This window comes from Ranitomeya imitator, chromosome 9 (assembly GCF_032444005.1).
Source record: "Ranitomeya imitator isolate aRanImi1 chromosome 9, aRanImi1.pri, whole genome shotgun sequence".
Taxonomy (NCBI): Eukaryota; Metazoa; Chordata; class Amphibia; order Anura; family Dendrobatidae; genus Ranitomeya; species Ranitomeya imitator.
The window spans coordinates 13,208,848-13,349,860 of NC_091290.1; the positions used below are offsets into that span (position 1 = coordinate 13,208,848).

Below are 141,013 nucleotides of genomic sequence, written 5' to 3' on the forward strand. Positions count from 1 at the left end.
TGCCGACTGCTGGACGATGGCACAAAAATCACAAACACTGGAAGGTAAAAATGATATAAAATGGATATGTATATGCTGTAACTTGGTAAAAGATTTACATAAAACCTAAAATATAAATCTATAACCGAAGCTCAAGGACCAAAGTCCCAGGTAAGAACCAGGCTAGATACACAAATGATCTGAAAAAGCAGCAAAAGTAAGGTGATAGCCAACTGGGGGTGGTGGCTGCAGTGAAGCGGGGTCCCAGGGTCGCTGCTGGAAGATGAAAGAGTGGAGCGCTGCTGCAGGCTGGGATAAGGGGGTGTTCCAATGTGCGGCGTGCCACTGCGGGTGTCTCTGGTGCTGCGCAGGCTGTGATGACACTTTGTGAAAGGCCAGAGCCCCTGCAGTTCCATGGTTTCCTATGCGGTGGTCTCCTGGAAAATGGCTGCGGGGGGCAGAGCATGCGCAAATGGAGATCTCGGGAGATGAGATCTCAGCACTGAGCAACCTGGGCTTCCATAACCCCTCAGCAGCGCCACAGGCTGATCGCCTCCATGCCACATTGATGCAGTAATTGATGCAAAAGGTGCCCTGACCAAGTATTGACTGCATTTACTGAACATACATTTCAAATTTTAAAATCATTTTTGAAGTTGGCGTTATAAAGTATTCTAATTTATTGAGATAATGAATTTTGGGTTTTCATTGGCTGTAAGCCATAATCATAAACATTAACATAAATAAACACGTGAAATAGATCACTCTGTGTGATGACTCTATATAATATGAGATTCACTTTTTGTATTGAAGAACTGATATAAATTAACTATTTGATGATAATCTAATTTTGTGAAAAGCGCCTGTATATTATCATCACTGTCCCCATTGGGGCTCACAGTCTAAATGTCCTATCACTATGTCTGTGGAGTATGGGAGGAAACCCGCACAAACACAAGGAGAACATGCAAACTTTGCAGGTGTCGTCCTTGGTGGGATTTGTACCCAGGACCCCAGTGCTGCAAAACAACAATGCTAACCACTGAGCCACCATACAATGCTAACCACTGAGCCACCATACAATGCTAACCACTGAGCCACCATACAATGCTAACCCCTGAGCCACCATACAATGCTAACCACTGAGCCACCATACAATGCTAACCACTGAGCCACTGTGCTGCCCCTATGAAGCCTTTAACTTCCCTAGACCACCAGGGAGCCTTACTATGAAACATTTCACTATCCGAGTCCACCAGGGAACTTTATAAACAATGTAGGAATGTACAATAAACTTTTTTCCCCTCCATATTGTCATGTGAGGACTTGTTTTTTGCAGGATCAGTTGTACATTTGAATGACACCATTCACGTTATCGTATATTTGCGGTGTTAGCTGTACGGGGTTAATTCATTTTATATTTTGATAGATCCGACTAATATGGACTTGGCGATAGCAATTATGCTAAATTTTCTTAATTTCCTTTACGAGGGGGAAAAAAAAGGGGGCAATGTATGTGTATATATATATATATATATATACACACACACACACATACATATACATATATATATATATACATATACACACACACACGTTTTTGTTATTTTTTTTTTAGTCTTTATCTTACGTTTTAGTACCTGAACCTTTGATCGCTTCTTCTATATATTGCAATACCATAGCGTATAGCGAAAATGGAGGTTGTCTGAGAAGCCAGGCTGTACCAAGATAGCAGGGTTGGTAGCCCACCCCGGCGACAGCTCCATTTAAAACACCATCATCTAAATGGTTAACAGCAGCGATAGGAGCTCAGCAGATCCTCAGCCCCCTCCACACTAATGGACCCCACTGTGGACGTATATTTACGTCCATTGGCGTGAAATGGGTTAATTTAATCAGTGGTTCGATACCTGAACACTTACACTCCCCGGTGGTTCAGGACGGTCCTGCCCGGCCGTCCACAGATGTCACTTGGACCTTACACCACTACGGACTGTGGAAACATTGGGGGCATTTCCTTTGTGCACAGCCAGCACCACCAGACATAACTTTCTCAAAGTTTATTAAAAATGTCCCCTGCCCGGATCTCCGGACACAATAGGAGGCGAAACGGACGGTTCTTGCTGAGAAATGGATTAAAAGACAAGCAAAAAGGTCAAGTCCTGGACAATAAGGGACTACAAATAAAATCACAGCGGGGAAATCAGCGGTGGACGGGACGTCAGGGGGATGTGGTTGTGAAAAGTTCTCTGGTTTCTTGTGCTGAGACGGAAGCGTCCCTCTTCTTGGAGGGGTTGGAGGTTACACAATCCCATTTTCTTCTGCAGGAAGAGCGGCGGGGTCCAGGCCGAGCTGCTTCATCTGCACCGCAATGTCAAACAGGTAATCGTAGCACTCGCACCTGGGACACAAGACAGAAGGCGAAGGTGAAAGAGTCGCATCGACCACATGGAGAAGCGTTCTGTATGGTGAGCAGAAAGGACAGTTACGTGTCCGTGCAGAGGGGAAGGGGGTGCGCCCTCCGTGCAGAGGGGTAGGGGGAGCGCCCTCCGTGCAGAGGGGTAGGGGGAGCGCCCTCCGTGCAGAGGGGTAGGGGGTGCGCCCTCCGTGCAGAGGGGTAGGGGGTGCGCCCTCCGTGCAGAGGGGTAGGGGGAGCGCCCTCCGTGCAGAGGGGTAGGGGGAGCGCCCTCCGTGCAGAGGGGTAGGGGGTGCGCCCTCCGTGCAGAGGGGTAGGGGGTGCGCCCTCCGTGCAGAGGGGTAGGGGGTGCGCCCTCCGTGCAGAGGGGTAGGGGGTGCGCCCTCCGTGCAGAGGGGTAGGGGGTGCGCCCTCCGTGCAGAGGGGTAGGGGGTGCGCCCTCCGTGCAGAGGGGTAGGGGGAGCGCCCTCCGTGCAGAGGGGTAGGGGGTGCGCCCTCCGTGCAGAGGGGTAGGGGGAGCGCCCTCCGTGCAGAGGGGTAGGGGGTGCGCCCTCCGTGCAGAGGGGTAGGGGGTGCGCCCTCCGTGCAGAGGGGTAGGGGGAGCGCCCTCCGTGCAGAGGGGTAGGGGGTGCGCCCTCCGTGCAGAGGGGTAGGGGGTGCGCCCTCCGTGCAGAGGGGTAGGGGGAGCGCCCTCCGTGCAGAGGGGTAGGGGGTGCGCCCTCCGTGCAGAGGGGTAGGGGGAGCGCCCTCCGTGCAGAGGGGTAGGGGGTGCGCCCTCCGTGCAGAGGGGTAGGGGGAGCGCCCTCCGTGCAGAGGGGTAGGGGGTGCGCCCTCCGTGCAGAGGGGTAGGGGGTGCGCCCTCCGTGCAGAGGGGTAGGGGGAGCGCCCTCCGTGCAGAGGGGTAGGGGGTGCGCCCTCCGTGCAGAGGGGTAGGGGGAGCGCCCTCCGTGCAGAGGGGTAGGGGGTGCGCCCTCCGTGCAGAGGGGTAGGGGGAGCGCCCTCCGTGCAGAGGGGTAGGGGGAGCGCCCTCCGTGCAGAGGGGTAGGGGGAGCACCCTCCGTGCAGAGGGGTAGGGGGAGCACCCTCCGTGCAGAGGGGTAGGGGGAGCACCCTCCGTGCAGAGGGGTAGGGGGAGCGCCCTCCGTGCAGAGGGGTAGGGGGAGCGCCCTCCGTGCAGAGGGGTAGGGGGAGCGCCCTCCGTGCAGAGGGGTAAGGGGAGCGCCCTCCGTGCAGAGGGGTAGGGGGTGCGCCCTCCGTGCAGAGAGGTAGGGGGTGCGCCCTCCGTGCAGAGGGGTAGGGGGAGCACCCTCCGTGCAGAGGGGTAGGGGGAGCGCCCTCCGTGCAGAGGGGTAGGGGGAGCGCCCTCCGTGCAGAGGGGTAGGGGGAGCGCCCTCCGTGCAGAGGGGTAGGGGGAGCGCCCTCCGTGCAGAGGGGTAGGGGGAGCGCCCTCCGTGCAGAGGGGTAGGGGGTGCGCCCTCCGTGCAGAGAGGTAGGGGGTGCGCCCTCCGTGCAGAGGGGTAGGGGGAGCGTGCGGAGCTCATTCTGAGTTTCTGGCACATGTAAACATGCCACCGATGAGCAAAACGCTCATATATTGACTGAATGGATCGTTCGTGTGGATCATTAAATCATCATGATTGGCAGCAGAGTGAACTGTATTAATCATCGCTCTGTCCCCGGATACCTCGTATTTCCAATTTACAGGCCCCATATCTGCCGGATGTTATTTGGGACCATGAGAACACGTAATTCTCCATCTACACAGGACGTGACAACTGCGTCCTAATCTCTGCTGCCATCGCACCCACAGGACATGATGATCATATCTCATCATCGGAAGTTACAGGGCACAATATTTTTATTTCCCCAGGAGCCGATGATAGAGGTGGAATCTGTGCCGGTTGAAAACATATGCACGCTCCTCCGAATGTGCACAATGGGGTCAGTTGAGATCAGACAATCACCAGCTATGGTGTATGGGCACTTAAAAGGGATTTGAGGATTATTTTTTTTTCTTAAAATAAATGCATTTGTGGCTATAAATTATTTTTGCAATTGGGTTTCATTACACATTTTGCGCCGTTTGGATTTTCCAGGCTCTTAAATTTATTGTCTTTGGTCATATATGAGCAAGAGGAGCTCAGAAATAAAAAGACAGATAAAAGAGGTACTCTCTGGGCAGAACGAGCTCACTTAAGGATTCTCAGTTAACTCACTCTGCAGCCAGCAACAGTCTGCGCAACATAAAGGCTACAGAAGGCAAACCGTGCACTTGTAGCCCCCGAATGCAGGCACTGTTGTTTAAAAAGTGTGCCCCCATCAACAGATGGTCATTCTGATAAACGGACATCCTCAAAATGTCCTAATAAAGCTTCTTAGGGACAGTCGTATTATAGACCTACATAGTTTTGGCTTTCTCCCAAGTGTCTCCCCAGACGTAGACCCCGTGACGACGAACCAGCACCGCGCAGGAATCGGGATACTCCTCCATGGCTCTCGCCATTCGATCTTTCAGGTCTCTTTCTTCGGGGGTGTTCTCCACGATGGGGACCACCAGCACGTCATCATATCTGGGAAGTGACATAACGGCTATAAATACAGGGCGTTCCTATGGGCAGCAGGCAGAAGCATCCGCCATTACCGGTAATATTCCCCGCTTCTGCACTTCCTGATTCCTTTAATCATTTCTTGGTGCGTGATCCGAAATTCCTTCCCCGGAAACAGCAGCGTGGAGAGGACGGCGGCTTTAGAGTGAGTGTGGATCACGGCTCCAGCACCTGAAAGGACGAGGGGGTCACAATTATCTGCTGCGGTGCCTGAGAGCATCGGCTCCGATAATGCTCTCTGCACACGCACATTATGTACACGCACATGAAATGCTGTAATAGTCTATAACAGCCAGTAGTCCCCGTTCCCCAAATTAAAGGGGTTACACCAAGACTGGAGGTGATAAGTATCCAATCGCTGGGGGTCCAACTGCTGGGGTCCCGCTCGTTCCTAAGAACGGGGGTCCGAGAAGCCCCATCTGAATGTGTTCCTGGTACATGGCCAGTCTTGTGGGGTGCGGAGGACACATGGCAGCTCTTACTTCACGTAACGAGGCGGTGTGACAATTGGCTGATCAATGCTTCTTACCTCGCATGGTGTAAGCGTTCATAAATAGGGGGGTGCACTGACTTTTCTTCAGATTCTTGTACGGTGGGGGGCAGCTGATGTCTCGCTCATCGATATCGCAGATAAACAGATCATCCGGCTGCGGGAAGGGGAACAGAGCGTTACTACTGGTCACCAGGGGACGGTCCAATGGATTAAAGGGGCACGTTTATCGTAAAGTAAGATATTCCATCACTTTCTATATAGTAGGGGGTGATGACACAACATCCCTTTAAGAGACTGCAAACCATCGCTATTATATATGTGATACTGGACGTCATTAAAATCCGCTTAGGGCCAAACTAAGCTTATGGGGGGACGAGTAATAGTCATCCTACGCCATGGTGGTCGTCTTCTGGGTGAGACCGCACTACAAGTCTCATCATGCCCACCCACAGTGGTAGCGTCGGAGCAGCCAGCATGGCGTTAATTGCTTATTAAATGGAAGAATTAAGTTCTATAGTTTTCTTTTTAGAAATGTGAATTTCCAGACACCGGGTAATAAATGGCGTAAGTGACGTGTGGCGGTGATCGGCCGTCCCCGGCGGCTGCCGTGGAAGCAGAAAACAACAGCTGAAAATGGAAAATACTCAAAAAGCGATTAGGCGGCCGTGTGTTGTTCTGTACGGGAGAAGTACGGCGCCGGGACGTCCCCCGCAGCGAGGGGGTCTCATCATCCGCTCTGCACACACTGAGATGACGCCATTCTGACGCTGATCGCATTAATAAGAGTCTGTGGAAATATCATGGCTGGAGGCCGCGCCGTCGTCCCGGCTGACCCTGTCGCCACGGATTAGCGCCGTCTCCGTCTATAGCTGTCACCGTCCTCGGCTGGATGCGCTGCCGGCATCGTATGCTAATGAGGACAGTCGCAAACAGACACCGATGGAAGGGTTAAAAAGTAAAAAAAAAAACAAAAACAAAAAAAACACAATAATATCACCATAAAGTTAATGTTTTTTGCATTCTCATTTCCTCCTTTTTCCAGGACCAGAATAAAATAGTAAAAATTCCAAGTGGTGTTTAAAAGGTGAAAAACCTGCAACTACGCCATTTTTTTTAAAAAAATTGTTGTTACGGTATTTATTGTGTGCTAGAAATGGCGCTTCATTGCGATACTCCAGCTCAGTGCGATAAGCCCGTATAGTTTTCTTTATTTTATGATTTTTTTTTTCTTCTAGACTTCTCTTTTGTATACTTTATATTTTTCTATGGATGGAGCCATGCGAGGGATTTTTTGTGAACATGCGACGTTTTCCAAGCTTTTTATTGCATTTTTGGGGTGAAGTCCGGTGAATGAAAAACGTCAATTCTGACCTTTGATTTTTTTTTCCCCATTGTGTACCTTATGGGTTAATTCACTTTATATTTTAATAGATTGGACTTTCACGGATTTTTTTTTTTAATTGGTAAAACATTTACGACCATAATATCTCAGTTAGGAATGATCTTTTAGGTTAGTCTTAGCCTTAAAGAATTGCTCCATCTTCATGGAAAATTGTTTGTATAGACAAGCGCTATGCTAAACTACCAATTTATGACCATGGGAATACAAAATGTGACGGCCCGGAGCCGCCACTAGAGGGAGCCTACTGAAGACAGAGTTATTATTGTGTTCAATGGCAGCTGTATAAGTCCGTGTACACACAGCTCCCCCTGGTGGTAGCAGAAAGCAACCGACATGTAATCATTTAAGGTTGCAACGAGACAACCCCATCTCTACAAGCAGTCAGTGGTTTTAACGTTCCCTACAGATTGTGAATGGCAGACCATGTAAGGTGCGGTGGAGTCCGGGGTCCCGATATGACGACCATATGTCTTAGGAGACGGCCCAAGTGGGAAATGTCTTTATGGATGACCTAGAGGACAGCGGCCCTCCTCTGCTAGCCAGGAGACCACTGACTCGCTCTCTGGAGGACTGTGCAGATCCTGTTTTATACCTCCTGGACGGACTGTGGACCGACTTTACTGTGTCCGCAATTATCATACCTGAATTCTTTCTTTTTGGACTCCTGAAGGTGCAATGTATATTTCATCCCTAGTAATAAAAAAAAAAAGAAAAGAAAAAGAAATTAAAACATTAAAAGTTCTGCATAGGAGCTGTGTACACGGAACGGTAAGTCAGTAATGTATGGTCGCGAGTGACTTGCTGGTAATACGGGGAGGAGACGTTCACAACTTACTCGTATTTTATGCTGATGCCGCCGCCGGTTCCGGTCACCCAGCCCAGGTTGTAGAACTGTCTGCACAGCTCCGGGATCAGGTTTCTCGGGTGTCCTTTCTCCTGCAAGAAAACAAAGACATAAAGCTGTAAAATGCAAAGCCTCCTGGGAAAAGTATATGCAAATTAGATTTCCTCCAGCAGGAAGAAAGCAGCTGATCCCCTTGTTCTGTGCACCACACACTGTATATGCTGTACGCACCACACACACTGTATACACACCACACACACACTATATACGCCGTACGCACCACACACACACTGTATATACACACTGTATACACACTGAATACACACCACACACAGTATATGCTGTACGCACCACACACACTGTATACGCACCACACACACTGTATACGCACCACACACACTGTATATGCTGTACGCACCACACACACTGTATACGCACCACACCCACTGTATACGCACCACACACACTGTATACACACCACACACACTGTATATGCTGTACGCACAACACACACACTGTATACACACCCCACACACTGTATATGCTGTACGCACAACACACACTGTATACGCACCACACCCACTGTATACGCACCACACACACTGTATACACACCACACACACTGTATATGCTGTACGCACCACACACACTGTATACGCACCACACCCACTGTATACGCACCACACACACTGTATACACACCACACACACTGTATATGCTGTACGCACAACACACACACTGTATACACACCCCACACACTGTATATGCTGTACGCACAACACACTGTATACACACCACACACTGTATATGCTGTACGCACAACACACACACTGTATACACACCCCACACACTGTATATGCTGTACGCACAACACACTGTATACACACCACACACACTGTATATGCTGTACGCACCACACACACTGTATACACACCCCACACACTGTATATGCTGTACGCACCACACACACTGTATACACACCCCACACACTGTATATGCTGTACGCACAACACACTGTATACACACCCCACACACTGTATATGCTGTACGCACAACACACTGTATACACACCCCACACACTGTATATGCTGTACGCACCACACACACTGTATACACACCCCACACACTGTATATGCTGTACGCACCACACACACTGTATACACACCCCACACACTGTATATGCTGTACGCACAACACACTGTATACACACCCCACACACTGTATATGCTGTACGCACAACACACTGTATACACACCACACACACTGTATATGCTGTACGCACCACACACACTGTATACACACCCCACACACTGTATATGCTGTACGCACAACACACACACTGTATACACACCACACACACTGTATATGCTGTACGCACAACACACACACTGTATACACACCCCACACACTGTATATGCTGTACGCACAACACACACTGTATACACACCACACACACTGTATATGCTGTACGCACAACACACTGTATACACACCCCACACACTGTATATGCTGTACGCACCACACACACACTGTATACACACCCCACACACTGTATACGCTGTACGCACAACACACTGTATACACACCCCACACACTGTATATGCTGTACGCACCACACACTGTATACGCACTACACACACTGTATACGCCATACGCACCCTGTATACTCACCACACACACTGTATACACACCACACACAGTATATGCTGTACGCACCACACACACTGTATACGCACCACACACACACTGTATACACCGTACGCACCACACACTGTATACGCCGTATGCACCACACACACTGTATACACACCACACACAGTATATGCTGTACACACCACACACACTGTATACGCACTACACACACTGTATACGCCATACGCACCCTGTATACTCACCACACACAGTATATGCTGTACGCACCACACACACTGTATACGCACCACACACACTGTATACACACCCCACACACTGTATATGCTGTACGCACAACACACTGTACACACACCACACACACTGTATATGCTGTACGCACCACACACACTGTATACGCACTACACACACTGTATACACCGTACGCACCACACACTGTATACACACCACACACACACTGTATACGCCGTACGCACCACACACACTGTATACACACCACACACACACACACTGTATACACCGTACGCACCACACACTGTATACACACCACACACACACACTGTATACACACCACACACACTGTATACACCGTACGCACCACACACACACTGTATACACACCACACACACACTGTATACACCGTACGCACCACACACACTGTATACACACCACACACACACTGTATACACACCACACACACACTGTATACGCCGTACGCACCACACACACTGTATACACACCACACACACTGTATACACACCACACACTGTATACACCGTACGTACCACACACACTGTATACGCCCCACACTGTATATGCTGTACACACCACACACTGTATACACCACACACACTGTATACGCCCCACACACACTGTATACATACACTGTATATGCTGTACGCACCAGACACTGTATATGCTGTACGCACCACACACACTGTATACGCACCACACACACACTGTATACACCGTACGCACCACACACTGTATACACACCACACACACACTGTATACACCGTACGCACCACACACTGTATACACCGTACGCACCACACACTGTATACACACCACACACACACTGTATACACCGTACGCACCACACACACTGTATACACACCACACACACTGTATACACACCACACACACACTGTATACGCCGTACGCACCACACACACTGTATACACACACCACACACACTGTATACGCCGTACGCACCACACACTGTATACACCGTACGTACCACACACACTGTATACGCCCCACACTGTATATGCTGTACGCACCACACACTGTATACACCACACACACTGTATACGCCCCACACACACTGTATACATACACTGTATATGCTGTACGCACCACACACACACTGTATACGCCGTACGCACCACACATACACACTCTACACGCACCACACACACTCTGTACACGCAGCACTGTATACGCCATACGCAGTGCGCACACACTGTATACGCCGTAAACACCACACACACTGTATACGCCGTACGCACCATGCACACTGTATACGCCATAGGCACCACACACGCACACTGTACACGCAGCACTGTATACGCCATACGCAGCGCACACACACTGTATACGCTGGCCGCAGCCTCTTGTGCGGTACCACCAGTGGATCACCGTCGCGAACATGCCGCCGCCGGGATCAGCCGAATGATTCACTGACTGCTGCCATCTTTGTACAGGAGGAGCGCATGCGCAGTTTTAATGTGACCGCCGCTATCTGCCTGCACAAAGATGGCGGTGGTCAGAATTCCGCGCAGGCGCAGTGAATCATTCGCCTGATCCCGGCGGCAGATGCGCGACCTGTCTACAGGCAGAGGACGCCGGTCACATTAAAGGGGTTTTCCCACGAACGAAAGTTCATTTTAAAAACTGTCTGTGTCTGACCGTGTACGGAGCATAGCACATCTCCTGGGCCGGGGAGGAAGCAAAAGACAATACTGACATTACAGCAGGGGATCGCGGAGGAGACATTTTGTGAGGTAAAATATTTCACTGACTGTTTTTAAACAATATTTTACCTCACAAAATGTGATTAGTTTCTCATGCTGAATCGGCACGCGAAAACAATGGCAGCATGCTGGGATGGCACACACCCATAGACTTATATGTGAAACATCGCACTGCACTCGGATGTCACCAGAGTGCAGTGCGATTCCTACTGACACCAGCAGCAGACGAGATGGAGAAATTAATTTCCCAGTCTCCTCCGCAGCTGTGTTGCGTTCCTCCAAAGTGAGAGGATCGGAGATCAGAGCACTGACCCCCGGCTCCCGCTCGTAGCAGCCGAGTGTGAGGTCTGTCTGAGGCCTGCGATTGGCTTCATGGAGGTCACATACGGATACAAAGAGCCTGAAGATGAGCGAGGCACCCCGAAGGGACCGCAAGACGTCCATCACAGGCCTCAGACAAGAAACGAAGAAGGAAGGGGGCACAAGGCCGGAGGGGGAACAAGGGGAGCGCGAGGCAGTAGGTGTGGGGGTGCCCAAAAGGGAGCGCGAGGCCGTAGGAGGGGGTGCCCAAAAGGGAGCGCGACGCCGGAGGGGGGGGGGGGGGGTGCCCAAAAGGGAGCGCGACGCCAGAGGGGGGGGTGCCCAAAAGGGAGCGTGACGCCAGAGGGGGGGGGGGGGGTGCCCAAAAGGGAGCGTGACGCCGGAGGGGGGGTGCCCAAAAGGGAGCGTGACGCCAGAGGGGGGGTGCCCAAAAGGGAGCGCGACGCCAGAGGGGGGGGGGGGTGCCCAAAAGGGAGCGTGACGCCGGAGGGGGGGGGTGCCCAAAAGGGAGCGCGACGCCAGAGGGGGGGGTGCCCAAAAGGGAGCGTGACGCCAGAGGGGGGGGGGGGGTGCCCAAAAGGGAGCGTGACGCCAGAGGGGGGGTGCCCAAAAGGGAGCGTGACGCCAGAGGGGGGGGTGCCCAAAAGGGAGCGCGACGCCAGAGGGGGGGGGGTGCCCAAAAGGGAGCGTGACGCCGGAGGGGGGGGGTGCCCAAAAGGGAGCGCGACGCCAGAGGGGGGGGGTGCCCAAAAGGGAGCGTGACGCCAGAGGGGGGGGTGCCCAAAAGGGAGCGTGACGCCAGAGGGGGGGTGCCCAAAAGGGAGCGTGACGCCAGAGGGGGGGTGCCCAAAAGGGAGCGCGACGCCAGAGGGGGGGGGGGGTGCCCAAAAGGGAGCGTGACGCCGGAGGGGGGGGTGCCCAAAAGGGAGCGCGATGCCGGAGGGGGGGGGGGGGGTGCCCAAAAGGGAGCGCGACGCCGAAGGGGGGGGGGTGCCCAAAAGGGAGCGCGACGCCAGAGGGGGGGGTGCCCAAAAGGGAGCGTGACGCCGGAGGGGGGGGGGGGTGCCCAAAAGGGAGCGTGACGCCAGAGGGGGGGTGCCCAAAAGGGAGCGTGACGCCGGAGGGGGGGGGGGGGGTGCCCAAAAGGGAGCGTGACGCCAGAGGGGGGGTGCCCAAAAGGGAGCGTGACGCCAGAGGGGGGGTGCCCAAAAGGGAGCGCGACGCCAGAGGGGGGGGGGTGCCCAAAAGGGAGCGCGACGCCGGAGGGGGGGGGGTGCCCAAAAGGGAGCGTGACGCCGGAGGGGGGGGGGGGTGCCCAAAAGGGAGCGCGATGCCGGAGGGGGGGGGGGTGCCCAAAAGGGAGCGCGACGCCGAAGGGGGGGGGGGTGCCCAAAAGGGAGCGCGACGCCAGAGGGGGGGGTGCCCAAAAGGGAGCGTGACGCCGGAGGGGGGGTGCGCAAAAGGGAGCGCGATGCCGGAGGGGGGGGGGGTGCCCAAAAGGGAGCGTGACGCCGGAGGGGGGGTGCCCAAAAGGGAGCGCGATGCCGGAGGGGGGGGGGGGGGTGCCCAAAAGGGAGCGCGACGCCGGAGGGGGGGTGCCCAAAAGGGAGGGCGAGACCGGACCCAAAGGGAGCGCGACGCCAGAGGGGGGAGGGCCAAAGGGAGCGCGACGCCAGAGGGGGGGGGCAAAGGGAGCGCAATGCCGGAGGGGGGCACAAATGGGAGCGCGACGCCGGAGGGGGCACAAAAGAAGAAATATGAAGAAAGGAAGAGAAAATGGGAGAAAGGAAGAGAAAATGGGAGAAAGGAAGAGAAAATGGGAGGAAGGAAAGATCCTCGGCCGCCGCCCGGGAGCTGTGCGGACAGTGGGGCAGACAGAGGCTTCTTCTCCCCTTTCCTGACCGGATACATCGCGGTTTTGCACCATTCATCCGTCACATTTTATTTTCCCAAAAATAGAATTTCAAAAATTTGGGGTGAAATTCGTAGTGAAATGTAAACATTCGCCCGTCACTTCCCAGGACACAACAGGACACACCGGGATTCTCCGAGCCCGGCCCCGTACAGCCTCCCTCCCCGTGTGACAGAGCCGGCCCCGCCATACTGCACCTTGGCGTTGTCGGTCTGGTTGCACACGTCCCCGTTGCAGTAGTACATGGCTCCGGGATTGCGCGGCTCCCGTGCTCGGTGTCACATCCCCGGGGCTGTCTGTGTTGCTGTCACTCGCTGCTGACCGTTGAGGACCTGGCCTCACACTGGAGGCTTCGCTGTCCTCCTAATCATTTGTCTCCGCAGCCTCCGGCGCCGAGTCTATCGTGTACGTATCGTACTTGTTCTACAACAAAATGGCGTCCGGCCGTACACTTCCATTGCGTCATCCGGAGACACATTTTATGCAGAGTTGTGTCTCATTTTCTCCTCTGGTGTTTTATTTTCGGATTTGTGTTTTTAAAACTGTCTCAAATTTTAACTAAACTCTTCTGAGGTTTTTATTCCGGGGAGAAGAGCCGCGGTTTGAGCCGCAGCTGGAGGCGTTTTGTGAACAGCGGCCGCTGGGTGGTCTTCTGTCAGGCGCGCGGCGGGCAGCCCCTTGTCAGGGACCAGCGGAAGATGGCGGCCTCCTTGAGACTCGGCTGCCGAGGAATCGTCAGGTCGTTTGTCGCCGGTCTCCGGAGCGCGGGTCAGGGCGGCGCTGCCGGTGGTTTCAGGCTCCTTCACACGACTGAGAGACAATGGGGTAAGATGGCGCTGTTCATGACCTGTTCTGAGCTGTCAGGGGCGGTGCTGGGACTTCTAGTTCCACAGCTGGAGGAAGGAGCTCATTCCATGTCGTGGCTGCTCGTCTGCACATAATCAGAGCCAATGGCACGAGAGACGCCTTGTCGTGGCTACCAGGTACACATGAAGCGGCCAATTTATGCGCTAAACTTTCTCAATTTTTCATATTTCTAGTGCAGTAATGCAGTTCAGTTTTCATATTTTGTGTTTGTAAGTTTTGTCGCCGCAGAGCGCTGCCTTATTTATATGATTGTGTATGAGTTGGTGACTCTAGGTTACCTCCTGTTCACACCTAGTCTATGTGTGGATGTGTTTTTTTGTTATTTTTTTTCCTCCAGAGCTGAACTCTCCTGTGATGACCGGACATAATCCGAGAGCTGGATAATTCATGGGTCATCTGAGTGGCAGAACGGAACGGCTTCGCTTGTTCTTGCCCCTGTATCGGTCCTAGGAGCGAGAACGGCTTCTGTTTCCGAGAGTTCTCTTGTTTCTTCAATTTGTGGACACTGCGTTTGCGACGCTTTCTTGGTCGCTCATTTCAGTCAATAAAAAAATTTCTAGAGGTGGCTCCCCGTCCTTAGGGTCTTTGAAGGACTTTGTCTTGGGAAGACCTGTCCTCGTACTGCCCGAGTGGCTCCACCGGTCTGCGCTGTGGGATCCTATGCCCCATGTGCGTGCTGGGGGTCTGCGCCCCGTCTGTTCTCTGGGGTCCTGCACCCCACAGGAGGAGGAGGAGGTGAGCTGTGACATCACCTATTGTGAATGGTGGATCCTGTGTTATCTACTGTATATAGAGGTGTTATCAGTCATTGAACAGGAGGAGGAGGTGAGCTGTGACATCACCTATTGTGAATGGTGGATCCTGTGTTATCTACTGTATATAGAGGGGTTATCAGTCATTGTACAGGAGGAGGAGGTGAGCTGTGACATCACCTATTGTGAATGGTGGATCCTGTGTTATCTACTGTATATAGAGGTGTTATCAGTCATTGTACAGGAGGAGGAGGAGGTGAGCTGTGACATCACCTATTGTGAATGGTGGATCCTGTGTTATCTACTGTATATAGAGGTGTTATCAGTCATTGTACAGGAGGAGGAGGTGAGCTGTGACATCACCTATTGTGAACGGTGGATCCTGTGTTATCTACTGTATATAGAGGTGTTATCAGTCATTGTACAGGAGGGGGAGGTGAGCTGTGACACCACCTATTGTGAATGGTGGATCCTGTGTTATCTACTGCATATAGAGGTATTATCAGTCATTGTACAGGAGGTGGAGGTGAGCTGTGACATCACCTATTGTGAATGGTGGATCCTGTGTTATTTACTGTATATAGAGGTGTTATCAGTCATTGTACAGGAGGAGGTGAGCTGTGACATCACCTATAGCTCACCTCTTCCTCCTGAACAATGACTGATAACACCTCTATATACAGTAGATTACACAGGATCCACCATTCACAATTGGAGATATCACAGCTCCCCTCCTCCTCCTGTATTTTTATTTACCCCAAAAAAGTATTTTTTGCAATCCTCTGGTTACTCTAACTGGTAGGTCTCCTTTTTTTTAATGTTTCACCCCCCCTGCTATTGCCAGCAAATTAGTGAGGCGTTGTAGCCCCCCGACCTGTGGATCGCCCAGGATCTGTTTTTGGGAAGGGAGCAGAGATGTTTCCGTAATCCTGGATTAATCTGAATTGCCTGTAATGCCAGTGTCTCCCCACTAGATGGCACAGACTGACCACGTTTTGTCTGTGGGGCTCCTGTGTCGGTTTTCCCTTCTCCCTGTGGAAATGTGATGTAATCAGGTCAGTCCTCGGTGGGTCGCCAGAACAGGGGAGTGTTGTGGGGGGTGAGGTTGGGAAAGAAAAGTGAAGGGATGATAACGGCGCATTGCCGTACAAAGAGGCATGCATTTCCCAGCCTGTGCCAGAATGTCACCGGTACCCTGCAAAAATCAGATTTGTAATTTTTTTTATTTTTATTTTGCAAGTCTGCGCAATGGTCTCGTCATTCATAGACTGTGGAACTTGTAGTGACAGTAACACTGTGAGCGACACCATCACCGGATCCTCCTGCATCCTCCTGACGGGTGCAGCCATTCATTCACCTGCCAGGAGCAAGTGAAACTTTTCCTGCCCATCATTGTCCGCTGCTTCTCGTCTTAAAGGCACGGCACCGGGCGTGATGACTATTCTAAAAAATGTGCTAAAAGGGGATAATGATGAGTACTGGATACCAGACCAAAAGAATTTCGCACCTTTCTCTGAAACTGCATGACGGAATTTTAAAGCCCAGAAATGAGCTAATCAAAGGGGCAGCGGGACCCCTGCCGATCGAGGAGTTGTCACTTGTCTTGAATTCCATAAGACCCCTTTAAGTCAACTATGCTATTACAAGGATAGGCAGGAGTGAGTCCCAGGGGTGAGGCCGGCATCTGTCTGATGATTGCGGCCCCCTCCTTGCAACTTTGGGGCTGACGGGCGTCTGTGGAAAGTTTTGAAACTTCTTTTGTAGTAAACGCCCTGCATCTCCATTCCGGCCGGCTGTGATATCACCTATGGTCAATGGTGGATCCTGTGTAATCTACTGTATATAGAGGTGTTATCAGTCATTGTACAGGAGGAGGAGGAGGTGAGCTGTGACATCACCTATTGTGATTGGTGGATCCTGTGTTATTTACTGTATATAGAGGTGCTATCAGTCATTGAACAGGAGGAGGTGAGCTGTGATATCACCTATTGTGATTGGTGGATCCTGTGTTATTTACTGTATATAGAGGTGTTATCAGTCATTGTACAGGAGGAGGAGGTGAGCTGTGACATCACCTATTGTGAATGGTGGATCCTGTGTTATCTACTGTATATAGAGGTGTTATCAGTCATTGTACAGGAGGAGGAGGAGGTGAGCTGTGACATCACCTATTGTGAATGGTGGATTCTGTGTTATCTACTGTATATAGAGGTGTTATCAGTTATTGTACAGGAGGAGGTGGGCTGTGACATCATCTATTGTGAATGGTGCATCCTGTGTTATCTACTGTATATAGAGGTGTTATCAGTCATTGTGCAGGAGGAGGAGGTGAGCTGTGACATCACCTATTGTGAATGGTGGATTCTGTGTTATCTACTGTATATAGAGGTGTGATCAGTCATTGTACAGGAGGAGGAGGTGAGCTGTGATATCACCTATTGTGAATGGTGGATCCTGTGTTATCTACTGTATATAGAGGTGAAGTAAAACCAAAGGAAAATGGACACAGAGCAAAAATGAATATACAAATGTTACAAATTAATTAACAAATAATTAAAAAATGAATACATTTACATAAAGACATGAATAATTAAAAGTGAGAGACGACATTCAAGTTACATGTCGAAGCAGGAGGTATAAGAAATATTGCACCAGTATATGAGTAAAAACCAATCAATATAGTAGATTTAAATTGATAATAATAAAAAAAGATAATCCAGTGCATACAGTATGGTCCAATAAAATAGATATTTGATTATATAGTTATGAACATGCACATATGTGCAGAAAGTATGGTGTAAACTCAATGCTTATCCATGTTGTAGCAGTATTAGAGATGATGCATAGCGCTTTAGTACAACCTAAGTACAAGCTGCCGTGTGAGATCACAACTGAGTGAAAACGAGACCAAGCAGTAACGTGCGAGATACCAAAACATAATCCACCATAAATCTGGAACATCACATGAACAAGCTGAGTAGGTAGTAAATTATAAGAGGTCTCTAGAACCAACCTGCCGATGTGGGAAGGAAGGGACCCGACCCCTTTCTTAGCTTCTTTCAGCTTGTTCATGTGATGTTCCAGATTTACGGTGGATTATGTTTTGGTATCTTGCACTTTACTGTGCGATTTTTTTTTTTTTTTAATTTTTTTGTTGTTGTTTTTTTATTTTCTTTTTTCTCGCACCCATTGACTTCCATTGTTGGATGCGATCAATTTTCTGATCACTATCGCAGCATGCTGTGATTTTTTTTCTAGCCCAATTGTGATCTGATCCGAGCTGGATAAAAACCGCAGATTAACTTTGGTCTGAATTTAATGTGATTTTTTTTTTTTATCTGATTGAATTCGTCCGATTTCATCGCATTGGGCATGAGCCGTTACTTGCTTACTCACATGATTTACTTCGCATGGATAAACAGATATTAAGACTGTGATCGGCACCAAATCACCAGACAGGTTAATATGCCAGGTGGATGACGTGTGGATAACGCGTCCCTACATCATTCACACAGACGCTAATTGACGTAGCGCACCATCATCTTCTTCTGAACGTGACTGCACAGATATTTGGCCATCGCTACACACGATCTCCTCGTGTCCCTCTTGAAATGTCCAGAGCGATCGGCCAGAATCAATAAATGCAGGAGCACGGGCATATCATTAACTCAAAGCCGAAAATAAAGATTAAACAACAACAACCACAAGACAGATTTCATCACCCAGGTATCATTGTAATCAGTATAACTGCGCCAACCTGACACTGTCTGTAGTTTACTGTGCACAATCCTGCTGACCGGTTCCCTTTAAGACTGCCTGAACATGTCACTAGCCAATGCCTGTATATGTGCGGATATTGAGTGCTACTGAGTGCTGTGGGCAAAACTTAGATTACTGAGAAGACTTAATAGTCCTGCCAAAAATTATCTGTATTTAGTGCACACTTAAATCCATAGACCGTGGAAATGTACCGGATTGTCTGATGTAGAGCCTTCCTGAGAGCTGATGCAGCACAGAAAAAGTCTTGGACGTGGGACTGGGAGAACCTGATTATTGAGTATGCTAGTCTTAACTCATTGGAGTGTAGATATGGTAGTAGAGTGACAAATGGGAGGAGTTGTAGGACAGTGCAGCACTGTGGAGAGCTTTGTGGGAGAGTGCAATGACTGGTACTGGGTGGCGGCATCGGTGTAACTGCTGGACAGAAATATGAGCCTGACTGCTGCATTCAGGATAATGACAAATGCATTTAGTGACAAGAGGAGCAATTAGTGACTTACAATTAGTTGTGAATTCAAGATGAAAAGGAATCAGAACAACAGTAACGGCTTTTAGTTATTTTTTTTTATTAATAATAAGATACAAGGTTAAGGGATTAACAAATCCAGGAACATTATCAATAGATGAAATCCTAATCGGGAACAAAGCCGGGGTCAGGTACCAGGTGATCAGTAAGGCTATGTGCACACATACAGGTTTTTTTTCCGCGTTTTTTCGCACTAAAAACGCTATAAAAACTCATTAAAAACGCATACATTATGCATTCTATCAGTTAGAATGCATTCTGCATGTTTTGTGCACATGGATACGTTTTTTTCCCGCGAAAAAAAACGCATTGCGGTAAAAAAAAATGAGCATGTTCATTATTTTTGCGGATTTTCTGAGTTTTTCCCGCAATTCTATGCATTTGGGAAAAAACGCACCAAAAACGCATCAAAAACGCGTCAAAATCACTGTAAAAACGCATGCGGATTTCTGGCAGAAATGTCCGGTTTTTGTCAGGAAAATTTCTGCAAGAAATCCTGACGTGTGCACATTACCCTTCAGAAATTTCCTGAAGAAAACCGGAAATTTTCGCGTTTTTTTTCGCGTTTTTCTTAGCATTTTGCAAGCGTAATTAGCTTGCAGAATGCTAAAGTTTTCCAAGCGATCTGTAGCATCGCTTGGAAAACTGATTGACAGGTTGGTCACACTTGTCAAATGCCGCCGTCAAGCGCTGACAGCGGCATTTAACTAGCGCTCCCGGCCGCGCGGCCGGAAGTTCTCGCACTGCGGACCCCCGTCACATGATCGGGGGTCAGCAGTGCATCGCCATAACAACCAGAGGTCTCCTTGAGACCTCTATGGTTGTTGATGGCCGATTGCTTTGAGCGCCACCCTGTGGTCGGCGTTCAAAGCAACCCTGCATTTCTGCTACATAGAGGTGATCTGTACTTCACCTCTATGTAGCAGAGCCGATCGAGTTATGCATGCTTCTAGCCTCCCACGGAGGCTATTGAAGCATGCCAAAATTAAAAAAAAAAAAGTGATTAAAAATAAAAAATATCTAAAAGTTCAAATCACCCCCCTTTCGCCCCAATCAAAATAAAACAATTAAAAAAAAAAATCAAACATACACATATTTGGTATCGCCGCGTTCAGAATCGCCCGATCTATCAATAAAACAAAGGATTAACCTGTCTGCTGTTACATGGCATGGTAAAATCAATGGTATCACTCAAAAGTACATCTCGTCCCGCAAAAAATAAGCCCTCACATGGCCATATTGACGGAAAAACAAAAAAGTTATGGCTCTGGGAAGGAGGGGAGCAAAAAACGAAAATGAAAAAGCGGAAAAAGCTCCGGGGGTGAAGGGGTTAAAGGGAACCTGTCACCCCGAAAATCGCGTGTGAGGTAAGCCCACCGGCATCAGGGGCTTATCTGCAGCATTCTGTAATGCTGTAGATAAGCCCCCGATGTTACATGAAAAAGGAGAAAAAGACGTTATATTATACTTACCCAGGGGCGGTCCCACACAGGCGTAGGCGCAGGCGTACTTTGCTCTGCCCTTTGAGGGCAGAGGATAGTACTGCAGTGTGCAGGCGCCGGAAAGGTCAGAGGCCCGTTGCCTGCGCACTGCAGTACTATCCTCTGCCCTCAACAGGGCAGAGCAAAGTACGCCTGCGCCGGAGCCGTGGCTGAAGATCAGAAGAGGACGTCATGGAAAGAAGATGGGAGGCGCCGGAGCGGACCTGAGACGCCCATCCGACCGGACCAGCAGCGGGACCGCCCCTGGGTGAGTATAATAGAACGTCTTTTTCTCCTTTTTCAGGTAACATCGGGGGCTTATCTACAGCATTACAGAATGCTGCAGATAAGCCCCTGATGCCGGTGGGCTTAGCTCACCTTCGATTTTCGGGGTGACAGGTTCCCTTTAATGAACATGTTGCTTTTTTTTTCCCGCAATGCGATTTTTTTCGCGGGAAAAAAAAGCAACATTTGCACTAGAAATGCGGAATACACTGTAATTAATAGGAGGCATATGTAAGCATTTTTTTCATGTTTTTATCACGTTTTTATAGCGAAAAAATGCGAAAAAATCCTGAACATGTGCACATGGCCTAAAAGCCAAGTCTGGCGAGCAGTATGAATACCGCGGTGCCTGGTGACAGAGGCAAAACATGTCCGGGTATCAATAGACGAAATCATAGGAACATTATTAATAATAAGATACAAGGTTAAGGGATTAATAAATCCAGGAACATTATCAATAGACGAAATCATAGTCAGGAACAAAGTCGGGGTCAGGTACCAGGTGATCAGTAAAAGCCAAGTCTGGCGAGCAGTATGAATACCGCGGCGCCTGGTGACAGAGGCAGAACATGTCCGGGTATCAATAGACGAAATCATAGTCAGGAACAAAGCCGGGGTCAGGTACCAGGTGATCAGTAAAAGCCAAGTCTGGTGAGCAGTATGAATACCGCGGCGCCTGGTGACAGGTAAAGATGTAACCTCAGAAGGCCACAGGTAGATGGTGAAGATCCTTCTATACGGGTCCAGCAGTGATGGTGGATCTGCTGGACTTCAGGGCGCTAGATGTGGAGGTTTCCAGTCTTTTAGATGGTGCTGGGGCAACTGCAACAACATGTAAATGCGCGAGCAGCCCTGGATAATCTACGCCGGCAGGATGATAAGAACCGGCGGAGGCGGGAACCTGAGAGAAGAGAAGTAAATATAATGTTAGTGACGGGACTCCATATTACACGATACTACTGTGCGGTCACTGCGGCCGAACGGCAGCGGAATCTTACTATACAGAGGTCAGGGGTCACTGTCAGCCATCATACATATCCCATCACTGACAGATAATATCTTCTACACATGAGTTTTTCTCATTGATTGACATCACACCACATTGAGCCGATTCTCACACTTACGTTGTTTCTTTTCCTTCTTTCCTTCACCTTCTGAGTTTTGTTGTTCTGCACTCAAAGGTATCGAAGATTTTCCGTCCTCATAAACTGGAATATCTGATCAGAATGTAAAAAAAAAAAACCACATCAGTAACAATGTATTCTTATAGTATCTGCTTTGTATCTATAATATAAGTAAAGGGACGACTTATTACACGTCACTATTGTGCAGTCACTGTGGCCGAACGGCAGAGAGATCTTATTCGTAAAGAGATCAGGGATCATTTATGATCGTCTCCCCTCCCCCCCCCCCCCCCCCGACATTTTTTTGAAATGATTTAAATAAATCATATGTTTAAAAAACAGCGTGGGGTCACTCCTAATTTTGATAGCCAGGCAATGTAAAGCAGACAGCGGAGGGCTAGTATTCTCAAGCTGGAAAGTGGATATATGGCCTTCCCCAGCCTAAAAAAAGCATCCCCAAAAAGGTGCATCCATTAGATGAAAAGTCCTTTAATTGTAAAAAGCACTCGCCAACCCTCTTTTACCCATTTTTTACCTTTCAAAAAAAAAATCCAAAGGGATCCACCGTAAATCGATCCCACAATGATCCTGGATAAGGTTACTAATGTCAGCGCTCGTCTGGATTCACACACTACTGTCATTGTGTTCTGGCTGGTACAGGCACCGGCTGGTGAATACTATCAGCAATGCCTGCTACTGCTGCTATCAGCGAGATCAGGCAACGCTGATGACAGTAGTAGTTATCAGCTGACACCTGACTGACGGTAATCTTTTCACCGCCAGTAACAGACGCACACTCGCATGTTGTCCAGTGTGACAGCGTGGGAACCCACGGCGGTCAGCACTGCCCTGGGCTCTGACTGGCGGTGACTTCAGTATGATTGCCGCCAGTCAGAGCCGGTGTTTCCCATACTGTCACACAGAGGACGGCATGGGAACCGCGGGATGTTTGGGCCTCCCATTCACGGGAATAGGTTTCAAACCATCTGGGTTTAGGATCACATTCAGGTACTATTCTGGTACCAAACCAAACATTTTTTTTAATTAGTTTTTCTGGAACCTAGAAACCCGAACATCCACGCGTCCGCCCATCTCTACTAACATCTGCTCCACGTGAATTCTTCTCACTGACATCACACAACATTGAGCTGATTCTCGCACTTACCTTCTCTCGTTTCCTCCTTTTCTTCATTGTCTGAGCTTTGTTGCTCTTCGCTCACATAAATTGAAGATTTCCTTTCCTCAGGAGCTGGAATTTCTGATCAGAAAGTAAAGAAATCTCTTAGTAATAATGTATTCTTATAGAATCTGCTTTGTATCTATAATGTCAGTAAAGCGACGACTTATTACATGATTCTACTGTGCGGTCACTGCGGCCAACGGCAGAGAAATCTTATACAGAGGTCAGGGGTCATTGTCCGCCATCATACATATCCCATCACTGACCGATGTCATCTGCTCCACATGAGTTATTCTCACTGACATCACACAACATTGAGCTGATTCTCGCACTTACCTTGTGTCGTTTCCTCCTTTTCTTCATTGTCTGAGCTTTGTTGCTCTTCGTTCACATAAATTGAAGATTTCCTTTCCTCAGGAGCTGGAATTTCTGATCAGAAAGTAAAGAAATCTCTTAGTAATAATGTATTCTTATAGAATCTGCTTTGTATCTATAATGTCAGTAAAGCGACGACTTATTACATGATTCTACTGTGCGGTCACTGCGGCCAACGGCAGAGAAATCTTATACAGAGGTCAGGGGTCATTGTCCGCCATCATACATATCCCATCACTGACCGATGTCATCTGCTCCACATGAGTTATTCTCACTGACATCACACAACATTGAGCTGATTCTCGCACTTACCTTGTGTCGTTTCCTCCTTTTCTTCATTGTCTGAGCTTTGTTGCTCTTCGTTCACATAAATTGAAGATTTCCTTTCCTCAGGAGCTGGAATTTCTGATCAGAAAGTAAAGAAATCTCTTAGTAATAATGTATTCTTATAGAATCTGCTTTGTATCTATAATGTCAGTAAAGCGACGACTTATTACATGATTCTACTGTGCGGTCACTGCGGCCAACGGCAGAGAAATCTTATACAGAGGTCAGGGGTCATTGTCCGCCATCATACATATCCCATCACTGACCGATGTCATCTGCTCCACATGAATTATTCTCACTGACATCACACAACATTGAGCTGATTCTCGCACTTACCTTGTGTCGTTTCCTCCTTTTCTTCATTGTCTGAGCTTTGTTGCTCTTCACTCAGATAAATGGAAGACTTCGTTTCCTCAGGAGCTGGAATTTCTGATCAGAAAGTAAAGAAATCTCTTAGTAATAATGTATTTTTATAGAATCTGCTTTGTATCAATAATGTCAGTAAAGCGACGACTTATTACATGATTCTACTGTGCGGTCACTGCGGCCAACGGCAGAGAAATCTTATACAGAGGTCAGGGGTCATTGTCCGCCATCATACATATCCCACCACTGACCGATGTCATCTGCTCCACATGAGTTATTCTCACTGACATCACACAACATACAGCTGATTCTCGCACTTACCTTCTCTCCTTTCCCCCATTTCTTCATTGTCAGAGTTTTGTTGCTCTATTTCCTCGTGAGCTTCATTTTCTGATCAGAAAGTAAAAACAAACTCTTAGTAACAGAATACTCTTTTAGGATCTGCTACATAAATACAATTTCAGGTGTCAAGGTTTTTCTTATGGATTTCGGGTTTTAGCTTGGCCAATAGGCTCAATCCCATTAATCCCAACTTTCTGTTCATTCAGATCCCTGAATGACTAACCTAAGGCCGTGACAAAATGAAGGGTGGGGGAGCACTTCTGCTAGGAAAATGCTGAAGGTCGGGCACGGATCTCCGGCGCTCCCCTCTTTTATCCCCCTCTCCCTCTTTATTTACGAATACATACACCGATCACAGACTGTTCACAGGGAAGGAAACCTGTCCGTCCCCTGCTGTGGTCCCCTGACTGGCCAGGTTTGCTAGCCAACTACCTGCAGAGCACTTGTGAGTACGTACAATGGCAAAAACAGAGAAAAAGATATTTTCCCACCATTTAACCCCTTCTGGAGGGGGAAATATAACAAATAGGGTAATGCCATGTGTTTCTTTCTTGAAGGTCCAGGGATCACCATTACTTTTGCTGAATTGGTTCTAGTTTTTGATATAATTGTCATGAGTGTGTCTCGTCCTGGGAGATCTGGGGTTGAAAACCATGATGAAAACGAAATCTCCGAGCAGTCATAAATATTCGGAGGCCACCCGAGCAACGAGTCCACTCGCTAATCACTACTTACAATGCTATAAAAGCAACTTTTTGAGGCCATAATTTTATTTTAATTAACTATTAATTATTTTAAAAAAAAACTAGCGCCAATCTGGCTCAACCAAAGCAATATTTTTAATCAGCACGATAAACTTAATATAAAACCGTAAAGACGTCGTTGGCACCAAACTCTCTGTTTACCAGCGCAATGTAAGTAAAGGGACGCCTTATTACATGATACTATTGTGCACGGACAGCAGAGGAATGTTATCATACACACGTCAGCGATCATTGTCAGCCATCATACATGCGACAATCCCATCACTGACAGATAACATCTGCTCCAGATGAAGGATCTGGTAATCTGGGAAAACTGTACGAAATTAGCGAAATGTATGGGCAACATAATTGGGATCCATGAAACATGGACAGCATAGGAGACCAATTACAGAAAAAATGTGTGGAAATATATGAGATGAAGTCAACATTCTCCTTTGTAGTGCTATAGACATGTACATACCTGACAATGGGGGCGAGCATGGCAAACTGGTAATATCATCATCTCTAATAGATGCAGGAACAGATTCTTTCTGCCTGTTGGGAAGAAGAAAAACGTGTAAATCACAAGTAAATGCAGTATAAAAGGGGTTACCTCAGTAGTTTAACACCAACTATAAGGCCTATTAGGACATATGAGAGTTATAGTGGCGAAGGTTTCCTGCTTAAATCTACCTTTTATAGAGCAGAGCGAAAAACAACTACAAAGAATGGCTGGCATGTATTACTACATCTCCTACAGTGTGGGCAGCACTAAACGTGCATGACTGGCTGCAGTTATAGGATGTTACCTTCAGCAGTTTCTGAAGCCTAATGACTGCTAATCATGGGGCGATGGATGCTGTAATTGATATTATGCTATTTATGTCCTATATTTGGAGTTGTGCACATATATCAGCCTGGAGCTGCAAATAATGACCCTCTAGTCTACTCACATTTCTAAGATGTTTGTGCAGGATGCTTCTGTAAATTCTGCAGGTGACTTAGGATCCTCATTATTGATCCTGGTAGCGGTGATACAGAGCTAAATGTGGACAAGAAGAAGATATGAAATACTTTTTTTTCTTACTTTTAGATGTTTTTTTTTTTTACTATTGTTGTATTTGTTGTTCTCATACTTTAGAAAGCCATTCAGAAGAAGACGTAAAATTTTCGTAGTTAAAGCTCTCATAGTCCTCCTCATCCTCATCATCCTCTGAGACCGGATGTTTGTTTATATCAATATCAGAGTGATCTACAAGACATAGTTAATGAAGTATTATTAGAGGTTGTCAATATAACAGTCACCATTTATCCGTAATATTAATGGAAACCGATTGTCTCAAACTATGGTAGACGAGACAAGCAGCTGCTTAGTCTAGATGACGTCTTCTACTTACTGATAGAGAAGCTTGTGTCCATGTTTGACACAACCTGAGGAACATACTCCGGCTTCTGACTTAGAAGGTTGTCAAAGTCTAAGCCAGTCAGGAATGGATGACTCTTGATCTCAAATGTTCCTGCTGGAAAATACAAAACAAAAGTGTTGCGGATATTGTCAGAGACTGTTCCATATCTGAACTGTTTAACTTAATCTGAACTTATGACGTTTCTGAGCAAACATGAAAGAAATTTACTAAAAGTCATATTATGAAGAATTAGAAATGGATGAGCTGATAGAGAAGTGCTGATTCTCATAGACATGAGCGATATGTCCTATGTGTAATAAGCAGATTGTTACCTGTCCCAAGTCTTTGTTCAGGATTTCTTATCAGCAGGTCAGTGATGAGGCACTGAGCATCAAAGGGAGGAATGGGTTCACAATCCCAATGTAGGTGTCCTGTGATATAGAAAAATACAGAAAATGAAACATCTTTATTCGACTGTAAGATAAAGCTAAAGAAACAGGTGAACAAATGTAACCAACCAAAGCAATGATTGGATTATTCCACTTACCACCGACAATATTTTCTTCAGTCTCAGTTCGGAAGTTCCCAAAAAGTGGTACAGATCCCACCAGGAATTGATGTAGTATGATCCCCATTGACCACCAGTCAACAGGTCTTCCATAGCCTTTCCTGAGGATGACCTCTGGGGCTACATAACGTGGGGTGCCGCAGACCTGGAAACCAACAGAAGAAAGAGATGAGATTTATCATTCCATTATGATGACAAGTTCTCATCATAAAATCACAATGACAGAAGATAAAATATCAGCGGAAAAGATCTCTAGAAAAGAAGAATGCAGAGAAGAAAGAGTGTGATGAGATTAGTAAAGAACAAGCTGCGTTTCTGTAAGTGATGCCGACCTCATCATCCCGGAACTCTCTGCTGATCTCCTCTGCTGATTGATTGTAGATGTTGTTTTTTGGTATCATGACACCAAGTTTTGAAGCACCAAAATCAGTAACTTTAATGTGTCCCGTAGATGTTATCAGGAGGCTGTGGAAGAAAAGATGGTTTTAGCCTTGCAGACTATATGGAAATAAATGATAACTTCCTATATCAAACTAGAGGGGGCACTTACTTCCCTGGCTTCAGGTCTCTGTGGACCACACCATAGCTGTGCAAGTATTCTACAGCCAGAACCGCTTCTGCAAAGTACAAGCGGGCCAAGGGGACAGATAAAGGACCCCGGGTGTCTAATAGGGCCTGACAGTCTCCACCTGTAGAAAAAAAGAAATATGACGGGTGAGGGGTTAATAAAGCAGATCACCATGATGTATAATGGGAAGTGAGCCGAGATATTTGGCAGGAGGGAATATATACAGATATAATTAATAGTGCACATAATATTAGACTAAAGCAGTGGTGAAATGTGGTCCATGTAACTAATAACATAAAGTGATATCACATCTTGTCTACAGCTGAAGATACTAACTATCTATCTATATCTATCTATATCTATCTATATCTATCTATATCTATCTATCTATCTATCTATCTATATCTATCTATGTGTCTGTATCTATCTATGTATCTATCTATCTATCTATATCTATCTATGTGTCTGTATCTATCTATGTATCTATCTATCTATCTATCTATCCATCCATCGAAGCCACTAGTGTTCTCACCAGCAATATACTTTTTATGTCCATTTCAAAGTATGATGCCGTCAAGTGTGCCCCCACCCAAACCCAGTGAGTATGGTTCCCCCAGTGAATCCTCCTCCCTACAGTATCACCCCACATATATGGTGTCAGTATGATGCCCCCACTCAGTATGATGGCGCCCACAGTCCCTATACTCAGTATAATATCCCAGACTCTCACACAATATAATGGCCCCCACATGTCTTCACTTAGTATAAAGGCCCCCACAGCTCCTCACACATAATTTGGACCCTATCACAGAATGATGACCCCCACAGCACAGCACTCAGTATGAAGACCCCACTCTGTACAGGGGCATTCACAGTCGACAAGTCAATCTGGGGGTATTAGCAGTCTCCCATTGCCTCGCACACAGTACTGTGTCCCCCACAGCCACCCAATCAGTATTATGGCCCCTACAGATGCTAACAATAAATAAAGCACTATTCCCATTGCCACGGCGTGCTGCTCTGGTCAGTCCGGTGTGAGTGCTGAGACCCCACACTACGGCCGCGGTGCTCTGACTACTTGGCCCCTGCTGTGTACGGAGTCTCAGACCACAGTCTCACGACCACGGGCTGAATGCTGGACCGGGGGCTTTCGGCCTCCTGATGCCCCATTCTGTTCAGCTGTGTTCACATTCTGAGGATGCGGCCATGCTGAAATTGTGATGACAGGAGGAGTGATGTGGCCCAATGCCAAGTGATGCTGGGCCCCTAGAACTCATGGGCCCCATAGTACCCCCGCTCACAGAACAATTAATTTCCGGGCATGGAGGTCATATATAACCTATAGTAAATGCTCTGTGGTGATGGACCCAAGTCCTAATGATATGATAAGATGTCAGCAGACGTGGACGGACTATAATAGAATACACGTGTCCTACCTTCCGCATACTCCATGACCATACAGAGGTGAGATGTAGATGGAAAGGAGCAGAGCATGGAGGCCACAAAGGGACAATCACAGAATGTTAAGATGTCCCTTTCCAGATAAGCCTCTTCCACCTCTTCTCGAGCAGCCATGATTCGCTTATTCATTTTCTTCATTGCAAAGGTCTGATGTAAGTCTTTATGGCGCACTAAGTAGACGGAGCTGGAGAAAAGCACAATCCATGGTAAATAATCAATCCTTATTAACAGCTCATCTAGAGAAGTCATTATATGATCTTCTGTACTAATTTCTTGGAGTCCGTCCGTCACTGGAGATACAATTCTAGAAATTAATAATATAGCACTGCACTCGCAAGTATGACCCCGGCCTAAGGCATAATAAATGGAGGGGATGGAAGTAGTTAAATAATAATGGAGCCCATTCTACCCACCTGTCCGAGGCTCCCACCTGTCCATCCCTGCAGGCCTCCATCCTCCGGGCCAGGCTTTGGTTGCTCTGGCGCCCCCTTCTGGTGCTGAGGCAGTGATTGGACTCACGGGGTCATGGTGGAGGGTGCAGATGTCATTGACGTTAATATCGTGTCAATCCTCCCGTGACCGTGTGCAGCCGATTACTCTTATCAGCTCCATAATGGACCCAAGAACCAAAGTCTGCTGAGGAGGAAGCTCTGGTGGAGGCGGCAGCATAAGAACCGATGGGGTCTAGGACAAGTGACTGTAATATGTTATATCAATCTCGTTCCTTAAGGGTTTGTGCCCACATTAAGTATTTGCAGCAGAAATGTTTCCACCACATCTGCATTTCTAAGCAGGAAAAACGATGCGTCAAATATTACTGTATGTGTGGAATCTGCAGAAAAAACGCTGAAAGAATTGACCTGCTGCAGAGTTAAATGGAAAGATAATCACCGTGTGCACGAGACTTCAGGGATCTCAGTCACTTTTCTGGCATCATGAGATCTCTCAGGTTTTGTAACAAATCTGAGCAGAAAAAAACACAAAAACTGTGAGAAGTCTGCGATGTGTGCACAGGTCCTTACAGTGCGACCTGTTCTAGGTCCGTACGCTGCACTGTATAGAAATAGTGAGAATTGGATGTGGACGGTGATGTGGACTCCGATCATTTCCCTATGATAACGCTGAGCGGCAGAGCACAGAGCCAGAAGTGTTGTCATAGGGAACCCTGAGCAATGTGGATTACACCAACAGAAATCTCACCCAAAAGTTCCAGCGCCGATCAGTTCAGATGTTTCAAAGTCGCTTATATGCGGCATTCTCGCTGGGATCAACGATTCAATCGCTCCCTATAAAAAATAAGAAATGATATTCAGATAAGAAAACTGCAAGAAAAAAGCTCCAGATACAAAACGTCTTCCTCCAATATTATGTCCCAGCGGATTCACAGTGATTGACTGCACAAGCAGAGCGCTCCGCAGACACCGAGGTCATTTAACCCCTGAAGGAACAGGGGCTATTTCCGTTTTTTCCTCCCCTTCTTCCCAGAGCCATAACTTTAGTTTTCGGTCATTATGGCCTAGTGAGGGCTTGTTTATTTGTGGGACGAGTTTTATGTTGGAATTACACCATTGCTTTTACTATATCCTTCACTGAAAAGCCAGATAAACATTCTAAGTGTGGCGAAATTGCAACAAAGTGCAATTCCTCAATTGTTTTTCTTTTTTTTTTTTTTTTTACCACCTTAACTAAATGCTAAAACTGACCGGCGATGATGATTCTCCAAGTCATTACAAGTTCACAGACACCAAACATGTCTCGGTTCTTATTTATTTAAGTGGTGAAAAAAATCCAAAGCTTGTCAAAATTTTGTACTGTACACAGAAAGCTGCCAGTCAATGGTGTGGGCAGGCTTATACAGGGCTCAGCATTCAGAGCTCTGCTAGATCTGTAGCAGAAAAGTGTGATTTTATCACAACTACTCCACCCATTGCTGGAATCAGGGTCCCTGCCCCTACATCATGCTGCTCTCAGATGGGTTGCAGTAACCTGGTGCCAGATTCCGTGTAGTATAAGTGCTATTATCTAACACGCTGGGATCATCTACATTTAGAATAGAGATGTCCCCTGGTTATATGGGGCTAATACTGGGTGCGTCATTCACACCCCATGATCTGGTGATATACAGACATCCCCTCTAGGATACTCACAGCGGCAGGTTCTTGGATCTCCGGGATCTCATGGATTCCACTGTCAGGAATCTCCAGCACAGTTGGATCTAAAACAGTGATAAAACGATGAAGAAATAAAATGTATTAGATGACATCAATCCTACATACACAATACAGCAATCTACAGGAGAAATAACGGCCGTCTGTAAATGGGGATATCACTAATTATATGGGGGGTGTAAATATGAGGAGCACATCGCCCTCACTGTACATGTGAGTGATGGGAAGAGAGAGCTCAATATGCAGATTAGCCTGGAAGTGCAGGAGGGCGGGGTCACTGCACTCCGACGGCTTCTGCCCCGCCCCCAGTGCACTTCCATCCAGGTTGGTGTTTGGCTTCTACGTTAGATTCTCCTGTCATTAGAGGGTAATGGGCCGTGCAGTCCGAGCAGCACTTCCCATGTACCATGTGCGGGCAGGTCCCTGTAAATCCGCCATTGTCCCCTGTAGAATATCTGGAGATCCCTTCTAGAAGGTCGGGTGATTGGCTTACCTGTGGTCAGATCGCTGCTCAGATCCCGCTGACTCGTATTCGGGTCAGGGATCATTTCCGGGTGTAGGTGTTGCCCATCTTCGGTGTCGCCTTCTGCTGTTTCCTAATAGTTAGAATATATAGATTTAATATGTGGAAGATTTCACTAAATCACCAAATCCATGAATCGGGGAGCACTAACCTGCATTTACAACTATACAGATAATGCGCCATGTTTTCTCTCATTTAGGTGGATTAAGAGAAATTAAGATTGAAAAATCAAATGTTCAGTGTAAACTTCTCTGCACCGAGACCCCAGAGCCGTGTTACCTGCGCTCGTTATATCCTGCAGGGGCGTAACTACCACGGTCGCTGCTGCTACCGGGCCCGGCAGGTCAGGGGCACCCGACTCCCGCCGCCGCATTCAACTATGCCGGCGTCTATGATGCCGATACAGTTCAAAGCAACAGGGTCGGCGTTAGGGGCAGGCAGCTGCCTAGGGTCCCCGCTCCCCCAGGGGCCCCCAGCTAGCGTCACATCACGCACCTGCTATGGGGCCCCTGTGAGGCAGGGGGGCCCGCGTGCACCCAGCGCCGACTCCCCCACATTGACTATACATCATTGCGCACTCACTGTGTGCCAGGCAGTTCAGCCGCTGAGACAGGAGCAGGGAGCAGCGCGGGCACGAGGTGCCCATTCTGAGGGGGATGGGGGAGATGCGGGCTGTGCTATATACTACGCGGGCTGTGCTATATACTACGCGGGCTGTGCTATATACTACGCGGGCTGTGCTATATACTACGCGGGCTGTGCTATATACTACGCGGGCTGTGCTATATACTACGCGGGCTGTGCTATATACTACGCGGGCTGTGCTATATACTACGCGGGCTGTGCTATATACTACGCGGGCTGTGCTATATTCTACGCGGGCTCTGCTATATACTACGCGGGCTGTGCTATATACTACGCGGGCTGTGCTTTATACTACGCGGGCTGTGCTATATTCTACGCGGGCTGTGCTATATACTACGCGGGCTGTGCTATATACTACGCGAGCTGTGCTATATACTACGCGGGCTGTGCTATATACTACGCGGGCAGTGCTATATACTACGCGGGCTGTGCTATATACTACGCGGGCTGTGCTATATACTACGCGGGCTGTGCAATATACTACGCGGGCTGTGCAATATACTACGCGGGCTGTGCAATATACTACGCGGGCTGTGCAATATACTACGCGGGCTGTGCTATATACTACGCGGGCTGTGCTATATACTACGCGGGCTGTGCTATATACTACGCGGGCTGCAATATACTACGCGGGCTCTGCAATATACTACGCGGGCTGGGCAATATACTACGCGGGCTGGGCAATATACTACGCGGGCTGGGCAATATACTACGCGGGCTGTGCTATATACTACGCGGGCTGTGCTATATACTACGCGGGCTGTGCAATATACTACGCGGGCTGTGCAATATACTACGCGGGCTGTGCTAAATACGCGGGCTGTGCTAAATACGCGGGCTGGGCTATATACTACGGGGGATATATTATATTGTGTGGGAGAGGCTGTGTTACATACTATGGTGGGTATATTATATTCTATGGGGGAGGCTGTGTTATATACTCTGGCTGTGTTATGTAATATGGCGGTACATTATGCATTATATTCTATGGGGGAGCCTGTGTTATATACTTTGGGGTACATTATATTCTATGGGGGAGGCTGTGTTATACTATGGGGGGTTACGTTATACACTATGGGGAGGTGGGCTCTATTATATTTTATAGGGGCTACATTATATTCTATGGGGGCTGTATTAGATTTTATGAGGGAGGATTGCATCATACTCTATGATGGGGCTACAGTATATTCTATGTGGAGGTGGGCTGTATTATATTCTATTTGGGGCTACATGATATTCTGTGGGGGGCTGTATTTTATTTATATTCTATGTGGGGTGATTGCATCATACTCTATAAGTGGGCTACATTATACTATATGAGGGGGGCTGCATTATATTCTATGGGGGGTTACATTCTGCTCTGTGGGGTGGCTGCATTATACTCTGTGGGGTGGCTGCATTACACTGTATCGAATATTATGGGGAATATATTATACTATACGAAGAACTATGAGGTGCATTGTACTATAGGAAGTGACTTGTATGACATGGATGAAGATGGTGTGCATTATACTATATGGAGCACTATGAGGAATGTGTGATACTATATGGAGGACTGAGGAGTGGATTATACTATATGGAAGACTATGAGGGGTGTATTATACTATATGGAGGACTGAGCTGTGTATTTTAATATATGGAGGACTGAGCAGTGTATTATACTATGTGGAGCACTATGAGGAGTGTATTTTAATATGTGGAGGACTATGAGGAGTATATTATACTATATGGAGCACTATAAGGAGTGTATTAAGCTGTATGGAGCACTATGAAGAGTGTTTTTTAATATATGGAGGACTATGAGGACTGTATACTATATGGAGGACTTAGGAGTGTATTATACTATATGGAGGACTATGGGGAGTGTATAATACTATATGAAGGACTATGGGGAGTGTATAATACTACATGAAGGACTATGAGGAGTGTATAATACTGTATGAAGGACTATGAGGAGTGTATTATACTATATGGAGGACTATGGGGAGTGTACAATACTATATGAAGGACTATGGGGAGTGTATTATTTTAAATGGATGACTGTGAACTGTGCAGTATATTATATAGAGGACTATGGGGGTGCATTATATTATAAGGAGGACTATGGGGGTGCATTATACTTCTTATATGGATCCCCTTGATTTCTATGTAAGCCCCTAATGAGTATAATGGTTTATTTTCTTTTATACATTACAAAGCAGCAGCAGTACGGGGGCACATATATACCAGGATGGCCCCATTATGGTCTGGTATATATATATATTTGTCCCCTGTACTATATCTGACTGTTCATCTGGAGAAGATCAGAAAACAAGGACGTGTGACAGAGAAGAAGACGGCTCCTTACCAGGCGTTCCAATGAGCAGCCCACATCTTCCAGTACAGACAGGAATTTTTGGGCGAGTTCCTTAATAGAAGATAAATCGCCATTTTGAAATCTTGTTTCAGCCTATAAAAAAGAAAAGAAATGAAAATCCTGAGGTGAGAGAGGTCACAATGAAGGCGGCCATTTTATGTGACATTTGCTCCTCTGTCTGCAGATACAACGACGCCATATCTGGGGATAAGCGGTGTTTTATATTGGAGGGAAAGAAGAAACTTCTATCCCGCCATTATTATCTATTATTATGGAGAAGATTTGTGCGGAGCGTCCGCCACTTACCTGCTGTAGTAATGTCCTGATGTTCTGAGGTAAATCGCTCAAATATTCTGAGGTGAGTTGATCTCGGTGGTATTTGGTCAGGCAGTCCTTTACTAGCCCCATCACCAGCCGGTGAGTGAAGCTGAGGACGCCGTCGGGTGGTAGAAGCGCAGTGTTAGGGCGATTGTTGAGAACAATCCCCCATAGTGCGTCTACCTGAAATGTATGAAGATAGTCAGCCATAGCGAGTAAGTACAAGTGCGCACAGTCCACCAGCTATAGAGTCAAACAATAGCAAGTAAGTGCAAGTGCGCAAAGTTCACCAGCTATAGAGTCAAACAATAGCAAGTAAGTGCAAGTGCTCACAGTTCACCAGCTATAGAGTCAAACAATAGCAAGTAAGTGCAAGTGCTCACAGTTCACCAGCTATAGAGTCAAACAATGACACCCGTGACACTGTGCGAGTTCTATAAATAGAGCCTGTGTTCCGTGATGTCATAATAGCTGACAATCAGTGATGTCATAATAGCCGACAATCAGTGATGTCATAATAGCTGACAATCAGTGATGTCATCATTGAATCTTGAGATCTTCATGGACGGCTCTGTACAAATAGATGCTGCCTAGTAATTCTGAAAGTGGAAAACCATAGAATGAATTATGTCTCCCTGTTATTATGGACGTTCTATTTTATTTCCAGCTTGAACACCTCCAGGATAAGGGGATGTTCACATGATGCATTTTTGCAGCATTTTTTTCTACCCTTGAAGCTGTGTGCACACGTTCAGGATTTTTCACGTTTTTTTTCGCTATACAAACGCTTAAAAACACATACATATGCATCCCATCATTTAGAATGCATTCTGCAATTTTCGTGCACATGATGCGTTTTTTTTCCGAAAAAAAAAAAAAACGCAGCATGTTCATTAATTTTGTAGATTTTTTGCGTTTTTCTCGCTATTTAATGCATTGGAAGCTCCGGAAAAAAAAAAACGTGAGAAAAAACGCATGCGGATTTCTTGCAGAAAATGTCCGGTTTTGTTCAGGAAATTTCTGCAAGAAATCCTGGCGTGTGCACTTAGCCTTTAACCAGAGTGGTAGCAGGAAAAACGCTACGTACAATACTCGCGTTTTTGCAGCTTTTTGTTTTTTTTCTTTCATTCAGTTGAATGGGTGAAAACGTTGCAAAACTGAAAGAATTGACAAATTTCAAATAAAAAAAACGGAAGCAAAAAATGCAACGTGTGATTGAGAGTTTAGAAATCTCTTTCTCTAAGCTGCTACTGTAAAATGGAAGTTTTTTTCCACAGAAGGAAATAAGCCTGAAAAAACCCCCTAGGGTTCGGCATATTTTCGTGTTATAAGCTGGAACTCACAGGCTGCGTCAGTGCGACACTAACAGACTCAGGCACTGCAGGACACAAGTACTGCAATGTATGAGAGCAGCAATCAGAGTAACAATTATACATGTCCCACAGTGAGACCAAGTATAAAAGTGAAAAAAAAGTAAAATAAAACATGTAAAAAAGTAAAACAAAACCACAAAAAAGCGCACACAGATCATGGAAAGCAATTTCGCCACTGAAAACGCAGCATTTATCTAATATATATAGCTGTGTGTGTGTATCGGCCACTCCGCAACCAATCACTAAGCTTTCTACAGGGCGGGCCATGTATATGGATACACCTAAATAGAATGGGAATGGTTGGTGATATCTTTGATTCTCTTTGTGGCACATTAGTATATGGGAGGGGGGAAACTTTTCAAGATTGGCGGTGACCACGGCGGCCATTTTGACGTCGGCCATTTTGGATCCAACTTTCTTTTTTCCAATGGAAGAGGGTCATGTGACACATCAAACTTATTGAGAATTTCACAAGAAAATCAATGGTGTGCCTTGTTTAAACATAACTTTATTCTTTCATGAGCTATTTACAAGTTTCTCTTTGTTTACATCCATTGACATGTCGCAGAGGTTAACACTGGCGATAAGCGAGCACTAAAATGCTCGTTACTCGGGTCGCACAATTTGTAATACTCGGGTACTCGGACAGAATAACGAGCCCAATGTAAGTCTATGGGAGACCCGAGCGTTTTTACCACAATCCCCCCGGAGTCCTTTTAAGGTCTAAAAACGTCTGAAAATGATGGAAGCACTGCTCAAATGGCGCAGGAACATGATGGCAAATCTCCCTGGAAGCGTTTCTGACTCTTAGGTCACAGCTGTAAATGATGGTGTCAGAGTTTCACGCCATTTTTACAGGTGCACCAAAAAAACATACAAAACCAAAATGGATTTTGCTGGGAAATATGTTAAGGAACATCTTTTCCAGGGTAATGACTTGTATATAATGCAAAATAATTAACCCCAAACAAAAATGTTCCTCCACCTCTTGGGCTATGTTCACACGCAGCGTTTTTGAAGCGTTTGCTTAATCAATGCTTTATACCAACACAAAGCATTCACTGTGAAATGTCATTGTGACATGTAACCCCCCTAGCTGGCCATGTGGTGTGTGACACATAAGGAGCCCCATCTTGTTTCCTTTATGAAGCAGGGACTCCGGCTATGTGCCCACGTTGCAAAATGTTCTGCTTCAATTCTGCATACCCTTTGCAGGAAAAACGCATGCGGATTTAGTCAGGTTTTAGACGCGTAATTGATGCGTTTTTCATGCGTTTTAATGCGATTTTTCAAGCGTTTTTCCAATGCATATTTATGGGTGCCGAATTGCCGCAATTCCGCAAAAATAATGAACATGTTGCGTTTTTTACCGCGCTGCATCATGGGCTCATCAATTGCAGAATGCATAAGAAATTAATGGGATGGTGTTTTTAAGCGTTTTTTAAGCGTTTCCGCAGCGGAAAATCGCGTTAAAAACCGCAACGTGGGCACATAGCCTTAAAGTCACAGAGCCTATTTTTAGAGGGGCATCAGGCGGGGTCTCCTATACTGTTATTGCCTATGCAGTGAGTAGCTGGGCTGCCATAAATTAGGATGCACCCCAACACCCCTTTCATGAGACGCACAGGAGGGCCTCCTGAAAAAATGTTGCTTTGAATGCAAGGCCGGGACTGGCCCAAAGTTACATGCACCCCAATAACCGTTTCTGCAGACTTACCTGAGGGCCTCATGTCAAAATTGTTCCCATTAGAAAAAAGTGTCTCCCATACTGTTTGCTTAGCACTGAATGCGAGGCCTGGACTGCCCCAAAGATACATGCGCCCCAATAACCCTTTGAGACCACGTACTGGATGGCCACATGAAACAAAGGTTTTCATCATTCTTTTTTTTTTATTACCAGTTTGTCCATGAAGTGAATGTAAGGCCTGTCCCTAATTTGTACGCAGCACAACCCCCCCTTAGAAGAAACGAGGAGCGTTTCGTAAAAAAATGTTCACATTACAAATGAGCGGTTCACCTATACTTGGAATGCCCGGGCTGACAAACATTTCCCCCTGGGGGTACATATCAACATAGTGTGTGCATTTTTTCATTTTTATTTTTTTTAGGGGCATCATAAACACCTTGGAAAGCAGTAATGCGGATTCCTACACACTTGCTGCTGGGAAGGTGCAGGTTTTTCGTAAAAATATGGCGGACAAATCGTTGGATGAAGTGATCAAGAAAAGGGGCATGTGACGGCAGGAATGGTAACGTACAAGATTAACCCCTTCATGACCGGGGGATTTTTCGTTTTTCCGTGTTCGTTTTTCGCTCCCCTCCTTCCCAGAGCCATAACTTTTTTATTTTTCCGTCAATTTGGCCATGTGAGGGCTTATTTTTTGCGGGACGAGTTGTACTTTTGAACGACATCATTGGTTTTAGCATGTCGTGTACTAGAAAACGGGAAAAAAATTCCAAGTGCGGTGAAATTGCAAAAAAAGTGCAATCCCACATTGGTTTTTTGTTTGGCTTTTTTGCTAGGTTCACTAAATGCTAAAACTGACCTGCCATTATGATTCTCCAGGTCATTACGAGTTCATAGACACCAAACATGACTAGGTTATTTTTTATCTAAGTGGTGAAATAAAATTCCAAACTTTGCTAAAAAAAAAAAAAAAAAAAAAAAATTGCGCCATTTTCCGATACTCGTAGCGTCTCCATTTTTCATCATCTGGGGTCGGTTGAGGGCTTATTTTTTGCGTGCCGAGATGACGTTTTTAATGATAGCATTTCGGTGCAGATACGTTCTTTTGATCGCCCGTTATTGCATTTTAATGCAATGTCGCGGCGACCAAAAAAACTTAATTCTGGCGTTTCGAGTTTTTTTCCCGCTACGCTGTTTAGCGATCAGGTTAATACTTTTTTTTATTTGATAGATCGGGCGATTCTGAGAGCGGCGATACCAAATATGCGTAGATTTGATTTTTTTTTATTGATTTATTTTGATTGGGGCGAAAGGGGGGTGATTTAAACTTTTATGTTTTTCTTATTTTTTTCACATTTTTTTAAACTTTTTTTTTTAACTTTTGCCATGCTTCAATAGCCTCCATGAGAGGCTAGAAGCAGGCATAGCACGATCGGCTCTGCTACGTAGCAGCGATCTGCTGATCGCTGCTATGTAGCAGAATTGCACGTGTGCTGTGAGCGCCGACCACAGGGTGGCGCTCACAGCGACGGGCAATCAGTAACCATAGAGGTCTCAAGGACCTCTATGGTTACAATATACAAGCATCGCCGACCCCCGATCATGTGACGGGGGTCGGCGATGACGTCATTTCCGGCCGCCCGGCCGGAAGCAGTAGTTAAATGCCGCTGTCTGCGTTTGACAGCGGCATTTAACTAGTTAATAGGTGCGGGCAGATCGCGATTCTGCCCGCGCCTGTTACGGGCACATGTCAGCTGTTCAAAACAGCTGACATGTCCCGGCTTTGGTGCGGGCTCACCGCGGAGCCCTGCATCAAAGCAGGGGAGCCGGCATCGGACGGTATAGTACGTCTGATGCCGGTAAGGGGTTAATAACATCGGTGGCTATGGGAGGTATGAGATCCAGGATACAGCCTACAATGATTAGTCGTTTAGCCACCAATTACCAGAATGAGTTTCATGTCCGTCAGAAGATCGGTGTAACAGATGCGCGTGTGAAGCTCGGCATAAAAAATGCCCGTAAAAAAAGTTGGCAAAGACGCACGTGTCCGTATAAAGGGCAAAGAGCAACATATTCGTGAGATGCTGAATTAGAAAAAGCAGATCAGTGTTGGAGGAAAACCAAACAAAGTGATGGATACTCGTGAAAAACTAAGTTTAAAGAGGAGTGCACCGTCCATAATTATCATCACACCGGTGGCACAAGGTTCTTCATCTTCACCCATACATATTACCAGTAATATCCAAATGTCACAGCCGAAAATTATTTGTTCCAGTGTAACGAACACTGTGTCACGATCCATGTTTGGACCTGTGGCAGATCTGGCCTCTCAGATTAAAACTTTTTTCCTTTCAGGTCATCGGGGGGTTAATGCAGTTCCAGGGTCTTCACTTGGCAATTCCCTACATAGGGATAGGAGCAGGGCAAGTGAGGGTTTAGGTGTCCTGCTTGGCGACGGGGTGAAAGAACCAATATAGGGACGTCAGGGAGATTAGGGTACAGGCTCGGGTGAGTGCAGGAGGTGTCCATTTCCCCTTTCCCTATTGTCAGGGACCACCATTGTTAAAAGTGTCCCCTGTGTACCCTTTTGTCTTTCGCCGTTTTGTGATCGTCACTTGTCGGTTCGTGGGAAACACCAGATTTCCTTTTTACAAGATACGGACGATGATGGAATTGATCACGATTTTTAACTTTGCCACATTCCCACCAAGAAGATGAAGATCGCAGCTGCAAACAATGTTCAAAAAAGGCCGTGAATGTCTGGAAATTAATTTTCTCTTGGGAAAACTTTCCCTCTCACTAAAGTGGTACCGAATGATGCATACACAGCTCTCATGTCTACTCAGCGTGAGATGGTTGAAAGATGATGTATTCCATTTTGTCCATGTCCACTTTGTGAAAGTAAGCAAAACAGAAGGATGAAATAGCGGGAAGATGTGTGATTTTGGTCAGGAGGAGGTGATGTCAGGTACAGATAGGTAGATCTGCGTGTCATTATTATTATTATTTATTGTTATAGCGCCATTTATTCCATGGCGCTTTACATGTGCGGAGGGGTATACATAATAAAAACAAGTACAATAATCTTAAACAATACAAGTCATAACTGGTACAGGAGGAGAGAGGACCCTGCCCGCGAGGGCTCACAATCTACAAGGGATGGGTGAGGATACAGTAGGAGAGAGGACCCTGCCTGCGAGGGCTCACAATCTACAAGGGATGGGTGAGGATACAGGAGGAGAGAGGACCCTGCCCGCGAGGGCTCACAATCTACAAGGGATGGGTGAGGATACAGTAGGAGAGAGGACCCTGCCTGCGAGGGCTCACAATCTACAAGGGATGGGTGAGGATACAGGAGGAGAGAGGACCCTGCCCGCGAGGGCTCACAATCTACAAGGGATGGGTGAGGATACAGGAGGAGAGAGGACCCTGCCCGCGAGGGCTCACAATCTACAAGGGATGGGTGAGGATACAGGAGGAGAGAGGACCCTGCCCGTGAAGGCTCACAATCTACAAGGGATGGGTGAGGATACAGGAGGAGAGAGGACCCTGCCCGCGAGGGCTCACACTCTACAAGGGATGGGTGAGGATACAGGAGGAGAGAGGACCCTGCCCGCGAGGGCTCACAATCTACAAGGGATGGGTGAGGATACAGTAGGTGAGGGTAGAGCTGGTCATGCAGCGGTTTGGTCGATCGGTGGTTACTGCAGGTTGTAGGCTTGTCGGAAGAGGTGGGTCTTCAGGTTCTTTTTGAAGGTTTCGATGGTAGGCGAGAGTCTGATGTGTTGGGGTAGAGGGTTCCAGAGTAGGGGTGATACGCGAGAGAAATCTTGTATGTGATTGTGGGAAGAGGAGATAAGAGGGGAGTAGAGAAGGAGATCTTGTGAGGATCGGAGGATGCGTGTAGGTAAGTACCGGGAGACGAGGTCACAGATGTATGGAGGAGACAGGTTGTGGATGGCTTTGTACGTCATGGTTAGGGTTTTGTACTGGAGTCTCTGGGTATTGGGGAGCCAATGAAGGGATTGACAGAGGGGAGAGGCCAGGGAATAGCGGGGGGCAGGTGGATTAGTCGGGCAGCAGAGTTTAGAATAGATTGGAGGGGTGCGAGAGTGTTAGAGGGGAGGCCACAGAGCAGGAGGTTGCAGTAGTCAAGGCGGGAGATGATAAGGGCATGGACTAGGGTTTTAGCAGATTCTTGGTTGAGGAATGAACGGATTTGTGAAATATTTTTGAGTTGAAGTCGGCAGGAAGTGGAAAGGGCTTGGATATGTGGTTTAAAGGAGAGATCAGTGTCAAGGATTACCCCGAGGCAGCGAGCTTGTGGGACTGGGGAGAGTGGGCAGCCATTTACTGTAATGGATAGGTTCATTGGGGGGGTCGCGTGAGATGGGGGAAAGATGATGAATTCTGTTTTGTCCATGTTAAGTTAAGTAATTGTTATCAGTATTGTAATGATGATAAAGAAACTGCTGAGAACTTCTTGAAGGGTCGGGATCTCTTATAAACCAGTGGTCAGTAATAGTATTGCACGATGACTAATGCTGCTTTGCAATCTTCGCTGAAAATAACAAAATAAAAAAACAAAGACCTGATGTAAACCCCAGTTGATGTGCTGGTGACCCGTCCCCCCGGCCTGCAGACCCCTCCAATGTGCGGCTGCAGCTGAACCAGTGGATGTAATATTGTGACCGGTGTGGGAACGTCTCCAGCGGAGGTCGCCCACCTGTGATTTCCAGGTCAGGGGGGTGTTGTAATCCTCAGAGGTCAAAGTCATGGCGGACACGTGTCCGGTACAATTAGGAGGGGACATCCGTGAGGTGACACCATGGGAGAAGTCGGCCGCACGCTCTCCTTACACGGCATGTGCCGATCCCCGCAGATCCTGTGCTTTTGACCTGCTAAGACTGGTTACATCTAATCCCCGTAATCCAATTCCATCGTTGTCTTTCTCGGTATAACACTTGGCACACTTCTCAGCGGCCGGAGGGGCACATGGCTCCTTGACCACAGGGGTCGGCCCTGCGGGGGATCGTGCGCCAATTAAAGGCTGCGTCCTGCACAGAAACAATCCCGTTATCTGGGTCCGTCAGATCCGCAGCAGCCTCAGAAATGCCCTGGTGTCCAGGGGGATTTACATTCTCCCCACGGATAAGTCTGTCGTTCCCTGAGTGTAAAAGCCCCTCTGTCATCACTCCGATATTCTGTGCATAGAAAAGTTATCAGCAGCTTAGTTTTATTGTTGTTGCTGAGATGCTCTGCGTGTGTAACCCCTCTGTATCACCGCTGTGATGCTCTGCGTGTGTGACCCCTCTGTATCACCGCTGCGATGCTCTGCGTGTGTGACCCCTCTGTATCACCGCTGCGATGCTCTGCGTGTGTGACCCCTCTGTATCACCGCTGCGATGCTCTGCGTGTGTGACCCCTCTGTATCACCGCTGCGATGCTCTGCATGTGACCTTTTTGTATCACAGCTGTGATGCTCTGTGTGTGTGACCCCTCTGTATCACAGCTGCAATGCTCTGCGTGTCCTGACCCCTTTCTATTATAGCTGTGATGCTCTGCGTGTCCTGACCCCTTTCTATAATAGCTGTGATGCTCTGCGTGTCCTGACCCCTTTCTATCACAGCTGCGATGATCTGTGTCCTGACCCCTTTCTATAATAGCTGTGATACTCTGCGTGTCCTGACCCCTTTCTATGATAGGTGCGATGCTCTGCGTGTCCTGACTCCTTTCTATCATAGCTGCGATGCTCTGCGTGTCCTGACTCCTTTCTATCATAGCTGCAATGCTCTGTGTCCTGACCCCTTGCTATCATAGCTGCGATGTTCTGTGTGTCCTGACCCCTTGCTATCATAGCTGCAATGCTCTGCGTGTCCTCATCCCTTTCTATTATAGCTGTGATGCTCTGCGTGTCCTCATCCCTTTCTATCATAGCTGCGATGCTCTGCGTATTTGGACCCCTTGCTATCATAGCTGCTATGCTCTGCATGTCCTCATCCCTTTCTATCATAGCTGCGATGCTCTGCATGTCCTCATCCCTTTCTATCATAGCTGCGATGCTCTGCATATTCGGACCCCTTTCTATCATAGCTGTGATGCTCTGCATATTCGGACCCCTTGCTATCATAGCTGTGATGCTCTGCATATTCGGACCCCTTGCTATCATAGCTGCGATGCTCTGCGTGTCCTCATTCCTTTGTATTATAGCAGTGACGCTCCGCGTGTCCCTATATATGAGTATATTTTACTTCTCCCTCCTCGTTTTGGGGGGCATTGCTGTTGCTGATGATGCCTGTATGTCTTACAGGGGCACCGTCTGTCCAGGTCCTTATGCCAGCGCTGTCACCCACCATGGAGGAAGGGAACATTGTGAAATGGCTGAAGAAGGAAGGTGAGAAGAGTCGGATCTCTGGAGCCGCTTCTGGGATGACCCCTAGAAAAAATATGTTCCATGTTGTCGCCAATTTTTAAAGGGCCGGACCCCCTTATGTGGATATAACCCTTCTACCATAAGTACGGACCCCCTTATGTGGGTATAACCCGTGTACCACAAGGCCGGACACTCTGGAAGCTTCACCGTCTCTTTGACTTGATAAGTTGTGGACCTTCCATCTGTTCGCTGCTTCTGTCCCTCCAGGTCTCTGCTCACATCCTCCAGTCTCCTGTGTCCCTGCAGGTACAATGCATACAACTGTAGCAAACCCTCAGCTGTGACAAGTATTAGGTAATAGCTCACTGATGATTGAACAAAAATATTTGCAGGACTGCAATGCAGTTGCCATTTTGGTTTCCACGGTCAAGGGGCGGACCATGGTCTGGCGGGTAAGGGGTGTACCAGGGTCTGGCGGGTAAGGGGTGGACCAGGGTCTGGCGGGCAAGGGGCAGACCGGGGTCTGGCGGGCAAGGGGCGGACCAGGGTCTGGCGGGCATGGGGCAGACCGGGGTCTGGCGGGCAAGGGGCGGACCAGGGTCTGGCGGGCATGGGGCGGACCAGGGTCTGGCGGCAAGGAGCGGACCATGGTTTGGTGGGCAAGAGGCGGACCAGGGTCTGGCGGGTAAGGGGTGTACCAGGGTCTGGCGGGCAAGGGGCGGACCAGGGTCTGGCGGGCATGGGGCAGACCGGGGTCTGGCGGGCAAGGGGCGGACCAGGGTCTGGCGGGCATGGGGCGGACCAGGGTCTGGCGGGCAAGGGGCGGATCATGGTCTGGCGGCAAGGAGCGGACCATGGTTTGGTGGGCAAGAGGCGGACCAGGGTCTGGCGGCAAGGGGCGGACCTGGGTCTGGCGGGCAAAGGGCTGATCAGGGTTTGGCGGCAAGGGGCGGACCAGGGTCTGGTGGGCAAGGGGTGGACCAGGGTGTGGTGGGCAAGGGGCGGACCAGGGTGTGGTGGGCAAGGGGCGGACCAGGGTCTGGTGGGCAAGGGGTGGACCAGGGTCTGGTGGGCAAGGGGCGGACCAGGGTCTGGCGGGCAAAGGGCTGACCAGGGTTTGGCGGCAAGGGGCGGACCAGGGTCCGACGGGCAAGGGGCGGACCAGGCTCCGGCAGGCAATGGGCTGACCAGAAGCGGGCAGACGGACCAGAGGCGGGCTTGTGGGCAAGCCAATAGCTGTCAGACAGGCGAACAAAAGTCAGGATGTCCAGAGTTGGGGAAGTGGGCGAACCAGAGGCGGGTGGTCCAGAGTCAGGTGGGTGGGTGAACCAGAGGCGGTCTGTTGGGCGAACCAGAGGTGGGTGACCCAGCGGGTTAATCAGAGGCCGGCAAGCCTCCTCCTACCTGCCAGCATCTCTGGCGCCTCTTTTGACTGGTTGGGCCGGCACTGCAATGACTACGTGGCACCAGAAGAGCCGGCGGTGGCGCCGACAGGACAGAGGAGGTTCATAGAGCTCTGGGCTGACGGCCATGGATTACCAACCTGTCCGCCACGCCAGAGTCCTACAAATCTTTTTGTGCAGATCATTGCCATTAGGTAATCGCTCACATTCATTGGCAGCAAGCAGAGGTGGAGGACGGAGAGGAATGAAGCACAAGATCAATTACAAAGTTGCTGGAAACTTTTTCCTGCCATTGGAGTCGGCTGCAACTTGGCGACTGTCAATCAAGTGCAAATATAGGGAAAAAAGGAATTTGGGGGTTTGGACCTTATTTACTAGAAATAGGACTTTTCCCCCTAATTTTTCATCTCTCTACAGCCTCGACCCCGTAGCCTTACACACAGACCTATGTAAAATCTCCGTAGCCCTATGTAAATCTACTCATACTATGGAAGGATCTGTGGCCAGCCAGCAGGGGGCGCTCTAACATAAAGTGATCGGGATTCTTTGGTCGCCCTGGTTTGTTTTCTATTTGTATTTTTAACCCATTACACTCAAGTTTTTCCTTTAGACGAAGGCGTCACAGAGGAGATTATCGGGGGGTTATTGGGGGTGGTTAGTTTGTGTTCAGATCTGCGGCAGGAATAACATTTTCCATAATTTTACCGAAAAATGACGGAATCTGGAGTCTTCGACACAAATGTGAACAGGGCTGTAAAAAACAAGTGATTGTACAGATAGAGGGATCTGATCCCCTGTAGACTGTGATAGCATAGGACTTCACTTAAAGGGGTTGTCCAGATCGGCACCTGGCACCCAGCGCCCCACAATCAGCTGTTATGAGCCCCAGCTTGTACGGAGCAGCACAGCTCCATACACCTATAGTGGCCATTCTCAGGTACTACAGTGCGTCTCCTATAGCAGTGAATGGAGCTGAGCTGCAGTACCAGGAATGGCCACTGCACGTGTACGGCACTATCCACTGTGTACATTCAGCAAATATCTCATTGATGGGGAGAGCCGGATATCAGACCCCCAGCGATCCGATACCGATGACCAATCCTCAGCTGATCGCTGCAGATGCGGTATTCTGCAACTCTCCTCTGTCGAGAAAACCTTTTTTTTTTTTTTTTTTTTTTTTTTAACTTTGTTTTTTCACTCTCCGGTAGGTGAGACGGTAAACGCAGGAGACGCCCTGTGCGAAATCGAGACCGATAAGGCCGTGGTCACTATGGAGTCCAGTGATGAGGGAATTCTAGCCAAAATTATGGTAAGGGTCCATTCATTTTAAAGGGGTGTTTCCCAGAGTTTAAATTTACCCCCTGTCCATTGAAATGGTGATGGTGTTAAATCCTGGGATCTGCAGCCCCATCCTGAAGGAGCGGAGGTGTGCACGCTTCACCTTCACGCCATTCATTGTCTGCGAAACTGTCGGAAATAGTGCACTGCAGCGTCACCCCTGTTGCATCTCCGCGTCACCCCTGCTGCATCTCCGGGTCACCTCTGCTGCATCTCCGCGTCACCCCTGCTGCATCTCCGCGTCACCCCTGCTGCATCTCCGCGTCACCCCTGCTGCATCTCCGCGTCACCCCTGCTGCATCTCCGCGTCACCCCTGCTGCATCTCCGCGTCACCCCTGCTGCATCTCCGCGTCACCCCTGCTGCATCTCCGCGTCACCCCTGCTGCATCTCCGCGTCACCCCTGCTGCATCTCCGCGTCACCCCTGCTGCATCTCCGCGTCACCCCTGCTGCATCTCCGCGTCACCCCTGCTGCATCTCCGCGTCACCCCTGCTGCATCTCCGCGTCACCCCTGCTGCATCTCCGCGTCACCCCTGCTGCATCTCCGCGTCACCCCTGCTGCATCTCCGCGTCACCCCTGCTGCATCTCCGCGTCACCCCTGCTGCATCTCCGCGTCACCCCTGCTGCATCTCCGCGTCACCCCTGCTGCATCTCCGCGTCACCCCTGCTGCATCTCCGCGTCACCCCTGCTGCATCTCCGCGTCACCCCTGCTGCATCTCCGCGTCATCTCTGCTGCATCTTCGTTGGGTTGGGTGGGCTTTCTGGGTTGGGTGAGCGCTTGCGGTTGGGTGGGCGCTCGGAGTCGGGTAGGATGCTAATCCGTATGGTTATGGGCCTCATTCACACCTGGCTTTGCAGCGAGCTCCTCATGTTTCTATAATTCATGTCCCTGTAATGACAGCCACAGATTACTCGGTCTGCGGCGCCTCCACGGTGACATTTCTCGGTCTACGGCGCCTCCACGGTGACATTACTCGGTCCGCAGCGCCTCCACGGTGACATTACTCGGTCCGCGGTGCCTCCACGGTGACATTACTCGGTCCGCGGTGCCTCCACGGTGACATTACTCGATCTGCGGCGCCTCCACGGTGACATTACTCGATCTGCAGCGCCTCCACAGTGACATTACTCGGTCCGCGGTGCCTCCACGGTGACATTACTCGGTCCGCGGTGCCTCCACGGTGACATTACTCGGTCTGCGGCGCCTCCACGGTGACATTACTCGGTCCGCGGTGCCTCCACGGTGACATTACTCGGTCCGCGGTGCCTCCACGGTGACATTACTCGGTCCGCGGTGCCTCCACGGTGACATTACTCGGTCTGCGGCGCCTCCACGGTGACATTACTCGGTCCGCGGTGCCTTCACGGTGACATTACTCGGTCTGCGGCGCCTCCACGGTGACATTACTCGGTCTGTGGCGCCTCCACGGTGACATTTCTCGGTCTGCGGCGCCTCCACGGTGACATTTCTCGGTCTGCGGCGCCTCCACGGTGACATTACTCGGTCTGCGGTGCCTCCACGGTGACATTACTCGGTCTGCGGCGCCTCCACGGTGACATTTCTCATACTTGAATACTCTCATCATTCATACTTGAATGGTAAACAGATCATTCATTCTCTGAGCTGAAATATCCTGCATGTCTATTGCTCCAGTCCCTGACAGCAAGCAGCTTGAATGGTAAACAGATCATTCATTCTCTGAGCTGAAATATCCTGCATGTCTATTGCTCCAGTCCCTGACAGCAAGCAGCTTGAATGGTAAACAGATCATTCATTCTCTGAGCTGAAATATCCTGCATGTCTATTGCTCCAGTCCCTGACAGCAAGCAGCTTGAATGGTATCTGAGTCATTCCATCTTCGGCATTGAATCCTGCATATATCTATATATGTAAACAGATCATTCATTCTCTGAGCTGAAATATCCTGCATGTCTATTGCTCCAGTCCCTGACAGCAAGCAGCTTGAATGGTATCTGAGTCATTCCATCTTCGGCATTGAATCCTGCATATATCTATATATGTTAGTCATCCTATTATGCATTTTTTGTGTTTATAGATATTTAATCTGACTTTGCATGTCCTTACTCAGCGAGATCACATAACTGTTTCAAAGTGGTCTATGATCCATGTAGACCTGGACATTTGTTTATCTGATCACTACATTTATTGTGTCCTGTTGTCTCAACTGAGTTTGATTGATTGCTAACGAGCTTTAACACAAAAAAAAAAAAAAAAAAAGGAAGATCTAAGGGCTAGCCTTCTATAAATGTAGACTTAGCTTGGGGAAGCATTCATGCAGGGGTGCATTCGTGCACTTGTATTCGTGTATTTTTATTCAAAGTACTTTTTTTTCTAAGTACTCGGCAGTTATAACATGGCAGTTAGACAGGGCAGGAGACAGGTAAGAAAAACTAAATCTATTCCCTATTCACTTGAAACAACACAAATACTCACCATATTTATTTGCATATTCTATATCCTGGCTGCTGCATTCACTCACATTCACCGCCCTTGCATTAACTCTCTACACTCCATCCATATCGGCCCCTCTGTCCTTGCCTCTCCTATGTATAGCACTCATGCTCTGTTCACATTGCTTAGCAGCGCAGATCCATTCAGTCCCACCATCCAACACAAGAGACGCTCTCACAAATCACTTAACCATCTGCTCACTCTTTCGATCCTCCTCCTCCTAGTTGCTGGAGACATCTCTCCAAACCCCGGCCCCCCATGTTATAGCCAGTCAAACCTCCCAATTTCTACACCCAGAAACCCCTCTAACCTTATTAATATTCCCTGCATGCCTTCTGTCTCTTTGAATTGTGCCCTTTGGAATTCTCGCTCTGTGTGTAATAAACTCTCCTTCATCCATGACTTCTTCCTTTCTAATTCTCTTAACCTCCTGGCTCTTACTGAAACCTGGATCCAGCAGTCAGACACCACCGCTGCTGCTGCTCTTTCATATGGTGCACTACACTTTTCTCATACCCCAAGATCGGACAACAGAGCAGGTGGAGGCGTTGGTCTGCTCCTTTCACCAAAATGTACTTTCCAAGTTATCCCCCAAGTACCCTCACTTGTCTTCCCTTCCTTTGAGGTCCATGTGGTCAGACTCTACGTCCCCTTCTCCATGCGAGTGGTGGTGGTGTATCGTCCTCCCGGCCCCTCTCATCAGTTCCTGGATCATTTTGCCACCTGGCTTCCACACTTTCTTTCCTGTGACACCCCCACCCTTATCATGGGTGATTTCAACATCCCTATTGCCTCTCCCCTCTCCCCATCTGCTTCTCACCTTTTGGCTCTAACCTCCTCTTTCGGCCTCTCGCAGCATACTAACTCGCCAACACATGAAGATGGAAACTCCCTTGACTTGGTCTTCTCCCGGCTTTGCTCAGTGGATGATTTCACAAACTCCCCTCTCCCACTCTCTGACCACCACCTTCTTTCATTCTCTATCAAGAACTGCCATCCCGCTCAGGTCACCCCCACTTTCCACACTTATAGAAACATACAGGCCATTAACACCCAGGAACTTATGAAGAACTTGCAGTCCTCATTGGCCCCAATCTCCTCCATCTCATGTCCTGATTCTGCTCTGAAGCATTACAATGAAACCCTGCAAAGTGCCCTGGATGAAGCTGCTCCTCCTATACATAAAACAACTCGGCACAGACGGCAACAACCGTGGCACACGCTGCAAACACGTTTCCTGCAGCGGTGCTCCAGGTGCGCAGAACGTCTGTGGAGAAAATCTAATCTACCCGAAGATTTCATCCATTATAAGTTCATGCTAAAGACATACAATTCTGCCCTTCACCTCTCCAAACAAACCTACTTCAACACCCTCATCACCTCCCTGTCCAATAACCCTAAACGTCTCTTTGACACGTTCCAGTCCCTACTCAACCCAAGAGCGCAGGCCCCAACCACGGATCTCCGTGCTGACAATCTGGCCAATTACTTCAAAGAAAAAATTGACCATATTCGACAGGAAATCATCTCCCAATCTCTTCATACCATGCACTGTCCTCCCTCCCCCACTGCATCTAGTTCACTCTCTGACTTTGAACCAGTTACAGAAGAAGAAGTAAGCAGGCTCCTTGCATCTTCTCGCCCGACCACTTGCACCAGTGACCCCATTCCGTCACATTTCCTCCAGTCCCTTTCCCCGGCTGTCACCTCTCACCTAACTAAAATATTCAACCTTTCCCTCACTTCCGGTATTTTTCCCTCCTCATTTAAGCATGCCATCATACATCCATTACTTAAAAAACCATCCCTCGACCAAAACTGTGCCGCTAATTATAGACCTGTCTCTAATCTTCCCTTCATCTCTAAACTCCTCGAACGCCTGGTCCACTCCCGTCTTACCCGCTATCTCTCAGATAACTCTCTTCTCGACCCTCTTCAATCTGGTTTCCGCTCTTTACACTCTACTGAAACTGCCCTCACTAAAGTCTCTAATGACCTACTAACAGCTAAATCTAATGGTCACTACTCCATGCTAATCCTCTTGGATCTCTCTGCAGCATTTGATACTGTGGATCATCAGCTCCTCCTCACTATGCTCCGCTCCATCGGCCTCAAGGACACCGTTCTCTCCTGGTTCTCCTCCTATCTCTCTGACCGATCCTTCACTGTATGTTTCGCTGGTTCCTCCTCCTCTCACCTTCCCCTTACTGTTGGGGTTCCTCAAGGATCAGTCCTAGGCCCCCTCCTCTTCTCTATGTATACTGCCCCTATTGGACAAACAATCAGTAGATTTGGCTTCCAGTACCATCTCTATGCTGACGACACCCAACTATACACTTCTTCTCCTGATCTCACGCCTGCCTTATTAGAAAACACCAGTGATTGTCTTACCGCTGTCTCTAGCATCATGTCCTCCCTCTATCTGAAACTAAACCTGTCAAAAACTGAACTCCTCGTGTTTTCTCCCTCTACTAACCTACCTTTGCCTGACATTGCCATCTCCGTTTGCGGTTCCACCATTACTCCAAAGCAACATGCCCGCTGCCTTGGGGTCATCCTTGATTCTGACCTTTCATTCACCCCCCACATCCGATCACTGGCTCGCTCTTCTTACCTGCATCTCAAAAACATTTCTAGAATTCGCCCTTTTCTTACTTTCGACTCTGCAAAAACTCTTACTGTTTCACTTATTCATTCTCGTCTGGACTATTGTAACTCTCTACTAATCGGCCTCCCTCTTACCAAACTCTCCCCGCTCCAATCTGTCCTGAATGCTGCTGCCAGGATCATATTCCTCACCAACCGTTACACCGATGCCTCTACCTTGTGCCAGTCATTACACTGGTTACCCATCCACTCAAGAATCCAGTACAAAACTACTACCCTCATCCACAAAGCACTCCATGGCTCAGCACCACCCTACATCTCCTCTCTGGTCTCAGTCTACCACCCTACCCGTGCCCTCCGCTCCGCTGATGACCTCAGGTTAGCATCCTCAATAATCAGAACCTCCCACTCCCGTCTCCAAGACTTTACACGTGCTGCGCCGATTCTTTGGAATGCACTACCTAGGATAATACGATTAATCCCCAATCCCCACAGTTTTAAGCGTGCCCTAAAAACTCATTTGTTCAGACTGGCCTACCGCCTCAATGCATTAACCTAACGATCCCTGTGTGGCCTATATTAAAAAAAAAAAAAAAAATTAATTAACTGGTTCATGCAGCTTTACATGAACACCCAAGCCTTACACTATGGCTGGTCCGAATAACTATAGCAATTGTTACCATCCACCTCTCGTGTCTCCCCTTTTCCTCATAGTTTGTAAGCTTACGAGCAGGGCCCTCACTCCTCTTGGTATCTGTTTTGAACTGTATTTCTGTTATGCTGTAATGTCTATTGTATGTACAAGTCCCCTCTATAATTTGTAAAGCGCTGCGGAATATGTTGGCGCTATATAAATAAAAATTATTATTATTATTATTATTACTTCGCTGCCGTTCTGGCCGATTAATAATGGATGTCCTTTGTTATATTAGTAAATCTCCTGTATCCGCACCGAGCGTCACTTCTTGTTGTGAAACACAATCCATGATTATTCGCTTCCTAAAAAACAAAAATCTTAAAGTGCGTATCCTGCGCCTGAGAAGACGTGAGCGCTCCTCACTATCTCACTACTTCACATGGCCGAGCAGCAGTTTGTGTGAACCCAAGGCGGCCATCTTTTATCCGTGGAGATGAGACTTTTCGGCACACAGACTCTTCCCTGAACTGTTCCATTTTTCTGGGACTTGAAAGGAAAGCACACAATGTCTGATCTCACCAAGCACAGGCGCTCGGTGCTCCCTCGGCGAGTTCGGGCAGCTCGGTGCATCGGACACGAGGACGCTCAGCCTCAGGGGAAGCCTTGGGAGGCGTCACATGGAGATTATCACAGGCGGTTACTGATGCTCGGGCTCCCGGCTGCTGCCTTGTTTTTCTGTGCCTCCAGGTCCCGCTGTGATTCGGCGCGGACATCGGCCTCCATCAGTGAAATGTTTTGTGCTTTTTGTCGCCATTTGCTGTAATCCGGGACGTCAATCCTCCTCCTCACTTCTCTTGTGCTGTTATCCACCGGAGGATCTGCCGCGTCGCCATCTTGTTCCTGTGTGAAGAGAAAAAACAAAACTGGGTTCATTGTGTTTAGCGCTGCTTAATGGGGGTCTCCACGATGGACAACCCCTACATGTTAGGAGGCTGACCTAAGCTGATCACAAAGTGCCCCCCACCTCATACTATATACGTCAGCAGCTGCAGAACCTCAGAATACACCTCAGCTGCTGCAGAACCCCATAATACACCTCAGCTGCTGCAGAACCCCATAATACACCTCAGCTGCTGCAGAACCCCATAATACACCTCAGCTGCTGCAGAACCCCATAATACACCTCAGCTGCTGCAGAACCCCATAATACACCTCAGCTGCTGCAGAACCCCATAATACACCTCAGCTGCTGCAGAACCTCACAATACACCTTGGCAGTGCGCAGGCTCGCTTCCGTAGACAGCGGATGCAGCGGTGGTCCTACACGTCCCTCTGGTCAGACCCCGCTGCCCTGCCAGTCATGAATCCCGTGGTCAGGTGATGGATGGCTTTGGTCGGCGGCCTTACACCTACGGATGACGTTTGGCTCGACTCTTCGTGCTCCCGTGGGTAACAAGCCGCTGCCAGACGCATCGGGTCACTTCTTACCTCCTGAGGACAAAGGATTGTTCATGTTGAAATCCCTATTTTTTTTTTTTGTCCCCTAGAATCCGCTTTCAGGGGAGGATCGTCAATGTCCGAACCATCTAATGTATTCAGCCCCCGTGCAGACTTGTCTCCGCTTCTGTCCAGTTCTTCCTTCCAGGGTTATATCCGGACTGACGCAGTGTGTGGCGATGGGGACACAACCAAAAACCCCAAAGCCAACCCCCTGTGTTCATAAAACCCGTAACCGCACAGCGCTAAAATCTTCACGGGCAGGAAAGAGTTACAGAACCGGAAGAAAGCGCCGCTCCGCACCTCCGCAATGTGGCGACAGCTGTTTCCATTCTCCGTTGAGCGATGTTCACGGCGTTATGTTATTTTTGTTCTATTATAGGTTTTCTATCCGATGTGTGAAAGTCATCAGGAAAATCTTGTAGTGTGAATAGACTCGGCGGATAACTCCATCATGGCTGATCTGGCATGTGGAGCGATCGTAGCGTCAGGGACCACCTCCTGCGGGTAAGACCCCATCGACATGGCCAGGCCGGGGAAGATCAGACATGCCGAGCAGCGGGCACGCCTTGTGCCATAGTATGGCGCCATAATAAGGAGGTCGTCAGAATCGGGAACCCCATTTTCATACAATCCTTGAGGGTGCTGAGTTCGGGGCAGGACCCTCACTGCCGTTCCGTGTGAATCCAGCCTTCAGGTCTCCGCACATGTTGGATGGCTGTCGGCCGAGAGGGCGCTCCTGTGTTCTCTATGAGAAGGTCTCCGGCTGACATGTTGACCGGCGGCCTGTCTCTGGGAAAACGATCAATATCGACAGGTACGGCCGACACTAGTCCGATGTGGAGGGCATTACCACACAGATTAGTGCTGAACTCTGTGGGGGGTCTTTTATTATCAAAGGACCCTTCTAACAAGTAGTGATTGTCCAAATCAAAGTATGAAGAGCAGCTGTGGAGGACAAACTGCTGCCCTAGTGAAATGCCGTCGAGGAGAGGAATAATTCCGGCTCTCAGCCCGGCGCACGCGTTATTTCCGTGTCATCCATAGAAGACGGTCACTCCTGTAATGACTCTGAGCTTATTCTGCCACCAGCGAGGGTCCTCGTCCCCCTCCGCCCCAAATTGTTCCAGTTGTATTAGTGGGGCGACCCCCCCAGACCACCTAGAAGAGACATGCAGAAAATGGAGGGTCACATGGCTGCGTGTCTGTAACACACGGAGGGTCTCCAGGAGCGACAGCCGGCATTGGGGGCCCCGGACCCTCCAGGGGACATGTATGGGATAGTACATGTACAGCCCAATCCCAGGCCACTGTACGGGAAAACGTCCACCTTCAGAGTATATAAATGTGGTTTTGTGATCCCGTCTGGGCGTCCGTTCTCTCCATCCTCGGGAAAGAGGAATGAACAAGTGTGCAAAAAAAAAAAATCTGATCTTGTGTGAATTCGGCCTTAGAGAGTAGGCGCCCCTCTTGCAGCAGTTCCTGCAGTGCTGCGGGGTTAGTAAGAGGGTCCTACAAGCTCTTCAGTCCGTGACCCGCTGCACAGAAGGAATCCTGTCTCCTGGGAAGGATTAAAGCCATTTGCCTCCGTATTGTCTGTCTCTTGCCTTCTCTGATTTCTGTGTGTAATTGATAGAGACTGTGCGGAGTGCGGCCGGTCTAATCGAGTCACCGCAGGCGGTATTGGATAACGCACATGAATTCACCGCCGCCGTCTGCGGGTCAATGGCGGCTATTCATCAGATCTCTTCCAGCCGTCGAGCTGCACGACAATCAATAGTCTAATTTCTTGTGTGTGAGGTTCAGTCTGATCCCTGCACTGGGAGGTGTGCACCTTGGGCTCGGAGGTGTTCACTCTGAGCTGGGAGGTCTGATCCCTGCACTGGAAGGTCTGCGCCCTGGGATCGGAGGTCTGCACCCCGGGCTCGGAGGTCTGCACCCCGGGCTCGGAGGTCTGCACCCCGGGCTCGGAGGTCTGCACCCCGGGCTCGGAGGTCTGCACCCCGGGCTCGGAGGTCTGCACCCCGGGCTCGGAGGTCTGCACCCCGGGCTCGGAGGTCTGCACCCCGGGCTCGGAGGTCTGCACCCCGGGCTCGGAGGTCTGCACCCCGGGCTCGGAGGTCTGCACCCCGGGCTCGGAGGTCTGCACCCCGGGCTCGGAGGTCTGCACCCCGGGCTCGGAGGTCTGATCCCTGCACTGGGAGGTCTGCACCCCGGGCTCGGAGGTCTGATCCCTGCACTGGGAGGTCTGCACCCCGGGCTCGGAGGTCTGATCCCTGCACTGGGAGGTCTGCACCCCGGGCTCGGAGGTCTGATCCCTGCACTGGGAGGTCTGCACCCCGGGCTCGGAGGTCTGCACCCCGGGCTCGGAGGTCTGCACCCCTGCAAACTCTCGCTTGATCATCGGCCCATGCAAAATGCTCATAAATATGACTTTTATTATTATACATTTTTATAGCGCCATTTATTCCATGGCGCTTTACGTGTGAATACGGGGCAAATATAGACAAATACATTAAACATGAGCAGATAACAGGCACACGGGTACATAAGGAGGGAGGACCCTGCCCGCGAGGGCTCACAGTCTGCAAGGGATGGGTGATGAAACACTAGGAGAGGGTAGGTACGGCTCACTGTGTGATGGTGGTCACCAGTAAAAAGCCACAACTCCAGGCGTGCACTGATGGTCATGTTAGGGGTTGTAGTTTTACATCAGTTGTTTGCAGGTTACAAACCAAATCCTAAACCTCCCATACCGACCCCGTCTACTGGTTATCAAGGAGCTGGGGGCAAATTGCGAGGAAGAACACGAGGCTGCAGGCGCTGACTACACAGGGTTTGTTTGTAGTCTGTCAGCATGGTAACGCATCGCTCTGCACTGGAGCTGGAGGCACAAACAGATTCTCCTTTAGAGCTTTAAAAACAAATTGATTAAAAATGTCTAAGAATAGACGCTCTCGGGTTGTGAACTTTTAGAGGCATTTTTTTTAGGAACGAGATCGTGACGCATATCATCAGTCTCGGACTTTTCTCCTTCTTGTAAGAAGGGTCAGCGCTCAGGACCGGTGTCCTCGCATCATCCCAGAATCCTGAGGTTGAGCATAAGCCGAGATCTGAGGACATCACATGGATAATGCAACGCAAAACGGAGGGCAGAGAACGTTGCACAGAGGACGTCGGTCTGCTTCACATTTATCGCTGTGTCCTGATGATTGCGCGTCTCTTAACGCATCAGATAAGGAATCGGGATTCACCCACCCGGCCGTCTTAGAAGGAGTCGCTTTAAATGAACAAATACCTTTTATTGGGTACAAACGTATGAAGACGGAATATATTACCGCGGTGAGGAACGGTTTTTCATCTCCACATCGCTATACCGGCGGCTTTAGTGGGACTTATCTATTATGGCGTCATATATTATAATTACAGCTTCCTGGACCTCGTGTCTGTTACCCTCTCCCCACCCATGATGTCGTACACGGACAGCGTGGTTGGGTTGAGGGTCCTTTTTCAACCCATGAAGTTAATTTAAAGGGATAGGTGTAGTGTATGGTGGCCCTTCAAATAAATGGTTTTCTCCTGAGTCACCTCAGTAGTCCAGGGCCCGCAGACCACAACCCTACAAGCCACCTTCATCCCCGGGGGCCTCTTCTGACTTGTTGGCCAAACACAACGTCATGTGTGCCTCATGCCAGGGCTACTAATCAGAAGCGGTACCAGGTAGGAAGAGGCTCCTAGGCCTGCGGTCCGGTGCCCACTGAACCAGCATCTTGTAGATCTTCTTGGCTAGAACAGAAGCCACTCTTGTAGCTCTTCCTTAGAGACTTGGGGGGGATCCTATGTGGAGAATCACCCCTTTAATTCAGCATATTAGAAAGAACCCATTTAAGCCCAGCAAAACAAGCGCATGTGCAAATGCGATTGGTTTACATAATCGCCACCGTCTCCTCGGACCGCCCATGAGGATCTTCAAGAGCGACGCATTAGTGATTTCACGATTTTGCCCCCAGAGCATTGCAAGTCAGCGATCATCAGTAGCCCCCAAATCGGATTCCTTAAGATCTTATTAGGAGTTTACCCAGAAGAGTTGTCACTTTATAGTAGGGTGCTCAGTAGATCCCCTTGGTGGTGATGTTTTATAGTAGGTTGCTCAGTAGATCCCCTTGGTGATGATGTTTTATTTTCTGGCAGGCTCAGGAAGGCAGCAGAAACGTACGACTCGGATCCTTGATCGCTCTCCTGGTGGATGAAGGACAGGACTGGACCCTGGTGGAGATCCCAAGTGTTCAGAACCCTCCTCCGGCAAGTCCTGCCACCGCCACCGCCACTACCGATGAGACTATAAAACCACAGACGGGCCCGGCCCAGCCTGGAAAGTTTAGGTAGGTCTACTTTTTTTTAATTCTGTCCTCAACACATTTGTTTCTTTATGGATAAATTATTTTTTGGATAGTATTATTTATTTTTACAGTTGAATGGAGCGGTGGTGTGCATGCGTGACCACCGCTTATTTCAGAGCATAGGTCCCATAGAAGGGAATGTAGTGGTGGTCACGCAGGGAAGTTTGAGACCCTAAGGAACCAAAAACCAGCCTCAGACGACCTGACCACGATAATTTTAGGGGCAGAAGATTGGCATTGATTGCTAGTGGCCGAGTCGTGCTTTTTCTATTGTCTCCAGGCTTTTGCATATGGGATCATTGCCTACATGCAGCGGCCATTGGTTGCACGACTATGAAGCTAACACCTCTTCTTACCCCCCAGAATAGTATGGCTACTGGCCACCATATGCAAGCGGAGGTTTGTCACATGCAACAGCTACACCATAAAAATCCATGGATGCGTCCGGTCACATGCATCAGCGGCCATGTTCCCAAGCGGATTGTGGCACATTAGAAATGAGCGTCTCTTCCTCTGCAGGATCCGTCCTGTATCACACACACGACACATTCATATCAATGGGCGCCATGTAATGCCTCATCTCACCTTTAGGGGCACTGCAGAGAATCTTAACAGTTATGGAAAAGTTCCATCCCCCCCCAAATACCTGCTGTGTTCTGGGAAGGGGTCCCAGCTTGGAGCACTATGGGGGGCCTAATCATATCTTGATACTGCCATGAAGTATAAGCAATGAAAATGTAGGTTGTCGGGTCAGATCCATTAGGGAAACTTAAAAAAAATTGTAAAAGATAAAAAATAACAAAGAATAAGCAGAAAAATAAATAAAAAAATTCTTAAAAATGAATTAACCCGTAAAGAAGAAAAAAGTGAAAAGCCAAGTTGCCGTTTTTTGGTTACCGCAACTCCCCAAAAATGCTATAAAAATTATCAAAACATATTATGAACCTCAACATGGGATCCATAAAAACATCATCGGGTCCTACAAGAACCAGCACTCACACGGCTCCTTCAGAAAAACCTAAAAGTTACAGATCTCAGAAAAATCATGACACAAAGTCCAGAATTTTTTAAAACCAGTAAAATATAAAAAAAAAATGAATAAAAATAATACCGTAAAAACCTTCCAAGTTTGTAATCGCACTGATCTGGAGAATCCGATCACCGTGTTACTTTTACTGCACAGAAAGCAGCGGCGGATATTGCTTTTATTTTTCATCATTTTTCGTGAATAATACGATCAATAATCGAGCCCCGTCCGGCTGTGGGTGAAGAGCGTTCGCGGCTGTGAGTATGGCGGCGGGTCTTCTCCCGGCGCTCACATGTCGGCTACATGGCGTTCTGCTCGGACGTGTGAGAATCACAAGTGCGGCTTTTAATTGCGGCCCGGAGCCAGCTGCTTGCTCTGGAGCGTGCGCCCCTAATGACGCGCATCCAGCTGTCTCCGAGTTCATTATCCTCGGTGCCAGAGTGCAGAGCTGCGCTCGCCAGGGGCGACCCGGCGAGACTCGAAAAGACGAGGGAACACGAAACTCACGCTGGAAAGGTCACGGCGGCGTCTTCTGTGTATCCTGAGCAGTCGGTATCCGGGTGCGTTGTCTAATGAGACCGCGGCCTGTACGCCATATCCATTAATTCCCTGGCCTCTCGCGGGAGGTATTGACCGCTCCATGCGCTAATCCGTCTTCATATGTCTTAAGTCTTCCGTGTTAGACGTGGATCGACTTGGATGTAATTATTGGTATTCTGGACGAGCCTCTGGCGTCCCTCTGTTGTTCCTCCTGGGATTTCACCGTACCAGGGAGTATAAAGTCAAAGCTCATTATCAAAGGGTGAAATAAAATCTAATTGTCAATTTATTCAAGTATTTCCAGGAAGAATAACAGAGGGACGTCACAAATGTTTCAAGCATAGCTTCTCCAGAGATGTTATTTCACAGAGAATACAAGTGATTACTAGGACAGGTGAGGAGGGCCAGAGACTCCTCCGTGTTTGCCCCACGGTTACCCCCTCAGTGCACCTAGGCTTCACATAAAGTGCTTGGAGATGTGCGATAACGACCTGTCTGCTGCCTATCGGTCAGATTTGGCAAATACTTCCACTCCCCATAATGTAACAATTCTAAAACGTGTTTTTTTTAGAGCTTTACATTATGTTGTTCCTCTGCTATTCCTTTTGGAAATGTTCTGATGGGTTCTTTCTCTTTTTTTCTTCTTTTTTTTTTTTCTCCTTTTCCTATTTCCTCCTCTTTCTCCCTTCCTCTTTTTCTCCCTCTTTCCCTTCCTCTTTTTCTCCCTTCCTCTCTTTCTCCCTTCCTCTCTTTCTCCCTTCCTCTCTTTCTCCCTTCCTCTTTTAATCTTTGTCCTTCTCCTTTTTCTTCTCCACCTTCTTCTCCTCCTCCTCCTCTTTCTGTTTTTCCTCTTCTCCTTTTTTACTCTTCTTTCGCCTCATTTATTAATCTGTTATTCCTCTTCTTTCTCCTCCTTTATGCCTGTTATTCCTCCTCCTCAGTTATTCCTCCTCCATTATTCCTTTCTTCTCCTCCTTTATACCTCTGTTATAACTTCTTATCCATTATTCCTCTTCTTTCTCCTCGTTTATTTCCTCCGTTATTCCTCTTCCTTTATGCCTCTGTTATAACTCCTCCATTATTCCTCTTCCTTCTCCTCGTTTATTCCTACTTATTTATCCATCTTTATTCACCATCCTTCTCCGTTATTCATCCTCCGTTATTCCTCTTCTTTCTCCTCCTTTATTCCTACTCCGTTATTCCTCTTCCTTTTTGCCTCTGTTATAACTCCTCCTCCATTATTCCCCTTCTTTCTCCTCCTTTATTTCCTCCGTTATTCCTCTTCCTCTGTTAATCCTCCTGGAAATATTGAACAATGGACAGTCTTCATTGGACGGTGTCTTGAGACAAACCCTATTGTCCAGCAGTAAAGTATTGTGTAGCTGTCAATTTATTGATCTGTTTCCAGGAGGAGTAACAGAGTGTAAGTGTCTAAGATGAGATGAATAGAATTTACTCAGACAGATGTGTCAGTGGAGCGGACAGATCCTGCAGATTTGCCCCATGTTACCCCCATACTTCTCGGCCTCTCCCGAAATGTTTGCAGTCCATGAAATGTATTGTGATACATTGGTCTGCACAGGAGCTGCGGACACAGAACGGCAGTGGTTACAATGTGCAATATGTTCTCACTCTAGTCAGGATCTCTGCTTACTGTCAGTGAATGGACATTCTGTTACAACTAAATCTACAGGGAAATGAATGTTGTGGTTACTCTGGATCCCTGGATCTCGTGTTGCTGCTCTTGTAATTAATCCCCAGACCCGGCCGCGGGGCCGGCGAACATACACTAATCTGCTTACAGGATCAGCTTGAATGAAAGTGTAATTCCCCTTTAACTCGTCAAAAACGGAACAGAGGAGATAAACAGACCCACGTGCATCGGCCGCGGCTCGGGGGGCTGCGCGGTTTTATCTTTTTCTAAATAAATTGTATGTTTTCCTAATTTCAGGCTCCGCATGAGTCCAGCGGCTCGACACATCCTGGACACACACGGCATCGATTCCAAAACGGTCGTCCCCTCCGGCCCTCGGGGAATAATCACAAAAGAGTAAGTGCCGATCAGCGCGGCTGCAAGTGTTTCCTTACTGTCATGTCTGCCTGTCGTCCTTTATAGCCGCCATTACCTGCCGGGGCTCCAGGAAGAGGCCGGTGATTGGTCTGAATGTGGCCTCTAGTGGAGGCCATGCTGGGCCCGAGTGCCCCCTTATAAAGTGACATGGCCCGAGTGCCCCCTTATAAAGTGACATGGCCCGAGTGCCCCCTTATAAGGTGACATGGCCCGAGTGCCCCCTTATAAGGTGACATGGCCCGAGTGCCCCCTTATAAAGTGACATGGCCCGAGTGCCCCCTTATAAGGTGACATGGCCCGAGTGCCCCCTTATAAGGTGACATGGCCCGAGTGCCCCCTTATAAGGTGACATGGCCCGAGTGCCCCCTTATAAAGTGACATGGCCCGAGTGCCCCCTTATAAGGTGACATGGCCCGAGTGCCCCCTTATAAGGTGACATGGCCCGAGTGCCCCCTTATAAAGTGACATGGCCCGAGTGCCCCCTTATAAGGTGACATGGCCCGAGTGCCCCCTTATAAGGTGACATGGCCCGAGTGCCCCCTTATAAGGTGACATGGCCCGAGTGCCCCCTTATAAGGTGACATGGCCCGAGTGCCCCCTTATAAGGTGACATGGCCCGAGTGCCCCCTTATAAGGTGACATGGCCCGAGTGCCCCCTTATAAGGTGACATGGCCCGAGTGCCCCCTTATAAGGTGACATGGCCCGAGTGCCCCCTTATAAGGTGACATGGCCCGAGTGCCCCCTTATAAGGTGACATGGCCCGAGTGCCCCCTTATTGCGGTGACATGGCCCGAGTGCCCCCTTATTGCGGTGACATGGCCCGAGTGCCCCCTTATTGCGGTGACATGGCCCGAGTGCCCCCTTATTGCGGTGACATGGCCCGAGTGCCCCCTTATAAGGTGACATGGCCCGAGTGCCCCCTTATAAAGTAACACCGGTTCGGACCTTATTGCGGTGACATTACTGTGCCTTCCTTGTATTCTCCATCACCGTCCTGCTGGCTCCGGACCACAGAGCTAGGAATGGTAGAGCAGGGGGCGCGCGGCCCCACAGGTATGGGCTCACCTGAGCAGACCACCACAAGCAACACATGGGGGGCCCAGAGTCTGGGGAGCACTGTATGAGGGATTGAACTTTTTGGCTGAAAGCTTAGATTGGTAACCTGCCGATCCCCCACTGCTCCCCTGTCCCCGTTTCTCCTACGTCTCCTACCTACTCTGGGGTGCGTGGAGGGATCTCTGGAATTGAACAATTTTTGCAAAGATTCAGCCCAAAAGGGGCGCAGGTTCCAGGGATAGTGCAGTCTCCAAACACTGGGTAACTGGCAATTGTTAGGTCGGTGCGGGACCCCCAATTACTGCCGAAACGTCCGACTTGTGTCCCCTTCTATCCGCCTGCTGCAGGGCCGTGCACATGCGCCATACAGGATGGCGCTGACCGAGCCGAGTACAGTCATCGCCTGTCCCGTGGGTGTTGTGCGGCCCCCCGGACCCCTGCTCTGTGTGACGCTACTGCTGATGGGCACCCTTGGTATCGCACTTCTGCCCGCCGTATACGAGCGCCGCAGACGCTGGGGAGTATCGGTGTCACCGGGACGTTGGCTGTAGAATCACAGGGAGGCTCCACGTAACACGCGGATAAATCTTTCATTATGGGCAGATAAACAATCCCGCGTTTATCCCTTTTTTTTTTTCCTCTGGGAGGATGCGGACGCTTCTCTCCACCGCTGACTGGTTTGGCGGTATTTTTAGATCTGTCTGCTCGGAGCTGAATCTCGTCGCGGCGCTAACGACCCGCCTGCAGGAAAGAACGATGGAGGCAGCGATCCAGCGCCGCCGACACGTCTCCTAATTAGAAGGCTGGGAATCTACATGACACTTCCCCATGTTCCCCAGAAGCCAAACACCACAGCGCGGGGGTCCGGAGACCCCTCCATACGTCGTCTGCACATTCACCCTGGACAATTTTTTATTTTTATGTTTTCATTTTTTTCCTTCTCTTCTTCCTACAGACAGAAATCTTAGTTTGTCTCAATTTTTAACACCCAAAACCTTTTTTTTTTTTTTTCCCTTTTTTATTTTCGTAGATGAATCTAGGGGAGGGTTTGTTATTTGCGCCCCTCTATTTAGGGGGCGGTGCGGCACGAAAAAAAAAACCCGCTGCCCCCGAGACTGCTCCATACACCGGCGCCCGACATCCTCCAAACATCTACGGCGGAGATTGGGATGAGGTTACAGAACAGAAAATAAACGTGTAATTGAGGCTTTCCTGGTTATTAAATACTGGAGGGATAGATGGTAAAAGCCCTGGTGGTCTAGGGTAATGCAGGGATTAATATTTCATTTCTTAGTGGTCTGGGGTAGAAGACCAGTACAGATTTACTCTTTAGTGTCTGACGATTCCCCACAACTGGTTGGTCCAGGCTAGAAGCGGAGAATACATTATGTTCCCTGGTGGTCTGGGGTTATCCAGAGGTCTGGGTTAGAAGACCAGCACATATTTACTCTCTAGTGTCTGACGATTCCCCACAACTGGTCGGTCCATGCTAGAAGTGGAGAATACATTATGTTCCCTGGTGGTCTGGGGTAGAAGACCAGTGCATATTTAATTTCTGGTATTGAGTAATTGCCTACATCTGGTTGGTCCAGGCTAAAAGAGGAGAATATATTATGTTCCCTGGTGGTCTGGGGTTATCCAGAGGTCTGGGTTAGAAGACCAGCACATATTTACTCTCTAGTGTCTGACGATTCCCCACAACTGGTCGGTCCATGCTAGAAGTGGAGAATACATTATGTTCCCTGGTGGTCTGGGGTAGAAGACCAGTACAGATTTAATTTCTGGTATTGAGTAATTGCCTACATCTGGTTGGTCCAGGCTAAAAGAGGAGAATATATTATGTTCCCTGGTGGTCTGGGGTTATCCAGGGGGTCTGGGGTAGAAGACCAGTACAGATTTACTCTTTAGTGTCTGACGATTCCCCACAACTGGTCGGTCCATGCTAGAAGTGGAGAATACATTATGTTCCCTGGTGGTCTGGGGTAGAAGACCAGTGCATATTTAATTTCTGGTATTGAGTAATTGCCTACATCTGGTTGGTCCAGGCTAAAAGAGGAGAATATATTATGTTCCCTGGTGGTCTGGGGTTATCCAGGGGGTCTGGGGTAGAAGACCAGTACAGATTTACTCTTTAGTGTCTGACGATTCCCTACAACTGGTCGGTCCATGCTAGAAGCGGAGAATATATTATGTTCCCTGGTGGTCTAGGGTTATGCAGGGGTCTGGGGTAGAAGACCAGTACAGATTTAATTTCTGGTATTGAGCGATTGCCTACATCTGGTTGGTCCAGGCTAGAAGAGGAGAATATATTATGTTCCCTGGTGGTCTGGGGTTATCCAGGGGGTCTGGGGTAGAAGACCAGTACAGATTTACTCTCTAGTGTCTGACGATTCCCCACATCTGGTTGGTCCAGGCTAGAAGAGGAGAATATATTATGTTCCCTGGTGGTCTGGGGTTATCCAGGGGGTCTGGGGTAGAAGACCAGTACAGATTTACACTAGTGTCTGACGATTCCCCACAACTGGTCGGTCCAGGCTAGAAGAGGAGAATATATTATGTTCCCTGGTGGTCTGGGGTTATCCAGGGGGTCTGGGGTAGAAGACCAGCACATATTTAATTTCTGGTATTGAGCGATTGCCCACATCTGGTTGGTCCAGGCTAGAAGAGGAGAATGTTATGCCACAGTCTTTGGTGGTCTAGGATAAAGGAGGAGGAAATATTTTACTACTCGGCATAAGACTATCCCCTATTCCAAGTTCTCCCCCCTCTGGACGCTCTAGATTACAAAAGACGTATTGTCCCTGGTGGTCTAGTGTAATGCCCCCTTTACTTATGATTTAGGCAAGAACGGTGATATCTTTAGTCTTGCTGTGAGATAATTCCTCCAGTCTGCATGTTCCGGCTGGATGAATGGGTTAATAATATATCCCCTGCTGGTCTGGGGGTAATGCCCCCTTCCTTGATGGTTTAAGATACGAGTGGGGGATAATTTACCCTCTAGGTTATTTTCTTTACCGAGGTGGTCTACAATATAAAAAGAGCTTAGCGTAATGGCTCCTTCTTTGATGGACTGATTGATATTTTACCCCCTGGTGTAAGGTAATTCCTTATGTTTGGGTGGTCCGGGTTCTATTATGGGGGTACTATGGTGGTCTGTGCGATGCAGGACCCTTGTTATAGCAGTCTGTTATGGGGGTGCACTAATAGCAGCATTGTGGGACTCTCTATAATGCAGGACGCTGGCGGTCTTAGTTATTGGCGGTCTCTGTTACGGTGGTCTTTCCTATGAGGTGGTACTATTGTAAGTCTTTACACTGCGGCAGAGTGGTTTCTATAATGTTGGACACTATGTGGACAATGAATGCATGGAAATGAGCAGAAGGAAAGTTCCGGCACGTATAGTGCTGGCAGTATGCATATGAAGAATAGCCACCCAGTCAAAAATACAGCAAAGAATTGGGACAGTCCCTGGACACATTAGACTGATTTCTTCACCAAAAGCCATGAAATGAATCCCCCCTCAACTCTAAAATGAAAGTTCCAGCACCTTTAGTGCTGGCAGAATGCTGATTAAGCATAGCCGCCCAGTCAGAAGAAGAGCAAAGAATTGGGACAGTCCCTGGACATATTAGACTGGTATGTTCACCAAAAGCCGAAAAATGTATCGCTCTCCCCTCGCCCGCTTAGGGTCTTGTTAAAGGGATGAGGTGTTGTCCTATAGATTTTACATTATATTCCTCCACTTTGGGACGCAAGAGCTAAGGGAGGATTGTTTGCGTCTTCTTACTCCCGGACACTTCGTTTTTGGCCCCTGAGTACCTTTAATTGAGGTGACTGATTACCTTCTAAGCCCCTCCCCCGCCCGAGCGCGGGGCTTCATACAAGGTGGGTAATGGGTTCTTGTTGCCATAGCAACATGCCAACGTTTTATTTGTGAAGCGGAGCCCTGTGCCCGCGGCGATCGCTTCCCGTTATTTCCCCTTTTCTTGTTTATCGCCTCGTCGGAAATCGTCGCGTTTGATCCCTCGAAACAGAAAATGTTTTTTGTTTTTAGCGTCTGTCGCGGCCCCCGCATTACTCATCACCTCCACCGTCTTGTAGCCCCCATTTTCCATTCTACACAACCGCCCACCGTAACCCCTTCCATTCCAGAAGCCTCTGGGCAGCCGCAGTGATGGGATGGAGCCTTCACGGCGCTTCGGTCCGTGAAGGGGTTAATCGAGCAGATAGACAAATCCGGCATAAATCGCGCAGATGGGTGCGAGGTTCCTGCAAAGTGAATGGAGCGCCTCGGGGGTCCGACGTTACTTACACATGAATTCTTAATGAGCTGGAAATGTATTTTTAGATTCCGGTGAATTTTTCTTATTTATGTGAATCGGGGTCTCGGATTTATTATTATTATTATTATTATTATTTACTTTTATGCAGGAAACAAAACTGCAAAATCAACATTCACGTTATCTGCCTGTAGACGGTAAAGAGAATTTTAAAAGTGGCTGAGGGGGATCAGTGGGCTCCAGACACGGGGTGGCTTATCTCTGCGGGTACTAATGATTGGGCATATCTGCTTATTTCCATGGTACTGAGGATCGGACATATCAACATCTGCTTATCTCTATGGTGTAATAGGGATCAGACGTATCAACATCTGCTATAGGGGTGGCCTCCAGTTTCCTGTCTCACGTTGTTGCAGAGCTGTCGGGCTGGCCTTCGTCTTACGTTGTTGCAGAGCTGTGGGGCCGGCCTTCGTCTTACGTTGTTGCAGAGCTGTGGGGCCGGCCTTCGTCTTAGATTGTTGCAGAGCTGTGGGGTGTCCTCCGTCTTACGTTGTTGCAGAGCTATGGAGCGACCTCCGTCTTACAATGTTGCAGAGCTGTGAGGCCGGCCTCCGTCTTACGTTGTTGCAGAGCTGTGGAGCGATCTCCGTCTTACATTGTTGCAGAGCTGTGAGGCAGGCCTCCATCTTACGTTGTTGCAGAGCTGTGAGGCCGGCCTACATCTTACGTTGAAGAGCTGTGTGGCAGCCTCAATCTGACATAGTTGCAGAGCTGTGGGTCGGCCTCCGTCTTGAGTCGTTGCAGAGCTGTGGGGCTGGCCTTCATCTTATGTTGTTGCAGAGCTGTGGGAGCGGCCTCCATCTTACATTGTTGCAGAGCTGTGGGGCGGCCTCCGTCTTGCGTCGTTGCAGAGCTGTGGGGCGGCCTCCGTCTTGCGTCGTTGCAGAGCTGTGGGGCTGGCCTTCGTCTTATGTTGTTGCAGAACTGTGGGACCAGCCTCCGTCTTACGTTGTTGCAGAGCTGTGGGGCGGCCTCCATCTTGCGTCGTTGCAGAGCTGTTGGGCTGGCCTTCATCTTACGTTGTTGCAGAGCTGTGGGGCAGCCTCCGTCTTGCATCGTTGCAGAGCTGTGGAGCAGCCTTCGTGTTGCAGAGCTGTGGGGCCGGCCTTCGTCTTACGTTGTTGCAGAGCTGTCGGGTAGCCTTCTTACATTGTTGCAGAGCTGTGGGGCCGGCCTTCTTCTTTCATTGTTGCAGAGCTGTGGGGGAGCCTTCATCTTACGTTGTTGCAGAGCTGTGGGGCAGCCTTCATCTTACGTTGTTGCAGAGTTGTGGGGCCGGCCTTCTTACATTGTTGCAGAGCTGTGGGGCAGCCTCCGTCTTACGTTATTGCAGAGCTGTGGGGCGGCCTTCATCTTACGTTGTTGCAGAGCTGTGGGGCTGATCTCCTTCTTACATTGTTGCAGAGCTGTGGGGCTGAGCTCCTTCTTACATTGTTGCAGAGCTGTGGGGCTGAGCTCCGTCTTACGTTGTTGCAGAGCTGTAGGGCGGCCTTCGTCTTACGTTGTTGCAGAGCTGTGGGGCTGAGCTCCTTCTTACGTTGTTGCAGAGCTGTGGGGCAGCCTCCGTCTTACGTTGTTGCAGAGCTGTGGGGCAGCCTCCGTCTTACGTTGTTGCAGAGCTGTGGAGCGATCTCCGTCTTACATTGTTGCAGAGCTGTGGGGCTGAGCTCCTTCTTACATTGTTGCAGAGCTGTGGGGCTGAGCTCCTTCTTACATTGTTGCAGAGCTGTGGGGCTGAGCTCCTTCTTACATTGTTGCAGAGCTGTGGGGCAGCCTCCGTCTTACGTTGTTGCAGAGCTGTGGGGCGGCCTTCGTCTTACGTTGTTGCAGAGCTGTGGGGCGGCCTTCGTCTTACGTTGTTGCAGAGCTGTGGGGCTGAGCTCCTTCTTACATTGTTGCAGAGCTGTGGAGCCGAAGTTTCTTTTTACTTCACTCGCACTTTGCTCCGATTTCGATATCAGACAGGACTGGGTTATAGGAATGGGGGAGAATAACAAAAACGTACCGATCAAGCCGACCCGATGCCTGTGGGTATAATAAAAAAAAAGAAGAAAAAATGAAAAAAATTTGCTTAAGACTCCCTTATAGATAAAATGTAAATCTCTGTTCCTCCCCGGTGGCGTCCAGGACCCCGCACGGCACATTCATCCGGAGTGACAGGGTGGCACCCGGAGTCTTTGCTCTTGGTCGGTCACTATGACCTGGAGGCTGGGGTGGGTGAGGGGATGGATGCCCGCTGCCCATCACCTGCCCAGGGGCAGCCGTCCTGCTCGTGACATCATTAAAGTGACAGCGGACTAAACCAGGGAGAATGTCAGTGATTACAGGACCGCTCGCTCTGCACGGACCCGATTGGATTTTTAAACAGGCGACTAATGACATTCCTGGATGTGTGCATTAATAATGCAGCTGTGTGACGGGAGCGGGGGTCTTGGGATGCAGCGATGATCGGGGGGCATAAGTCTGCATTCCTCTGTGCATTGCAGAACCCGGCTCAGCCTAACCCTGGAGCTGCAGAATTCTGTGCTCGGTGATCAGGATTCTGCAGTCATCTTCTTATTTGGACTCATCCCGGTAGTAGCTTTATTGTATGGACTGTATGTTAGCTGGTGTTCCAGTTTGGCACCGCTAGTTGGCGTCATGCAGCAGGGTGCCACAGCAATTGTTATGCAGTAGGCTGCCTTCTGTCGGTGTAGTGCACTAGGGTGCTGCCGGATGACGTCATGCAGCAGTGTGCTGCCTGATTTGTCGCTCATTAAGGTGCCCCCATGTGGCATCATACAGTACAGTGACGCCGGATGGCAGCAAGCAGCAGGGCGCTGCCGGACATGTGCAGTAGGGTGCCACCATATGCTGTCGTGCAGTAGGGTGCCACCATATGCTGTCGTGCAGTAGGGTGCCACCGGATGGTGTCGTGCAGTAGGGTGCCACCGGATGGTGTCGTGCAGTAGGGTGCCACCATATGCTGTCGTGCAGTAGGGTGCCACCATATGCTGTCGTGCAGTAGGGTGCCACCGGATGGTGTCGTGCAGTAGGGTGCCACCTTATGCTGTCGTGCAGTAGGGTGCCACCGGATGGTGTCGTGCAGTAGGGTGCCACCGTATGCTGTCGTGCAGTAGGTTGCCACCTTATGCTGTCGTGCAGTAGGGTGCTACCATATGTTTTCGTGCAGTAAGGTGCCACCATATGCTGTTCTGCAGTAGGGTGCCACCATATGCCGTTCTGCAGTAGGGTGCCACCATATGCTGTCGTGCAGTCGGGTGCCACCATATGTTGTCGTGCAGTCAGGTGCCACCATATGTTGTCGTGCAGTAGGGTGCCACCATATGTTGTCGTGCAGTAGGGTGCCACCATATGCTGTCGTGCAGTAGGGTGCCACCGTATGCTGTCGTGCAGTAGGGTGCCACCGTATGCTGTCGTGCAGTAGGGTGCCACCTTATGCTGTCGTGCAGTAGGGTGCCACCTTATGCTGTCGTGCAGTAGGGTGCTACCATATGTTTTCGTGCAGTAAGGTGCCACCATATGCTGTTCTGCAGTAGGGTGCCACCATATGCTGTCGTGCAGTAGGGTGCTACCATTTGTTGTCGTGCAGTAGGGTGCCACCATATGTTGTCGTGCAGTAGGGTGCCACCATATGCTGTTGTGCAGTAGGGTGCCACCGGATGGCGTCGTGCAGTAGGGTGCCACCGGATGGCGTCGTGCAGTAGGGTGCCACCGGATGGCGTCGTGCAGTAGGGTGCCACCGGATGGCGTCGTGCAGTAGGGTGCCACCGGATGGCGTCGTGCAGTAGGGTGCCACCGGATGGCGTCGTGCAGTAGGGTGCCACCGGATGGCGTCGTGCAGTAGGGTGCCACCGGATGGCGTCGTGCAGTAGGGTGCCACCGGATGGCGTCGTGCAGTAGGGTGCCACCAGATGGCGTCATGCAGTAGGGTGCCACCGGATGGCGTCGTGCAGTAGGGTGCCACCGGATGGCGTCGTGCAGCAGGGCACTCCTTGTCAGACACTATTAGTTGCTTTGCTAGTGTTTATTTGGCCGTATCATGGCGGTAATATGGAGTCATTATATGGATTATTTGGGTGCAGTAAGGTAACACTTTGTTTGGTATGTTGGTGGCTGTGTGGCATGGATCGGGAGCAGTACGGCACTGTTACTAGGGCACTGTAAGGGAAGGTTATGTTGTGAGGCCAGGTGCCGCAGGCTCATCATCTCCACCCTCGATGGCGAAGTCTTGGATAGATAGCGGTGTGGTATCTTGTCACCAGCAGATCCAGTGCCGGCTGCTCCACGGATTCCTGTAGTCCTGATACATGCAGCCATGTACCATGAGTGACGCCACTTTCCATCGATTCCCTTTTTCGTGCCTCTGTCTCAGCGATGCACCTGTAAAGATGAGACATCAGACCCTGCACTTCTCCTCTTCGCCTGCAGATGGCAGTGCGGCGCTGCGCGGATTCTGCTACCTTTAATCATTGTTTTACCGTTTGACGTTCGAGAAGCGAAAAACGAAGATCTGTAAATAATGGCGCAGACAGTAAGAAAGAACGGGCCTAAAAAGGGAGTGCCCAAAAGACAAGCCCTGCGCTGCCAGGCTGCAATACTCGTGAAATAACGCTCCTCTACTATGTCATGTTTTTGTTGTTTTTTTTATTTTACAGGGATGCGCTGCGGGTTGTATCAGAAAAGGGCGAAACGGCGAAAATAGTGGCGCAGTCGTCTCCTGCCGTACAACCAGCCAAGGTGGCGCCACAACAGTCAGCGCCTCCAGCAGGGACCCTGCATCGCCCATCAGAGCCTCCGATGTCCATACCTGGAAAGCCCCTCACTCCGGTAAGGCGTCATACACTGTAAGGAGGTGCTTTATGGCGTGTTGTAAAATACTTATAGCACAAAACTGTAGTAAATATCCAAAAATAAAAATAAATAATAAAGAGGAAAAAATAACCTGCTTCAGTTGCTGCCCGGCGCAGTGGACTGATGAGCGCAGCTTTTACTGTCCCTTTAAACATAGTTGTGCCAGAGGCGTCTGCTGACCGCAAAGTTTTTGCTGCTGGTGAATATTTCTCTTTAATGACCTTGTTTTGCTTTTGGGGTTTTTTTTTTTTGGCTTCCAGGGAACATTTACTGAAATACCGACCAGTAACATCCGAAAGGTTATCGCCAAGAGGTTAACAGAATCTAAATCCACCATCCCGCACGCCTACGCCAGCACGGACTGCGACCTCGGAGCCGTTCTCAAACTGAGGAAGGATCTGGCGAAAGGTCAGTGACCAGGTTGCAGCTCCACTGTGTAATTGGTGCAGAATGGGTACGCTTCCTTATCTTAAAGGGGTTGTCTCCTTTCAAACAATGTTCTGCCCCAGCTGCAGAAGAAGAAAAAAAATCATCAACAAACTGTTGTGTGCTCACCTTCCCCTGGTCCAATGGTGAGTCTCAACCGCTGCTCCTAATGTCTGGCATTTGCAGTGCAGCTGCCAATCTGCATTCGGCGGCTCTGAAGGGGGCGTTCCATCTACACTGGCCGAGCCGATGAGCCCAGTAACTGGCGGCTACGCTGTCCACGTACGCTACAGCCGATGCCAGACACAAGAAGCAGCGATGCAGATGCACTGTGGACCTGGGGAAGGTGAGTACTAGGGATGAGCGAATAGCTGCATCGGGAACCCGGATACCTAATCAGCTGTTCGGCTCCGCAGCTAAATGTGTCACAATACATACATGGACAGCCGGTTTGTTGGGCTCTCCATGCATGCATTGTGACTGTCACACAGCCGTGACACATTTAGCTGCGGAGCCGAACAGCTGATTATCGGGGGCGCTCCAGGTATCCGGGTTCCCGATGCAGCCATTCGGTAAGCACTATAACTATTCAGATAAGGTTTTTTCCTAAGCTATTCGCTCATCCCTAGTGAGTGCAGCTCAGTTTATTGTTTTGCTTGTTTTTTTCATAAACTTCAGACGGAACTGAACATTGTCTGAAAGGGGACAACCCCTTTAAAAAAAAAATGGACAGGGTTTGGATAAACTATAACTCCATCAGGATCCACTTCCAAAAGGTGGCTTCCTTTCTTTCTCTCTCCATTTCCCTCTCTCTCTTCCTGTTCCCTCTCTCTTTGCCCCTTCTCCTTTGCCCCTTCTCCTTTGCCCCTTCTCCTTTGCCCCTTCTCCTTTGCCCCTTCTCCTTTGCCCCTTCTCCTTTGCCCCTTCTCATTGCCCCTTCTCCTTTGCCCCTTCTCCTTTGCTCTTTGCCCCTTCTCCTTTGCTCTTTGCCCCTTCCTCCTTTGCCCCTTCTCCTTTTTCCTTTGCCCTTTCTCCTTTGCCCCTTTTCCTTTGCCTCCTATCCTTTCTCCTTTGCCCCTTCCCCTTTTGCCCCCTTCTCTTTTCTTTTCTTTTCTTTTCTTTTCTTTCTTTCTTTCTGGAGTTTTTTAAAACATTATTAAGACAAAAAACAAAGTATTCTACTCTACGTATTCTTCAAGATTTTGCTCATTTTTTCTTACAATCCTAAGATCGATCTTGTTTCCGGCTGTCGGGCTACTGTCGGCAGCAGTACTTCTCCCCCACTAACACTGTCGGCAGTAGTACTTCTCCCCCACTAACACTGTCGGCAGTAGTACTTCTCCCCCACTAACACTGTCGGCAGGAGTACTTCTCCCCCACTAACACTGTCGGCAGCAGTACTTCTCCCCCACTAACACTGTCGGCAGCAGTACTTCTCCCCCACAAACACTGTCGGCAGCAGTACTTCTCCCCCACTAACACTGTCGGCAGCAGTACTTCTCCCCCACTAACACTGTCGGCAGCAGTACTTCTCCCCCACTAACACTGTCGGCAGCAGTACTTCTCCCCCACTAACACTGTCGGCAGCAGTACTTCTCCCCCACTAACACTGTCGGCAGCAGTACTTCTCCCCCACTAACACTGTCGGCAGCAGTACTTCTCCCCCACTAACACTGTCGGCAGCAGTACTTCTCCCCCACTAACACTGTCGGCAGCAGTACTTTCTCCCCCACTAACACTGTCGGAAGTAGTACTTCTCTCCCACTAACACTGTCGGCAGCAGTACTTCTCCCCCACTAACACTGTCGGCAGCAGTACTTCTCCCCCACTAACACTGTCGGCAGCAGTACTTCTCCCCCACTAACACTGTCGGCAGCAGTACTTCTCCCCCACTAACACTGTCGGCAGCAGTACTTCTCCCCCACTAACACTGTCGGCAGCAGTGCTCGTCAGGAGTCATCCAGAAGACATGAGTCAGTGTTCTCTGTAATGGCCGGTGATCCACGCCACCCCCCCCCCCCCCCCCCCCCACCCGTTCGGTTTTGTAACACGTCTTTTTAAAAGTCATTTAGGATTGGACTTCCCCTTTTAAGAGGGAAGTTTTCTCTACTATCAAATAAAGGGAAAAATGTACATTTTGTCTAGAAACTAAAATCTGGAATTGGGTCACCTCTTTAAAGGGGCGACTGCACGAGGGGTTAATATTAATACAGATTTCCCTCTATACATTGTAGATTATTCCGGAGGGAAAAAAAAAATCCATCAGATTAATAAAAATAGGTCCTTTTAATGTGGATGTCTAATCCATGTGTTCAGCTCAGGGCACGACCTCGCTGCTAATGAAAGCTTTAACCGCCCGGGCTCCGGCTATTTTCCTAGCGTCGTATTCGGGCACCGAGTTCCCAGACTCCGTGGAGCTGAGAGGTGTAATTAGAGGCGGAATAGCGGAAACTGCCGGAAAATCTTATTCCGTAAGCCCCCCAATGTTGGAGGGAAAACACATTCTCCAGCGGTGAGGCATCGGATTAGAACGTGTGACGTCCTCCCTGGATTACAGTAGTATGAAATTAAAGGGGTTGTCCACTGGTTAAATACTGAGGACTGATCCTTAAGACGGGTCATCATTATCAGATCTGGGGTCCGACACCTAGCACCCCCACTAATCAGCTGTCTAGAGCTAGATACCACAGCACTGCATTTTTCCTTCCTTGGCCGCATATGACCGGACCCCATTTCACTGGGACCTTCAGCTATGCCATTATTGTCTACAATGTTAATACCCCTTTAAAGAGTTATTCCCAACTTCATAGATGGCTATAGAACTTTTAAAAACGAGCATTTGTGCAATTTACTGCTTATTAAAATTTGCAGCCGTTCTTTAGATATTAAAGTTTACAGCTCGTTGCCTAGGAGACCGACCACCGCTGCTGCCTATAGCTTGTAAGCACTGCACTGTAAACAAAAGGAAAGTGTTAATATTAGAAGAACGGCTGGAAGTTTTTAACAAGCAGCAAATTGCAAAATTGATTGTATTTACAAGAAATATCTAACAATACCCCATCTGTGAAGATGGGAATAACCCCTTTAAGCTCCACATCGAGCGTAACCCATCTTTTCCTAGAGTCCTGAATGTGACTTCTTCTCAGTTAGCCTATCCCATATAGCTATTTTTCCTTTCAGGAGTTCAGAAAAGCGTGATACCTATCGGTAAGGCCTATATGAAATAGTTAGATACCCAGCTTTCCCAGACTCCTGAATGACACGCTTCATAGGTTTTGCAGCAGTAAAATGGAAGGGGATGGGGGGGAGCGTTTCACCAAATTCTCCTGTTTGCACTCCAAAATTTACCAATAGGTGAAATCACCCCCAGGAGGCAAAATTGGTTGAGCACTGCGGTATATGTTGGTGCTATATGCTATCTAAATCAATAAATACATTTGCTTGCCATTCAGTGCTCTAGAAAAGCTGAGTGTCCACCTCCGTGAGTAAGCTGAAATGGTGTCGTACCCAGCTTTGCCAGAAAACGGAAGCTGTGCAGTACTTGCTCTTTATGATTTCATTACTGGAGATTGAAGACCCTCTGGCAACTCCTCTAGGCAAGTCCCCGGGGCTCTGCCAGCTCCTCCAGTCATTTATCAGTCCTCCAGAACAGGTCACTGGCTCAGGATGACAACAGAGCCGGGCAGTAGGCGCACAGCAGAGCCGGGCAGTAGGCGCACAGCAGAGCCGAGCAGGAGGCGCACAGCAGAGCCGGGCAGGAGGGGCACAGCGGAGCCGGGCAGTAGGCGCACAGCAGAGCCGGGCAAGAGGTGCACAGCAGAGCAGCGCAGGAGGTGCACAGCAGAGCCGGGCAGGAGGGGCACAGCGGAGCCGGGCAGTAGGCGCACAGCGGAGCCGGGCAGGAGGTGCACAGCGGAGCCGGGCAGGAGGGGCACAGCGGAGCCGGGCAGTAGGCGCACAGCAGAGCCGAGCAGGAGGCGCACAGCGGAGCCGGGCAGGAGGTGCACAGCAGAGCAGCGCAGGAGGTGCACAGCAGAGCCGGGCAGGAGGGGCACAGCGGAGCCGGGCAGGAGGGGCACAGCGGAGTCGGGCAGGAGGTGCACAGCAGAGCCGGGCAGGAGGGGCACAGCGGAGCCGGGCAGGAGGGGCACAGCGGAGCCGGGCAGGAGGTGCACAGCAGAGCCGGGCAGGAGGGGCACAGCGGAGCCGGGCAGGAGGGGCACAGCGGAGCCGGGCAGGAGGGGCACAGCGGAGCCGGGCAGGAGGGGCACAGCGGAGCCGGGCAGGAGGTGCACAGCGGAGCCGGGCAGGAGGGGCACAGCGGAGCCGGGCAGGAGGGGCACAGCGGTGCCGGGCAGGAGGCGCACAGCGGAGCCGAGCAGGAGGGGCACAGAGGAGCCGAGCAGGAGGTGCACAGCAGAGCCGAGCAGGAGGCGCACAGCGGAGCCGGGCAGGAGGGGCACAGCGGAGCCGAGCAGGAGGTGCACAGCGGAGCCGGGCAGGAGGGGCACAGCGGAGCCGGGCAGGAGGGGCACAGCGGAGCCGGGCAGGAGGCGCACAGCGGAGCCGAGCAGGAGGGGCACAGCGGAGCCGGGCAGTAGGCGCACAGCGGAGCCGGGCAGGAGGGGCACAGCGGAGCCGGGCAGTAGGCGCACAGCGGAGCCGGGCAGGAGGGGCACAGCAGAGCCGGGCAGGAGGGGCACAGCAGAGCCGGGCAGGAGGGGCACAGCGGAGCCGGGCAGGAGGGGCACAGCGGAGCCGAGCAGGAGGTGCACAGCAGAGCCGAGCAGGAGGCGCACAGCAGAGCCGGGCTGGTGGAGGGAGCGGATGGACGGGAGATTATTAAATCAGCATTGTGTAACTGGACCAAGCGAAGCAATGTTCTTTTCTGCTGAGATTAGAGATTACAGGATTAACCCTTCTGCCGCTGGAGGATCAGTCCCGGTCTCAGATCAGGTCTCCAAAGCCAAAAATGGGTTTTCTGAATCTTGTCATTAAAACTTAAATCAGATTTTCATACTTAATATATTTCTTTTGCAAATTTTTGATTATTTGTGGCTTTATTTTTGGCCTTCTTAATCTTTTTTTTTCATTTAGTCATATGTATTTATTTTGTACACGCATATTGTTCCTCTGTGTGGTTCCGTCTGTGACAATACTATATACAGTCATTTTTTTTTTTTTCTGCACAGTGACTCTCCTGGTCTCCTGGCCGTTCACTGTGGTGGTCAATAACGTTTGCTTGGGCTGCCATTCACCAGGTGGAGGCCAAATAGTGTCGTTTTGGCCCCCACAAGATGCCAGTGACCGATATATTAACATATTTTTAGTGTTGAGTGTTTGGTTTCTGATACAGAGCTCCAAATCCCCTGCACTAAAAGTGGGAAATGATACGATGTCTTCTTTCAGCCACCACTAGAGGGAGCTCACTGCATACGTTTTCTACATTGAGCGCCATACTATAACTGTATACGGTATATTCCCAATGTTTGCAGAATAATGAATTCCTGCACTGGTGACGTGTCAGTCTTTACTGCATTCGTAGAATTATATTCATAAAACAAGAAATGTCCGTCCGCGGCAGGACCATTAAGGCCCTTGATTGACATCTGGGTTGATTATGGGCGTAGGTACCTGCCTAGCTATGAGTGTTAGGGAGAGGCTACTGATGTCGTTAACACCATTTTTTTTTCCTCTTTTTTCATATCCCCCAATTTAGATAACATTAAGGTCTCTGTGAACGATTTCATCATCAAAGCCACGGCCGTCACTCTCAAAGTAAGTCCGGGCGGTCCGGTACGGTGCCGAAGACCCTACATGTGCCCCCACAAAGCATCCAGTGATCTGTAAAAATCTGCTCTTTCTGAAAACTTGTGCTCAGATGTATTTTATTTCACGTTGCATTGATGTTGATGTGTTGGGAAGTGATGACTGGAGTGCAGAGCGTTGCAGATATATCCGGGACTTGTGCCCCCGGCCTCATATAAGTCGGATTACAGCATCTGCAGGGCGGGTGCAGGGCATGGGCAGGGCGGGTGCAGGGCATGGGCAGGGCGGGTGCCCGGCCGGGGCACATCTCTACTGTGTGAACAGGGCAGAGTGTGAGATTTGTGTTACATCAGGCAACTTCCAGCCTCGCAGAGGTTTTGCCTCCCTAATTATCACGTGGACATCTGCTTGACTTAACGTGCACCTGTCGCCATCAATTAAGGTTTCCTGATGCAACGAAGAATATTCCTGCAGCGAGCTGTCACCTGCGATTAGAATGGAAAAATAAATGAACAATTGGAATTACGTTAAATCACAAACTTTCCATGAATCAGTAGTGCAGGCAAATAAAAGAAACAAAAACCTTTCTCCACTTATGAGCCACTTCTTCACCTCCTGAACCCACCATTCACTCACAAAGAAATCCATCTTGTCTCATCAAGGAGAGATCAGATTACTGCTTACTATAGAAGTTTATACAAAGGGAAAAAGAAAGGCAGAGATTCCTACATACTGTGCTGCCGCTTTCTAGTTAGTGCTTTAGCTCGCCCCAGTGCTGGATTCACAGATACACTGTTCAGTACCGCTGTATAAAGTCCTCCATGCAGCTGCTTTTCTAGTCTGTGCTTTATCTGTTCCCAGCAACACTGCTCAGTAGGTCTGTATAATTTTTTCCATGTTTCTGCTTTCCAGTCAGTGCTTTGTCTCACCCCAGATCTAGATTCCTTTCTACACGGCTCAGTAGCTCTGTGTAATATCTTCCATGCGGCTGCTTTCCAGTCAGTGCTTTATGTGACCCCCGAGCTTGATTCCCAGTGACACTGCTCAGTAGTTCTGTATAATATCTTCCACGCAGCTGCTTTTCAGTCTTTGCTTTGTCTGACCAAGGAGCTGGATTTTCAGCGACACTGCTCAATAGTTCTGTATAATATCTTCCATGCGGCTGCTTTCCAGTCAGTGCTTTATTTGACCCCAGAGCTTGATTCCCAGCGACACTGCTCAGTAGTTCTGTATAATATCTTACACGCAGCTGCTTTTCAGTCATTGCTTTGTTTGACCCAAAAGCTGGATTCACAGCGACACTGCTCAGTAGTTCTGTATAATATCTTCCACGCGGCTGCTTTCCAGCTAGTGCTTTATCTGACCCCAGAGCTGGGTTCATAGCTACACTGCTCGGTACCGCTGTATAACTTATTCCCTGCTGCTGATCAGAGACAGGAGAGCAGGAAATCCTCATGTCTGTGTGCGCAACATATAAGAGACATCATAGCAGCCAATCTTCATCCACTATTATACCTATACTATATGGTATATGTATAGGTACTGTTATTTCTTGCATCCCTGCCATACACAGGGGACGGCGGCAGCTCCACCTGCTTCTGATTTACCTCTTTTACGACTTATGGAGGGGGGGCCATCTTTATAAGTGCGGATTGTGGGAGTTGTAGTATAAGCCCAGGTGCCGGATAGGGACTCCCCCATATGGAGGCCGCGTGGGGTGCGCAATCATTCCGCATTTTACGGCTTTTTCCTGCGATATAACCTGGTGCGAGGGATTAGAAAATCTATGCAAAAAAAAAAAATCCAGACCCCCTAATTGCGTAAATGGCCGTTAGCAAGATGTAACAGTCTGGCAAACCATCACACTTTTATAGAGTAGGAAAAAAAAAACCATGTCTCCCGGCCACAAGACCACTAGGTGGTCACTTATAGGAGACGTCCCTCACAGTAATTGTTGAGGTGATCCAGGACTCCGTGGCCTCCGGACCAGCACAGTGTGACCCTGCTCTGGGGGGCTTCTTGCCATCACTAGGCTGTTGCTATGCACGTTGTGTCGTCGTCACGTGAGGCCTAGTGATTAGGCTTCAAGTGACGTCCTGATGTCACCGGGCCGAGTAATCACAGGAGCCGCTCAGGATGCCGGCAGTTGGCTAAGACCGCACCGGCTCGGTCCGGCAGCCATGGACCACTGATGTAAACGTCAGTCCAGGGTCCTGCAAATCTTTCTGCACAACTCTAGTTGGTAACCATGTGGCAATGTCTTCAGGGGAAAAAAAAGCATGATCCCTTTAAGTCAGTGAAAATGATAAGAAACTGATGGTTGCTAGGGTCGCCATTTTGATGAGGCGGTGGTTGCTAGGCTTTGAAGAAAAAGAAAGTGGCAGCACTCACCGATCTTCTTATGCAGGTGTATTTATTTGGTAAAAGTCTTCACGGCACAGGGGTGTGTAACATAGGGATGCGGGAGCAGAACGACGGCCGTTTCGCGCTAGGCTTTGTTTCCTTAGCAACCAGCCTGTCAGACATGACATAGCAATGCTGGTTACTGTTTCCTTGGCAGCGGGCGTCGTGGCAGCAGTTATTCCCCCCTCTCTATTAACCGTTATTCCATACCGCCATTATCGCCCCCTCAGGGCCTGCGCTCCTGTAGACAGTAGGGGAGGAGGGTAACACACGACTATATTCTTTATTTTACACCGTGTAATGTATTTTTTTTTTATTTTATTGTCATCCCCAGCAAATGCCTGAGGTAAACGTCACTTGGAACGGCGAAGGAGCGAGGCAGCTGGAGTCCATTGACATCTCGATCGCCGTGGCAACCGACCGAGGCCTAATCACTCCTATAATAAAGCAAGCCGGCAGCAAGGGAATACAAGAAATCGCCGACGCTGCTAAGGTAACACGAGGAGGGAGTCACGGCTCTGCCATGGTGGTCTCCAACAAAATAGAAGTCATAAACCATGGACCTGGTGTATGGAACAGCAAAACTGTCTTGGTTACCTGTAGCAACCAATCACAGAGCAGCTTTCATTTTACCAGGGCTGTTTAAAAAATGAAAGCGGCACTCTGATTGGTTGCTGGCCACTATTACCCCCCACAGGTTGATGCTAAGAAAGTAAAGGGCCACGTGATTGACCTGGGCTCATGTGGTCCCTACAGATCGGACCGGGCTCATGTGGCCCCCACAGATCGGACCGGGCTCATGTGGCCCCCACAGATCGGACCGGGCTCATGTGGCCCCCACAGATCGGACCCTGTCCTAGCGATTGATATTCCAATGCCCCTTTAAGGGCACATGTAGTCTAATGTACGACCATCCGCTGAGACCAGGCAGGGACTTGCAGGTCAGAATTAAGTCTGTGCATCATCCCGGGAAAACCCTGCTCATTAATGCACACCCTGTGATGTCAGCACTTCCCGGATTATTTTTAGGAAGCCACGATGACACTAATCCAAAAAAAAAAGAAAAAGCCGGAGGTTTTAGATTGAGGGACTACAAGTCCCAGCACGTGTAGTTCTGGTTATCTAGACATATAGCAGGTGGTCTATAGTGCAGGTATAAAGGGGCTGTTACTGCCCCCCTGTATGTAGCTGTGCACGATTATAGCTCAGCACCAGATTACATCATCGAATCGATGAACCGTTTATCAACGCCGGCTCCTGACACTGCACCGGGTGTGATATTACACAGCGGAGGGGTTAACACCGCCTGACATCACACCGCTACATCTCAGCACTATACAAAATCCTATAAAGGGAGGTAACTCAGGATCAGTAATGTAATGTATGTACACAGTAAGTGTACCAGCAGAATAGTGAGTGCAGCTCTGGAGTATAATACAGGATGTAACTCAGGATCAGTAATGTAATGTATGTACACAGTGACTGCACCAGCAGAATAGTGAGTGCAGCTCTGGAGTATAATACAGGATGTAACTCAGGATCAGTAATGTAATGTATGTACACAGTGACTGCACCAGCAGAATAGTGAGTGCAGCTCTGGAGTATAATACAGGAGGTAACTCAGGATCAGTAATGTAATGTATGTACACAGTGACTGTACCAGCAGAATAGTGAGTGCAGCTCTGGGGTATAATACAGGATGTAACTCAGGATCAGTAATGTAATGTATGTACACAGTGACTGTACCAGCAGAATAGTGAGTGCAGCTCTGGAGTATAATACAGGATGTAACTCAGGATCAGTAATGTAATGTATGTACACAGTGACTGTACCAGCAGAATAGTGAGTGCAGCTCTGGAGTATAATACAGGATGTAACTCAGGATCAGTAATGTAATGTATGTACACAGTGACTGTACCAGCAGAATAGTGACTGCAGCTCTGGAGTATAATACAGGATGTAACTCAGGATCAGTAATGTAATGTATGTACACAGTGACTGTACCAGCAGAATAGTGAGTGCAGCTCTGGGGTATAATACAGGAGGTAACTCAGGATCAGTAATGTAATGTATGTACACAGTGACTGTACCAGCAGAATAGTGAGTGCAGCTCTGGAGTATAATACAGGATGTAACTCAGGATCAGTAATGTAATGTATGTACACAGTGACTGCACCAGCAGAATAGTGAGTGCAGCTCTGGGGTATAATACAGGATGTAACTCAGGATCAGTAATGTATGTACACAGTGACTGTACCAGCAGAATAGTGAGTGCAGCTCTGGGGTATAATACAGGAGGTAACTCAGGATCAGTAATGTAATGTATGTACACAGTGACTGTACCAGCAGAATAGTGAGTGCAGCTCTGGAGTATAATACAGGATGTAACTCAGGATCAGTAATGTAATGTATGTACACAGTGACTGTACCAGCAGAATAGTGAGTGCAGCTCTGGAGTATAATACAGGATGTAACTCAGGATCAGTAATGTAATGTATGTACACAGTGACTGTACCAGCAGAATAGTGAGTGCAGCTCTGGGGTATAATACAGGAGGTAACTCAGGATCAGTAATGTAATGTATGTACACAGTGACTGTACCAGCAGAATAGTGAGTGCAGCTCTGGAGTATAATACAGGATGTAACTCAGGATCAGTAATGTAATGTATGTACACAGTGACTGCACCAGCAGAATAGTGAGTGCAGCTCTGGGGTATAATACAGGATGTAACTCAGGATCAGTAATGTATGTACACAGTGACTGTACCAGCAGAATAGTGAGTGCAGCTCTGGGGTATAATACAGGAGGTAACTCAGGATCAGTAATGTAATGTATGTACACAGTGACTGTACCAGCAGAATAGTGAGTGCAGCTCTGGAGTATAATACAGGATGTAACTCAGGATCAGTAATGTAATGTGTGTACACAGGACTGCACCAGCAGAATAGTGAGTGCAGCTCTGGGGTATAATACAGGAGGTAACTCAGGATCAGTAATGTAATGTATGTACACAGTGACTGTACCAGCAGAATAGTGAGTGCAGCTCTGGAGTATAATGCAGGATGTAACTCAGGATCAGTAATGTAATGTGTGTACACAGGACTGCACCAGCAGAATAGTGAGTGCAGCTCTGGAGTATAATACAGGATGTAACTCAGGATCAGTAATGTAATGTATGTACACAGTGACTGTACCAGCAGAATAGTGAGTGCAGCTCTGGAGTATAATACAGGATGTAACTCAGGATCAGTAATGTAATGTATGTACACAGTGACTGCACCAGCAGAATAGTGAGTGCAGCTCTGGAGTATAATACAGGACGTAACTCAGGATCAGTAATGTAATGTATGTACACAGTGACTGCACCAGCAGAATAGTGAGTGCAGCTCTGGAGTATAATACAGGATGTAACTCAGGATCAGTAATGTAATGTATGTACACAGTGACTGCACCAGCAGAATAGTGAGTGCAGCTCTGGAGTATAATACAGGATGTAACTCAGGATCAGTAATGTAATGTATGTACACAGTGACTGTACCAGCAGAATAGTGAGTGCAGCTCTGGAGTATAATACAGGATGTATCTCAGGATCAGTAATGTAATGCATGTACACAGTGACTGTACCAGCAGAATAGTGAGTGCAGCTCTGGAGTATAATACAGGATGTAACTCAGGATCAGTAATGTAATGCATGTACACAGGACTGCACCAGCAGAATAGTGAGTGCAGCTCTGGAGTATAATACAGGATGTAACTCAGGATCAGTAATGTAATGTATGTACACAGTGACTGCACCAGCAGAATAGTGAGTGCAGCTCTGGAGTATAATACAGGATGTAACTCAGGATCAGTAATGTAATGTATGTACACAGGACTGCACCAGCAGAATAGTGAGTGCAGCTCTGGAGTATAATACAGGATGTAACTCAGGATCAGTAATGTAATGTATGTACACAGTGACTGTACCAGCAGAATAGTGAGTGCAGCTCTGGAGTATAATACAGGATGTAACTCAGGATCAGTAATGTAATGTATGTACACAGGACTGCACCAGCAGAATAGTGAGTGCAGCTCTGGAGTATAATACAGGATGTAACTCAGGATCAGTAATGTAATGTATGTACACAGTGACTGTACCAGCAGAATAGTGAGTGCAGCTCTGGAGTATAATACAGGATGTAACTCAGGATCAGTAATGTAATGTATGTACACAGTGACTGCACCAGCAGAATAGTGAGTGCAGCTCTGGGGTATAATACAGGATGTAACTCATGATCAGTACAGGATAAGTAATGTATGTACACAGTGACTGCACCAGCAGAATAGTGAGGCAGCTCTGGAGTATAATACAGGATGTAACTCAGGATCAGTAATGTAATGTATGTACACAGTGACTGCACCAGCAGAATAGTGAGTGCAGCTCTGGGGTATAATACAGGATGTAACTCAGGATCAGTAATGTATGTACACAGGACTGCACCAGCAGAATAGCGAGTGCAGCTCTGGGGTATAATACAGGATGTAACTCAGGTTCAGTAATGTATGTACACAGTGACTGCACCAGCAGAATAGTGAGTGCAGCTCTGGGGTATAATACAGGATGTAACTCAGGATCAGTAATGTAATGTATGTACACAGTGACTGCACCAGCAGAATAGTGAGTACAGCTCTGGAGTATAATACAGGATGTAACTCAGGATCAGTAATGTAATGTATGTACACAGTAAGTGTACCAGCAAAATAGTGAGTGCAGCTCTGGAGTATAATACAGGATGTAACTCAGGATCAGTAATGTAATGTATGTACACAGGACTGCACCAGCAGAATAGTGAGTGCAGCTCTGGAGTATAATACAGGATGTAACTCAGGATCAGTAATGTAATGTATGTACACAGTACTGCACCAGCAGAATAGTGAGTGCAGCTCTGGAGTATAATACAGGAGGTAACTCAGGATCAGTAATGTAATGTATGTACACAGTGACTGCACCAGCAGAATAGTGAGTGCAGCTCTGGAGTATAATACAGGATGTAACTCAGGATCAGTAATGTATGTACACAGGACTGCACCAGCAGAATAGAGTGCAGCTCTGGAGTATAATACAGGATGTAACTCAGGATCAGTAATGTAATGTATGTACACAGTGACTGCAGCAGCAGAATAGTGAGTGCAGCTCTGGGGTATAATACAGGATGTAACTCAGGATCAGTAATGTATGTACACAGTGACTGCACCAGCAGAATAGTGAGTGCAGCTCTGGGGTATAATACAGGATGTAACTCAGGATCAGTAATGTATATACATAGTGACTGCACCAGCAGAATAGTGAGTGCAGCTCTGGAGTATAATCCAGGAGGTAACTCAGGGTCAGTAATGTAATGTATGTACACAGTGACTGCACCAGCAGAATAGTGAGTGCAGCTCTGGGGTATAATACAGGATGTAACTCAGGATCAGTAATGTAATGTATGTACACAGTGACTGCACCAGCAGAATAGTGAGTGCAGCTCTGGGGTATAATACAGGATGTAACTCAGGATCAGTAATGTAATGTGTGTACACAGGACTGCACCAGCAGAATAGTGAGGGCAGCTCTGGAGTATACTACAGGATGTAACTCAGGATCAGTAATGTAATGTATGTACACAGTGACTGCAGCAGCAGAATAGTGAGTGCAGCTCTGGAGTATAATACAGGTTGTAACTCAGGATCAGTAATGTAATGTATGTACACAGTGACTGCACCAGCAGAATAGTGAGTGCAACTCTGGGGTATAATACAGGATGTTACTCAGGATCAGTAATGTATGTACGCAGTGACTGCACCAGCAGAATAGTGAGTGCAGCTCTGGGGTATAATACAGGATGTAACTCAGGATCAGTAATGTATGTACACAGTGACTGCACCTGCAGAATAGTGAGTGCAGCTCTGGGGTATAATACAGGAGGTAACTCAGGATCATGTATGTACACAGTGACTGTACCAGCAGAATAGTGAGTGCAGCTCTGGAGTATAATACAGGATGTAACTCAGGATCAGTAATGTAATGTATGTACACAGTGACTGTACCAGCAGAATAGTGAGTGCAGCTCTGGAGTATAATACAGGATGTAACTCAGGATCAGTAATGTAATGTATGTACACAGTGACTGCACCAGCAGAATAGTGAGTGCAGCTCTGGAGTATAATACAGGACGTAACTCAGGATCAGTAATGTAATGTATGTACACAGTGACTGCACCAGCAGAATAGTGAGTGCAGCTCTGGAGTATAATACAGGATGTAACTCAGGATCAGTAATGTAATGTATGTACACAGTGACTGCACCAGCAGAATAGTGAGTGCAGCTCTGGAGTATAATACAGGATGTAACTCAGGATCAGTAATGTAATGTATGTACACAGTGACTGTACCAGCAGAATAGTGAGTGCAGCTCTGGAGTATAATACAGGATGTATCTCAGGATCAGTAATGTAATGCATGTACACAGTGACTGTACCAGCAGAATAGTGAGTGCAGCTCTGGGGTATAATACAGGAGGTAACTCAGGATCAGTAATGTAATGTATGTACACAGTGACTGTACCAGCAGAATAGTGAGTGCAGCTCTGGAGTATAATACAGGATGTAACTCAGGATCAGTAATGTAATGTATGTACACAGTGACTGTACCAGCAGAATAGTGAGTGCAGCTCTGGAGTATAATACAGGATGTAACTCAGGATCAGTAATGTAATGTATGTACACAGTGACTGTACCAGCAGAATAGTGAGTGCAGCTCTGGGGTATAATACAGGAGGTAACTCAGGATCAGTAATGTAATGTATGTACACAGTGACTGTACCAGCAGAATAGTGAGTGCAGCTCTGGAGTATAATACAGGATGTAACTCAGGATCAGTAATGTAATGTATGTACACAGTGACTGCACCAGCAGAATAGTGAGTGCAGCTCTGGGGTATAATACAGGATGTAACTCAGGATCAGTAATGTATGTACACAGTGACTGTACCAGCAGAATAGTGAGTGCAGCTCTGGGGTATAATACAGGAGGTAACTCAGGATCAGTAATGTAATGTATGTACACAGTGACTGTACCAGCAGAATAGTGAGTGCAGCTCTGGAGTATAATACAGGATGTAACTCAGGATCAGTAATGTAATGTATGTACACAGTGACTGTACCAGCAGAATAGTGAGTGCAGCTCTGGGGTATAATACAGGAGGTAACTCAGGATCAGTAATGTAATGTATGTACACAGTGACTGCACCAGCAGAATAGTGAGTGCAGCTCTGGAGTATAATGCAGGATGTAACTCAGGATCAGTAATGTAATGTGTGTACACAGGACTGCACCAGCAGAATAGTGAGTGCAGCTCTGGGGTATAATACAGGAGGTAACTCAGGATCAGTAATGTAATGTATGTACACAGTGACTGTACCAGCAGAATAGTGAGTGCAGCTCTGGAGTATAATGCAGGATGTAACTCAGGATCAGTAATGTAATGTGTGTACACAGGACTGCACCAGCAGAATAGTGAGTGCAGCTCTGGAGTATAATACAGGATGTAACTCAGGATCAGTAATGTAATGTATGTACACAGTGACTGTACCAGCAGAATAGTGAGTGCAGCTCTGGAGTATAATACAGGATGTAACTCAGGATCAGTAATGTAATGTATGTACACAGTGACTGCACCAGCAGAATAGTGAGTGCAGCTCTGGAGTATAATACAGGACGTAACTCAGGATCAGTAATGTAATGTATGTACACAGTGACTGCACCAGCAGAATAGTGAGTGCAGCTCTGGAGTATAATACAGGATGTAACTCAGGATCAGTAATGTAATGTATGTACACAGTGACTGCACCAGCAGAATAGTGAGTGCAGCTCTGGAGTATAATACAGGATGTAACTCAGGATCAGTAATGTAATGTATGTACACAGTGACTGCACCAGCAGAATAGTGAGTGCAGCTCTGGAGTATAATACAGGATGTAACTCAGGATCAGTAATGTAATGTATGTACACAGTGACTGTACCAGCAGAATAGTGAGTGCAGCTCTGGAGTATAATACAGGATGTATCTCAGGATCAGTAATGTAATGCATGTACACAGTGACTGTACCAGCAGAATAGTGAGTGCAGCTCTGGAGTATAATACAGGATGTAACTCAGGATCAGTAATGTAATGTATGTACACAGGACTGCACCAGCAGAATAGTGAGTGCAGCTCTGGAGTATAATACAGGATGTAACTCAGGATCAGTAATGTAATGTATGTACACAGTGACTGCACCAGCAGAATAGTGAGTGCAGCTCTGGAGTATAATACAGGATGTAACTCAGGATCAGTAATGTAATGTATGTACACAGGACTGCACCAGCAGAATAGTGAGTGCAGCTCTGGAGTATAATACAGGATGTAACTCAGGATCAGTAATGTAATGTATGTACACAGTGACTGTACCAGCAGAATAGTGAGTGCAGCTCTGGAGTATAATACAGGATGTAACTCAGGATCAGTAATGTAATGTATGTACACAGGACTGCACCAGCAGAATAGTGAGTGCAGCTCTGGAGTATAATACAGGATGTAACTCAGGATCAGTAATGTAATGTATGTACACAGTGACTGTACCAGCAGAATAGTGAGTGCAGCTCTGGAGTATAATACAGGATGTAACTCAGGATCAGTAATGTAATGTATGTACACAGTGACTGCACCAGCAGAATAGTGAGTGCAGCTCTGGGGTATAATACAGGATGTAACTCATGATCAGTACAGGATAAGTAATGTATGTACACAGTGACTGCACCAGCAGAATAGTGAGGCAGCTCTGGAGTATAATACAGGATGTAACTCAGGATCAGTAATGTAATGTATGTACACAGTGACTGCACCAGCAGAATAGTGAGTGCAGCTCTGGGGTATAATACAGGATGTAACTCAGGATCAGTAATGTATGTACACAGGACTGCACCAGCAGAATAGCGAGTGCAGCTCTGGGGTATAATACAGGATGTAACTCAGGATCAGTAATGTATGTACACAGTGACTGCACCAGCAGAATAGTGAGTGCAGCTCTGGGGTATAATACAGGATGTAACTCAGGATCAGTAATGTAATGTATGTACACAGTGACTGCACCAGCAGAATAGTGAGTACAGCTCTGGAGTATAATACAGGATGTAACTCAGGATCAGTAATGTAATGTATGTACACAGTAAGTGTACCAGCAAAATAGTGAGTGCAGCTCTGGAGTATAATACAGGATGTAACTCAGGATCAGTAATGTAATGTATGTACACAGGACTGCACCAGCAGAATAGTGAGTGCAGCTCTGGAGTATAATACAGGATGTAACTCAGGATCAGTAATGTAATGTATGTACACAGGACTGCACCAGCAGAATAGTGAGTGCAGCTCTGGAGTATAATACAGGAGGTAACTCAGGATCAGTAATGTAATGTATGTACACAGTGACTGCACCAGCAGAATAGTGAGTGCAGCTCTGGAGTATAATACAGGATGTAACTCAGGATCAGTAATGTATGTACACAGGACTGCACCAGCAGAATAGAGTGCAGCTCTGGAGTATAATACAGGATGTAACTCAGGATCAGTAATGTAATGTATGTACACAGTGACTGCAGCAGCAGAATAGTGAGTGCAGCTCTGGGGTATAATACAGGATGTAACTCAGGATCAGTAATGTATATACATAGTGACTGCACCAGCAGAATAGTGAGTGCAGCTCTGGAGTATAATCCAGGAGGTAACTCAGGGTCAGTAATGTAATGTATGTACACAGTGACTGCACCAGCAGAATAGTGAGTGCAGCTCTGGGGTATAATACAGGATGTAACTCAGGATCAGTAATGTAATGTATGTACACAGTGACTGCACCAGCAGAATAGTGAGTGCAGCTCTGGGGTATAATACAGGATGTAACTCAGGATCAGTAATGTAATGTGTGTACACAGGACTGCACCAGCAGAATAGTGAGGGCAGCTCTGGAGTATACTACAGGATGTAACTCAGGATCAGTAATGTAATGTATGTACACAGTGACTGCAGCAGCAGAATAGTGAGTGCAGCTCTGGAGTATAATACAGGTTGTAACTCAGGATCAGTAATGTAATGTATGTACACAGTGACTGCACCAGCAGAATAGTGAGTGCAGCTCTGGGGTATAATACAGGATGTTACTCAGGATCAGTAATGTATGTACGCAGTGACTGCACCAGCAGAATAGTGAGTGCAGCTCTGGGGTATAATACAGGATGTAACTCAGGATCAGTAATGTATGTACACAGTGACTGCACCTGCAGAATAGTGAGTGCAGCTCTGGGGTATAATACAGGAGGTAACTCAGGATCATGTATGTACACAGTGACTGTACCAGCAGAATAGTGAGTGCAGCTCTGGAGTATAATACAGGATGTAACTCCGGATCAGTAATGTAATGTATGTACACAGTGACTGCACCAGCAGAATAGTGAGTGCAGCTCTGGGTATAATACAGGATGGATAACCCCTTTTATACGGGGGTGATGTAATGCTCTTTCATTCCTCAGTGTTAGTTGTGACAGTTTTAGCACCTCTCTTCTTTTGTTCACCCTCTTTGTATACCCTTGTATTTGGCTTCCATGAAGGCCTTTAGGACCTTTTCCTTAAAGTGTCTGCTTTGCTTTTTGGAATATTTTCCCTACAGCTCAGCCTCTGCCCTTCAACCTCCTGTCACTAAATTATCTACAAGCCGTCTCCATGATGTCACCCTTTATACCGCACCCCTGGTGTGGTCAGATTTCGCTGCTGGGACCCCTTGATGTCCTCACTGTCACCTCTCCCTTCTCTGCCCTGTTGGGGGTCGGACTGTGGTCGCGGCTGTAGACGACGCGTGGTCCTGTAGCCGTTCTCCGCAGGCCCCGGCCTTCATATCGGTCACAGGACGCCGGTCTCTGGTTGTGTTGTTGTGAGACCACGCTGATAAGATTGTGAACTCCTTAAAGATGGCAGGATGCATTTAAGAATCTTCCTGTAAGTGTCCAATAATCTGGAACATTTGATTGTTTGGCAGCGTCCTGACGCCATTAACACTGTCATAAAATGTTGTTTCGTGTCTGAAATATTTATGGTATATGCCATAGATGTCCGATACGGAGACCCCCACCCGTCAACAGAAAGGGTCCCTGGCTCAATGGAGGGGTGATCACACCTGCTCTCTGAGGTCACCAACCATAAGAGCTGATCTGGGGTCCCAAATATTGGAGGAGGGGAGTATCCTGCAGATACGCCTTATTGATTGTTATGGGGAAAATGCCTTTAAAGCAGATATTTCAATCTTTTAAAGTGATGCCGTCATTCTATGGTGGAGGGAGTGTGACTTTCAGGACCCTCCAAACTTAAGAATGAAGGGGTCCATAAGCAAGTTTTCCCGGGACAGCGACGCTCCCTAGCTGCAGTTTTCTGTATCGATGTGCAGGGAAAGTTTAGAAGACGCAGTTCTACACCTGTGCAGCCCATCCCTAAGAACGGTGCGGACCCCCGCCTCCTCTCCTATCCCTTTCTCCATCATTACTTAATGAGATGAGAAGAACCCAGATCATTCTGACAGCTGAGGTTTTGTTACTGTAGTATCCAGCCTAGGCGATCATTACTGTGATACATTGTAACTAATGTGATTCCAGACCGGATACAATTGTATCAAGTTATGAGCATTAGGACAAGTTTCCATCTTTGTTTTTTTGCATCTGAACATGAACGTTTCCAACCACTGACAGCAAGCAGGGATCTTGACATAGTGGATACATTGATTTCTGATGATATAGCCTAGTTCTGCCCTGTCTCGGACCTGCGTCCCTCGCCGGGTGGGCTCCGGGATGACTGGAGAGTGTTTGGTGCCGTGCGAACTTCTCCCTCTGATGTACATAATGGAGGATCACTATAAAACCCCATGAGCTCACGCTGCGGGGCCGACCGAGGCGCTTGTGTAAGTGCAGAGCCGCGCCTTCACCTGGAGCAGGGTGCGTCTGGGCCGTATGACTGTGCTTTCCTGGCCATTTTCAAAGGATGCAATCTCTGCCTCTCGCAATGGGCGTCCGCCCCTGCCATGCCGGGACACGTTCAAACAGTATGTGCGGCGTTGTGTGCCTCTCCCTCACCCGGGACGGGCAGCGCCTCTTCCCATTTCATTGTAGTGGTTTTATTGCGTGGTTGCTGCTATTTTGTGGGGTTTTTTACAAGAAAACTTCCTCAAGACGTAAAGGGGATTTCGCATGAGCCATAAATATTCCTTATAATCTTTATAGGCAATAAGTGTATGATCACTGGGACCAGCACCGATCACAGGACCGCGAGTCCCACTAGTGAGCATGTGCGGCCACTGCTCCATTTACACCACCAAGCTGCTGCATTTCCAAAGTGTATGATCACTGGGACCAGCACCGATCACAGGACCGCGAGTCCCACTAGTGAGCATGTGCGGCCACTGCTCCATTTACACCACCAAGCTGCTGCATTTCCAAAGTGTATGATCACTGGGACCAGCACCGATCACAGGACCACGAGTCCCACTAGTGAGCATGTGCGGCCACTGCTCCATTTACACCACCAAGCTGCTGCATTTCCAAAGTGTATGATCACTGGGACCAGCACCGATCACAGGACCGCGAGTCCCACTAGTGAGCATGTGCGGCCACTGCTCCATTTACACCACCAAGCTGCTGCATTTCCAAAGTGTATGATCACTGGGACCAGCACCGATCACAGGACCGCGAGTCCCACTAGTGAGCATGTGAGGCCACTGCTCCATTTACACCACCAAGCTGCTGCATTTCCAAAGTGTATGATCACTGGGACCAGCACCGATCACAGGACCGCGAGTCCCACTAGTGAGCATGTGCGGCCACTGCTCCATTTACACCACCAAGCTGCTGCATTTCCAAAGTGTATGATCACTGGGACCAGCACCGATCACAGGACCGCGAGTCCCACTAGTGAGCATGTGCGGCCACTGCTCCATTTACACCACCAAGCTGCTGCATTTCCAAAGTGTATGATCACTGGGACCAGCACCGATCACAGGACCGCGAGTCCCACTAGTGAGCATGTGCGGCCACTGCTCCATTTACACCACCAAGCTGCTGCATTTCCAAAGTGTATGATCACTGGGACCAGCACCGATCACAGGACCGCGAGTCCCACTAGTGAGCATGTGCGGCCACTGCTCCATTTACACCACCAAGCTGCTGCATTTCCAAAGTGTATGATCACTGGGACCAGCACCGATCACAGGACCGCGAGTCCCACTAGTGAGCATGTGCGGCCACTGCTCCATTTACACCACCAAGCTGCTGCATTTCCAAAGTGTATGATCACTGGGACCAGCACCGATCACAGGACCGCGAGTCCCACTAGTGAGCATGTGCGGCCACTGCTCCATTTACACCACCAAGCTGCTGCATTTCCAAAGTGTATGATCACTGGGACCAGCACCGATCACAGGACCGTGAGTCCCATTAGTGAGCATGTGCGGCCACTGCTCCATTTACACCACTATGCTGCTGCTGCACTTCCAATGTGAGAGGTTCGGAGATAGACATATATTAGTGTGCACGGTCCCGACGATCATCCTAATCTTAAAATGCATTTACTTGATGCAGCTGTATCCTCTCGGTTGTATATTCAGATGTTGTGCATCACGGGATACACATATATATATGCCGTCAGATTTTACTGTGACCGTATATACAATGCTGAACATCTGGAAATCTGAGGACTGAGCTTACATTACAAGCTCCAGTCGTTCTTCTCCGTATGAAAGCTCTACTCATGGTGCAGTGACCTTTCTATGGGCCTCATAGGATGGTCATTAGTGACCTTCCTGACCACCCACAGCGGAGTTTTGCTGTGTACGAAATTAAAGGGAATACAGCACCAGGGACAGGCTCCCTCCGAATGAAAGAATCTGAACAACGTAGTATCCTCACAGGGTGAATAACGTCCCCGCAGTCCGGGTCGGCGACAAAATGATGCAGGAAACTTCAATTTAGATCAAATCTGATATTTCAGAAGGTCCAGAACCTTTGTATCATCATAACAGGAACCATTCCAAAAATCAACAGGAGTTTAAACTCAAGGAACTCAACCTTTATCAAAGTGTGAGGTACTAAAAGGTTTCTAGACCCCCTTTCAGACGCCATGTTTTTCTTCTAAGCAACGATAAGGGGGTCTGATGATTCACCAAACACCATGTTTGCTTCTTTCCAAGACTTGGTGAAAGGTCTCATATCAAAGACTCGGTTGCAGCCTTTACATAAATCAATACTACAAGTGACTTTGTAATATATCTTATCTGTGACCTCTGCTTCTTTCTCCACTTTTAAGCCACTGCCTGAACTCCTCATTCACAGTGAAAAACTGCTAAAATCCATCTTAGGCAACACAAAACTGACTGCCTGTTCACTGAGAGATCAGATTACTGCTGCCTGTTGAAGTCTACTGAGAAAGGAGTAGCAGAGGGCAACAGGCATCAAAATCAATGCAGTTCCTTTCTAGTAGGTTTTTCTCTCACAATAATTCTTGATTCACAGCTACACTGCTCAGTACTGCTCTATGATGACTTCCATACTGCTGCTCCTGCACATGTGCTACATATGGAGAGTAGAGCAGGAATCCCTCATGTCTGTATGTGCTGTGTATGGGAGACATAATAACAGCTACTCTTCACCCACTAGCTCAGAGACAACTGAAAAATAGAGACAGAGCCTGCAGAGGGGAAAACTGGAGATAAATGCGAGATACAAGTTATATAATGGTCAAGTATAAAGAAGACTGATAAGTCAACTAGCCGAGGGCTGCAGGTCCTTCTCTCGGTGTAATGTTGGTACGTTTCTCCTTTTCACCAACGGTTACACGCAGTTTTACGTTTACTATGGAGACATTTAGGGGAGGTGTAGTCTCTATATAAAACGTAGTATAAGTCAAGTATGAGAAAAAAAAAATTATTTCAGTCCTTAGAAAAAAAACAACTCGTGATTTCTCAAATTTCCGCTCCGAGACTTAAGTCAAATAAACGCTCCATTGTCCGACCGGAGAACGTCTTGGGTGATAAATTCAATAAGCGTCCACTTTGCTCTGCAGCCAGGAGAACGAGAAGAATACACCTCTGTATTAGGAAGAGCGAAAGATCCGACTGTGGAGAATCCTGATCTAACGATACCCTGCGTTACTGCGAGGAATTCCCTGTAAAAGCCGATCACGGAGGACCTGTCTGCTCCAAGGAATGTGCCCTTCACAATGAACGATCAGACTGGGAACTAATAAAAACACATGATAATGGGTCCTAAAGAATGTTTCCATCGGTCGGTCCATTGGGCGCAGTCATCAGTGTTACTTATGGACATTTTGCAAGGTTAAAACTACTATTCGCCGCCATCGTAGTGCTCAAACAGGAGATCTCCCAACTTATCGAAAAGCCAGTAAATCACAATTCTTTTTTAGATTTCCATCTTCCACAAAAACATTTCTTCCTTTTTTTTTTCTTGATGTAATTGTCTGTTTGTATTTTTAGTATACTGTTTATGAACCAGGAGGATTAGGATGGGCACTGCTGGAGATCCAGGTCTTAAGGTACCGTCACACTTAGCGACGCTGCAGCGATACCGACAACGATCCGGATCGCTGCAGCGTCGCTGTTTGGTCGCTGGAGAGCTGTCGTGGTTAAAGTGGAGATGTACTTAACCTGTCCTCATCCCCTAGAAGGTAAAACTACTTAGGTGCTAGAACTTCCTTTCTCCTCACTTCCCAGCAGGTGTTGCTCCTGCTATTCTACAATGACTTTCTTGTCTTGAACTGAAAGCCCTTTTGTTTTTACGCCAATTATACAGTTTGACTAACAGAAGAGCAGGAGCAAGCAAAAACAAAGTCCTACCCTCCCACTTCCTGGGGAGGGACCAAGACCGTCCCCCCGCTTCCTGGGGAGAGACCAAGACCGTCCCCCGCTTCCTGGGGAGAGACCGAGACCGTCCCCCGCTTCCTGGGGAGAGACCAAGACCGTCCCCCGCTTCCTGGGGAGAGACCAAGACCGTCCCCCGCTTCCTGGGGAGAGACCAAGACCGTCCCCTGCTTCCTGGGGAGAGACCAAGACTGTCCCCCGCTTCCTGGGGAGAGACCAAGACCGTCCCCCGCTTCCTGGGGAGAGACCAAGACCGTCCCCCGCTTCCTGGGGAGAGACCAAGACCGTCCCCTGCTTCCTGGGGAGAGGGAGAGACCGGCCTCTGCTTCCTGGGGGAGAGACACCAAGACCGTCCCCTGCTTCCTGGGGAGAGGGAGAGACCGGCCTCTGCTTCCTGGGGGAGAGACACCAAGACGTCCCCTGCTTCCTGGGAAGAGACCAAGACCGTCCCCTTCTTCCTGGGGAGAGGGAGAGACCGTCCCCTGCTTCCTGGGGAGAGACCAAGACCGGCCCCCTTTTCCTGAGGAGAGACCAAGACCGGCCTCTGCTTCTTGGGGAAAGGGAGAGAACAGCCTCTGCTTCCTGGGGAGAGAACAAGACCGGCCCCCTCTTCCTCAGGAGAGACCAAGTCCATCGCCCGCTTCCTGGGGAGAGGGAGAGACCGGCCCCTACTTCCTGGGGAGAGACAAAGACCATCGACCGCTTCCTGCGGAGAGGCAAAGTGAGTGCCCCTCTTCCTGCGGAGAGACAAAGATCGCTCCTCTCTTCCTGCGGAGAAGCAAGGACCGTCCCCCCCTGCTTCCTGCGGAGAGGCAAGGACCGTCCCCCCGCTTCCTGCAAAGAGGCAAAGACCATCCCTCGCTTCCTGTGGAGAGGCAAGGACCGTCCCCTGCTTCCTGCGGAGAGACTAAGGCCGTCCCCCGCTTCCTGGGGAGAGACAAAGGCCCACCCTCACTCAGTCACCACTTTGTGTAATCTGTCTCGATGTCTTTGCAGTTAGAGGAGGATTACACTTGACAACAGGCAGTGGACAGCAAGTTATACAGAAGGGAGACACCCAGTGTCCGGCATTGTGGAAGATATTTTTAGCCGGAGAGAAGACATCATTTATAAATGGTGATTTGCAGATTGGTTGATTTTTATCATGTTGTCAAATGACATAAACTTGTCTGACAGTAAGGAGACCATTTGGTCCCATTGCATGGAGTCGTGACAGCAGAGGAAGCAGTGCTACATGTGTGGTCACATTGCCCCCCGGTGATACCAGCCACATGTCGGCAGTGATGACCCCTTATTCTGTATATTTAACTACTTAAAGATCCGATGAGATGATATAACGATGCCGTGATGCAATTAGTCCGTTTACAATTATTTCATTTGCATTAATCTAATATTTACATAAGTAAATGATATAATATCGCCTACTCACCGCATGAATCAGCGTTCATAAACAAACAAAAAAAAGCGAAACGATCTTTCAGAAATGGCGCCACTGCTGCCCACAGGTTGTGTGCGGTACTGCAGCTAAAGTAATTAGGGATAAACTGCATTACCCCACACAACCTGTGGACAGGAGTGGCGCTGTTTCTTAATTTAAAGCAGCCATTATTAGCCTGGTTTCTTGGGCGACCAGAGCCCGATCAGAAAGTTATCGCCTATGCAGTGTTTCCATTTTCGGAGTCGGTCCTTAAAGGGGACATGTTGCAATTTTGCGCACGCATTACAATGTAATGCCTTCACTTCCGCCCTGGATGTAAGAATGAATCCATTGTTCCCTTCTCTGGAATAGATCGCGTTGCATCCCCGTGGTCGCGCTCTCCCCCTCCGGGTCGATGCACAGAGGTGTGGACCTGGGCAGCGGGGGAGCTGTTAGCGCCGCACACTTCACCCTCCCCTGTTGGCAGCAGCCGCAGCACCATGTTGAACAGATGCAGCAGCTTGACCGAGTCCCAGAGCAGCAGAGCTTAGTCTGCGCCGGGCGCCGGCAGCTGCCAAGCCGTCCCCGTGTCATACATTGTCAGTATGAGACTTTTGCAGCGTCCAGACATTTTGGGCTCTATAAATAGTGACACAGATGTCACCTCGCTGATTATACTGGTGCGTCAGCGTGACAGATGTGTCAATCCAGGCACCTATAGGTAAGATCTGCGCTGACGATGGCGGCGCCTCTGAAATTATCCCTATTTTTAGATTTATTTGTGTGCATCGCATTGTTATTAATACGTAAGCTTTAATTACTGCCGCCTCCTTTAAGGATATGGACGTTTTTTGTTTCCTAAATGCAGGTGTTGTAATAGGAAAAAAACTTTTTGCAATTGAGTTGCATGAAGCATTTTGCACCGATTTTAATTTATGCTTTGTCTCATTCCTTAGGTTTTAGCCCAGAAAGCAAGAAGTGGAAAACTGTTACCAGAAGAATACCAGGGGGGGTCTTTCAGGTAGATTTATATGGCTATACTGGTTTTACTGTTTTTATTACTGATGCAACAATTTGGGTTTAAATAAATGTGTTTCTGATATTGATTTGCACATGGCAAAGTTTGCGGGGGACGGAGGCAGGGAGTAGACCTCCTGGACCTTATAAATGGAGTTATAATGTTAGAGGGTCATATTCGGGGATACCCCTCCATTGCATACATGGGTTATACAGAGTCCGCAGGTTAGGTCCACCACTGACTCCTCTGCGGGGTCTAAAATAAAAATCTAATGGATATGCATAGTTGTGCATGGGAGCTGTGTACACAAAACAAACCCTCGTGTGTTACATTCTGCCTTCTCCTCTATAGGAGCACAAAATAACACAAGAATGCAGGATCAGACTACACTTGATCCGTCTGTAGTCTGTTACCATGACAACACAGAGGTTTAAAGAAGAGAAAAGTGGATTCCAAATGTTTCTGGTCATTTAAAATAATGAAATCTGACCGTACTCGCTCTCCCCGGGTCTAATGTCGGCTCTCCTGACACTGCAATGGAGATGTCGACCTCAGTGATTGGCTGCAGCGTTGATGTGAGCAAAATATGGAGAGCGGAGCCGGGGAGGGTGAGTACTGTTGTCTTTCATTATTTACAGAGTCAGAAAAAGTCTGAGGTCCACTTTAAGTAACTATTCTTCACCTCATGTATATCTTGTTTCTCGTGTTAATGTTTGTTTTTTTTTCTTCTTCTTTGTAAATCTATATTAATGGCGCCTGCAGCATCTCTAACCTCGGCATGTTTGGCATCACCGGGTTCAGTGCGGTGATAAACCCCCCGCAGTCCTGCATTCTGGCGGTGGGACGCTCCCGGACGGAGGTGGCTCTAGCTGAAGATGAGGACGGAAACCCCGAGCTGTCGAAGAAGGAGCTGCTGAATGTTACACTGTCCAGTGACGGCCGCCTGATCGACGACGAAATGGCGTCCATATTCCTGGAACGTTTCCGAACCAACCTGGAAAACCCAATTAACTGCGCTCTACTCTGAGCGAATGCACTTCACATGGGGCCCCGGAACCGCCGTGTATCCTGGTACTTCCCCGCCAGCGAACAATCCGTGTATAGGATGGATTAATAAAGCAGATTAACTTATTAGAAACCAGTGTGTGCCTCTTCATAGTCATCGGAGACCTGTCCGGACTGACCGCGGGTCTCGCAACACATTCATTGGCCTCTAAGAGGCTGTAAAGTTTGGGTCGGGAGATTTGCTGTCAGTCCAGTCAAGGCAGTCCTTATACTCGCCCTTCTGGACCCGGCCTAAGTATACAATGTTGTGCATGTTAACAGGGGTGCACACTTCTTTTTTTTTTTTTTTTTTTAAATGCTTTGATCTACCAAACCAAAAAATGAAGCATTTTATTGTTTTGTGTATACAGGTCTATTGTATGCCCATGTGTCTCCATGGTTACAGACTACAAATACGGTAACTCCTTTCTGTAGTCTGACCTTTCATTTATGGTTCTTCCACTCCTCCTGTCCCTTTTCTGGCAAAGCAAATAAATAGGATTAACAGGATCAGACTACACAGAGTTTATTTGTAGTCTGTAACCATGGAGACACACAGATGTGCATAGAACTGCATGCATAGAACGGTAGAGTTGATGTTTAGCAAACATTGCTTCATCTTTTATTATAGAACAGTCAAAGCAACAACAAAAATGGGTTGCAAAAGTAAGCAATCCCTTTGAATATTTGGAAAATCACAACGTCTGTAGTCTGTGGTTTGTTTTGAGGTTGAATGGTTTTATATGAATTTGTATTATAGTAGAGTTTTTCTTTAATTAATGTGACTGCCGCAGGTTGCCGCTTATTAGTGCTATTACATAAGCGTTTTACAGTGTTTGTTACTGCGAGGAATGGGTGGAAGTAATTAACCGTGACTCATGAGAGCGTGTAGACTAATGCACAATGTAATTGTCATGTTCAGTATGTGGAGGACACGCACTGTGAAAGCCATAGTGACAGGATCTACCGCACCATACGTCCGCATATCCAAACCTTCCTGTGCTCCATGTGCACTACTGGGGTGGAAGACAAGTTTTTAGCCATTATTTGGTTAAAGTTTTGTCTGATTTTTGTTGTTGTTTTTTCCCACTACAAGTTTAAAAAAAAACCTGATGGGGTAAAAAATGGGGGTCAGTTCTTTAACTCAGCCCCAGATGGAATCTGCTCCAAACTGTCCAATTAAAAAAAAATGCAAAAAAAGTTCCAAAAACTCCCCAAAGAAGAAGCGTTTCCCATAATGTGGCCGTTTTGAAAACATATAAAAAAAAAAACCTCTTAGTGAACATAGACCAAAAGAAAGCTTCATAAATGCTAAAACTGGCTTCTGTGGTTCAGCCTCTTTTTTCCCCCACTTTCTACTCCTGAGTGGTGCACATGTATTCAGGCACCGTACAACACCCTTTAATTCTTCAGATGCCAATCTACGGTTCTCTGATTTAAGAGTAATTCCCAATATCTACAAGCGATCACCTAACCTTTGCATAGGTGCCATTTTTCTATATCTGAGGGTCCATCCACTGTGGTGTCCCCCAGTTGGGTTCTGAAAAGCCCATTGGAACGGAGAGGTGGTCGCAGATGTTCAGCACAGCTCTATTAATTGTATGGAGGAGACGACTGAGTGCAGCACTCTTATTTTTCTGTGCACTCATATGGTGCCCAAGTGCAGTCACTGCTCCATGTTAACAGGACCTTTAGAGACTTGGGCTTGGTAATAACTTTTAATATTGGGAATGGCATGTCCTTCCTCAATACCAGGGGTGGGGAATCTTTTTTTTTTTTTCTGCGAAGGGCCATTTGGATATTTATACCATCCTTCGGGGGCCGTACAAACTCTGCCCACAAAGTACATCCTGACTGTGGCACTTGTTTCAGGACGTAATCTTTCATTGCATGCCCTTCAGTGTTCAGTAATGAGCACTGTGTGTGTGTGCTAACAGAGCTAGAAGAAATTAATGAGCTTGTGGCAATCAAAACACAGCTCCCTGCCCAAGAATGCGATCCCTGAGACTCTGCTCGGGGGCCTGATAAAAGGTCATCGAGGGCCGTAGATGGCCCTGGGGCCTGAGGTTCTCCACACCTGCTCTAGAATCAGGGAATGGATGATACAAAGCATCAAAAACCCATGCATCCATGGTGCTATCCGACCCGGTGCCATCTGGAGAATCCGGAGCCCCCGAAATGAAACCCAATGTGGAACATTAAGTTGTAAATTTAACAAAATATCTAAATATTTCCTGTTGAATGAACACTCATGGTGACAAACCCATCATCCGCTAGATATAATAGGGGACATGTAGTCCCACAGTGCGCGGTATGAGCGGTCCTCCGCTGCGTCTCACGGGGGCGCTTGCTGTACAGAACACACCCGGAGCCGGCAGTGAACGGCTCCATCCATGTGGAATGCATTTTTACTGTTTGACTTAATACAGATGCTTTACTTTCCTCATCTGCTATTTTTATCATGGCGATGACATCCTGTTCAGAACCGATTAGCTCTTTGGATCGGTGCTCTCGCTTTACACTGAAGTCATTGTTTGCGGTCTGCACTAGGTGATACCTCTCCCGTTCCTTCTGCCTATGGTCCATACATGGGGGTCTTCGTTGGTCTCATTAGGATGTCGAACTTGGCTATAAATTTGTAGGGTTCTCCCAGATCATTAAAAACAAAAAAAAAGGGTCTGCTGTTGCTAAAAAGAAAAAAAACTGCTCAAAAGACCTGAAGATGTGAACCACAAAGTAGAAATTAATAGGAAGAGTCAAGTGATTTTTCAAGCTTCCTTTTTTTTTTTCTGGAGTGGACCAGTTTAAAAAAAAAAAAAAATTCCTATGTGCACATTGCTTAAGGAAACTAGGTGGCCAAAGAAGTGTGCCATAGAATTGTAAAAAAAAAAATCTGCTAGGATATATACAGTGGGGCAAAAAAGTATTTAGTCAGTCAGCAATAGTGCAAGTTCCACCACTTAAAAAGATGAGAGGCGTCTGTAATTTACATCATAGGTAGACCTCAACTATGGGAGACAAACTGAGAAAAAAAAATCCAGAAAATCACATTGTCTGTTTTTTTATCATTTTTTTTGCATATTATGGTGGAAAATAAGTATTTGGTCAGAAACAAACAATCAAGATTTCTGGCTCTCACAGACCTGTAACTTCTTCTTTAAGAGTCTCCTCTTTCCTCCACTCATTACCTGTAGTAATGGCACCTGTTTAAACTTGCTATCAGTATAAAAAGACACCTGTGCACACCCTCAAACAGTCTGACTCCAAACTCCACTATGGTGAAGACCAAAGAGCTGTCAAAGGACACCAGAAACCAAATTCTAGCCCTGCACCAGGCTGGGAAGACTGAATCTGCAATAGCCAACCAGCTTGGAGTGAAGAAATCAACAGTGGGAGCAATAATTAGAAAATGGAAGACATACAAGACCACTGATAATCTCCCTCGATCTGGGGCTCCACGCAAAATCCCACCCCGTGGGGTCAGAATGATCACAAGAACGGTGAGCAAAAATCCCAGAACCACGCGGGGGGACCTAGTGAATGAACTGCAGAGAGCTGGGACTAATGTAACAAGGCCTACCATAAGTAACACACTACGCCACCATGGACTCAGATCCTGCAGTGCCAGACGTGTCCCACTGCTTAAGCCAGTACATGTCCGGGCCCGTCTGAAGTTTGCTAGAGAGCATTTGGGTGATCCAGAGGAGTTTTGTGAGAATGTCCTATGGTCTGATGAAACCAAACTGGAACTGTTTGGTAGAAACACAACTTGTCGTGTTTGGAGGAAAAAGAATACTGAGTTGCATCCATCACACACCATACCTACTGTAAAGCATGGTGGTGGAAACATCATGCTTTGGGGCTGTTTCTCTGCAAAGGGGCCAGGACGACTGATCCGGGTACATGAAAGAATGAATGGGGCCATGTATTGTGAGATTTTGAGTGCAAACCTCCTTCCATCAGCAAGGGCATTGAAGATGAAACGTGGCTGGGTCTTTCAACATGACAATGATCCAAAGCACACCGCCAGGGCAACGAAGGAGTGTCTTCGTAAGAAGCATTTCAAGGTCCTGGAGTGGCCTAGCCAGTCTCCAGATCTCAACCCTATAGAAAACCTTTGGAGGGAGTTGAAAGTCCGTGTTGCCAAGCGAAAAGCCAAAAACATCACTGCTCTAGAGGAGATCTGCATGGAGGAATGGGCCAACATACCAACAACAGTGTGTAGCAACCTTGTGAAGACTTACAGAAAACGTTTGACCTCTGTCATTGCCAACAAAGGATATATTACAAAGTATTGAGATGAAATTTTGTTTCTGACCAAATACTTATTTTCCACCATAATATGCAAATAAAATGTTAAAAAAACAGACAATGTGATTTTCTGGATTTTTTTTTCTCAGTTTGTCTCCCATAGTTGAGGTCTACCTATGATGTAAATTACAGACACCTCTCATCTTTTTAAGTGGTGGAACTTGCACTATTGCTGACTGACTAAATACTTTTTTGCCCCACTGTATAGAGGTGGTAGGATTTTGGGGCGTTTGCCCTCCAGATTTGATACTTGGCGCTCCTGGTATTTCACTGTGGTCTCTTTGTGTCTCATCGTTACAGACTAAATTTTTGTCAGCTGAATCCATTACTATTGAAAGCTTCAAAAATCACTGCAGGCGCCATTACTCCGCAACAAACCCGTGTGGACAATGGGGGCTTCTCATGTCTTGTGATATCATGACGCTCAGGGAGATGTTATTAAATCTGCAAAACGAATCCATAAAAAGAGTCTATTTTATTTTGCTGATATATTCCATAACGTGGTACACGGATCACAGCCATTCACATCAGTCACTCTGTGTATCCAGGGGTGGACACTGCCGGTGAAGGACCCCCTCGAGGTCTAGACCCACCCAAATTAATACAAAAATCTGCATATGTAAATTATATGCGAACCAAAAAAAAACTCTGGATTTGACTTTTCTGTTTTTTTTTTTTAACCCATAATGTACATTGTTATATAAAGATGTTATCAGTACAATATTCCTGAAAAAAAAAACACAATTTAGATCATTAGGCAGAGAAAATTCTCTTCTACATAAGTGCAGACTGTGGCTCACTATTAATGGTAGGACCTGCAGCCTAGAAGGCAGATTGGTGAGACCAGTAGATGCTTCTATATTTAATTATTTGCTTTTTCTTCAGTCCGATATTGGGAGGAGGATTTCCCTACACATGGGGCAATGTCACACAAAAGCCAAACTGGGAAAACATATAAAACTCCATGCAGGTGTTGACATCTGTCGTATTCGATCTCCGGACCTCAGGATAACAAGGCAATAGTGCTATTATGTTGTGATCCGGCAACACCCGGTAACCGGAGCTTCTGGCCAGGAGGTGACCAGCGGTGTTCGGCTGCAGCGGTCACACGTTCCAGTGACAAGATGGCGTTGAGACTGGCTCTGTGCATTCTGTTCCCATTGTATAGGCATGTCAGCGCTGCAGACAATTTCTGGCTCCTGCGGTGATGCATTGGTCATTGATGTGGCCAGCGGTTGCCATGACGGATAGATGAGGAAATGCAGGGAAAATTTAGGGGTGAAAATTAATTTAAAAAATTGCTGAACTATAGGAAAGGTTCAAAGAAGCTCTACTACACCATGATTTGTACATAAATGGATGATAACTATCTTCCATTTTATTCAATTTCCTTAAACCGCTCTTGTTTTGACAAATCTCAAGCAATCACAGTGCAGCTTTCATTTTTCCACAGCAGACTGTGAAGAGAAAGCTGCTCTGTGATTGGTCGCTATGGGTAACAGTAAGTCTGTCTTTTACCCAGAATTCAGGCATCCGTGAAATGCAGACCATTATGTCCGAACCGTCCGCTGACCTCACGATGTCTGTAAAAAGTCTATGCCAAATTCAATCTTCACAACTTTGTTTTCAGAATTTCCCCCCACTAGGCCTCTATATCGAAAGCGGCCTTGTCACCCATACCAGCCAATCACAGCGCAGCTTTTATTTTTCCACAGCCAATTTAGAAATGAAAGCTGAGCTCTGATTGGTTGCTATGGGAAACGAGGCCTGTTCTTCACAGTTTTGCTAAAGCTCTCCTAATTACATGATTACAATCCGATAATACAATGATGGGAGTTCTAGTCCTACTCATCTTCTGCGTTATTACCGCATTATAACAGAGATAAACAACGTGGAGTCAAGCAAGGAATTTCCAGAAAGCCGTTTGGTGTCTAATGGAAATTTCAGCCTGTCTTAATCCGCTCTGTTTATCTTTTCCAGTACGCGAAGGAGACATTTTTCCATTGAAAACACTTCTACCCTCTGACAACTCGTTTTATTAAAACTCCGCTCTGAATGCGGCTTCTGGAATATGGCACAGAAGAAATAATGTTCAGAAAAAAATGGTATCTGACAGATGCTGGATTATCAAGTGTCCTGGATTATCAAATGTCCTGGATTATCAAGTGTCCTGGATTATCAAATGTCCTGGATTATCAAGTGTCCTGGATTATCAAATGTCCTGGATTATCAAGTGTCCTGGATTATCAAATGTCCTGGATTATCAAGTGTCCTGGATTATCAAGTGTCCTGGATTATCAAGTGTCCTGCATTATCACATTTTCATGTATTATCTTTAGTGATATCAGTCATGATGTGAATGAGACCGTGTATATTTCGTATCATCTGATGTCTGGAGAAATAAGTGCGGCTCCATTTTTCAACATCACTGCAGATTGCAGAGTGACTTCATTACAGTAATATTTTAGACTCCAGTTCACTGGCTTAGCTCGGATCGCCTGCGCCAGGGGAAAAAATAAAAAGTACAGGGTGGGCCATTTATATAGATACATCAGGGTGGGCCATTTATAAAGTTGCATTGAAAAATGGCCGAATTCAAAATGGCCGCCATGTTCATCACCCATCTTGGAAAGCTTTCCCCCTCCCATATACTAATGTGCCACAAACAGGAAATTGATATCACCAACCATTCCCATTTTATTTAGGTGCGTCCATATACCTGGCCTACCCAGGTCTATCCGTATAAATGGCCCACCCTGTAGTGTACCTCCTAATGCCCCAGAGTGTTTCCTTACAACAGATATTGCCCCCTCCAAAAGTAATACCGCTTTAAAGTTACATGCAAATGACCCTGAGATGCATTGGGGGCGGGTCTGTGCACTCTATAGCAACACCCCCCAAGCACTTCCAAGCTAATTTGCATTTAGTTTTCAAGCCCAATTTCTCAACACTGGCACATCTGATTAATACAAGACGGGTATCATTAGTATTGTTTCTCAATGTTCTACGTCGCCATATCGGTAGGTTCAGGAGTAAAATCATCCTTTCCTTTACATTGTATTCGGGTCATTGATAGAAGATAATGAACCTTCTTAAAACAATAGCTGGATAATCCTCGCCAACGCGAAAGCGAGAGAACCGGTTCCACAACCGACTCGTATTCTACCCGCTAATTGCACTTAAGTAATACGCGGGCCGGGTCATGTTGCATGATAAGATCTCTGTATCAATGGACTTCATTAAATATGGATATTGGATTAAGTGAACCGGAGTAACCCCGCGGCTCAGGAAGGAACTTGCAGTGGGTAAGGCAATGCCAAATTTCTGTTTTTTGGCACTGATGAGAGACAGTTTTAGTTATACAGCTCAATCCATTCGAGATATACTGGTGGCCAACAGAGCGCCATGGGCTGGACGATGACTGGGCGTAAGAAAAACAAACTCGTAGACCCAGTACATGACCCCCGTAAGGGCTAAAAAACTGAGGGCAACATGCAACTTAAATAACTGGAGTCCTCGCGACCGACCAGTACACAAACCGCTTGTACGACGAGCGCCATGGGCTAGACAATGACTGCATAAGAAAAACAAGCTAGTAGACCCAGTACATGACCCCCGTAGGGACTAAAAAAACTGAGGGCAACATGCAAATTAAATAACTGGAGTCCTCGCGACCGACCAGTACACAAACCGCTTGTACGACGAGCGCCATGGGCTGGACAATGACTGCATAAGAAAAACAAGCTAGTAGACCCAGTACATGACCCCCGTAGGGGCTAAAAAAAACTGAGGGCAACATGCAAATTAAATAACTGGAGTCCTCGCGACCGACCAGTACACAAACCGCTTGTACGACGAGCGCCATGGGCTGGACAATGACCGCATAAGAAAAACAAGCTAGTAGACCCAGTACATGACCCCCGTAGGGGCTAAAAAACTGAGGGCAACATGCAAATTAACTGGAGTCCTCGTGACCGACCAGTACACAAACCGCTTGTACGACAAGCGCCATGGGCTGGATAATGACTGCATAAGAAAAACAAGCTAGTAGACCCAGTACATGACCCCCGTAGGGGCTAAAAAACTGAGGGCAACATGCAAATTAAATAACTGGAGTCCTCGCGACCGACCAGTACACAAACCGCTTGTACGACGCTCCTGCCACCTTGTAAACTTGGATTGTCAGGGCGAAAAAAGTGGAAAAAGAAGCAACTTGTCCATTTTTGAGACATTGCGCTAAAAAATCTCCAAATTTGAGCACTGAAGAATGCGTGGGTTTCCTCCGGGTTCTCCGGTTTCCTCCCACATTCCAAAGACATACTGATAGGGAATTTAGATTGTGAGCCCCATAGGGGACAGCGATGATAATGTCTGTAAAGCGCTGTGGAATATATTAGCGCTATATAGAAATAAAGATTGTTAGGATATGTGTACACGTCGTCTTTAGGCAGATTCCGCTCAAAAAACTGCCTTAAAAAGCGCCCAGAAGATGCACAAAAGAATGGATGTAAGAACAGCACGCTGGTTTTCATGACGAAATGTATATGTTCATTCTTTTGAGCGCCTTTTAAACTGCTTGACGTCTTAAAAAACCTGAAAAGGTTAAAAGAAGTGACCGGACCATTATTCAGAGTTTGTCCACTCTGAAGACAATCTATACTTTATAATACATGTCAGTGGGAAGGCTCAAAAGACGGCCGGGACCCTGAGCGCTTTCACAGCAATTCTGCTTCCAAAACTGCTAGCGGTATCTTCATTATTCAATGGAGTTTTAAAAAAAAACAAAACGTAAAAAGACGCTAGAAAAAATCTAAAACGGAAAAAAATGGCTAAAAAACACTCAGAAAATGACAAAAAAGAGGATTTAGGGGGGAAAAAAAACCTTGGAGTTTCCTAAAGCATCTTCTTCCCACCTGAAAAAGACATCTGCACAGACCATTAGGCTATATTCACAGAGAGGTTATTATTGTGTATTTTTCAGTTGAAAATAATAATTAAAAAAAATCATTTTTAGATTATGCTTTTTGTGTTTCCATTGATTCTGTAGTCACATTTAGGCATTTTTTCATGCGTTTTTTTTTTCTGCAAATTTTCAGTTTTACAATACCAGCAAAGTCTGAGATTTCAGAAATCTCATGCACACAGCTTGTTTTTTTTATCAGTATTTTGTTCTTTACGCGTTTTTTTTTTTTTTTTGCACAATAGAACATGTCACTTGTTTCCGCGTTATTTTTGCTTTTTTTCATCCGTTGATAGTAATGGGTGGTGAAAAAACAATGAAAACCCACACCAAGAAACACAGGTATCGGGTTTTGCAGCGTTTTTTGTGCCAAAACCTGATTACCGTAAATAGTTTGAGATTTTTTATTTTTTTGCACTAAACTTTATCAGCATGCGCAAGAGACAAATATAGTATGACAAAAACGCAGCAAAACCTGTATTTTTGCCGCAGCTTTTTTCCTACATGGAGATCAGCTTTTGCTGCAGAAAAAAAATGTCTAGCGTGAACATAGCCTTGGAGCTTTTTTTTAATTCATTCATTTTCTATGTGGATTGCTGAGTTTAATCTGCTCCAAAACCCTTTTTTTAATGAAAACCCCTGGATGTGAACATACCCTTTAATACTGTAGAACTGTCGACAGTATATGTGCACTTTGGTTATTGATTCTCCTTTAATATTCCTTTGATATTCTGCTCCTTCTGTCTCGCACATCTGTCTGAGGCGCCCCTACATGACCAGCAGTTCTCCGACCCCCCACCCCATCCTATATAAAGCCCCTATCTTGCAATAATGATGCAGACAGCTGTGGTCAGAGGAGGAAACCCCCCCCGAGAGCACATGTTCCAGCTCAGAATCGACTCATCTCACGTCTGCGGAGTTTTGCTTCCTTGGATACGGTTTCCAGCTTTAAAACATTTCTTTGTTATGCGGTTTTACATCACAGAGCGACGGGATCCACTGTATACAGTACGACCATCGCCGAGGGACAATACGGAGCTGTCATCCTCCTGCAGGCCCATTACCACATCATCTCTGCATACCATCAGCATTAATAGATGGCAGGCATCCCAGCACTGATGGTCTGCAGGCATCCACAGCCCCGACGCACGCCCCATCCCTTTCATACGAACGCTTATACAACGACGACCCCTTAATAATACATCCACGATACATAACTGCGCCCGAGGAATCCCATGAATTCCACTACCCGTGTCGTCACAGTCAATGAGCTTTTATCTCGCCTGAATCAATAATTTGCTGTCAGACCATTTAGCACAGACACAGCCGGATTGTCAGCTTTTGGGACGAGTCTTGTTTGTATCTTTGCTCCATTGCACAAAGTATAATCAGATTTTTTTTTCCTGGTGCTTATATGCAAAGGTTGTATGGAAAAAATATACCCCAAGGTTGCCATTGAGTATCAAGTCTTGGACGCCAACTATTTTAATGGCCTTATCCCGTTTTCATCCCTAGATCACCAGTTCTTGTGTTCGGCCATGAGCCCAGCCATATTGGGTGCAGTAGTCACATCTGAGCCTTAGGGAGCCCAAAAAAACTCTTTGCCTTATATAAGACCAATACTATTGAAAACCTTGGGGGCTTTGTTGGAGATTTTGCATTGGGGCCCATAAGGTTCAAGTTACGCCATTGGATCCGGATTTTGCAGCTGAAATACAGACGCTCAGATATGGCTGTTAAGGCTCCAATTGCATTTACTGGTGCTTCTCACAAAATTAGAATATCATCAAAAAGTTAATTTATTTCAGTTCTTCAATGCGAAAAGTGAAACTCGTATATTATATAGAGTCATTACACACAGAGTGATGTATTTCACGTATTTATTTCTGTTAATGTTGATAATTATGGCTTACAGCCAATGAAAACCCAAAAGTCATTATCTCAGTAAATTAGAATACTTTATAACACAGGCTTGAAAAATGAATGTAAAATCCGAAATGTCGTCCTACTGAAATGTATGATCAGTAAATGCTCTCAGTACTTGGTCGCGGCTCCTTTTGCATCAATTACTGCATCAATGCAGCGTGGCATGGAGGCGATCATCCTGTGGCACTGCTGAGGGGTTATGGAAGCCCAGGTTGCTTTGATAGCAGCCTTCAGCTCGTCTGCATTGTTGGGTCTGGTGTCTCTCATCTTCCTCATGACAATACTCCATAGATTCTCTATGGGGTTAAGGTCAGCCGAGTTTGCTGCCAATCAAGCCCAGTGATACTGTTCTTTGTACACCAGGTATTGGTACTCTCTCCAGACCGAGACCCCATGATAGAAGGACACGCGGAGTCCTGGGACGGCCACATACACACATGGACCTGTGCACTACAGTCATATTGAGGAGGACTACACCCAGGGACACTCATACTTCCCAATTGGCTCCATTACTTCTATACAGTAATTAATAGCCATAATTCTCAATAATGACAGTAATAAGTGAGTACGTCTTCCAGAATATGAGGCTGATTCCACCCATACTAAAATTTCAACATATCCCTCCCCAATAGGCAAAGGTCAGTGTTCAGGTTAAATGGCTTCTGTCTGAGAGAGCAGATTGCGGCACGCAGTATTATAGTCCCCAGAGCTGTACTTACAATTCTGTTAGGTGTAATTGGAAGCAGTCAACAAGCTTGATGACAGCCGTACCCCCTAATAGCCCAAAGGTTGCTAATTTCCAGAGCTCATTAAAAACATTGAACCAGGAAAGAATGTTGAAAGTTCAGCTCTGAAGCCAGCAGAATTGTAATTGCAGCTCTGGCTTATAGGCTTGGCCAGTTCAAGATAAAGTAATGCTATGTATATTGCGGAAGGGTATCCTGAGCTAATAAATAAAATTCCCTTACTCAGGATCACCAATTATAAGCTACAGTGGCATAACTAGAGTCCGATGAGCCCTGATGCAAAATAAGGACCTGGACCCCACCTGTATGTTTGTCATCTGTATGGGCCCTTGTAGCATTCCAGATCCTGTGAAGACATCTGTGTTCATCTTCTCATAATAATAATAATAATCTTTATTTTTATATAGCGCTAACATATTCCACAGCGCTTTACAGTTTGCACACATTATCATGTAACAACGTTCCTCATCCGACCCCTTTCCTATAATAATGGTCCCTTTCCTGGGTCATTCTTGTAATAATATCCTCCATCCTGGCCCCTTCCTGTATAATGTTCCCCGTCCTGGCCCCTTCTTGTAATAATGTCCTCCATCCAGACCACTTCCAGTAGTAATACTCCCCACCCTGGCCCTTTCCTGTAATTACATCCCCCATTCTGTCCCTTTCCGGGCATAATGTCTTCCATCCTGGGTCTTTTCCTGGTATAATGTTCCCCATCCTGTGCTCCTTCCAATAATAATGTCCGCCATCCTGGTATAATGTCTCCATCCTGGGCTCCATCCTGGTGTAATGTCTCCCATTCTGCCATCCTGAGGCCCTTCCTAGTATAATGTCTTCCTTTTCTGGTATAATGTCTCCATCCTGGGTCTTTTCCTGGTATAATGTTCCCCATCCTGTGCTCCTTCCAGTAATAATGTCCTCCATCCTGGGCTCTATCCTGGTGTAATGTCTCCCATTCTGCCACCCTGAGGCCCTTCCTAGTATAATGTCTTCCTTTCCAGGTATAATGTCCTCCATCCTAAGCCCCTTCCTGGTATAATGTCCTCGATCTTGGGCCCTTTTCATTAGTATATGTCCCTGCATCCTGGTATAGTGTTCCCCATTATGGGCTCCTTCCAGTAATATATGCTCCCCTCCAGCACAGGTCCTGTTGCAGTCACACCGCGACCGTTACACCCCTGATTAGCTAACACAAAGAGCAACTGTCTTTTCTTGGAGGACCCTTCACTTCTGGGCATTACATGGACAACCCTCTGCTTTCAGTGGGGACTGTGTAATGCTTGACCTCACCTGCGGAGGCAGTGCAGGGGAATTAAACACTTACTTAATCGCTAAGGTGTGAATTATTTTTGATGGACCCTTAAACATAGCTGACACATTTAACTCATGATCAGCCTTTGGAAAGTTACGAATCTTTATAGTCTAATCCATTCCCTTATTTTGCTTCCTCCCCTCTCGAACACCAGGTTCTGTTTTAGCTGCCGAGTTCATGTCGTGTTAGGAGCTTTTTTTGATCTGCAGCTTTGTCAATAATCTATAGTCAAACACTATTCAGAAACCCTCTCATGGGGGAGGAGGAAGTATTGGAAAGGCCGATCAATAATTAAATATTAAAAAGTGTGGTGTCACTATAATAGGACACATTAGACTCTGACGGGATCCTCATTTGGAGTTCTAGCGCATCCCTCTGTTCAATGTAATTATCCGCCTGACATTTCTCAGTATTGACCAGAGTCATTGATCGCGGCTGTAAGGTCACCAAGGCAGAAACTAATCAGGACGGATATGAAAGCAATCCGTTATTAGGAAAGGTGTCGGCCGTACGGAGCGATAAATTAGTCACATTTTAAGCCGCCTCCGCCAGGGGTTATTGACAACACCCCTTGTAGTGTCATAAAAATTCCAAAGACAACCGGACACTAAACTGTACAAATAATATGTTTAAAGGGGAACTCCACTGATCGTAGATTAGGTTGTCCACATAAAGGACGGATGAGGTGGAAACAGGCGAGGTCTCGGGTATCTAGGATGTTCTTACTTCCTTAATAGTTAAGCAAAAGGACACGGAAGATACTGGTCCAGTGGTCACTTCAGTAATCTGTGACCATCGGACATATGAATAGGAATCCTACAAAGTTTAACACCCCTTTAATAATTGATCCGCCAGGGTCCAAATTTTGGAACCCTTAGCAATTATAAAAATGAGGTCTGAGTACTGGGACCTCCAATGATTAGAAGAATGTGGAACCCCCTTCAATCATGAGAACTTACTGAGACCCATGGCAATCCTGTGAGGTGAGGTCCAAGATTTGGGTCTACCGCCAATAATGTTTCTAATCTTGTAAGGGTTGTTCATGGAGTTTCAACCTCTGGGATCCTCGCCAATTACAAGAATGAGGTCCAGTCACTGGGATCCTAATCGATTATGAGAACATGATTGCTACCACTGGGATCCTCACCAACTACAAGATTGAGATTTCAACTAATGGGTTCCTCACCAATCATGAGAATGGGGGTACTTACCTCCAAGATCTCCACTAACAAGAATGGAGTGGAGTAAGGATCTCATTGGTTGGACCTGCACTCTAATGACCATGAGAATGAAGGTCCAACCAATGTGACCTCTACTGATCACAACTATAGGGGTTCAACCACTTGGACTCCCACCGATTACGTGAGCGGGTATCCATCCTTCCATCCATTAGGACCTTCATTGGCCATCATTAGGCTCTTTTCAAATATTGACTAACAGATACAACCACTGGGACCATCACTGATCACGAGGATGGAGTAGGGTGTCTTCGTTTTTGATACCGGAACCAGGAAGAGGTGGAATGGCCAAGTTGACCGCACATTTGGGGTACCTTCTGCCTTCTTACCCTTCTTTTCCTTTTTTGGCCAGCTTCATCTCCCTGCCATCTCGGCAATGTATATTTTATGCAGATCTTTATGTTGATCTTCTGCCTATTACCGGTTGTGCATTTAAGATTCAGGTCATACATTAAAGATTTATCCACAAGGGCGTCCTATAGTAACTGCCTCCCTCCTCGTCGTCAGGATACATCGACAATATTCCGTGTTGTTATAGAAACTATAGAAATGACACAGATAGGAATACGCCTGACCTGTTATCACAGGAGGGGGAGGGGAAGGTATAGCAAATATACAAAACGCACTGAAAAAAAAACATCTCGGGGGAAAAAAAATATGGTGGCCCCAAAGAATGGAAACTACCGGCGGAATGTTAAAATGATTACAGTCTTGGAGACCCTCACTGCAAGATATTCTTCATCTGCCCCATCCATTGAAGAGATGCATCCTTGGATTCTTTTCTTCGCTCTCTGTATTTTGGCTTTGCGTTACTTATATATTTCCAGTAGGAACAACTGAGAAACGGAGATGATCACCAGGTGAACAGAGTCTGATCCGATTGTGCAGAGCATCACTGTTTGAAGGCCCTTTGGGTCCCTTAAGGCTCTATAGCCTGTGTGTAAGGGCGGATTATTATCAAGGAGAATCCATATAACATGTGAATTTAACATTAGCTTTTACATACTGTCATTGTCTGTCATTTAAAGATAGTTTTCTAAATAATAAAGCAATGTTATCTATATAGATTAGATAGAATAAGTAGGATAGATGCCCTGTATATATTTCATATCACAAGCTCCCTACATTTAATAAACCAGCACCCTGCGTTGCCTTTCATGTGGCTCTACAGCGTGCTTAGCCTTTTAAAACCTATTAAGTAAAAAATGTTATTTAAAAAAAAAAAATCATGGGATCCATTTATTTTTACTAACCAGCTGAGCTAAAGCAGACAGCTGTGAGTTGGTGGTCTTATTCTAGGAAGGGGCCGCTATTCATGGATCTTCTCAGCTTATTAATAACAGCTCCCAGCTGTCTTCATAGCCTTTACTGGTAATAAAAAGGGGGAACCCCCACTCCCATAAAATGACATGCGGTCCACCTCTATATTTAATAACCAGCAAAGGTCAAACAGACAGCTGCAGGCTGTTATTAATAGGCTGGGAAGGGGCCATGGATATTGGCCCCCTCCCAGATTAAGAACACTAGCCTTCACCTCCCCCAGCAATTGCGCATCCATTAGATGCGCCAAGTCTGATGCTTAGCCTCGGCTCTTCCCATTTGCCCTGGTGCGTTGGCGATTGGGGTAAGTGTTTTCTGGTTGATGTCCCACAACAAACCCCAGCTCTGCTACATCCGGATGGTATGTTGAGCGATGGCATGATGCGACCACTCAGCACGTCAGCCGGAACACACTGCCCGGAGCATGAGAAGGCACCTGCAGTGTGCAGCGCTGACGTCAGGAAGGTGACCGGAGTGCACAGCCGATGAACATTAAATCCGTGAACAGCATCAGTCAGAGCACAATCCGATTTTTTACCTTTTTCAACAAAGATGAGTATGAGCCCTTACTCCTACTTCTGCATCCACAAAATTTACACCCCTTTTATTTGTCGTGGAGAAACAATTCTTGTATGCTCACTAGCGCCCCCTACCTTCTCGTTGAATATTACACTTGCAAAAGAACTACCAAAAGTAGTGGGGGAAGGGAAGTTGACAACTAGCCTGTGTCTTAAATAAGGGTTTTATTTGCCAGGCTCATACAATCCATACTAATATCCATAGATTTTCTCCACTACCTTCCATTTCTCCAGTATTGGCCCCTGTGGATGACAGCATACGCCTGGGTGGTTAGGACATTCTTTTTAGATGTCAATAGATTTTCCCTTTAAGACTACAAAAATGGCTGCTGGCATTGCCAACTGTTGGAGAGCTCTACTGTATCTCAGATTTTGCAACTTCACTTTTTTCATCACTACAGCATTTGTGGAAATCATGAAAACTGATTCATGTAATAGAAATGCACAGAATCTTTGATTGTTATATTGAAAAACATTCAAAAATCCACTTCAGAATGTGCTTCGGCCAAGTCATCAATGTGTGATTGCCTACCGGGACCTCTGCTGAGACGCTCATTCACGTTAATGGGATTACGCTGCAGTACCAGGCACAGCCACTATCGTATGTGTGGCGCTGTCCCTGTGTCAACTATGAAGGGCTCTCTTTATTTTGCTGATCGGCGGTGATCACACGATCAACTTCTGATGGCTTATATTAAAGGCTCTAAAAAAGTCACAATAGGACATTCACAAAGGTGATGTCACAGCTCACCTCCTCCTCCTGTACAATGACTGATAACTCTATATACAGCAGATAACACAGGATCCACCATTCACAATAGTTGATGTCACAGCTCACCTCCTCCTCCTGTACAACGACTGATAACACCTCTATATACAGTAGATGCACAGGATTCACCATAGGTGATGTCACAGCTCACCTCCTCCTCCTGTACAATGACTGATAACACCTCTATATACAGTAGATAACACAGGATCCACCATTCACAATAGGTGATGTCACAGCTCACCTCCTCGTCCTCCTGTACAATGACTGATAACACCTCTATATACAGTAGATAACACAGGATCCACCATTCACAATAGGTGATGTCACAGCTCACCTCCTCCTCCTGTACAATGACTGATATCACCTCTATATACAGTACATAACACAGGATCCACCACTCACAATAGGTGATGTCACAGCTCACCTCCTTCTCCTGTACAATGACTGATAACACCTCTATATACAGTTCATAACACAGGATCCACCATTCACAATAGGTGATATCACAGCTCACCTCCTCCTCATCCTGTACAATGACTGATAACACCTCTATATACAGTAGATGACACAGGATCCAACATTCACAATAGGTGATGTCACAGCTCACCTCCTTCTCCTGTACAATGACTGATAACACCTCTATATACAGCTGATAACACAGGATCCACCATTCACAATAGGTGATGTCACAGCTCACCTCCTCCTCCTGTACAATGACTGATAACACCTCTATATACAGCTGATAACACAGGATCCACCATTCACAATAGGTGATGTCACAGCTCCCCTCCTCCTGTACAATGACTAACACCTCTATATACAGTAGATAACACAAGATCAACTATTCACAATAGGTGATATCACAGCTCACCTCCTCCTCCTGTACAATGACTGATAACACCTCTATATACAGTAGATAACACAGGATCCACCATTCACAATAGGTGATGTCACAGCTCCCCTCCTCCTGTACAATGACTGATAACACCTCTATATACAGTAGATAACACAGGATCCACCATTCACAATAGATGATGTCACAGCTCACCTCCTCCTCCTGTACAACGACTGATAACACCTCTATATACAGTAGATAACACAGAATCCACCATTCACAATAGATGATGTCACAGCTCACCTCCTCCTCCTGTACGACTGATAACACCTCTATATACAGTAGATAACACAGAATCCACCATTCACAATAGGTGATGTCACAGCTCACCTCCTCCTCCTGTACAATGACTGATAACACCTCTATATACAGTAGATAACACAGGATCCACCATTCACAATAGGTGATGTCACAGCTCACCTCCTCCTGTACAATGACTGATAACACTTCTATATACATTAGATAACACAGGATCCACCATTCACAATAGGTGATATCACAGCTCACCTCCTCCTCCTGTACAATGACTGATTACACTTGGTTGCACAGTGGGGGGATTCATGTTACACAGAGCGACTGCAGACTTATTGATTTGGACCCTGATGACCCCCGTAATATGCCACACGATGCAGTCAGCGCCCTATGAGACTCCAGGGGGCTCCTCCATCCCTCTGTGACATTTCGGCTTCTCACTTACACGGACTTTGTGAGTTCTTTGCTCTTAACCAGAAATTACACCGCAGCACTTACCTCCCACCTGTAATTACGCAGCCGGGACGGAGCAGACTCTCCCACGTTACTGCGCTGTCCTTATAGCTGTCAGATTTCACCAATATTATTACTTCCTACATAATTATGGAGACGTCACATTCAGATATAAAAAAAAAAATGATCTCAGAGTCCGAAAAAACATAAAACACCAAAACCAAAGAAATGAGCCGGAACACACGTTGGTATAAGTGCAATGTGTAGGTGCGTGTTCACACCGTGCTCCACAACAGACAGAACCTGGGATTATTATGTATACCCCTCCTCACATGTAAAGCACCATGGAATAAATGGCGCTATAACAATAAATAATAATAATAATTACTAAGGGAAGTGCTCGGGATTTGCGGATCTTGTTTTTATCCGAGGTTCTGAACATAAAAGAACAAAACAAGTAATGAGCAGAAAATAACAGGACGTCTCCGACTTATAGGATTCCGGATGCAAACATTCGGAGGGGGGGTGCGCCCGTCATTGGGGCTCATCCACCGATTAGACGAAGAACGGGTGAAAGTCTTATAAATCAGCACAAATGATAACTTTTATAAGCTTCATTATTTATAAATCTGATAATCTGCGACCTAGCGGGTCCCAAAATGCCAGATTAAAGGGATCGTGCTTGTATTCTTCGTTTTAGCCACAGCTCTCGCCAGCAGAGATCTCTGTAATCTGCGGCTCTTATTTCCTTGATTCCAGACTCAGTATTAATAGTAGGATTTCAGAAACAGGCGAGACACTTGACTTTATTAGTGTGAGCACTCTCTGCAGATACATCCAAACCTCGGCAGCCAAGTGTACAGAGCAATGAATAAGGGAAGATATATATCTTGGCACCGTGTTAGCCAGTAGATATGTGTTACCATCTTTTCAGTTAGCCATTAAAAGGTATCAACCACTGAGGACTCTCAATTCTAAATATAAGTCATTGTAGAATTGGCAATTCTGCTGCAGCTTTTAATTCTACTTTGTTGACCCTCTATTACTCCTCCTGGAAATGTACAAGTATTACTATCATGTTATCCCTACAAGGTTTCGTGCTGTCGGCCCAGATTGGTTAGTGTCACAGCGTGCAGGAAAGCGACACATTGACAGGAGGAATAACAGAGGAGTGACAAAATGCGGAAATCTAGGAGCTGATCACACAAGGCATCCTCAGGTAATAATAGAATTGTGCAATTTCTTCATTTGACCTCCTGCTCTGCACAGGACGCGGCCGGACACCGTCACTTTCAGAATGGGGGATTAAAAACAACAAAAAGTCAGGGCCCGATTTGTGGCAGTTTTACATTTATATAGGTGGGAGTTAATCAAGATCTTTTAGGTGCTAGTCTTGATCCAGACTCCGCTGGCGTATGTGGCGTCAGGCTAATCTGCTCCTACATTACACAGACATCTACATTTTGTGCAAAAAATGGAAAAATGTGTGATTATTGAACACCAGGTTTCTGGCATAAAGTAGAAAAAAAAACAAAAAACATTTTAAGCAGCGGAACTTTGTATGCCGATATCTCAATTCCTAACTATTTCCAATAGACTGGATGGAAGCATTCCCATCCAAATAGAGAAAACTTTACAGACCTAATCTTTTTCATAGCTTAGGATTTGCTACAATTGTATCCAGTTTCCATATTCCTCTGTGGACACCAGTCAGGACCCATCTGATACTTTGTATTTACACTGAGACATGTTTACAAATACTGATACATTGTAGCAAGTGACTTCTGCCATTGGTGCTTGTATGGTCACACTAGGTCCATTTTGGTGGTATCTTCATTTTTTTAGGGGCTCTCCGCTGTCGCTACCCTACCCCACCAGCCTGTGGACGTGTTTCTTTCCTATCCGCCTCCAGATTTTACACATTTGCTATAAAACATCGGAGGAGAAGGAGGTAACTAGGGAAGTCGAAACGCAGCAGATATGGACGTACCAGTCTTCGCTCAGCGCATTTGGGTGAATGTTTGCTATTGCAACGACGACTGTAGGTTTGTAGCGGAGGAAGTCTTGTGCAGAGGTGATCAATTTCAACTTCCTCTGACTTGTGGTTTCCTAAAAACTTCTGCTTCATTTATTCTGAAATATGTGTCAAAAGGGTAAAAAAAACACCCGACATCGTCAGAGGGTAGAAATCTAGCGCCGAGAAGAAACGACCCGGTCACCTCTAAGGCTGCATCGACACATACTGTATATTTACAGAACCAGAAACACATGGGCTACTTGCACATTGAACAAGTCTGTAGGAACCTGTTCACATCACCAAGAAACTTGAAGACACAAAAGAGCACAGTGAGGTCAAAAATACTCTGTTGTAAAAAAAAATCACAGTAATAAGCAAGTGCTAGTCAAAAGATGGAAAAAAACAGGGTATTTAGTTGATACTTTTTTTTGCAAAAAAATGTACCGTATACTAAGCTGCTCCACCAATCGTCAAGGTATACCCATATCAGAGCAGTCCTAACTGATGTGTGCAATCCCTATCAGATGTATTTAAAAACCTGATCATCTGTATAGAACCTGTATAAGCAGGGTTCAGAGAGAGAATTTTCATGTGGACATGCTGGATGGAACAGCTTTGATGCAAATGACCCATAAGGAGTCTTAATACTCCTTATTTTTAAATACATCAGATAGGGATTATATACATTAGGTAGGACTGCTCTATATGGGTATACCTTGACGATTGGTGGAGCAGCTTAGTTAACATTTTTTTGCAAAAAAAAAGTATCAACTAAATACCCTGTTTTTTTCCATCTTTTGACTAGCACTTGCTTATTACTGTGATTTTTTTTATATAGTATTTTTGACCTCACTGTGCTCTTTTGTGTCTTCAACATACTGTATATTGTCTGATCCATGCACACAGAAGCATCGGCACCTGTTCCCAGGGGCAGCATCAGACGGGGATCCTTAGGGCCCACCGGGGTGTATTTCGTGAGTCATGTGGGGGTCCTTGGAGTTGGTGGTTTTGGGGGGAATAATGATGGGGTACGGAACCACCTAAATTCTTGGTTTGGCAACTTTGAACTCTGGACAGGATTGATGTACCCAGGACTTGTTAGGTAAATTAGCGAAGGTTCGTGGTGACAGCTGGGGGTAAAACTGGAGTATGGGTCCAATTTCCTGGTCACCAGATTTTTGGAGCTCAGTGGACGCCTCCATTATTTCTTGGTATATTGGTTGGGTGATATAATGGGAAAACTGGAAGTTAAATAATGGGATGAAAAGGGGAAAGCGTAGAAGTTAGAAGGGCCGGAAGGAATTATGTGGTTTAGTAATCCGGACCAGTCTCTACACGTGCTGGATTATCAGATGACGGTTAACAGACTTTCACTGCACACTATGGACATAAAAGGACACCGCTATGGTCCCTGCTGGTCTTCGCCAGGAGACGGTGGATGTTTGTTTTCTCCTCGCACCCTCATGTAATTCTCGTTTGTGTTCTACATCAGTGAAAACAGCTAATAGATCCCAGGCCCGGGCTCCGTGCCTCTGAAGCCAGTATAAAGGCTGCTCCTCTGGGGGGGTCTGGAACATTCACGCTTTTTTCTTGCCAGATTCTTCTGCAGAAACGACAGACCACAAAAAAAAAAAAAAAAAAAAAGAAGAAGAGATATAATAATAGATCTTGAATATGTGCCAGGATTCTGGAGATGTCTGAAATCTGCCAGCTTTTCCCTGGGAAAAAGGGCAAAATCATCAATGCATTGATCTCCGGGCTTTTGTACGAGAACACTCAAAACGCAGCAGCTGCAATCTTCCCCTCGTTCTGTAAAACCCTCCATATAATGAAGTGTTTATTCAATTCATCTCGGTGTTTTACCCTTCTCGTCAGTGTGGATTTTGCTTTGCGGGAGGGGGTGGATTTATGAATACTTTTCTTATATAATTTTTAATATTTTGTGGGGGTGGGGGTATAGTTATTATTAATTCTTATTTTTTATTTTTTTAAATTTGCATGATGGTTTTTTTGGCCCTTCTGCTAGACCAATAGACATGTTATAGGTGGGGGCCCTGATGGAGATTTTGTATTGGGGCGTAAAAGCTACAAGTTACACCAATGAGAAAAGCCATAGAACTGACATTTTTGGGGATCGACTTTTTGCAAAACAATCCCGCCGGCTGCCATTTTGCTGAATTGTAGACCCAAGTTGACATCTCGGTTGATGCACGTTGTGGTGTATTGATGTTGAGACTTTACGGCGTGCCTCGCCCAAGCTTCTAAGCGCAGGAAACTCCGGCACAGAATGAAGCGAAGGTGGGAAGAGGACCAGATAACACCAGAGCCAGGAGGAGCCTGGTATCTACAAATCCCTGTGATGGCATGATGTGTCTCGTGGCCAGAGGAGCCCATGTTGCCAGTATTCGACTGTTGGCACAGGCAATTTATATGACCCTGGTCTGGGTGCCAACATTTTGCCAAATCCTGCAAACCCTTTTGCTCAGCTCTGCTGTCTAACCAGAGATTGTGACTTAATCCAGGATAGTCTAGGTCAATCTACAACTTTATCCACACCTCCCAGCCGTCCCGGATCCAGCGGGGCAGTCCCGATTTTGACAGTCTGCCCTGCGATCACAGACTGACATTAGTTTTCCCACACTGCTATGTCAGCCTCAGTTTATCGACATCCGTAAATTATGATTGATCATGTTGAGGCCTCTGATCTCCAGCCACAGGGTTTCAGGTGCAATCAGCAAAAAATCAAATTGATCCTTGGCCGCGCTCCTGTTGCTCCTGACGCTCCGGCTTCGATAAAAGAGCAGTTGTCAGGCTCCATCCATAGGAGCGCCGTTCCCTGCACTAATCTCTGCTGCGCTATCCAATTACCCAATGCTGCTAATTACTCCTATTTGTCATCAGTAAGACTCGGTCTTTGCGTTCCTGCTGTTGACGGATTATTCTCATATGACCCCCGACACGGTAGCGGCGGCAGCCTGTAATTAGTGATGTCGGTGTTGCTGCTTCTCTCTGCAGACTGCGGCTAATTAGGAGTTGGGAAATTGAGTCCTGGCCCCGAATGAAATGCGGTAGATGTGATATAAGTACGATGGGATTTATTTACTAACTCCTAATCACAACAAGCAATCATCACCGAACTCCGGACACACTGATACTGATGATGGAGGCGACGAGCGATCACCAGATACTGATGATGGAGGCTACGGGCGATCACCAGATACTGATGATGGAGGCTACGGGCGATCACCAGATACTGATGATGGAGGCGATGAGCGATCACCAGATAGTGATAATGGAGGAGACGGGCGTCACCAATAATTTATGGGATATAGATTTCTCTTCTATTAATTTTTTTTGCATTTTGTTAATTGATAAAAATAAACTATTAACACTTCTATGTAGGAAGCTTCTTCCTGCAGCATTATATCCACTCCTGCACAGAACATGAATCTCAGATAGTCAGTGCCACAAAAATGTATTCCTAGTCTTCAGTTATATACACTGCTCAAAAAAATAAAGGGAACACTAAAATCCCACATCCTAGATATCACTGAATGAAATTTTCCAGTTGTAAATCTTTATTCATTACATGGAATGTGTCGAGAACAATAAAACCTAAAAATGATCAGCGTAAATCACAACTAATATCCCACGGAGGTCTGGATTTGGAATGATGCTCAAAATCAAAGTGGAAAATGAAGTTTTGGTGTTTTTTTGGTGTTTTTCCACCAACATAGAAGAGGATTCTTTACTGTTAGGGCAGTGAGAATCTGGAATTGCTTGCCTGAGGAGGTGGTGATGGCGAACTCAGTCGAGGGGTTCAAGAGAGGCCTGGATGTCTTCCTGGAGCAGAACAATATTGTATCATACAATTAGGTTCTGTAGAAGGACGTAGATCTGGGGATTTATTATGATGGAATATAGGCTGAACTGGATGGACAAATGTCTTTTTTCGGCCTTACTAACTATGTTACTATGTTAAGTTACAGGCTGATCCGACTTCAATGGAAATGCCTCAAGACAAGGAAATGATGCTCAGTAGTGTGTGTGGCCTCTACGTGCCTGTATGACCTCCCTACAATGCCTGGGCATGCTCCTGATGAGGCGGCGGATGGTTTCCTGGGGGATCTCCTCCCAGACCTGGACTAAAGCATCCGCCAACTCCTGGACAGTCTGTGGTGCATCGTGATGTTGGTGGATGGAGCGAAACATGATGTCCCAGATGTTCTCAATCGGATTCAGGTCTGTGGACCGGGCGGGCCAGTCCATAGCTTCATTGCCTTCATCTTGCCGGAACTGCTGACACACTCCAGCCAGATGAGGTCTGGCATTGTCCTGCATTAGGAGGAGCCCAGGGTCAACCGCACCAGCATATGGTCTCACAAGGGGTCTGAGGATCTCATCTCGGTACCTAATGGCAGTCAGGCTACCTCTGGCGAGCACATGGAGGGCTGTGCGGCCCTCCAAAGAAATGCCACCCCACACCATTACTGACCCACTGCTAAACCGGTCATGCCGAAGAATGTTGCAAGCAGCAGATCGCTCTCCACGGCGTTTCCAGACTCTGTCACATCTGTCACATGTGCTCAGTGTGAACCTGCTTTCATCTGTGAAGAGCACAAGGCGCCAGTGGCGAATTTGCCAATCCTGGTGTTCTGTGGCAAATGCCAGCGTCCTGCACGGTGTTAGGCTGTGAGCACAAGCCCGTCTGTGAATGTCGGGCACTCAGACCATCCTCATGGAGTTGGTTCTAACCGTTAGTGCAGACACATGCACATTTGTGTCCTGCTGGAGGTCATTTTGCAGGGCTCTGGCAGTGGTCCTCCTGTTCCTCCTTGCACAAAGGCTGAGGTAGCGGTCCTGCTGCTGGGTTGTTGTCCTCCTACGGCCCCCTCCACGTCTCTTGGTGTACTGGTCTGTCTCCTGGTAGCGCCTCCAGCCTCTGGACACTACGCTGACAGACACAGCAAACCTTCTTGCCACAGCTCGCATTGATGTGCCATCCTGGATGAGCTGCACTACCTGAGCCACTTGTGTGGGTTGTAGAGTCCGTCTCATGCTTCCACGAGTTTGAAAGCACAACCAACATTCAAAAGTGACCATAACATCAGCCAGAAAGCATTGGTACTGAGATGTGGTCTGTGGTCCCCATCTGCAGAACCACTCCTTTATTGAGGGTGTCTTGATAATTGCCAATAATTTCCATCTGTTGTATATTCCATTTGCACAACAGCATGTGAAATTGATTGTCAATCAGTGTTGCTTCCTAAGTGGACAGTTTGATTTCACAGAAGTTTAATTTACTTGGATTTATATTCTGTTGTTTAAGTGTTCCCTTTATTTTGTTTATCAGTGTACGAAAATACCTGGTGGTCAATAATATAAAAATGAATTTCCGGTGGTCAGTGGCATATACATAACTCCCTGGTGATCAGTGTTGTATATACATGATTCCCTTGTATCCAGTGATGTATATACATGATTCCCTTGTATCCAGTGATGTATGTACATGATTCCCTGGTGGCCAGTTGTACATATACATAATTCCCTGGTGGCCCATGGTGTATATGCACATGATTACTAGGTTGTCAGTGGTTTGTGGTGTACTTGAAATACCTTACTACAAAAGAACAATTTATTAACCTGAAGTGGGAGGTGGTGGAATCACAATTGCGATTACTTTAGAGGGAACGAGCTGTGGTATATTATGGGAAGTAAAATGATGCAATGATGGCAGGGAGAGCAACAACCCCAAATTTACTAATTTTCAGGTTCGTCACCAAAAACAGCAAAAACATGAAATACAAATAAAGTAAATGAAAATGCAGAACAAAGCAAAACATGACGGAAGAGGCGACCTAGGCAACAATGTATCATAAATCTGCAACATGTAATAATAGATTTATAGACAACACAGACATATAATACAGACATAGTAAAGAACAATGAACAGTCCCCGTGTACATTACTATATAGTAGTATTCTAAATAGTACATACATAAAGTGCATGTATAGTTTGTATATAGATAGTTCATGCACATGGCAGATACACATCTAGTACAACAGAGGTCATTGAAGAAATCTATTCAGCAAAACAGATTTAGATATATAGAAATAAAAATCTATAAATTCTGCCACCTACCAGATTGTCCATATCTGTAACAAAATAATAGGACCTGTTTTGTTTTTTCTCTTAATTCTAAATGTGAGAATCCCACAATATTCTAGAGCATTGCTCTCTCTGATAATGCCAGAATCCAAAAAGTGCTGAAAAAAAGGAAAGAAAAACAAAGAAACACCCCTTTTTTCAACTAGCCAGTAGTATACTAAGAAAAGAAGGGGCCCAGTAGCAAAGATCAGACGGAACCCCTTATTCTCAGCCTCGCTGGCTAACAATGCAGCTCCTCTAGGGAGGGGCATCCTGTGCAGTTTCTGGCTAACAATGCAGCTCCTCTAGGGAGGGGCATCGTGCGCAGTTTCTGGCTAACAATGCAGCTCCTCTAGGGAGGGGCATCCTGTGCAGTTTCTGGCTAACAATGCAGCTCCTCTAGGGAGGGGCATCCTGTGCAGTTTCTGGCTAACAATGCAGCTCCTCTAGGGAGGGGCATCTGCTGCAGTTTCTGGCTAACAATGCAGCTCCTCTAGGGAGGGGCATCCTGTGCAGTTTCTGGCTAACAATGCAGCTCCTCTAGGGAGGGGCATCGTGCGCAGTTTCTGGCTAACAATGCAGCTCCTCTAGGGAGGGGCATCCTGTGCAGTTTCTGGCTAACAATGCAGCTCCTCTAGGGAGGGGCATCGTGCGCAGTTTCTGGCTAACAATGCAGCTCCTCTAGGGAGAGGCATCCTGTGCAGTTTCTGGCTAACAATGCAGCTCCTCTAGGGAGGGGCATCCTGTGCAGTTTCTGGCTAACAAGGCAGCTCCATTAGGGAGGGGCATCATGCACAGTTTCTGCTTAACAATGCAGCTCCTCTAGGGAGGGGCACCTGGGGCAGTTTCTGGCAAATAATGCAGCTCCTCTAGGGAGGGGCACCCGGGGCAATTTCTGGCAAATAATGTAGCTCCTCTAGGGAGGGGCATCCTGTGCAGTTTCTGGCTAACAATGCTGCTCCTCTAGGGAGGGGCATCCTGTGCAGTTTCTGGCTAACAATGCAGCTCTTCTAGGGAGGGGCATCGTATGCAGTTTCTGCTTAACAATGCAGCTCCTCTAGGGAGGGGCATCCTGTGCAGTTTTTGGCTAACAAGCCAGCTCCTCTAGGGAGGGGCATGCTGTGCAGTTTCTGGCTAACAATGCAGCTCCTCTAGGGAGGGGCACCTGGGGCAGTTTCTGGCAAATAATGCAGCTCCTCTAGGGAGGGGCATCGTGCGCAGTTTCTGGCTAACAATGCTGCTCCTCTAGGGAGGGGCATCCTGCGCAGTTTCTGGCTAACAAGGCAGCTCCTCTAGGGAGGGGCATCCTGCACAGTTTCTGGCTAACAATGCAGCTCCTCTAGGGAGGGGCATCATGCGCAGTTTCTGGCTAACAATGCTGCTCCTCTAGGGAGGGGCATCCTGCACAGTTTCTGGCTAACAAGGCAGCTCCTCTAGGGAGGGGCATCCTGCACAGTTTCTGGCTAACAATGCAGCTCCTCTAGGGAGGGGCATCCGGGACAGTTTCTGGCAAACAATGCAGCTCCTCTAGGGAGGGGCATCCTGTGCAGTTTCTGGCTAACAATGCAGCTCCTCTAGGGAGGGGCATCCTGTGCAGTTTCTGGCTAACAATGCAGCTCCTCTAGGGAGGGGCATCCTGCAAAGTTTCTGGTTAACAATGCAGCTCCTCTAGGGAGGGGCATCCTGCGGAGTTTCTGGTTAACAATGCAGTTCCTCTAGGGAGGGGCATCCTGTGCAGTTTCTGGCTAACAAGCAGAAAACCCAATGGAACCAAAAAGTGCTAAGTCCCTTTTCTCCAAGGGCCCAATAATCTGCCTCCATGTTTCCTTAATCTAGGGCCAATTCCAATAACCTTACTTGCTAACAGTGCAGCTCCTCTGGGGAGGGACTTCCTATGCAGTTTCTTGCTGCTCAGCAGCGAAGGTAGTGACCATAGGTGTCCCCGGCTTTTCAAGGGTGCAGAAGAATCACATGATCTGCATCTACATTTCCATGCTAAAGAGAAAATCTTAAAAACTAAACCGACGGTCATAAATCAAAAAAGACACATGAAAAAAGACACTTTGTAATATAGCTTCTTTTGATCTTTCATTCACTAATCACAGGTAAAATCTGTGACAGTTGGAGCTTTTAAAATTCTATGGAGAGGGAGGAGCTAGAGGCAAACACGGATATTCTGCTGCAAGTTTTCCATAGAACTTTATAAGCACCAACTGTAATTTCCCATCTCAATAATGGGAAAATCTGTATTAACTGAAGACTATTTTTTCCCATGAAATTAGAAATTTTGAGAATAAATGATCAAGTCAGGAGGAGAAAGAAGCAGATTTCTCTGATAAGATATAGTATAAAGTTTCTTATTTTCACGTCTACTATTGATTTATGAAATGAAAATTGAAGCGACAGTAACTAGTTAACTGGAAATATATAAACTTTGTTAAAGAAGATGAAGGTCCTATTCTTTCCCATGTTGAAGATTAGGTGACGGCACAGCTGACATGGGATTTACTATTTCATTCGTTTCCGGGGCGGGTGTGCAGCGGATGCTTTCCTCAGACAGCTGTGTGATCTCACATATTACACATAGCAGGGTCATGTTAATATCTCTGAGATTACGGGGCAGTCAAACCACAAATTAGAGCATTCATCAGCACAGTCATGGCTCAGTCCTGTACCCCGGAGGCCAATAAACTTCTGTATAGACTTGACCGACCTCTTATTCTGTATTACAACAAGTTTCCAATGACAAAGAAACCCAAACATATCTGAGCAGAAGTGTTGTGACCTGTGATGTCTCACCTGTTGCTCAATGTTCTGTGCATCTGTTTTTGCAGCCAGTAGCATTCTAGTAGCATCACCTACAACACTAGTAGCTAGCGTCACATAGAACACTAGTCGCATCACCCAGAGCACTAGTAGTAGCATCACCTAGAACACTAGTACCGTCACCTAGAACACTAGTAGCATCACATAGAACACTAGTAGTAGCATCACCTAGAACACTAGTAGCATCACCCAGAGCACTAGTAGTAGCATCACCTAGAACACTAGTAGTAGCATCACTTAGAACACTAGTAGCATCACATAGAACACTAGTAGCATCACCCAGAGCACTAGTAGTAGCATCACCTAGAACACTAGTAGTAGCATCACCTAGAACACTAGTAGCATCACATAGAACACTAGTAGCATCACCCAGAGCACTAGTAGTATCACCTAGAACACTAGTAGTAGCATCACCTAGGACACTAGTAGTAGCATCACCTAGAACACTTGTAGCAGCATCACTCAGAGCACTAGTAGCAGCATCACCCAGAACACTAGAGTAGCATCACCTAGAGCACTAGTAGTAGCATCACCCAGAACATTAGTAGTAGCATCACCTAGAACACTAGTAGTATCATCATCTAGAACACTAGTAGCATCACCCAGAGCACTAGTAGTAGCATCACCTAGAACACTAGTAGTAGCATCAACCAGAGCACTAGTAGTAGCTTCACCCAGAACACTAGTAGTAGCATCACCCAGAGCACTAGTAGTAGCATCACCTAGAACACTTATAGTAGCATCACCTAGAACACTAGTAGTAGCATCACCCAAAGCACTAGTAGTAGATTCACCCAGAGCACTAGTAGTAGCATCAACCAGAGCACTAGTAGTAGCTTCACCCAGAACACTAGTAGTAGCATCAACCAGAGCACTAGTAGTAGCTTCACCCAGAACACTAGTAGTAGCTTCACCCAGAACACTAGTAGTAGCATCAACCAGAGCACTAGTAGTAGCTTCACCCAGAACACTAGTAGTAGCATCACCCAGAGCACTAGTAGTAGCATCACCTAGAACACTTACAGTGGGGCAAAAAAGTATTTAGTCAGTCAGCAATAGTGCAAGTTCCACCACTTAAAAAGATGAGAGGCGTCTGTAATTTACATCATAGGTAGACCACAACTATGGGAGACAAACTGAGAAAAAAAAAATCCAGAAAATCACATTGTCTGTTTTTTAACATTTTATTTGCATATTATGGTGGAAAATAAGTATTTGGTCAGAAACAAAATTTCATCTCAATACTTTGTAATATATCCTTTGTTGGCAATGACAGAGGTCAAACGTTTTCTGTAAGTCTTCACAAGGTTGCCACACACTGTTGTTGGTATGTTGGCCCATTCCTCCATGCAGATCTCCTCTAGAGCAGTGATGTTTTTGGCTTTTCGCTTGGCAACACAGACTTTCAACTCCCTCCAAAGGTTTTCTATAGGGTTGAGATCTGGAGACTGGCTAGGCCACTCCAGGACCTTGAAATGCTTCTTACGAAGCCACTCCTTCGTTGCCCTGGTGGTGTGCTTTGGATCATTGTCATGTTGAAAGACCCAGCCACGTTTCATCTTCAATGCCCTTGCTGATGGAAGGAGGTTTGCACTCAAAATCTCACGATACATGGCCCCATTCATTCTTTCATGTACCCGGATCAGTCGTCCTGGCCCTTTTGCAGAGAAACAGCCCCAAAGCATGATGTTTCCACCACCATGCTTTACAGTAGGTATGGTGTTTGATGGATGCAACTCAGTATTCTTTTTCCTCCAAACACGTCAAGTTGTGTTTCTACCAAACAGTTCCAGTTTGGTTTCATCAGACCATAGGACATTCTCCCAAAACTCCTCTGGATCATCCAAATGCTCTCTAGCAAACTTCAGACGGGCCCGGACATGTACTGGCTTAAGCAGTGGGACACGTCTGGCACTGCAGGATCTGAGTCCATGGTGGCGTAGTGTGTTACTTATGGTAGGCCTTGTTACATTGGTCCCAGCTCTCTGCAGTTCATTCACTAGGTCCCCCCGCGTGGTTCTGGGATTTTTGCTCACCGTTCTTGTGATCATTCTGACCCCACGGGGTGGGATTTTGCGTGGAGCCCCAGATCGAGGGAGATTATCAGTGGTCTTGTATGTCTTCCATTTTCTAATTATTGCTCCCACTGTTGATTTCTTCACTCCAAGCTGGTTGGCTATTGCAGATTCAGTCTTCCCAGCCGGGTGCAGGGCTACAATTTTGTTTCTGGTGTCCTTTGACAGCTCTTTGGTCTTCACCATAGTGGAGTTTGGAGTCAGACTGTTTGAGGGTGTGCACAGGTGTCTTTTTATACTGATAACAAGTTTAAACAGGTGCCATTACTACAGGTAATGAGTGGAGGAAAGAGGAGACTCTTAAAGAAGAAGTTACAGGTCTGTGAGAGCCAGAAATCTTGATTGTTTGTTTCTGACCAAATACTTATTTTCCACCATAATATGCAAAAAAAATGCTAAAAAAACAGACAATGTGATTTTCTGGATTTTTTTTTCTCAGTTTGTCTCCCATAGTTGAGGTCTACCTATGATGTAAATTACAGACGCCTCTCATCTTTTTAAGTGGTGGAACTTGCACTATTGCTGACTGACTAAATACTTTTTTGCCCCACTGTATAGTAGCATCACCTAGAACACTAGTAGTAGCATCACCCAAAGCACTAGTAGTAGATTCACCCAGAGCACTAGTAGTAGCATCACCCAGAGCACTAGTAGCAGTATTGCCTACAACACTAGTAGCATTGCCTGGAACACCATTAACATCTCCTATAACACTAGTAGCATCACCTAGAATACTAATAGTAGCATCACCCAGAGCACTAGTAGTAGCATCACCTAGAACACCAGCCAGAACACTAGTATTAGCATCACCTAGAATACTAGTAGTAGCATCACCTAGAATAATAATAGCATCACCTAATACACTAGAAGCATTGACTAGAACACTAGTAGTATCACCTAGAACACCTGTAGCATCCCCCAGGACACTAGTAGCATCACCCAAAGCACTAGTAGAATCACCAGAACACTAGTAGTATCACCTACAACACTAATAGTATCATCTAGAACACTAGTAGTACCATTTCCTAGAACAGTAGTGTTAGCCTCACCTAGGACACCAGTAACATCACCTAAGACACTAGCAGCATCACCCAGAACACTAGTAGTATCAACTAGAACACGCCTGTAACATCGCCCAGACACTAGTAGCATCGACTAGTCCTAGAAATCTTGAGTGACACCTAGAACACTTTCAGCATCAAGCATTACCTAGAACCTTACACCTACACAATGTTCTCTCTAATAACAATAGAACGAACAATTCCAAAAATTTCAGACAGGTACAGCAAAGTGATTGAGGCATTGATTAGAACATTATTTAACCCCTTGCTCTATATTCATAGGGAATCTATGTCAACATGAGGGCAAGATAGAGGTTTTAATTTTATCTCTAAGATCCCAGTTTAAAATTGTTGCCTCTTTGGTATTTTTGATTAACGGGCAGATTTTTATATCAATAGGTGGGAAGCCAATGTCGTCATACATTGAGGCATAGATTCATGTGTCTTTTAGGGGATGCTCTCCAGTAGCAATGCGAGCATGGACCTCATCATTCTCCACACAAGGATTGTATGATGGTGGAAGCCTTCTGCAGAATTGGTTTCAGTTGACTGGTCATCATCACTCATGCTTTAGATATGACATTGCAATGTTTCATAAAGTCATGTTTGAGCCTTTGGTGTCACATTTGTCCTTGAACATGGACATCCTATTGCCATGTTGGATCCTTGATATATTAGTCTTATTTATACCAGGACAAGGAATCCAGTAACAACAAGAGGTTTCTGCAGCAGCCAAAAATCTAAATCCCTTCCCGCACACAGTAGACAGAATATCTCTTTCTATCCTACCCAATCATACCACTTTGCCAAGGACTGGAAACTAAGAATTTTTCATTTTTTTTTTTCCTTTCATACCTCTTCTCTGTCCAGGGGTTGTACGTGTTGGAACAATAAACTCCAGCAAATTTTGTGATCAGTTTTGAAAAAAATAAATAAAAAAAAATCAAAAGTGTAAAAGTTTTGTAGATTCTGACATTGAAACTTCTCTTCGATCGGACAGTTCATCTTCCCGGAGTCGGAGACCTTGTGTCCTCCTTGTTACCGTTGCTGAAATTACTTTCCAAAAATATCATGCAGCAAATGTACAGTAGAACCTGTATATAAAAAAAAAGAGACGTGTTTAATGATTTTGGGTTCGGGATCTTGATACAATTCGGAATCTTGTAGAAAGGAGAACTCATGATTGTTCACGTAGCAATGTGTTAGCTAAAAATGGGCCACCGTAATGAGACAGGACACTGTTTAGTAGGGTCTACAATGTCCCCTGGTCGTCACCCTCTGACCCCCATACAGGGTCCTGGTCTTGATTCAGGGGCCTCTGGTTGTATCCGCAGAGTAACTTCTGACCGGTGCAGCTCCTGGGAGTAGAACTAGAGAGTCAGAAACAAGGACACAGTTGAATCCAAAAATGCAGTCAATGATAGGGTAACGTAGGCCAGATTTGGCTGCTGAATCCGCTCTGCTATTCGTCGGCTGACCAGATCTCTCGGTTGGCAGGTCAGAGAGACTCTGTGATTGGCCATAACCACTATGACTAATCCCATCTGGTGCGCTACCCATGCGCCACCCCTTGACAAAGACTGGAGCCGGATTAGGCAGCGATGAAGACCAAATCAACCAATGAAAATTTGGATAAAAAATAAAAATTTGAACCCAGAGTAGAACTAATCCTGAAGAGCTAAAATGTAATAAATCTATGGCTAGAAATTAGGGTTGAAGTGGCCCACCAAAGGTCCAGGAGATCTTTAGTGGTGGTCTCACCATAACGCACCTCAAGGATCTTCCTTTAGAGTCAACTCTTGAGCCAATTGCTTCCCGTTGGGTCTATTCCTTGAAAGATAATTTACAGGAACACTACATAACCTATCTGGGGATTAATCTTACGTCTAGTAAAACGACCCTGTTTAGATGGAACTATGCCCCTCTGATAGAGAACTTTCAAAGGGACTTGTCCAGATGGTCAACATTAACACTGTCATGGCTAGGCAGAATAAATGCCATAAAAATGGTCTCTCTCCCAAGATTCCTATACCTATTCCGATCCCTGCCCATGCCAGTACCCCCTGGAGTAATACGGGACATTCATTCCAAGATCTCCAAATTCATTTGGCAAGGGAAAAAACCAAGGATTAGACAACAAATAATGTTCCTGCATAGGAGGAGAGGAGGGTTCTCTTTACCAAACCTTGCTAACTATTTTAAAGCTGCCCAGATAGCACAACTAACTAGAATCTGCTCAACTCTAGACAGACCTAGATGGGTCTACCTGGAATCATTTCTACTTAAACCATACTCCCTACCAGGACTGCTGTGGACGGAGGCGAGATTACCAAAACAAATCAATACCATAGCACCCTTTGCAGCACAGTCTTTGCTTCTCTGGAGAAAAGAGAGATTTAAGAATAAGCTACAGACCTGGGATACTCCATTAAACTCGCTATTCAATAATCCAACTTTCTCCCCGGGTCTTGATCCCCGGCCCTTCTCCTGGTGGATCTTGAAAGGCATAACCAAAATTAAACACCTCTGCTCCCCATTAAATACCGCCTTAACTAGACGGGAGTTTATTCAAAAATATGATCCTCCAGTTAGGGAAATGTTCCGCCTGAACCAAATTTTTGACTTCGTTAGGAGGAGTGTACCAGATAAAAACCCCTTCAGGCTAACAGGATTTGAGCAAATATGCTCGAATGACCCCTTGGGAAGGGGGGTGATATCCATGTTGTACTCCTCCTTTTCTGCAGCAAGGGGGGAGGAAAAACTTAAATTTATGTGCCAGTGGGAGGAGGATTTGGGGCTCGAGATATCATTGGAGGAGTGGTGGCGCTCTTGTGATGCCTTATCAAAAGGCTCTCATCAGGTATCCATGGTCGAGTCCTCTCTTAAAGTCCTCCACAGGACTTACCAGGTGCCCACGAGACTCCATGCCATTTGTCCTCAGATCTCAGATAAGTGTTTTAGGGGATGTGACGCACCTGGAGACATGAGACATATATGGTGGACGTGTCCGGTGGTGACAGGTCTCTGGCAGGAGGTGAAACTTTTGATCGATAGAATGGCCGGAAAGGATATACCTCTAGACCCACGAACATTCCTGCTTGGAATAAAACCACAGGAAGTGTCCAAGAGATTATTTAGACTGATAACAATACTGGGCATGTCGGCCAAAATACACATAGCATCAAAATGGAGGACTCCATCGCTATCAATGACACAAGTCAAAACCAAAATGAACACTATTATGATATATGAGCGCATCCAGGCTACAAGAACTGATAGCTGGAACACCTTTTTACAGGTTTGGTCCCCGTGGCTAGATTTGAACCATGGAGATCAGCTGATACTTGCCCTTACGCTTTCTCCTTGAGATACAGACTAGAGCCAGAAACAACCAACTGGCAATATATATAGGTGTGTGGGTTATGTTTTCTTCCTCTTATCTATATGCTTCTCCTATACTATAAGTTGTAATACTGAATCTGATCTTCGTCAAATGTCGACCCATAACATTCTATTGTGAAGGAAAAATTCTGTTAAGTGGACCTTTATGATTCATTCCCTAGTCTGTTTTTCCCTATTGTTCCTGTCTTGTCTCTGTCTTGTCATATACACTTGTAAGTAGGGATCCTTTACTTTGATTTTACCATACGTATAATGTCTCGAGTGTGATCCCTTGATATGTTACCAAAACTCCCATGTTGGGAGACTTTTGTATTACTCTTTAAATAAAAATTATTGAAACAAAGAAAGATAATTTACAAATTATGGTTAACCCAAGAACCCCAGATGGACACCTGAGGGGATGGAGAAACCTGTGGCGTAAGGAATTCGGGGTTACTAAGTCTTATCCTAAAGTTAAATTACCGTAATATTAAAGGGAACCTGTCACCTGAATTTGGCGGGACTGGTTTTGGGTCATATGGGCGGAGTTTTCGGGTGTTTGATTCACCCTTTCCTTACCCGCTGGCTGCATGCTGGCTGCAATATTGGATTGAAGTTCATTCTCTGTCCTCCATAGTATACGCCTGCACAAGGCAAGATTGCTTTACACAGGCGTGTACTATGGAGGACAGAGAATGAACTTCAATCCAATATTGCAGCCGGCGGGTTAGGAAAGGGTGAATTAAACACCCGAAAACTCCGCCCATATGACCCAAAACCAATCCCGCCAAATTCAGGTGACAGAGTCCCTTTAAGAACTATTGTGAATTTTTTTTTAAAAAGTGACAAACTGTTAGTGGTAGGTTTGAGTTGGTGAAGGCTATGAGTCGGCCATGCACATGGCTGGCAATAATTAGGGCAACGTATGTTTAGTCAGGGAGCGCTCGCCCTCGGCCTCGTCTGCAGCCGTTCGTGTATGTTTTAGTAATCGCTATTTAATTCTAAGTAAAACAAATCTGGTGTAAACTTCACAGAAGATCATTAGTGGCCACGCGACAACCATCCCTGCAGAATATTCCCAACAAGGGCCCGAGCCGCGGCCATCAATCAGCGGCTCACAGGTAGGCTCCGATTATGTAAGTAGCCGCCATATATAGGAGAGTGGAAACAATCGTGTGACTAATCATGATGAATCCCATCAGAGGAAGGGGAACGATTACACGCGGCTGAAAAAATAAAGAGAAAAAGATACAAGCAGACGACCTTCATAGAGATCACAATCATTACCTGAGCTACAGGGGGTGAGAGGTCGTGGCACCCCCGGGAAGGGATCACTGAGGGGTCTAAAGACCTACATGGTATATGGATGGAATGTGTAATTCTGATAGATAGAAGGAGGGATAGATGGAAGGGTGGATGGATGGATGAATGGATGGATGTCTGGAAGGGAAGAAAGAAGGAAGGAGGGAAGAAAAAAAGGAAGGATGGATAGATGGATAAATGGAAGGAAGGAAGGAAGGATGGGTAGATTGAAGGACGGATGGAAGGGTAGATGGAAGGGATGGAAGAAGGAAGGACGAATGGGTTGATGGAAGTATGGGTAGATCGAAGGAAGTGTAGATAGATAGATGGGTAGATGGAAGGAAGGGTAGATGGAAGGGAGGAAGGAAGAATGGGTAGATGGAAGGAAGGGTAGATGGAAGGGAGGAAGGAAGGAAGAATGGGTAGATGGAAGTGTAGATGGAAGAATGGGTAGATGGATGGATGGGTAGATGGAAGGAAGTGTAGATAGATAGATGGGTAGATGGAAGGAAGTGTAGATAGATAGATGGGTAGATGGAAGGAAGGGTAGATGGAAGGGAGGGAGGAAGGAAGAATGGATAGATGGAAGTATGTGTATATGGAAGGACGGATTGATGGCTGGATGGATTGATGGCTGGATTGCTAGATGGAAGGAAGGGTAGATGGAAGGGAGGAAGGAAGGAAGAATGGGTAGATGGAAGTGTAGGTATATGGAAGGACGGATTGATGGCTGGATGGGTAGATGAAAGGAAGGGTAGATGGAAGAATGGATTGATTGATGGATGGTTAGAAGGATGGATGGCTGGGTAGATGGAAGTATAGATGTAATGATGGCTGGATAGAGGGATAGATATTTAAAATAGATATAAGATGGATATGGAATAGATACATAATTAGAAAAATGATAGATTTGACGCTAGATAGAGAATAAATAAATTAGATAGATATGAAATAGATTTGCGATAGAGAGCTAGATTAATACATAGAGCGATAGATAGATAGATAGATAGATAGATAGATAATAGATAAATATGAGATACATTTTATAGATCCCCCATGGGGATTGCATGTTTTTGTGATTTTACTTTTCTAGGGTCGTTAAGCTGTCGGCCTCTTTGATGCGAGGATTCGTGTTCCCGATGTTTTATGATCTGTCTGTAGTCTGGTGCGGATTATATATAAATTGTCTCCAGGTGAAGTTGTTCTACAGAACACTCAAAAAAAAAAATCATCTCGTCTCCTCTCTCTGCGTACAGGCCCAATTTACAGGCAGAAATATGGGAAACCATATGCCCTGGAATCACCTTCCACAACAGCTGGGAATTACCCCCTTTTCACGCTGCCCCCTCTCTCGCTTTCCTCGTCTCCGCACAGAAAGAGAACTCTAAACATGGATTATAGCCGTCGCTGAAGTTCTCATTAAATAAACCGTCCGCTGACATCGATGCCATAAGCAGATTTCATCTCCCGAGGAGGAACAGTGAAAGAAATGTAATCAACGGCTGAAACAAAAGGCTGCTTATGTTCCTGGCGTGCGAGATTCCAAACAGCGACGTCCGCGACATTTTATGGCCGTGGAAATGATAGGACGTTCCAGCAGCTGCAAGTGTCTAGAAGCAAAAATAAACAACAAAATAACTATTTTTTTGTGTTTCCTTGTAATAAACGAGTCCAAGTAATCAGGGACTGAAGGTCTGATATTATATTATTACTTCCCTCTTGGATCTTCCTCCATCACCTGTGAGTGGAGACCCCGTAACAGTACTGAGCGGGGGGAAGCAGAGGGCAGAAAAGTCCCCACCGCTCTGCTGACCCCATAACAAACACTGCGCCCGTGCTGCGAGCTGCACACAGCCGTACATCACCAAGCACAATGCCGAGCGTCGGATGGAGTGGTGTAAAGCCGCCACCACTGGACTCTGGAGGAGACGTGTTCTGTGCAGTGACGGATCACACATCTGATG

The 141,013-nt window shown here is 47.1% G+C and overlaps 2 protein-coding genes and 3 long non-coding RNA genes across 5 annotated transcripts; 1 reads left to right on the plus strand and 4 right to left on the minus strand.

Annotated features, from left to right (window-relative positions):
* Positions 1–2,024: 2,024 nt before the first annotated feature.
* Positions 2,025–13,954, minus strand: APIP (APAF1 interacting protein). The gene is made up of 7 exons (XM_069739309.1): positions 13,797–13,954; positions 7,732–7,832; positions 7,538–7,586; positions 5,531–5,648; positions 5,037–5,172; positions 4,798–4,965; positions 2,025–2,380 (listed from the first exon to the last, which is right to left on the minus strand). Exons 1-7 carry the CDS (start codon positions 13,842–13,844, stop codon positions 2,281–2,283), a joined length of 720 nt encoding a protein of 239 aa, XP_069595410.1. The 5' UTR covers positions 13,845–13,954; the 3' UTR covers positions 2,025–2,280.
* A 163-nt stretch (positions 13,955–14,117) lies between these two features.
* On the plus strand, positions 14,118–101,573 carry PDHX (pyruvate dehydrogenase complex component X). The gene is made up of 11 exons (XM_069739307.1): positions 14,118–14,424; positions 45,131–45,214; positions 47,805–47,905; positions 59,343–59,533; positions 63,070–63,168; positions 73,245–73,416; positions 73,701–73,848; positions 79,586–79,644; positions 82,373–82,531; positions 100,374–100,438; positions 101,198–101,573. The coding sequence occupies exons 1-11, from the start codon at positions 14,298–14,300 to the stop codon at positions 101,460–101,462; spliced, it is 1,470 nt and encodes a 489-aa protein (XP_069595408.1). The 5' UTR covers positions 14,118–14,297; the 3' UTR covers positions 101,463–101,573.
* Positions 21,726–23,674, minus strand: LOC138648869 (uncharacterized). The gene is made up of 3 exons (XR_011315208.1): positions 23,580–23,674; positions 22,415–22,507; positions 21,726–22,191 (listed from the first exon to the last, which is right to left on the minus strand). It is a non-coding gene; the product is annotated as an uncharacterized lncRNA (long non-coding RNA).
* LOC138649772 (uncharacterized) lies at positions 24,701–26,295 on the minus strand. The gene is made up of 3 exons (XR_011315361.1): positions 26,229–26,295; positions 24,984–25,052; positions 24,701–24,725 (listed from the first exon to the last, which is right to left on the minus strand). It is a non-coding gene; the product is annotated as an uncharacterized lncRNA (long non-coding RNA).
* Positions 30,959–32,515, minus strand: LOC138649607 (uncharacterized). The gene is made up of 3 exons (XR_011315329.1): positions 32,412–32,515; positions 31,898–31,965; positions 30,959–31,036 (listed from the first exon to the last, which is right to left on the minus strand). It is a non-coding gene; the product is annotated as an uncharacterized lncRNA (long non-coding RNA).
* Positions 101,574–141,013: the final 39,440 nt, after the last annotated feature.

What these genes read in the sequence shown, in the direction of transcription:
- PDHX (XM_069739307.1), top strand. Translation starts at nt 14,298, where the DNA reads ATGGCGGCCTCCTTGAGACTCGGCTGCCGAGGAATCGTCAGGTCGTTT. An exon ending in CCACGGCCGTCACTCTCAAA is followed by an intron (nt 79,645 to 82,372) that starts GTAAGTCCGGGC and finishes TGTCATCCCCAG; the next exon opens with CAAATGCCTGAGGTAAACGT. An exon ending in TACCAGGGGGGGTCTTTCAG is followed by an intron (nt 100,439 to 101,197) that starts GTAGATTTATAT and finishes TGGCGCCTGCAG; the next exon opens with CATCTCTAACCTCGGCATGT.
- APIP (XM_069739309.1), bottom strand. Translation starts at nt 13,844, where the DNA reads ATGTACTACTGCAACGGGGACGTGTGCAACCAGACCGACAACGCCAAG. An exon ending in AGAAGCGGGGAATATTACCG is followed by an intron (nt 4,966 to 5,036) that starts GTAATGGCGGAT and finishes GTCACTTCCCAG; the next exon opens with ATATGATGACGTGCTGGTGG. An exon ending in TGGGAGAAAGCCAAAACTAT is followed by an intron (nt 2,381 to 4,797) that starts GTAGGTCTATAA and finishes CTTGTGTCCCAG; the next exon opens with GTGCGAGTGCTACGATTACC.